Source organism: Salmo salar, chromosome ssa27 (assembly GCF_905237065.1).
Source record: "Salmo salar chromosome ssa27, Ssal_v3.1, whole genome shotgun sequence".
In the NCBI taxonomy this organism is placed as follows: domain Eukaryota; kingdom Metazoa; phylum Chordata; class Actinopteri; order Salmoniformes; family Salmonidae; genus Salmo; species Salmo salar.
In genome coordinates this window covers 1,484,816-1,594,296 of record NC_059468.1, presented here as the reverse complement: position 1 = coordinate 1,594,296, position 109,481 = coordinate 1,484,816, and the positions used below count along the sequence as shown (strand labels likewise).

At 43.7% G+C, this 109,481-nt stretch overlaps 3 protein-coding genes and 1 long non-coding RNA gene across 5 annotated transcripts in view; 1 reads left to right on the top strand and 3 right to left on the bottom strand.

The window, feature by feature from the left end:
- Positions 1-2,383: 2,383 nt before the first annotated feature.
- LOC106588177 (sorting nexin-27) lies at positions 2,384-61,084 on the bottom strand. 2 transcript variants are annotated; one of them, XM_014176902.2, is made up of 13 exons: positions 60,734-61,084; positions 45,451-45,682; positions 38,629-38,821; positions 25,182-25,246; positions 25,003-25,107; positions 17,392-17,470; positions 16,900-17,063; positions 13,130-13,219; positions 12,701-12,850; positions 12,424-12,552; positions 12,116-12,175; positions 6,830-6,878; positions 2,384-6,227 (listed from the first exon to the last, which is right to left on the bottom strand). In XM_014176902.2, exons 1-13 carry the CDS (start codon positions 61,042-61,044, stop codon positions 6,208-6,210), a joined length of 1,647 nt encoding a protein of 548 aa, XP_014032377.1. In that variant the 5' UTR covers positions 61,045-61,084; the 3' UTR covers positions 2,384-6,207. The 2 variants fall into 2 exon arrangements, with proteins under 2 accessions (XP_014032377.1, XP_014032376.1); XM_014176901.2 differs by having other exon boundaries at positions 2,384-6,167.
- A 9,734-nt stretch (positions 61,085-70,818) lies between these two features.
- On the bottom strand, positions 70,819-73,122 carry LOC106588176 (ictacalcin). The gene is made up of 3 exons (XM_014176900.2): positions 73,014-73,122; positions 71,652-71,794; positions 70,819-71,186 (listed from the first exon to the last, which is right to left on the bottom strand). Exons 2-3 carry the CDS (start codon positions 71,787-71,789, stop codon positions 71,046-71,048), a joined length of 279 nt encoding a protein of 92 aa, XP_014032375.1. The 5' UTR covers positions 71,790-71,794; positions 73,014-73,122; the 3' UTR covers positions 70,819-71,045.
- Positions 73,123-83,553: 10,431 nt separating this feature from the next.
- On the bottom strand, positions 83,554-86,128 carry LOC106588175 (protein S100-A1). The gene is made up of 3 exons (XM_014176899.2): positions 85,823-86,128; positions 84,258-84,408; positions 83,554-83,813 (listed from the first exon to the last, which is right to left on the bottom strand). Exons 2-3 carry the CDS (start codon positions 84,396-84,398, stop codon positions 83,655-83,657), a joined length of 300 nt encoding a protein of 99 aa, XP_014032374.1. The 5' UTR covers positions 84,399-84,408; positions 85,823-86,128; the 3' UTR covers positions 83,554-83,654.
- A 17,094-nt stretch (positions 86,129-103,222) lies between these two features.
- The window catches only part of LOC106588174 (uncharacterized), a 23,439-nt gene continuing 17,180 nt past the window's right edge, over positions 103,223-109,481 (top strand). Inside the window, exon 1 of the long non-coding RNA XR_001324599.2 lies at positions 103,223-103,663. This is a non-coding gene — a long non-coding RNA (uncharacterized lncRNA). The remainder of the gene's footprint in view (positions 103,664-109,481) is intronic.

Below are 109,481 nucleotides of genomic sequence, written 5' to 3'. Positions count from 1 at the left end.
TTACTGCAGTGCACGGGCGGAATGAAAACCTACAGCTTGAATAGAGACCTAAAACACATGCCTGTGGCAGGCACACTTAGATAAACACCAGTCACACACAACTGTTAATACTGCACACACTACAAAACACACCATTTACATAGCACACAAACACATCCATTACACACACACACACACACACACACACACACACACACACACACACACACACACACACACACACACACACACACACACACACACACACACACACACACACACACACACACACACACACACACACACACACACACACACACACACACACACACACGGCTTGTAGGTCAACAACCTTATAAATTGCACCCTCTCAGCACCCCCCACCGTTTGCTCAGTTTCCCTAAGACAGTTCTGTATAATACGACCATATTCCCAATGTTGTGCGGCTGATCAATGCCTTTTCATTACCGGCCGGACGGAATCGCTGACATGAGGTAGAGAGCGGCAGACCTGCTCAGGACCGTGATTAATGCTTGTACCAGCCCAGTCCCACCTGGGGATGCATCGTTAGCCTTGATTAAATATGCGTCCCAATTTTCAGCCTACACCGTCTTTGGGCCCATATGGCTCTGGTCAAAAGAGGTGACCCATATAAGGAAAAGGGTGTCATTTGGAATACAACCTAAGCCTGCCAAGCCACATTCACTCACTGAGCTGACTGTCATTCAGCTGTCCCAGACCTCTGCGGTCACAAGGTTAAGTGGCCAGCTGGTCGCGGGCGATTAGTGAGCCAACGAAGAGACTGTAGTCTGGCCGTAAGTCAAAATTGGGCAGTTTCCGAGGTGGACTGAAACATGGGTCAGTTGATTTTTATACTGTGTGTCTTTGTTGATTTAAGTCCGGAACATTATTCTTTAGGTAGAAATGGACTTGCAGATGGAGAGAATCTCACCTGGAACAGCTAGGTTGGTCAGGGTTCAAAGTGTACGTGGGTTGAATTTAATTGCAGCTCAGACTTCCATGATCAATGGGAAATAAATAAAACAGATCAAGAGAATCAATGAAAATTGTTCATGAACTAATTAATGTTGAACTCCAACTGAAGACAAAAGTACCTGCTTTATCACCGATAACCTAAAATGTACTGTCAAGTAAAAACATAATTCCCTATATAGTGTACTACTTTTGACCAGGGCCCATTGGCCTAAAAATTTGTGCAAAATGGTTGCGTTTAGACAGGCAGCACAATTCTGATATTTTGCCCAATTATTGGCAAAAGACCAGAATTGGCCTGCCTGTGAGAATGCAGTTTTTGTAGTGAATAGAGTGCCATTTGTGCACATTACCACTGGGGTGCCAGGTTTGACATACAGCTGCAGCCTCTCGATTAGAGCCACACTGATGACTGTTGTAATCTCCTAAATAATGTCCCGAGCCCTAAATAAATCTACCCGAACAAACCAAATTCCTCTACCATAATGAGAAATTCAAATAAGCCATTTGTTAAGGCTAAAGGGGAGCGATCAAGGATAAATTCCAGATCATTTATGTAACCTTTTATTTTGCTCAGGTAAGAGTCCATTTCACCTTTACTTGTGCTAGCAAGCTGCCTTAAGTCAGTGCCATCACAGACCGACTGACAGCGCAATAAAGACCTTTGCATGGAGTGCCCATTGGACCTTTATTATTTGTCAGTGCTCTTTAACTACAAGTCTTTTTGCTTCTTCAGTCCAGGGTGCATTGCATGGTGCCGTTGCGAATGTCAGGCTCCACTCTGAGGCACATCGATCTGCAGGTTGAACATGGTGAGATTGTAGACTCCTAAATTGATAATTCAGTTTTAGGTGATATTACAGTTAACTAGTTCCTTCACATGGTGATATTGACTTTGGTATTATTGTGTGTAGCTACATTTGCTAGGTATCTAGCTAGCCCATAAAGAGAGCATTGCATTGTGGGTTTTGTAGTGGACTTGAGCTGCAACCGATTTCCGCAACGATTTTCACATTGCTACCAACCTTATAAACAACAAATTTAAACATTTGTTCACAAATATTGTTCTCACATAAAGTTATAGGAATTGGTTATTTTGGGTGGATTTTTCCTTTAACATTCAGTGTTTAACCATACTTGTGGGGACCACAAGTACCCACAAGAATAGTAAACTAACAAAAATTACACCAACGGAAAATGTTGTCGGTCCCCAAGGAAAAAGGCTATTTCTAGGGGGTTTAGGGTTAGAATTTTGGTTAAGTTTAGGAAAAATAGGATTTTGAATGTGAATCAATTGTATGTTCCCACAAGGTTAGTAAAACAAGACAGTGTGTGTGTGACCACAATCAATTAGTCTTTGCCCTAGGGATGAACAGGAATAAAAGTATAGTAAACAAAACATTTGGAACACTTTTTTCTTCAATATATCATTTTATTTAAAATAACGTTACAATTTATTACTCTACATTACATTTTCAAACCAGTTTTTCCTTTTTACATTGGTTAGTAAACCTTCATATATTGTAAGATATAAAAAAACTTCCCATTTGAGTTTCAGTATCAGTTATTAATTCATGTCTTTAGTTTGAGTAAATGCAACACTGCTTTACTTCCAGAACTTGACTTAATGTATATTTAAGTTAGCGCTTGCTTCGCCAAATACCCTACACAAAATAACTGACCCAACAGTGGTGCTAGCACACAACACTATGATTTCCCACAACTTTAATAATTTGCTGAAATAAATTATATGTTTTCAATCGAGAGAAAGTGCATTTTTATCCAAATGACAATTTTGCAATAATTTACAAGTTATGCTGAAGAAGAAACAAGTCTAGGTTTTAATGTGCCTATACTTGCCATCGAACAAAAGCTCTGCTCACCTGAAGCGTAAGGTACAGAAATAAAATGTTTTAACTACACAAAGGCCTACCATGTTATTATTTTAGAACGTCTAGCTCATATGGAAAGAAGTGTGTGATGTCCTTCATCGCTGGGGTGCGTTCAGCAGGGCAGAACATTTTTGAACGTTCAGATAGAAATACAGCATGTAGAATAAACACCCCTCTCTGACATGCAGAATAAGGAGTCATACCAGCTCAATTCATGACATTTCTATCTGCAAAGGTCGACAATGTTTGGCTACTGAAAGCAGCCCTGGAGTGGCGTTGTTCCGTTCAGAAGGGTGGTGTAACTGGACTACAACAGTGTCAAGCTGCTATCAGAGGAGGACACTGACCTTTTAATAATACCACAACAAAAAAGGTACAGGGGTGACTGACCTTTGAAATCCATTCGATAGGGGAGACATGATACTTCTCTTAAAACGGACATTATAGAGATAAAGCAAAGTATGCGCAGGTGACTTGCGCTATTGTCGCTCGGAGCAAATTAGCCAAAGACTTCTTCTTAGTATCACTGGCATCTTGCCGGCTCCTGCTCCCTGTTACCATGACGATGGACCACTGATGACAAGGACACCCCACTATACATACATACAAGTGTGCACCTGTGTATTCGTATGCGCCTCTGTATTCCCAGGGTATAAAAGCTAAGAGAGCACCTGCTACAGCCTAGGGATGTACACCGAAGTCTTGTCAAATGCTTTATCTCAAGGACACATACCATTATGACATTAACATGAATATGTTATACGTGTGAGTCAGTTACGTGGTCTGGGGCGATGTTAGACTAGGCATGCTCAGACAGCGTAGTGCTGCCAAGGCAACCACATCTAGTCTGATGGCAGACCAACCTGGAGTGGAGGAACGGAACACTGGCACCCTGAAAGGAGGCGCGCTCAGGCACACACGCTAGTTGTCGCTGTCCCCTCTCTCAAAACCACACACACGTTCTGGTAGAGCATCTGCTATCTTTATGTCATCCATCTCTAAATTGGCTATTACTCTGGCTGTCAAAACAAATAGGCAGCACCTCAATTGCACATCTTCAGCACTTCTTTCAGAATGCAGCAGTGGCATTTATAACGGACATGCTAGTGTATCGTTTTGTCATTGCCAATTCTCCTTTCGGGAGGCAAGAGTGCAGAACCATGCAATTAAGAATGGTACAATGTTACACCTGTCAAACTTCAGTAATAGCCTTCATTTCAACATAGTTGAGGCATGGAAGGGATGTGGGCTAACCTTATACAGCCTGAAAAGGCTGCAAGGCATAGCTCGCTAGGGGAGGGGAAATACCACCCATCCATCTCTATCTGCACAGCTGTCACCCAGCAAAACCCTCTCTGGGTTGCATCCCAAATGGCACCCTATTACCTATGTAGCCCTATGGGCCCCGGTCAAGAGAAGTACCTCGGGAATTGGGTGCCATTTGGGATGCTGCCTTGAGTCTTTATCTGCTGCCTCAAAACCTAAACCCCCATGGCCACGCCCCAATCAGGCCTACCGCCTTAACAATACTGAGGAAAGACTGGAGACGCATGCTCACACCAGCCTAATACTATAACCATTTGGTTAGGCAAGGTGCAATGAGGGGCAACAGAGAGACAACCTGCATCATAACTGGACCTGCTCGGTCTGCTGTGGCCACGGTCCCACTTGTTAACGCAGGTCACACACACACACCATTTGTCCTCCTGACACAGTTAAACTGCAGAGCAGTACTCAGTGGTGAGTTACAGAGCCCAGGGAAGCAATGTCTACGGAAGGTCCTGAAAGACCTTTCCCTCGCTTGGTCCGCTCAACACTGACTCAGTAGTACCGAGTGGTACTTTAGTAGTACTCTACTGCCCTCTGCTGGTTGCGCTAAGCACTGCACCCGAATACACACACACACACACACACACACACTTCCATTCCCTTTCTCCCAGTCTGTATATGTCGATCAATACTCAGAGTGGGGGAAATATTCACTTCGTTTCTAGTTTCTCTGAACGTTTAGTTCAAGGTTAAGCCTTGACTTCATTGAGTAGATGCAAACACCACTGATGAAAAACCTAATTTTATCTCTGAACTTGGAGATTCTAATGAATTACCAGAACAATTTTAAGGGGATAAATGTTCACACTTTCAGTGGTGGTGAGCTGCCAACAGACATTCTAAACAAGAGTGTATTAGATAGGTTAGAAAATGTGAAAAATAGAGCAAGGATGAGAAGCCAAGGAGGAAGCTCCATTGTCAACTTTCTACACGGTTAGAATAAGAAAGTAATTTCTTGAGCTCTTATATTAATCAATCACTAAAGCAGGTTTTCCTAAAACATAAGTGTACAGTTTTTATGACCATAACCCCTTGCATGTTACTTTTGTCTCCTATTCTTTTGAAAAGCATGAGCTGGCGCACACCCAAAAAAGTTAGAGGTGCTGACTAATGCCGAGTAAACTGTAGACTATAAAAATAGAGTTGCACACACACACTCTCAGTAATTGATTGGGTAAACCACCCAATTAATTACTGGGAGCTTATATACAGATTGTGTGACTATTTTTGTAGCCTATAGCCTCTTAGGCTTTTGACAGATAACCTTTTGTTTCTTACCACCCTTGTCCAAAAAACATAATCTGATTATGTCCTGCAACAGTGAAAACAATGCTATATCCCGTTTAGCATTGCCAGTGACAATGGTGTCCCGCCCACCCTCGATCATGTTTCCCAGCATATCATCTTGTAGTTCAGCAGACCAGAGGCACATTGAAAGCATTGGCCCGGACCAAACGTGTTGCAGAACTGGCCTTCACAATCACTTTGCAGATGCCGGCTGGCTTCCTCGCTGGCGTGTCATCTGTTGATCGCGTCAAGATGTTCCCTTCGTCCAATGGTGTAGCAGGCTGCTGTGAACATTGACCAATCGCACAGTACTGTTCGGTTTCCTCAACCAGTGGGGTGGAAGAACTCAGCTAGTGTCCCGCCCCATGTCAGCGGTGATGCATGGAGGAAAAAATATATGCTGTTCTATGAACATCTAGTAATGACATGTTTTTTTTTTCCTTCATTGCTTGTCGTCTATCTGCGAATTCCTGGGTTTGTGTGATACATTAAAAAACTAAAAATAAATAAATTGGTTTCCGGTTTCTGGAGTGAATCGCCTCAGTTCTCTTTTTTTGTTTCTTTTGCAGATGGCATTCTCGGTTGTGATGGCGTGAGTGGACCGATTCTGGTGGAGTATTTAGGATGTGGCGATCTCGCCCCCTAGATGGCGCCATCCCTTCTGTGTCTCCAGAGCAGGGAGATATTCTAGAATAGAGAGAAGGTTCAAGAAACCAAACTCAACCGCTCACTTCCTGACCAGTAAAGCTGCAGATAGAAATGTAACAATCAGAGCAGACAGTGTCCAATGTTCACTCTACACTTCTGCCTTTGCTGTTCATTTGCCTTTGATGTGCTTCACCTTTCCTGTTCATTTGCTGTCCACTTTCCTTTGCCATTAATATTACTTTGCTGTTCACTTTTCTCCCCTGTTAATTTGCCTTTACTGGTCACTTTGCATCTGGCTTTAATATTCCTTTGCTGTTAATTTGCCTTTGCTGTATCAGACTCTCCCACAGGGTAAATACCTATCAGTCTGTGTCTATTCATCTTTGTGAAGTGACCTTGATGTGGATCACATGGCTGCTGTTCTTTTATGCCCATAAGCATACACCTGTATTTGTGCTCCTGTACACCTCACCTCAGAAGATAATTAACTTTGTTCTGTTCTCACTCATTCTTACCTATTGGGAGTGTTGGACTTGGGTGCTTTAAGCTTTTATGACACTGAGTATAGTGGACTGTTAAAACTCGTAAAATCTTTCTCTCTCACACATCCACCATGTACTTACTGGAAACAGCAGCATTGTGAAGGGTTCATGTGGTTTATGTTGGACAAGGCTGACAGGATCTTCCCAGACCACACTTACCATTGTTACTGCAGTTCTGGTTGTCTTTGTCAGAGGCCTCTTTTTCAACCTAAAATGTGGATAGGGAAAGGAGAAAAGTGTGAGACAAGAACCATCGGCAGAGAGAGGTGAAAATTGACATTTAGACTGCCTAATGTTGTAAAATCCATTGTCTAAAACTCTTGGGCCAGTAACTGAAAGGTCGCTGGTTTGAATACCTGAACCAACAAGGTGAAAAATCTGTCTGTGCCCTTAAGCACTTAACCCCAATTTTCTCCAGGGGTGCCGTACTACTATGGCTGACCCTGTAACACATTTCACTGCACCTATCCAGTGTATGTGACAATAAAACATGTATTTTTATATAACATTGTAAGACAATGGCTGTGTCCCAAATGGCTTCCTGTTCAGGGATTTTGCATAATTTAGTGGGTTTAATTGGTCCATGGGTATCCGTTAGTTGTTATGTATCGTATTTATCACACGCACAGCATACAGAGCCTAATTTGAGAAGCGGGAAATAGCCTATCACCTGTCAGACAACGTGAGAGCGCCTAAAAAAAGACAGTACTGGAGTGAAACGTGCTTTTATAAGCCCAACAATTCTAAATGCAATCGCGTGTTAAAAACTTTGATGGCCACGATTAAAAAGGACTACCATTTTTATTTCTAAATTTCAACTCATAATTCGAGTGCTCCTTCCATTCGCCATTTGAGTGCATAGGCTATAGTCAACGATAGGCACCACTTTGAAATGTGAGCTTGAGGCAGTATAATAATTTAAACCCTGAACGTTTTACTTTCTTAATGAGGTACAGTGGGGGAAAAAAATATTTGATCCCCTGCTGATTTTGTACGTTTGCCCACTGACAAAGAAAGGATCAGTCTATAATTTTAATGGTAGGTTTATTTGAACAGTGAGAGACAGAATACCAACAAAAACATGCAGAAAAACGCATGTCAGAAATGTTATAAATTGATTTGCATTTTAATGAGGGAAATAAGTATTTCACTCCCTCTCAATCAGAAAGATTTCTGGCTCCCAGGTGTCTTTTATACAGGTAACAAGCTGAGATTAGGAGCACAGTCTTAAAGGGAGTGCTCCTAACCACAGCTTGTTACCTGTAAAAAAGACACCTGTCCACAGAAGCAATCAATCAATCAGATTCCAAACTCTCCGCCAAGACCAAAGAGCTCTCCAAGGATGTCAGGGACAAGATTGTAGACCTACACAAGGCTGGAATGGCCTACAAGACCATCGCCAAGCAGCTTGGTGAAAAGGTGACAACAGTTGGTGCAATTATTCGCAAATGGAAGAAACACAAAAGAACTGTCAATATCCCTCGGCCTGGGGCTCCATGCAAGATCTCTCCTTGTGGAGTTGCAATAATCATGAGAACGGTGAGGAATCAGCCCAGAACTACACGGGAGGATCTTGTCAATGATCTCAAGGCAGCTGGGACCATAGTCACCAAGAAAACAATTGGTAACACACTACGCCGTGAAGGACTGAAATCCTGCAGCGCCCGCAAGGTCCCCCTGCTCAAGATACATATACATGCCCATCTGAAGTTTGCCAATGAACATCTGAATGACTCAGAGGACAACTGGTGAAAGTGTTGTGGTCAGATGAGACCAAAATGGAGCTCTTTGACATCAACTCAACTCGCCGTGTTTGGAGGAGGAGGAATGCTGCCTATGACCCCAAGAACACCATCTCCACCGTCAAACATGGAGGTGGAAACATTATGCTTTGGGGGTGTTTTTCTGCTAAGGGGACATGACAACTTCACCGCATCAAAGGGATGATGGACGGGGCCATGTACCGTCAAATCTTGGGTGAGAACCTCCTTCCCTCAGCCAGGGCATTGAAAATGGGTCGTGGATGGGTATTCCAGCATGAAAATGACACAAAACACACGGCCAAGGCAACAAAGGAGTGGCTCAAGAAGAAGCACATTAAGGTCCTGGAGTGGCCTAGCCAGTCTCCAGACCTTAATTAATCCCATAGAAAATCTGTGGATGGAGCTGAAGGTTCGAGTTGCCAAACATCAGCCTCGAAACCTTAATGACTTGGAGAAGATCTGCAAAGAGGAGTGGGACAAAATCCCTCCTGAGATGTGTGCAAACCTGGTGGCCAACTACAAGAAACGTCTGACCTCTGTGATTGCAAACAAGGGTTTTGCCACCAAGTACTAAGTCATGTTTTGCAGAGGGGTCAAATACTTATTTCCCTCATTAAAATGCATATCATTTTATAACATTTTTGACATGCGTTTTTCTGGATTTTTTAGTTGTTATTCTGTCTCTCACTGTTCAAATAAACCTACCATTAAAATGATAGACTGATCATTTCTTTGTAAGTGGGCAAACGTACAAAATCAGCAGGGGATCAAATACTTTTTCCCCCCACTGTATGTCTTACCTTGCTTCAAAGTAGCCTAGCAAAAACGTGGAGGCAATTATTTATAAAGACTTCCTAATGCCAATAACCATAATTTCTCTACTGTTCTATTGGTTTTCATATCAACTTTCTCTCGTTGTCCTGGCACCAAAGGCACAATCCTAGTCATATTAGCAACCAATCCTAGTTGTTGCATATTTAGATTCCCCCTTTTTCTGAGTTTAACAGATTTTCATCTGTCACATTTTCTAAATTGAATTTAACCTTATTTACACATATGGAACCGCTCGCATTTGGTGCGCTGATTAAAACTGAGCTGTCCCACAAATCGCATTTTGGCAAATGACGTTTCATTAGCTGCTTCATTACAGGAGTTGCATGTTCAACAATGTTCCCTCTAAGCTGCGTGCGGTTCCACCTTGGACTGCCACGCAGAAGAAATATGAGCCAGCGCAGAGAAGCACGAGATTGAACTTCACTCAACTTTCTACAATTTTCCCCTTTAGTTAACACACAACGTTTCGCTCTTCTGTGGCAATTGTGATCGAATCAACGCAATTTTAGCCAGTTTCAATGTAACATACTGAAACAAAACAAACTACGCAAGATTTAGTATGCAAAACTAACTGCAAGAGATTTTCTAGTAGGCAGAGCACATTGGAATAGGATTCTATTGCATTGACAGGCACGACTCAGGGCCCATACTCTACACAGACCGGTGCGCCATAACCAATCAGAGCTGCAGTAGGCCTCTATATGCAAATAGCCATTGCCATATATGGATCTGTGCCATTCACATTGAACTGGACTGTGTTTAGGCTACAGAGTATGAGTGATCGCGAGTAGATGCCTTGTTTCGAGATCAAAGTGAAAGCTGCATGTAGCCACGTCTGCACATTTGTTCATATTCTTTGCTAGTTAGTGAGTTATTAGCTCAGTTATAGTTCATTTCTAGTCAACAATGGTGAAGTAGTTGCTTCCAACAAGAACACAAAATGTGTGCATTTCTAGCCATCTTAGAAAGGCAAGTCAAGTAAAGACCTTTTTTACGTCTTAAAAGGGAAGTGTTGTATTTCAGACGGTCTTGAATAAGCTAAGCAGCCAACAGGCAGAGGGTAGCATAATTTGATTTTCTGTAATAATGGTATGGGAATAATAATAAATTGTATTTTGTAGATTGGTTTCTTGCATCAAAGAACATTTTCAGTCACCTTGTCTGAAGGACAAGTGGATAAACAATGCATGGTGTTTTTCTCCAAAAGTCCCATGGAATGTAGGCACTGAACACCACATATTAGCTGTTCTTTCATTCAGCCTACAGTAGCAGCCATTTCCATGTTAAAATGTAATGGGATGCATTTTCTCCATTGTTTTTTATGGTACGCCACTCTGGTAGGCCGACATCATGATCAAATAGCCACATTAGCATAGTTGGCCACTGTTAAAACTAACTTAAACAATAAACGCAAGCCGGAAGTGGCACAGAATTTTCACACCGTTCAAGTTTTCGCTCAGCGGCTGTGAAATTTCCTGTCTGAGTTAACATTTATGTTCAATAATAGGCTATAGCCTTTTGACTGTAAGACTTGCTATTGTTGCATGTTTCCATTAAGTTCGTAATGAAAAATGGCCATTCCTTGTATGCATGCATAGAATTTTCCAACTGTGCTCATTGCCACACCCCCTGCCTAAACCCCTTTTTGATTCCGTAAAAAAACCTGTTATTCCCTATATTAGTGCACTACTTTTGACCAGGGGCCTCACTTATAAACCGTGCATACATACAAAATATACCCCAAAATGTGCATGAGCCAGTTCACACAAAAGTTGGAATTTTAACTTTACGTATGTGCTCACCTCCCTGCAAACTTTAGACCATGTGTACGCACATCTACTAGTGGTTGAAATATTGTATTGCAAGCTGGCAAGTAAGTATTTTGTGCAAATGGAGGATATGATGAAAAGGTTATCCATAAAAAAACTAAAATATTAACAAGAATGCAACCATTTGCCATTTGTGAGAAGAGCAAAAATCTGTGTTTTATATTGAGAATCTACAGAAGATCTCAATATATTTTGATTTGTTTAAGACGTGATTCCATATCTGTTATTTCTTCACTATTCTACAATGCAGAAAACAGTATAAATGAAGACCCTGGAATGAGTAGGTGTGTTCAAACCTTTGACTGGAATCTTTTCTGGCCGTAACGGGTTCATATTCCCGAAGGAGCCCTACAACAAATTACCATGCACATCTCATTTAATTGTAAATAGATAGGCTATATATATATATATATATTTCAAGTTTTGCGTGGTTTATAATACCAGTATACATTCGAATTGAACAGCTGATCTTTCACATTGAAGTAGGCCTATGTATCAAGTTTTTCATTGTTCCAGATAGAGCATAAATTACTGCTAAAGATTAGAACTTTCTGCCAACACAGTCAATAGACCAGTATCTTATATAAAATATTTGACAGTACTGGTAGGCAGTATTGCTGTTCGATAGGAGCGCAACATCATTGCCCAATTAATCTCAGAGCCTAGACCAAGGCAGGACATATCAACCCGATAATAATCTATTGATAAACTAAATATTGAACCACAATTCGTTTTTTGTTGTTGCATACAGCAAATAAAGGGCGTTATTGTCACCATAAAATGTGAATGTAGGCGTTTTCCAGGCGGAGTTTTATTGCTCGTTCACAGTTTTACGACAATGCTGATTTAGAACGGGAACCATGCAATTTAAATGTAAATTGTGAAATTCACGCAACAGTTATGAGGCCCTATAGCCCTACGGGCCCTTGTCAACTGTAGTGCACTATAAAGAGAATAGGGTGCCATTTGGGATACATACAATTAGTTGTGTATTGGAGAAGGAAGGGTGTGACTCTTACCTGTTTCCTCCACTTGAGCTCACAGAAGACCCTCTCGAAGCACTCGTGCATATAGTTGAACTGGGGAGAGACGACACTCACTTTGTTAGAAGAAACTGCTCCAAATCTATTTTTTCATCAACAATGTCTATGTCCCAAAAATTGCACCCTATTCCCAGAGCCCTTGTCAAAAGTAGTATGCCATTTGGGACAGACTCCACTCTCAATTTCTATATCCTGTTGTATTCCATTAATGGCTGGCTATCTTAACCCAGCGTTTTATGTGGGCTGTCCAAGTGTGTTTTGTCTGTTGTGTATTGTAGACTCACGTATGGTGTGAAGATCTTGACCCAGCGAGGTTTCTTCTCCCCCCTGGCGTACTCAAAGCAGAACGCCATGCCCTCCTCGTCAGTGTCCCAGCGCTGCATCTCCGCCCACTCAAACGATATCACCTGGTTCTGATGAAGCAGAAGAGAGAATGGTAAGTACCCACACAGTATGAGCCAGTGTGTACACACTCAAATGTTTTTCCTTTTGTTGTGTGTGTGATAGAAGCGCCGCACACACACCATAAAGTCAGTGTACTCGTACTCCAATCTCACTCACCTCAAGCGTGCCGTCCTCTGTGCAGGCGTGCAGCTTGAAGTGGTGCATGCTGATGGCCGTGATGACGTGGCCCTTCCTCCGGGAGTCACAGGAGCAGTGGGGGAACATGACCTCATTGTATCCCTCACAGGAGCGCAGCAGACTCAGATACTGACAGACACAAGACAACAGACCTCCATCAACCACACAGGTAGACACCAAACAGGAACGTACACATACAATATACACATTAATACATCTAAACATTATGTCAGCAATGGACAGATAACAGCGACACTGTACACACTCACACTGTACGTTATGAGATGCTTTTATCGAAAGTGACTTAGTCATCCGTGCATACAAGCGCCATGCTCTACCAACTAAGCTACAGAGGACCACTTGCAATGGGAAGAGAATAGAAACAAGAGACTAGAAAAAGGGACTAACCATGGCCATCTTGCGCTGTTCTGCCAGTTTTGTCAGCTGGTAAGACTTGTCTTCTGTTTTGATGAATCCCTTTTTCACGTCATCCAATGCCTTAGCAGACAGAGAAAGGGGCTTTTGTTAGAGACCACATTTCATCTAAACTAGCAAAGAGCAGTGGCACGCAGGTGTAATCTCATTCAAACTGACCACGGATCAGTATTGACACAGTAGGCTACCACTGACTCAGGACCAGTAAGAGTCACCCAGAAATGTTTCCGCTACAGACAGAATCTCAAAGCTCTTGAAAAGCAAAACAAACAAAATAAAACGTATAGCTAGCTATATGACAGAGTAGGTCTGGAACAATGTTACCTCCATTTTTTGGGGCCCTGAGCAAATTTCAGGTCTGCTGAGTGCAAACCTGAACTACGTGAAAATTCTGTGCAACTTCTGGCACGCGTTCACTGTGAACACAGAGGATGTACCCGCTTTAAGTTACAGTTAAGTTGGCTACTGTGGCTATTTAATCAATGTAGATCTACCAGTGGCCTACCATCAAAAACAATGGAGAAAAATGCATCCCATAACATTATAACATGGAAATAGCTGTTCTATCATTCTGCCTACAGTAGCACCAAATGTGTGGTGTTCAATGTAGGCCTACATTACATGAGACTTTCGAAAAAAATGACCATGCACATCTCATTTAATTGGACATAGTAAATATATATATTTTAGTTTTGCAATATCATAGACAGAGTGGTTTATAATACCGGTATAAATTCGAATTTAACAGCTGAGCTTTTACATTGAATTAGGCCTATGTATCAAATGTTTTATTGTCATGTGCACAAGTAACCTACAGTGAAATGCCTTTGCTTGCCCTATCCCAACAATGCAGTAATGAATATAAGTAGTACTATAAAAAAATGCATACAAATGTCAAGTAGAACAAAAACACAAGAAATAGAACTGTAACTAATACATATAAACTCAGCAAAAAAAGATATGTCCTCTCACTGTCAACTGCGTTTATTTTCAGCAAACTTAACATGTGTAAATATTTGTATGAACATAACAAGATTCAACAACTGAGACATAAACTGAACAAGTTCCACAGACATGTGACGAACAGAAATGGAATAATGTGTCCCTGAGCAAAGGTGGGGTCAAAATCAAAAGTAACAGTCAGTATCTGGTGTGGCCACCAGCTGCATTAAGTACGGCAGCATCTCCTCCTCATGGACTGCACCAGATTTGCCAGCTCTTGCTGTGAGATGTTACCGTACTCTTCTATCAAGGCACCTGCAAGTTCCCGGACATTTCTGGTGGGAATGGCCCTGGCCTTCACCCTCCGATCCAACAGGTCCCAGACGTGCTCAATGGGATTGAGATCCGGGCTCTTCGCTGGCCATGGCAGAACACTGACATTCCTGTCTTGCAAGAAATCATGCACACAACGTGCAGTATGGCTGGTGGCACTGTCATGCTGGAGGGTCATGTCAGGATGAGCCTGCAGGAAGGGTACCACATGAGGGAGGAGGATGTCTTCCCTGTAACGCAGTGTTGAGATTGCTTGCAATGACAACAAGCTCAGTCCGATGATGCTGTGACACATCGCCCCAGACCATGACGGACCCTCCACCTCCAAATCGCTCCCGCTCCAGAGTACAGGCCTTGGTGTAACGCTCATTCCTTCGACAATAAACGCGAATCCGGCCATCACCCCTGCTGAGACAAAACTGCGACTCGTCAGTGAAGAGCACTTTTTGCCAGTCCTGTCTGGTCCAGCGACGGTGGGTTTGTGCCCATAGGCGACGTTGTAGCCGGTGATGTCTGGTGAGGACCTGCCTTACAACGGGCCTACAAGCCCTCAGTCCAGCCTCTCTCAGCCTATTGCGGACAGTCTGAGCACTGATGGAGGGATTGCGCATTCCTGGTGTAACTCAGGCAGTTGTTGTTGCCATCCTGTACCTGTCCGCAGGTGTGATGTTCGGATGTACCGATCCTGTGCAGGTGTTGTTACACATGGTCTGCCACTGCGAGGACGATCAGCTGTCTGTCCTGTCTCCCTGCAGCGCTGTCTAAGGCGTCTCACAGTACGGACATTGCAATTTATTGCCCTGACCACATCTGCAGTCCTCATGCCTCCTAGCAGCATGCCTAAGGCACGTTCACGCAGATGAGCAGGGACCCTGGGCATCTTTCTTTTGGTGTTTTTCAGAGTCAGTAGAAAGGCCTCTTTAGTGTCCTACGTTTTCATAACTGTGTCCTTAATTGCCTACCGTCTGTAAGCTGCTAGTGTCTTAACAACCGTTCCACAGGTGCATGTTCATTAATTGTTTATGGTTCATTGAACAAGCAGTGTTTAAACCCTTTACAATGAAGATCTGTGAAGTTATATGGATTTTTACTAATTATCTTTGAAAGACAGGGTCCTAAAAAAGGGACGTTTCATTTTTTGCTGAGTTATATATATATATATATATATATATATATATATTCACCTTTATTTAACTAGGCAAGTCACTTAAGAACAAAGTCGGAAGTTTACATAGACCTTAGCCAAGTACATTTAAACTCAGTGTTTCACAATTCCTGACATTTAATCCTAGTGAAAAGTCCCTGTCTTTGGTCAGTTAGGATCACCACTTTATTTTAAAGAATGTGAAATGTCAGAATAATAGTAGAGAAAATGATTTATTTCAGCTTTTATTTATTTCATCACATTCCCAGTGGGTCAAAAGTTTACATACACTCAATTAGTATTTGGTAGAATTGCCTTTAAATTGTTGAACTTGGGTCAAACATTTCAGGTAGCCTTCCACAAGCTTCCCACAATAAGTTGAATTTTGGCCCATTCCTCCTGACAGAGCTGGTGTAACCGAGTCAGGTTTGTAGGCCTCCTTGCTCGCACACGCCTTTTCAGTTCTGCCCACAAATTTTCTATAGGACTGAGATTAGAGCTTTGTGATGGCCACTCCAATACCTTGACTTTATTGTCCTTAAGCCATTTTCATTGTTGGAAAAATGACTTTTGTCATGCACAAAGTAAATGTCCTAACAGACTTGCAAAAACTCTAGTTTCTTAACAAGAAATTTGTGGAGTGGTTGAAAAATGAATTTTAATGACTCCAACCTAAGTGTATGCAAACTTCCAACTTCAACTGTACAATGACGGCCTTCTCCAGCCAATCCCGGACAAAGCTGGGCCAATTTTGCACCACCCTATGGTACTCCCAATCACAACCGGATGTGATACAGCCTGGATTCGAACCAGGGACTGTAGTGATGCTTCTTGCACTGAGATGCAGCGACTTAGACCGCTGCGCCACTCAAACAGGCCTACTGCAGCTCTGATTGGTTATGGCGCACCGGTCTGTGTAGAGTACGGGCCTGAGTCGTGCCTGTCAATGCAATAGAATTTTACCCTAATGAGCTCTGCCGACAAGAAAATCTCTTGCAGTTAGTTTTGCATACTTCGTTTTGTTTCGGTATGTTACATTGAGAGTGGCTAATATTGCATTGATTTGAGCACAATTCCCACAGTAGAGCAAAATGTTGATAGTGTTAACTAAAGGAGAAAACTCTAGAAAGTTGAGTGAAGTTCAATCTCATGCTTCTCTGAACGGGCTCATATTTCTTCTGCACGGCAGTCCGAAGGGGAGCTGCGCGAAAGCTTAGAGGGAACATTGGTCTGGACTACAACAATTGTCAGCCAGATTTGAAAGTTTAAAGTATTTTAAGCCTCCAACAGATAGTTGGAATGACAGTCAAGAGAGAGCTCTTACCTGGTGGAAGCAGTAGTGAACGGCCAGAGGTTTGTCCCTGAGCAGCTCCTCCTCCTGAGAGGTGAAGAGCCACTTGCGGAGGGCCAGACAGGTACCCGGCACGGCCGATGTGTAGTTCTGCACGTACAACTTGTGGGGGAACTCGTTGGGGGCCAGTTTTCTCACTAGGGAAAGGGGGAAAGGAGGTTAAGGGCACGTCTCAATAGACTAGAGGTTTCACCTTCCTGTCATCAGCACAGATCTGGAGAAACACAGGCTGTGAGGAGACGGCATGGCGGAAACATGTTTTGGTGACTACTTTCATTTCAATTTCTCTGTGTTTGAAGATCAATGCAGTTGAAGGGATAGAGACATGGAGAGGAAGCCACTTCAGACTACTGAGATGCAACTGTACTGATCAGAAGAGTAAAGGTGAAAGGGTGAAGGTGGTCGGTACATGGACTAGCTATGGACTCCAGAGGAATTAATGAATAAACAGATGAATGGTCTTACCAAAGGAGTGGTTGATGACTTCAAAGAGGGCAAAGTAGCTGGCCATGATGCTGTCCATACCAACCTTCATCACTAAAGCCTGGGGGGTGGAGAGAGGGAAAGTACAGTGGCGGCCCATCAGTTATTGATAGTAAAGCACCATTCAGTCACATAAGAGCTATGCATGCATTGATATTGATCTAGTGTTATACACTCTGGTCCTATGAGTGCAAACTTTGTCCCAGCATTAACCCACCAGATGATTCAACTAACCAGGGTCTTGATGATTTCATTAATATTTCCATTGTTCGTCTGTCCTTATGTTTAGTGTACTTTTATGTACACTTATTTTAATGTGAGATTTTATTATTTTTATCCTGCAGATTTTCTTGTGCATGTAAAGTGACTTTGGGTGTCTTGAAAAGCGCTTAAAATAAAATGTATTATTAATATAGAAGTTGATTGGTTGAATCAGGGGTGTATTTAGAGGTGTACTGACAGTTAGAAATAGAATGAAGAGCTGACGAGTCCCCATCATATCTGACACAGCAATCATATCAACATTTCTATCTGAAAGGTCTGTAATGTTACGGTCTCTCGAACACGGCCCACGTGTCTCAGAGTAGGATCGCTGATCACGGATCAGTTATGACTTTCATATCATAATAAGACCGGTAGGACGTGATCCTAGATCAGCACACCTACTTTGAGATGCTTTGTGAATACAGGCCACGCAGGTCCCAGGTATTGCAGCGCTGGGTTGTAAAGAAAGCCAGTACACACTGTTGCCCTCTAGGCAGGACTTTCCATTTTTTTTCTCCAATGTCATTGGTAGCACTGGTGCTCCCGACTTAAAAAGAAAAGCTAGGAGCACAACAAAATGTACAAGCACCAGAAAATATATACTGCTCAAAAAAATAAAGGGAACACTTAAACAACACAATGTAACTCCAAGTCAATCACACTTATGTGAAATCAAACTGTCCACTTAGGAAGCAACACTGATTGACAATAAAGTTCACATGCTGTTGTGCAAATGGAATAGACAACAGGTGGAAATTATAGGCAATAAGCAAGACACCCCCAATAAAGGAGTGGTTCTGCAGGTGGAGACCACAGACCACTTCTCAGTTCCTATGCTTCCTGGCTGATGTTTTGGTCACTTTTGAATGCTGGCGGTGCTTTCACTCTAGTGGTAGCATGAGACGGAGTCTACAACCCACACAAGTGGCTCAGGTAGTGCAGCTCATCCAGGATGGCACATCAATGCGAGCTGTGGCAAGAAGGTTTGCTGTGTCTGTCAGCGAAGTGTCCAGAGCATGGAGGCGCTACCAGGAGACAGGCCAGTACATCAGGAGATGTGGAGGAGGCCGTAGGAGGGCAACAACCCAGCAGCAGGACCGCTACCTCCGCCTTTGTGCAAGGAGGAGCACTGCCAGAGCCCTGCAAAATGACCTCCAGCAGGCCACAAATGTGCATGTGTCTGCTCAAATGGTCAGAAACAGACTCCATGAGGGTGGTATGAGGGCCCGACGTCCACAGGTGGGGGTTGTGCTTACAGCCCAACACCGTGCAGGACGTTTGGCATTTGCCAGAGAACACCAAGATTGGCAAATTCGCCACTGGCGTCCTGTGCTCTTCACAGATGAAAGCAGGTTCACACTGAGCACGTGACAGACGTGACAGAGTCTGGAGACGCCGTGGAGAACGTTCTGCTGCCTGCAACATCCTCCAGCATGACCGGTTTGGCGATGGTTCAGTCATGGTGTGGGGTGGCATTTCTTTGGGGGGCCGCACAGCCCTCCATGTGCTCGCCAGAGGTAGCCTGACTGCCATGAGGTACCGAGATGAGATCCTCAGACCCCTTGTGAGACCATATGCTGGTGCGGTTGGCCCTGGGTTCCTCCTAATTCAAGACAATGCTAGACCTCATGTGGCTGGAGTGTGTCAGCAGATCCTGCAAGAGGAAGGCATTGATGCTATGGACTGGCCCGCCCGTTCCCCAGACCTGAATCCAATTGAGCACATCTGGGACATCATGTCTCACTCCATCCACCAACGCCACGTTGCACCACAGACTGTCCAGGAGTTGGCGGATGCTTTAGTCCAGGTCTGGGAGGAGATCCCTCAGGAGAGCATCCGCCACCTCATCAGGAGCATGCCCAGGCGTTGTAGGGAGGTCATTCGGGCACATGGAGGCCACACACACTACTGAGCCTCATTTTGACTTGTTTTAAGGACATTACATCAAAGTTGGATCAGCCTGTAGTATGGTTTTCCACTTTAATTTTGAGTGTGACTCCAAATCCGGACTTCCATGGGTTGATAAATTGGATTTCCATTGATTATTTTTGTGTGATTTTGTTGTCAGCACATTCAACTATGCAAAGAAAAAAGTATTTAATAAGATTATTTATTTCATTCAGATCTAGGATGTGTTGTTTAAGTGTTCCCTTTATTTTTTTGAGCAGTGTATATTTTTAATTGACGTCATAGCCTATATGAATTCTAAATACTTTTGAAGCACGTTGTACACTAGAAACTAATACGTAACATGTGAAGACATTTGATTATTATAAAAAGCTCAAATGTTGATACAAAAACCTGTCATTGAAATTACAAAGTCATTGGTGCAATACTAGTTTCTACATTGTGTAAAAGCACTATTTAACTATCGAGTTGCATCACATTGAAAATGATACACTCTTTAAAGGGTGTATATAAACGGTTTGTAAAGTACTGCAACATATTACTATAGCAGAGGCCATAGAAATAGCCAAGAAAATGATAAATATTTTGTATGAAACCGATAGCCCATTGCCTAATACCAGATTTAAGATGGACCTGCTTATTCATTCAAGCAGCATTCGCAAATGGAGGATGGCTTTCACTTCAGCAGTAATAAATGTATGAACTTCTTTGAGGAAAAGATCATGATCATTAGAAAGCAAATTACGGACTCCTCTTTAAATCTGGGTATTCCTCCAAAGCTCCATTGTCCTGAGTCTACACAACTCTGCCAGGACCTAGGATCAAGGGAGATACTAAAGTGTTTTAGTACTATATCTCTTGACGCAATGATGAAAATAATCATGGCCTCCAAACCCTCAAGCTGCATACTAGACCCTATTCCAACTAAACTACTGAAAGAGCTGCTTCCTGTGCTTGGCCCTCCTATGTTGAACATAATAAACGGCTCTCTATCCACCGGATGTGTACCAAGCTCACTAAAAGTGGCAGTAATAAAGCCGAATCTTGACCCAGAAATTATAAAAAACTATCGGCCTATATCGAATCTTCCATTCCTCTCAAACATTTTTGAAAAAGCTGTTGCGCAGCAACTCACTGCCTTCCTGAAGACAAACAATGTATACGAAACGCTTCAGTCTGGTTTTAGACCCCATCATAGCACTGAGACTGCACTTGTGAAGGTGGTAAATGACCTTTTAATGACGTCAGACCGAGGCTCTGCATCTGTCCTCGTGCTCCTAGATCTTAGTGCCGCTTTTGATACCATCGATCACCACATTCTTTTGGAGAGATTGGAAACCCAAATTGGTCTACATGGACAAGTTCTGGCCTGGTTTAGATCTTATCTGTCGGAAAGATATCAGTTTGTCTCTGAATGGTTTGTCCTCTGACAAATCAATTGTAAATTTCGGTGTTCCTCAAGGTTCCGTTTTAGGACCACTATTGTTTTCACTATATATTTTACCTCTTGGGGATGTCATTCGAAAACATAATGTTAAATTTCACTGCTATGCGGACGACACACAGCTGTACATTTCAATGAAACATGGTGAAGCCCCAAAATTGCCCTCGCTAGAAGCCTGTGTTTCAGACATAAAGAAGTGGATGGCTGCAAACTTTCTACTTTTAAACTCGGACAAAACAGAGATGCTTGTTCTAGGTCCCAAGAAACAAAGAGATCTTCTGTTGAATCTGACAATTAATCTGGATGGTTGTACAGTCGTCTCAAATAAAAGTGTGAAGGACCTCGGCGTTACTCTGGACCCTGATCTCTCTTTTGAAGAACATAACAAGACTGTTTCAAGGACAGCTTTTTTCCATCTACGTATCATTGCAAAAATCAGAAACTTTCTGTCCAAAAATTACGCAGAAATATTAATCCATGCTTTTGTTACTTCTAGGCTGGACTACTGCAATGCTCTACTTTCCGGCTACCCGGATAAAGCACTAAACAAACTTCAGTTAGTGCTAAATACGGCTGCTAGAATCCTGACTAGAACCAAAAAATGTGATCATATTACTCCAGTGCTAGCCTCCCTACACTGGCTTCCTGTTAAGGCAAGGGCTGATTTCAAGGTTTTACTGCTAACCTACAAAGCATTACATGGGCTTGCTCCTACCTATCTTTCCGATTTGGTCCTGCCGCACATACCTACACGTACGCTACGGTCACAAGACGCAGGCCTCCTAATTGTCCCTAGAATTTCTAAGCAAACGGCTGGAGGTAGGGCTTTCTCCTTTAGAGCTCCATTTTTATGGAATGGTCTGCCTACCCATGTGAGAGACGCAGACTCAGTCTCAACCTTTAAGTCTTTACTGAAGACTTATCTCTTCAGTAGGTCCTATGATTAAGTTTAATCTGGCCCAGGGGTGTGAAGGTGAACGGAAAGGCTGGAGCAACGAACCGCCCTTGCTGTCTCTGCCTTGCCGGTTCCCCTCTCTCCACTGGGATTCTCTGCCTCTAACCCTATTACAGGGGCTGAGTCACTGGCGTACTGGTGTTCTTCCATGCCGTCCATGGGAGGGGTGCGTCACTTGAGTGGGCTGAGTCACTGACGTGGTCTTCCTGTCTGGGTTGACACCCCCCCCTTGGGTTGTGCCGTGGCGGAGATCTTTGTGGGCTATACTCGGCCTTGTCTTAGGACGGTAAGTTGGTGGTTGGAGACATCCCTCTAGTGGTGTGGGGGCAGTGCTTTGGCAAAGTGGGTGGGGTTATATCCTGCCTGTTTGGCCCTGTCCGGGGGTTTCATCGGATGGGGCCACAGTGTCTCCTGACCCCTCCTGTCTCAGCCTCCAGTATTTATGCTGCAGTAGTTTATGTGTCGGGGGGCTAGGGTCAGTCTGTTACATCTGGAGTATTTCTCTTGTCTTATCCGGTGTCCTGTGTGAATTTAAATATGCTCTCTCTAATTCTCTCTTTCTTTCTTTCTCTCGGAGGACCTGAGCCCTAGGACCATGCCTCAGGACTACCTGGCATGATGACTCCTTGCTGTCCCCAGTCCACCTGGCCGTGCTGCTGCTCCAGTTTCAACTGTTCTGCCTGCGGCTATGGAACCCTGACCTGTTCACCGGACGTGCTTGTTGCACCCTCGACAACTACTATGATTATTATTATTTGACCATGCTGGTCATTTATGAACATTTTAACATCTTGACCATTTTCTGTTATAATATCCACCCGGCACAGCCAGAAGAGGACTGGCCACCCCTCATAGCCTGGTTCCTCTCTAGGTTTCTTCCTAGGTTTTTGTCCTTTCTAGGGAGTTTTTCCTAGGGAGTTTTTCCTAGCCACCGTGCTTCTTTCACATGCATTGCTTGCTGTTTGGGGTTTTAGGCTGGGTTTCTGTACAGCACTTTGAGATATCGGCTGATGTACGAAGGGCTATATAAATACATTTGATTAGATTTGATTCATTAATATAGGTATCTGCTACAAAAATAAAAAATAAATTTGAGCATCCATATGTGATAGGCCTGTATGATCAATGGCTTGTGCTTCACATTTCCATGCACAGTGGGGGCTAAATTGGTGGCTAAAACCTTACCTACTTTGTTGGCTAATAATCCCAGTTGAAAAAAGCAATCATAAACTCATTTAATGGAACATGACAGCCAGCCAAAGGTAGGCTACCTCATTTTAAACTACTTATTGCTAGTTATTGATTAATTTAAATGACTATAGCATTTCTGTTGTCAACACTGCCGACCACAATAGTCTAGCCCAGTAGTTGAAGTTTGGCTGTGGCACTGAAAATGCGGAGATGAGGGCTCACACGTCTATTACAAGCAGCACCAGCCCATCAATCAAGAGAATGGCGTATAACATGTTTACCAGCATCGCAGTTTCTGTAATCGTCATAATTGCATCTACAGTGCCTTCAGAAAGTATTCGTACCCCTCAACTTATTCCACATTGTTAGCCTGAATTCAATTGGATTAAATAAATGTTTTTCCCCCTCACCCATCTACACAAAAGACCCCATAATGACAAAGTGAAACATTTTGAAATGTATGAAACATTTTCAGAAAGAAATCTACATTTATATAAGCATCACACCTCTTTGTTTTGACATGACACATTTTGCTCAGGTGCATCCAATTTCATTTGATCCTACTTGAGATGTCACTACAACTTGATTGGAGTCCACCTGTGGCCAATTCAGTTAGACATGATTTAGAAAGAAACACCCGTCTAGATAAGGTCCCACAGTTGACAGTGCATGTCAGAGCAGAAACTATGAAGTCCAAAGAACTGTATAAAACTTTTTCTAAAAAGTCTTGAAAGTTTCCAGAAGCACAGTGGTCTCCGTCATTGGGATATTGAAAAAAATATGGAACTACCCAGACTGCCAGTCTGACCAAACTGAGCAACCAGGCAAGAAGGACCTTGGTCAGGGAGGTGACCAAGAACCCAATGACCACTGACAGAACTACAGAGTTCATTGGCTGAGATGGGAGAATATGCCAGAAGGACAACAGTCTCTACAGCACTTCACCAATCTGGGCTTTATGGGAGTGGCCAGACGGAAGCCACTCCTGAGAAAAAGGCAAATAACAGCACGCCTGTAGTTTGCAAAAAGGCACGTGAAAAACTCTTCGGCCTGAATGCAAAGTGCTATGTTTGGAGAAAACCAGGCACAGCTCATCACCCGTCTAACACCATCCCTACTGTGACGAATGGTGGTGGCAGCATCATGCTATGGGAATGCTATTCTGCAGCAGGGACTGGGAGACTGGTAAGGATAGAGGAACAACGAATGGAGCCAAATACTGGAAAATCCTTGATGAGAACCTGCTTCAGACTGCACTCCAGACTTGAATCCCATTGAAAATCTGTGTAAGACTGCTGTTCACCGCTGCTCCCCATCTAACATAATAGAGCTTGAGAAAATCTGTACAGAGCTGATAGACATACTCAAGAAAACTCAAAGCTGGAATCGCCACCAACGATGCATCTACAAAGTACTGACTCGGGTGTGAATTACGTAAATGAGATTTTGCTGTATTTCATTTGCCCCCAAAAATCTAATCTTTTCACCTTGTCATTATAGGGTATTGTGTGTAGATGAGAAATCAATTTAATCAATTTTGAATTCAAGCTGTAACAAAATGTGTCAAAATAAGTCAAGGGGTATGAACACTTTCTGAAGGCACTGTAGCTATTCATTACAGTAGCTAGCTAGCTAGCTAGCTAAACTAGCGAGTGCTTTGTTAACTTTATTAGCACCATGTTTTGAGAGGTGGAAAATGCACACACCATAGCCCAGTCCTATCTGGGGCTGCCAAATCCTCTCCCTCTCTGCATTATTCGTGCTTTGTGCTGTCACACTTTAGAGCCCTGCCTCTAGGACTAGAAGTGAGGAACACAGCACTGCTCTATACCTGGTAGACTTGGTCAGTCGTGCTGTTCTTGCGCACCCTGACCGAGATGGTGGTCTTGTCTGGCAGGGCTATCCGCAGCTCCACGTCTGACACGCCATTGTAATTCTGACAAACAGAGAAAGGAAGGGTGAGCATCAGTGTGTCACACACAGCTATGGAAACTGCCTGCACAAACGTACCTCATCTGATTCAGACAGGAATTCCTGCATGATGTCACTCTCCCCAATCACCCGCACAGAACAAACTACAGAAGGAGAAGAGAGCAAAAGGTAATGTTAACATATTGCATTCACATGCACACTTTGAACATACACATTCATACAGTTGAAGTCGGAAGTTTAGCCAAATACATTTAAACTCAGTTTTTCACAATTCCTGACATTTAATTCTAGTAAAAAATCCCTGTCTTAGGTCAGTTAGGATCACCACTTTATTTTAAGAATGTGAAATGTCAGAATAATAGTAGAGAGAATGATTTATTTCAGCTTTTATTTCTTTCATCATATTCCCAGTGGGTCAGAAGTTTACATACACTCAATTAGTATTTTGTAGCATTGCCTTTAAATTGTTTAACTTGAGTCAAACATTTTGGGTAGACTTCCCACAATAAGTTGGGTGATTTTTGGCCCATTCCCGCTGACAGAGCTGGTTCAGTTCTGCCCACAAATTTTCTATAGAATTGAGGTCAGGGCTTTGTGATGGCCACTCCAATACCTTTACTTTGTTGTCCTTAAGCCATTTTGCCACAACTTTGGAAGTATGCTTGGTGTCATTGTCCATTTGGAAGACCCATTTGCGACCAAGCTTTAACTTCTTGACTGATGTCTTGAGATGTTGCTTCAATATATCCACATAATTTTCCTCCCTCATGATGCCATCTATTTTGTGAAGCGCACCAGTCCATCCTGCAGCAAAGCACCCCCACAACATGATGCTGCCACCCCCATGATTCATGGTTGAGATGTTGTTCCTCGGCTTGCAAGCCTCCCCCTTTTTCCTCCAAACATAACAATGGTCATTATGGCCAAACAGTTCTATTTTTGTTTCATCAGACCAGAGGACATTTCTCCAAAAAGTACGATCTTTGTCCCCATGTGCAGTTGCAAACCGTAGTCTGGCTTTTTTATGACGGTTTTGGAGCAGTGGCTTCTTCATGAGCGGCCTTTCAGGTTATGTCGATATAGGACTCGTTTTACTGTGGATATACATACTTTTGTACCCATTTCCTCCAGCATCTTGACAAGGTCCTTTGCTGTTGTTCTGGGATTGATTCGCACTTTTCACACCTAAGTACGTTCATCTCTAGGAGACAGAATGCGTCTCCTTCCTGAGCGGTATGACGGCTGCGTGGTTCCATGGTGTTTATACTTGCGTACTATTGTTTGTACAGATGAACAGGGTACCTTCAGGCGTTTGGAAATTGCTCCCAAGGATGAACCAGACTTGTGGAGGTCTACAATTTATTTTCTGAGGTCTTGGCTGATTTCTTCTGATTTCCCCATGATGTCAAGCAAAGAGGCACTGAGTTTGAAGGTAGGCCTTGAAATACATCCACAGGTACACCTCCAATTTACTCAAATGATGTCAATTAGCCTATCAGAAGCTTCTAAAGCCATGACATAATTTTCTGGAATTTCCAAGCTGTTTAAAGGCACAGTCAACTTAGTGTATGTAAAATTTTGACCCACTGGAATTGTGATACAGTGAATTATAAGTTAAATAATCTGTCTGTAAACAATTGTTGGAAAAATGACTTAGTAGATGTCCTAACCAACTTGCCAAAATTATAGTTTGTTATCAAGAAATTTGTGGAGTGGTTGAAAAACAAGTTAATGACTCCAACCTAAGTGTATGTATGTAAACTCCCGACTTCAACTGTACACGTTACAGGTCAACTGATTAATCGTAACGGCCGATTAATTAGGGCCGATTTCAAGTTTTCATAACAATCGGAAATCGGTATTTTTGGACGCCGATTTGGCCGATTATTATTTGGAGAATTTTTTTTTTTAGACCTTTATTTAACTAGGCAAGTCAGTTAAGATCACATTCTTATTTTCAATGACGGCCTAGGAACATTGGGTTAATTGCCTTGTTCAGGGGCAGAACGACAGATTTTTACCTTGTCAGCTCGGGGATTCAATCTTGCAACCTTACGGTTAACTAGTCCAACGCTCTAACCACCTGCTTTACATTGCACTCCACGAGAAGCCTGCCTGTTACGCGAATGCAGTAAGAAGCCAAGGTAAGTTGCTAGCTAGCATTAAACTTATCTTATAAAAAACAATCAATCAATCATAATCACTAGTTAACTACACATGGTTGATGATATTACTAGTTTATCTAGCCTGTCCTGCGTTGCATATAATCGCTTAGGTACACGTTGCTCCAACCATAAACATCAATGCCTTTCTTAAAATCAATACACAGAAGTATATATTTTTAAACCTGCATATTTAGCTAAAAGAAATCCAGGTTAGCAGGCAATATTAACCAGGTTCAATTGTGTCATTTTGCGTTCATTGCACGCAGTCAGGGTATATATATATATATATATCTCGCTCTTGCTGCTGGTGAATCTCTGATCCACCTCTACGCAGACGACACCATTCTGTACACTTCTGGCCCTTCTTTGGACACTGTGTTAACAACCCTCCAGACGAGCTTCAATGCCATTCAACTCTCCTTCCGTGGTCTCCAACTGCTCCTAAACACAAGTAAAACTAAATGCATGCTCTTCAACCGATCGCTGCCTGCACCTGCCCGCCTGTCCAGCATCACTTCTCTGGACGGTTCTAACTTAGAATTTGTGGACAACTACAAATACCTAGGTGTCTGGTTAGACTGTAAACTCTCCTTCCAGACTCACATCAATCATCTCCAATCCAAAGTGAAATCTCGAATTGGCTTCCTATTTCGCAACAAAGCATCCTTCACTCATGCTGCCAAACATACCCTCGTAAAACTGACCATCCTACCAATCCTCGACTTCGGCGATGTCATTTACAAAATAGCTTCCAATACCCTACTCAACAAGCTGGATGCAGTCTATCACAGTGCCATCCGTTTTGTCACCAAAGCCCCATATACTACCCACCACTGCGACCTGTACGCTCTCGTTGGCTGGCCTTCGCTTCATAATCGTCGCCAAACACATTGGCTCCAGGTCATCTACAAGACCATGCTAGGTAAAGTCCCCCTTATCTCCGCTCACTGGTCACCATAGCAGCACCCACCTGTAGCACGCGCTCCAGCAGGTATATCTCTCTGGTCACCCCTAAAGCCAACTCCTCCTTTGGTCGTCTCTCCTTCCAGTTCTCTGCTGCCAATGACTGGAACGAACTACAAAAATCTCTGAAACTGGAAACACTTATCTCCCTCACTAGCTTTAAGCACCAGCTGTCAGAGCAGCTCACAGATCACTGCACCTGTACATAGCCCATCTATAATTTAGCCCAAACTACTACCTCTTCCCCTACTGTATCTATTTATTTTATTTATTTTGCTCCTTTGCACCATATTATTTATATTTTATCTCTGAACTTTCTTCAAACTACAAATCTACCATTCCAGTGTTTTTCTTGCTATACTTTATTTACTTTGCCACCATGGCATTTTTTTGCCTTTACCTCCCTTATCTCACATCATTTGCTCACATTGTATATAATCTTATTTTTTTTGTATTTTTTTGTATTTTTTTCTACTGCATCATTGATTGTATGTTGTTTTACTCCATGTGTAACTCTGTGTTTTTGTATGTTGTCGAACTGCTTTGCTTTATCTTGGCCAGGTCGCAATTGTAAATGAGAACATGTTCTCAACTTGCCTACCTGGTTAAATAAAGGTGAAATAAAAATAAAATAAATAAAAAATAAAATATGCAAAAGTTTGGGCCGCCTGGCTCGTTGCGAACTAATTTGCCAGAATTTTACGTAATTATGACATAACATTGAAGGTTTAGACTTAGGGATGCCACTCGTTAGATAAAATACGGAACGGTTCTGTATTTCACTGACAGGAAAAACGTGTTGTTTTCGAGATAATAGTTTCCGGATTCGACCATATTAATGACCTATGGCTCGTATTTCTTTGTGTTATTATGTTATAATTAAGTCTATGATTTGATAGAGCAGTCTGACTGAGCGGTGGTAGGCAGCAGCAGGCTTGTAAGCATTCATTCAAAACAGCACTTTCGTGCGTTTTGCCAGCAGCTCTTCGCAACGCATTGCGCTGTTTATGACTTCAAGCCTGTCAACTCCCAAGATTAGGCTGGTGTAACCGATGTGAAATGGCTAGCTAGTTAGCCGGGTGCGCGCTAATAGCGTTTCAAACGCCACTCGCTCTAAGACTTGGAGTAGTTGTTCCCCTTCCTCTACATGGGTAACGCTGCTTCGAGGGTGGCTGTTGTGTTCCTGGTTCAAGTCCAGGTAGGAGCGAGGAGAGGGACAGAAGCTATAATGTTACACTGGCAATACTAAAGTGCCTATAAGAACATCCAATAGTCAAAGGTATATGAAATACAAATCGTATAGAGAGAAATAGTCCTATAATTCCTATAATAACTACAACCTAAAACTTCTTACCTGGGAATATTGAAGACTCATGTTAAAAGGAACCACCAGCTTTCATATGTTCTCATGTTCTGAGCAAGGAACTTAAACGTTAGCTTTTTTACATGGCACATATTGCAGTTTTACGTTCTTCTCCAACACTTTGTTTTTGCATTATTTAAACCAAATTGAACATGTTTCATTATTTATTTGAGGCTAAATTGATTTTATTGATGTATTATATTAAGTTAAAATAAGTGTTCATTCAGTATTGTTGTAATTGTCATTATTACAAATAAAAAATAATAATAAAAAATTTAAAAAATGGCAGATTAATCGGTATCTGCTTTTTGTGGTCCTCCAATAATCGGTAGCGGTGTTGAAAAATCATAATCGGTCGACCTCTAGTACACGTACATACACATACAAGGGCACTCAACAAGTATTGCAATGATTAGCGATACGTCTGCAGGAGATAGAGAGCTATGTCAAAGTTCAACACACTGCATTACAGCATACTTGGTTTCTCACTTCTCGAAACACTCGGCAGGTAGCCTAGTGGTTAGAGCGTTGGGCCAGTAACCGAAAGATTGCTGGATCGAATCCCCGAGCTGACAAGGTAAAAATCTGTCGCTCTGCCCCTGAGCAAGGCAGTTAACCTACTGTTTCCCGGGCGCCGAAGACATGGATGTCAATTACGGCAGCCCCCCGCACCTCTCTGATTCAGAAGACACATTTTTGTTGAATGCATTCAGTCGTACAACTGACTAGGTATCCCTACTTGAACTCACACAGGCATTCCAAAAATAAAACGTGCTAAATGTTTTCTAATCTCTCCTCAACTGACTTTTCATCTCCAGCACTGACAGATGGAAGGGGTGTAATAACACATAATTAAATAGAAAATAATAATAATAGCCACCGAATATACAAAACATTAAGAACACCTGCTCTTTCCATGACAGCTATGATCCCTTATTGATGTCACTTGTTAAATCCATTTCAAATCAGTGCAGATGAAGGGGAGGATACAGGTTAACTTCTATGGACTAGGTGGGACGCTAGCCAGTGAAATGTCAGGGCGAAAAATTCAAAAAACAACAAAATGTCATAATTCAACTTTCTCAAACATACAACTATTTTACACCATTTTAGAAATACACTTCTCCTTGATGTAACCACATTGTCCGATTTCAAAAAGGCTTTACAGCGAAAGCAAAACATTAGATTATGTTAGGAGAGTACATACAAAAAAATAATCACACAGCCATTTTCCAAGCAAGGACATGTGTCAATAAAACCCAAAACACAGCTAAATGAAGCACTAACCTTTGACGATCTTCATCAGATGACACTCCTAGGACATTATGTTACACAATACATGTATGTTTTGTTCGATAAAGTTCATATTTATATCCAAAAACAGCATTTTACATTGGCGCTTGATGTTCAGAAAATGTATTCCCACCAAAACGTCCAGTGAATGTGCACATCAATTTACAAAAATACTCATCATAAACGTTGACAAAATATATTACAATTATTTTAAGAATTATAGATAGACTACCCCTGGATGCAACCGTTTTGTTTTAAAATAGCTTTATGGAGAAAGCACATTTTTCAATATTCTGAGTACATAGCTCAGCCATCACGGTGAGCTATTCAGACACCCGCCAAGTTCGGGGAAACCTAAACTCAGAATTAGTATTAGAAATATTCTCGTACCTTTGCTGATCTTCGTCAGAATGCACTCCCAGGACTGCTACTTCCACAAAAATTTTTGTTTTTGTTTCGAAATAATCCATATTTATGTACAAATACCTCAGTTTTGTTTGTGCGTACAGATCACTTATCCAAAGGCATAACGCGCGAGTGCGGAACGAGAGACAAAAAGTCTAAATGTTCCATTACCGTACTTAGAAGCATGTCAAACGCTGTTTAAAATCAATCTTTATGGTATTTTTAATGTAGAATTGCGATAAAATTCGAACCGGACAATAGCATATTCATTCAAGAAGAAAAAGAAGGAGGGGCGCGCTTGCGGGACCGAGCATATCCAATCCCTTTGTTGCCAGGCAGACCACTCAGTAACTGAGCCCCTATTATCTCCTATTATCAAACCACTTTCTGAAGGCTTTAGACAGCCAATGGAAGCCTTAGGAAGTGCAACGTCACCCCACAGACACTGTAGCTTCGATAGAGAATCAAAAGAAGAACTACAATTCTCAGACTTTACACTTCCTGCTTGGATTTTTCTCAGGTTTTTGCCTGCCATATGAGTTCTGTTATACTCACAGACACCATTCAAACAGTTTTAGAAACTTCAGAGTTTTTTCTATCCAAATCTACCAATAATATGCATATTCTAGTTTCTGGGCCAGAGTAGTAACCTGTTTAACCTCTATCGGCTAGGTGGGACGCTTGCGAGGGAGGAGGGGGGGGGGGGAGGAGGATTCAGGAGGGAGGAGAAGGTAGCAAAGAGCTTCCTAGGGTTAGAGGCAGATGCTTGGAATTTAGAGTGGTAGAAAGTGGCTTTAGCAGCAGAGACAGAAGAGGAGAATGTAGAGAGGAGTGAGTGAAAGGATGCCAGGTCCGCAGGGAGGCGAGTTTTCCTCCATTTCCGCTCGGCTGCCCGGAGCCCTGTTCTGTGAGCTCGTAGTGAGTCGTCGAGCCACGGAGCAGGAGGGGAGGACCGAGCCGGCCTGGAGGATAGGGGACAGAGAAAATCAAAGGATGCAGAAAGGGAGGAGAGGAGGGTTGAGGAGGCAGAATCAGGAGATAGGTTGGAGAAGGTTTGAGCAGAGGGAAGAGATGATAGGATGGAAGAGGAGAGAGTAGCGGGAGAGAGAGAGCGAAGGTTGGGACGGCGCAATACCATCCGAGTAGGGGCAGAGTGAGAAGTGTTGGATGAGAGCAAGAGGGAAAAGGATACAAGGTAGTGGTCGGAGATTTGGAGGGGAGTTGCAATGAGATTAGTGGAAGAACAGCATCTAGTAAAGATGAGGTCAAGCGTATTGCCTGCCTTGTGAGTAGGGGGGGAAGGTGAGAGGGTGAGGTCAAAAGAGGAGAGGAGTGGAAAGAAGGAGGCAGAGAGGAATGAGTCAAAGGTAGACGTGGGGAGGTTAAAGTCACCCAGAACTGTGAGAGGTGAGCCATCCTCAGGAAAGGAACTTATCAAGGCATCAAGCTCATTGATGAACTCTCCAAGGGAACCTGGAGGGCGATAAATGATAAGGATGTTAAGCTTGAAAGGGCTGGTAACTGTGACAGCATGGAATTCAAATGAGGAGATAGACAGATGGGTCAGGGGAGAAAGAGAGAATGTCCACTTGGGAGAGATGAGGATTCCAGTGCCACCACCCCGCTGGCTCGATGCTCTAGGGGTATGCGAGAACACGTGGGCAGACGAAGAGAGAGCAGTAGGAGTAGCAGTGTTATCTGTGGTAATCCATGTTTCCGTCAGCGCCAGGAAGTCTAGGGACTGGAGGGTAGCATAGGCTGAGATGAACTCAGCCTTGTTGGCTGCAGACCGGCAGTTCCAGAGGCTGCCGGAGACCTGGAACTCCACGTGGGTCGTGCGCGCTGGGACCACCAGGTTGGAGTGGCAGCGGCCACGCGGTGTGAAGCGTTTGTATGGCCTGTGCATTACCTTTTGTTGTCTTCGTCAGAATGCACACCCAGGACTGCTACTTCAATAACAAATGTTGGTTTGGTCCAAAATAATCCATCGTTATATCCGAATAGCGGCGTTTTGTTCGTGCGTTCCAGACACTATCCGAAATAGTAAAGAAGTGTCGCGCGCATGGCGCAATTCGTGACAATAAAATTCTAAATATTCCATTACCGTACTTCGAAGCATGTCAACCGCTGTTTAAAATCAATTTTTACAACATTTTTCTCGTAGAAAAGCGATAATATTCCGACAGGGAATCCCCTTTTCGGCAAACAGAGGAAAAAAATCCCAAAGGCGGGGGCGGTCGGGTCATGCGCCTAAGCCCAGTGTCCCTTGATCGGCCACTTGAGAAAGGCGATAATGTGTTTCAGCCTGGGGCTGGAATGACGACATTCTGTTTTTTCCCGGGCTCTGAGCGCCTATGGACGACGTGGGAAGTGTCACGTTAGAGCAGAGATCCTTAGTAAATGATAGAGATGGAAAAGAAGTTCAAGAAATGGTCAGACAGGCCACTTCCTGTAAAGGAATCTCTCAGGTTTTGACCTGCCATTTGAGTTCTGTTATACTCACAGACACCATTCAAACAGTTTTAGAAAATTTAGGGTGTTTTCTATCCATATGTAATAAGTATATGCATATTCTAGTTACTGGGTAGGAGTGGTAACCAGATTAAATCGGGTATGTTTTTTATCCAGCCGTGTCAATACTGCCCCCTAGCCCTAACAGGTTAAATTGGGTACGTTTTTCATCCGGCCGTGAAAATACTGCCCCCTAGCCCAGACAGGTTAAAGAAGGATTAATAAACCTTGAGACAATTGAGACATGGATTGTGTATGTGTACCATTCAAAGTGTAAATGTAATTGTCTTTGAACGGGGTATGGTAGTAGGTGCCAGGCACACTGGTTTCTGACCATAATTCTATCCTCCTGATTCCTGCTTACAAGCAAAAAGTAAAGCAGGAAGTACCAGTGACTCACTCAATAAGGAGGTGGTCAGAGGACGCAGATGCTAAGCTACAGGACTGTTTTGCTAGCACAGACTGAAACATGTTCCGGGATTCGTCCGATGGCATTGAGGAGTGTACTGATGGCATTGAGGAGTACATCAATAAATGCATCGATGACATCGTCCCCACAGTGACCATACGTACACACCCCAACCAGAAACCATGATTACAGGCAACATCCACACTAAGCTAAAGGGTAGAGCTGCCGCTTTCAAGGAGCGGGACTCCAACCCGGAAGCTTATAAGAAATCCCACTATGCCCTCCGACGAACCATCAAACAGGCAAAGCGACAGTAACAGGACTAAGATTGAATTGTACTACACCAGCTCCGAAGCTCGTCAGATGGACTACAAAGGGAAGCACAGCCGCGAGCTGCCCAGTGACACGAGCCTCCCAGACGAGCTAAATAACTTCTATGCTCACTTCGAGGCAAGCAACACTGATGCATGCATGAGAACATCAGCTGTTCTAGACGACTGTGTGATCACGCTCTCCGTAGCCGATGTGAGTAAGACCTTTAAATAGGTCAACTTTCACAAGGCCGCAGGGCCAGATGGATTACCAGGACGTGTGCTCGAAGTACACACTCTCGGAGTGTCTTGAGTGACATTGTCAACTAGTCGTTGACCGAGTCCGTAATACCAACATGTTTCAAGCAGACCACCATATTCCCTGTGTCCAAGAACACCAAGGTAACCTGACTATATTACTACTGACCCGTAGCACTCACGTCTGTAGCCATGAAGTGCTTTGAAAGGCTGGTCATGGCTCACATCAACACCATTATCCCAGAAACCCTAGACCCACTCCAATTTGCATACCGCCCCAACAGACCCACAGATGATGCAATCTCTACTGCACTCCACACTGCCCATTCCCACCTGGACAATAGGAACACTTACGTGAGAAAGCTATTCATTGACTATAGCTCAGCGTTCAACATCATAGTGCCCTCAAAGCTCATCACTAAGCTAAGGACCCTGAGACTAAACACTTCCCTCTGCAACTGGATCCTGGACTTCCTGACGGGCCACCCTCAGGTGGTAAGGGTAGATAACAACATCTGCCACGCTGGTCCTCAACCCAGGGGCCCCTCAGGGTGCGTGCTCAGTCCCCTCCTGTACTCCCATGACTGCGCGGCCAAGCACGACTCCAACACCATCATTAAGTTTGCCGATGACACAACAGCCTGATCACTGACAACGATGAGACAGTCTATAGGGAGGTCAGAGACAGTGTTGTGCCAGGATAACAACCTCTCCCTGAATGTGATCAAGACAAAGGAGATGATTGTGGACTACAGAAAAAGCAGGACCGAGCACGCCCCCATTCTCATCGACAGGGCTGTAGTGGAGCAGGTTGAGAACTTCAAGTTCCTTGGTGTCCACATAGCCAACAAACTATCATGGTCCAAACACACCAAGACAGTCATGAAGAGGCCACGACAACACCTATTCCCCCTCAGGAGACTGAAAAGATTAGGCATGGGTCCTGAGATCCTCAAAAGGTTCTACAGCTGCACCATCGAGAGCATCCTGACTGGTTGAATCACCGCCTGGTACGGCAACTGCACGGCCTACGACCGCAAGGCACTACAGAGGGTAGTGTGTACGGCCCAGTACATCACTGGGGCCAAGCTTCCTGACATCCAGGACCTCTATGCCAGGCGGTGTCAGAGGAAGGCCCAAAAAATTGCCAGGGACTCCAGCCACCCTATTCATAGACCGTTCCTCTCTGCTACCGCACGGCAAGCGGTACCAGAGCACCAAGTCTAGGTCAAAAAGGCTTCTTAACAGCTTCTACCCCCAAGCCATAACTCTTGAAAAGTTAATCAAATTGCTACCCGGACTACTTGCATTGTCCCCACCCCAGATTGTCATGCTGCTGCTACTCAGTTTATTATTCATGCATGGTCACTTTACCTTTTTCTACATGTACACTACCGTTCAAAAGTTTGGGGTCACTTACAAATGTCCTTGTTTTTGAAAGAAAAGCAAATTTTTTGTCCATTAAAATATCAACCTAATCAGAAATACAGTGTACACATTGTTAACGTTATAAATGACTATTGTAGCTGGAAACGGCAGATTTTTAATGGAATATCTACATAGCCGTACAGAGGCCCATTATCAGCAACCATCACTCCTGTGTTCCAATGGCACGTTGTGTTAGCTAATCCAAGTTTATAATTTTAAAAGGCTAATTGATCATTAGAAAACCCTTTTGCAATTACGTTAGCACTGCTGAAAACTGTTGTACTGATTAAAGAAGCAATACAACTGGCCTTCTTTAGACTAATTGAGTACCTGGGGCTTCAGCATTTGTGGGTTTAATTACAGGCTCAAAATGGCCAGAAACAAAGAACTTTCTTCTGAAACTCGTCAGTCTATTCTAGTTCTGAGAAATGAAGGCTATTCCATGCGAGAAATTGCCAAGAAACTGAAGATATTGTACAACACTGTGTACTACTCCCTTCACAGAACAGTGCAAACTGGCTCTAACCAGAATAGAAAGAGGTGTGGGAGGCCCCGATGCACAACTGAGCAAGAGGACAAGTACATGAGAGTGTCTAGATTGAGAAACAGACGCCTCACAAGTCCTCAACTGGCAGCTGCATTAAATAGTACCCGCAAAACACCAGTCTCAACGTCAACAGTGAAGAGGCGACTCCGGGATGCTGGCCTTCTGTTCTGAGGGCAAAATTGGGGGGTGCAACTCAATATTAGGAAGGTGTTCTTAACCTGTTGGGGATAGGGGGCAGTATTTGCACGGCTGGATAAAAAACGTACCCGATTTAATCTGGTTACTACTCCTGCCCAGTAACTAGAATATGCATATAATTGTTTGATTTGGATAGAAAACACCCTAAAGTCTCTAAAACTGTTTGAATGGTGTCTGTGAGTATAACAGAACTCATTAGGCAGGCCAAAACCTGAGAAGATTCCAAACAGGAAGCGCTCTCTCTGACCATTTCATGGCCTTCTTGATCATCTCTAACCAAAACAGGGGATCTCTGGCATAACGTGACATTTTCCAACGCTCCCATAGGCTCTCAGAAGGCGCCAGAAAGATGAATGGTGGCTTTGCAGGCCATGGCTGAAAAACATTAGCGCATTTGGATAATGGTCGATCTGAGGACAATGAGACTGGAGGCGCGTGCACGAGCCGACACCATGTTTACTTTCTCTCTCTTTGAACGAAAACAACGACTCCCGGTCGGAATATTATCGTTTTTTTACGAGAAAAATAGCATAAAAATTGATTTTAAACAGCGGTTGACATGCTTCGAAGTACGGTAATGGAATATTTAGAATTTTTTTGTCACGAAACGCGTCGGGCGCGTCACCCTTCTTTACCCTTCGGATAGTGTCTTGAACGCACGAACAAAACGCCGCTATTTGGATATAACTATGGATTATTTGGAACCAAACCAACATTTGTTATTGAAGTAGAAGTCCTGGGAGTGCATTCTGACGAAGAACAGCAAAGGTAATCAAACTTTTCTAATAGTAAATCGGAGTTTGGTGAGTACCACACTTGGTGGGTGTCAAAATAGCTAGCCTGTGATGACCGGGCTATCTACTCAGAATATTGCAAAATGTGCTTTCACCGAAAAGCTATTTTAAAATCGGACATAGCGAGTGCATAAAGGAGTTCTGTATCTATAATTCTTAAAATAATTGTTATGTTTTTTGTGAACGTTTATCGTGAGTAATTTAGTAAATTCACCGGAAGTGTTCGGTGGGAATGCTAGTCACATGCTAGTCACATGCTAATGTAAAAATGTTTTTTGATATAAATATGAACTTGATTGAACAAACCATGCATGTATTGTATAACATAATGTCCTAGGATTGTCATCTGATGAAGATCATCAAAGGTTAGTGCTGCATTTAGCTGTGGTTTGGGTTTATGTGACATTATATGCTAGCTTGAAAAATGGGTGTCTGATTATTTCTGGCTGGGTACTCTGCTGACATAATCTAATGTTTTGCTTTCATTGTAAAGCCTTTTTGAAATCGGACAGTGTGGTTAGATTAATGAGAGTCTTGTCTTTAAAATGGTGTAAAATAGTCATATGTTTGAGAAATTGAAGTAATAGCATTTCTAAGGTATTTGAATATCGCGCCACGGGATTACACTGGCTGTTGAGTAGGTGGGACGCAAGCGTCCCACCTAGCCCATAGAGGTTAATGTTTGGTATACTCAGTATATATGTGAAATATACGTCTGCGTAATATGATGCCTGTGGTGCTGGATCTATAGGCACTATCCGCATGAATGGAATTAAGTTGCCATCCTGAACCTTAAGTATTTTCCTTATTTACCTCTCCTCAATTCTCTACAATACCTCCTTCACTACCATTGCTCCCTTATTCTCCTCGAACACCTCACCTCTCTCCAGATACTCCTCCAGGCCCCTGCGGCGTGCGTCCAGCTGCTGCTCAGACAGGGAGAAGGGCCACTTCCCGGGGATCTTGGGGAAGGTGTAGCTGGCAAACTCCCTCTTCAGGTTCTGGTTCAGGATAGCAAACTCTCGGTAACGCTTGGAGCACAGCTGCCTGCCCGACATGTACACGTTGTACACCTGTAGGGGACAGACCGAGGTGAGCGGGAAGGCATCATATGACAGAACACTGGGGAAAAGATGCACCGTATTTCCTTGTAAAAGATTTGACATGTACACAGGACTCTTAAGTGCGACCATTTTGGTTACATATGCGCCTACATTTTTTGCCGTGCGACATGAGCTGTGTTCGAATACTCATACTAACCGCACTAATCATACTATTTGTGTCGTAAATTGAGTATATATTATGCTTATTTGTCATAGTATGGATATAGTTAGTATGCCAAAAGTTCCCTGATGTCGTACTACATTCGTCAAAATACGAAGTATACAAGCAGTGGGCATTATTTCCATGCTTTTAGGCCCAATAATGCAAATCTTCAAAAAGTGGGCGTGGCTTCACATCGTTTTCAGATTTTAATAAAATCCAACGAGAGCGGATACAAATGCAATGCTTTAACTAATTATGACAATGTTAAGAAAATGTTGAGCAATGTAATAAAGTAATTACTTTTCAAATAAGTTACCTTACACGTTATGTTGCCTGACAATTTGTTAGCTACGCTATCCTTACAAACCACATAGCATATCATTACAGCAGTATGTACCGGTTTGTAAGCTAGCTACCTAACGTTAGTTGCCTACTAATACATTGAACTTGCCAGTATATTAACTATATGCTATCTAACTGCCCAACGTTTATTGACTTGATTATTCCCGTCATTCTTAGCTTAGCTCTATAGGCGTGCGTTCTCAATGGTCATTTGGGTGCTTTCTTAAATTTGCTCTGGCTATCTACACCGATTTCAGAGCACTCTCGTCTGAGTGTAGCAGAGCGGAGAATAACTGCTGAATTTACAAACGCTCAACACCCGTTGAAAATGGTCTAATGAAATTGTTTCCAGCAGCACAGTTGCAGTCACCAACACTCTGGATAACATGAAAACAGCCTAACCAGCTCTGTTAGGGTGAGTAAAATGGTCAGAGTGAGGTGTTCTCTCATTTGTGTCTGGAAGTAGCTAGCAAGCTAGCTAATGTTACCCAGTTTGCTTGATGACGCAATCACAATTGCACTGCTCACTGCCCTCACCCACCTGGACAAAAATAATGAATATGTGAGGATGCTATTCATCAACGACAGCTCGGCCTTCAACGGGCCGCCCCCCTGGTGGTGAAGGTAGGCAACATTACCTCCTCCACACTGATTCTCAACACGGGGTCACACAAGGGTGCGTCCTCGGTCCCCTCCTGTACACCCACGACTGCGTGGCCTCACAGTTCCAACGCTATCATCAAGTTCATCTGACAACGCGAAAGTAGTAGGCCTGATTACAAACAACGATGAGACGGCCTATAGGGAGGAGGTAGGCACTGACGGCGGTGGCAGGTAAACAACCTCTCCCTCAACAAAACAAATGAGCCGATTGTGGACTTCAGGAGGAACCAGGCTGGGCACGCCCCCATCCTCATCAACATGGCCGACATGGAGGCGGTCCAAAATGTTAAGCTCCTTGGCGTGCACATCTCCGAGAAGCTGAAATGGTCAAACCACATGGACACCGTGGTGAAGAAAGCACGTCAGCGACTCTTCAACCTCAAGATGCTGAAAGAATTCGGCCTGTCCTACAGGGCCCTCAGAGTTCTACAGGAGCACTATAGAGACCATACTGTCAGGCTGCATCACTGTCCTGCCCATCAGGACACTTACAACACCAGATGTCGAAGGTCGGCCAAGAAGATAAATCAGGGACCCCAGCCACCCGAGCCATGGCCTGTTCGCCCATCTTCCTTCACTCAGACGTGGGCAGTACAGGAGCATGTGGGCTGCTACAAGCAAAAACGAAAGCAGAAAGTACCAGTGACTCGCTCAACACGGAAGTGGTCTGATGACGCGGATGCTACACTACAGGACTGTTTTGCAAGCACAGACTGGAATATGTCCTGGGATTCATCCAATGGCATTGAGGAGTACAACACCTCAGTCATCAGCTTCATCAATAAGTGCATCGATGACGTCGTCCCCACAGTGACCGTACATACATATCCCAACCAGAAGCCACGGATTACAGGCAACATCCGCATCAAACTGAAGGCTAGAGCTGCCCCTTTCAAGGAGTGGGAGACTAATCTGGACGCTTATAAGAAATCGCGCTATGCCCTCAGACAAACCACCAAACAAGCAAAGCGTGAATACTGAATTAAGATTGAATCGTCCGATGTGGTAGGGCTTGAAAACTACACTGCTCAAAAAAATAAAGGGAACACTTAAACAACACAATGTAACTCCAAGTCAATCACACTTCTGTGAAATCAAACTGTCCACTTAGGATGCAACACTGATTGACAATACATTTCACATGCTGTTGTGCAAATGGAATAGACAACAGGTGGAAATTATAGGCAATTAGCAAGACACCCCCAATAAAAGAGTGGTTCTGCAGGTGGGGACCACAGACCACTTCTCAGTTCCTATGCTTCCTGGCTGATGTTTTGGTCACTTTTGAATGCTGGCGGTGCTTTCACTCTAGTGGTAGCATGAGACGGAGTCTATAACCCACACAAGTGGCTCAGGTAGTGCAGCTCATCCAGGATGGCACATCAATGCGAGCTGTGGCAAGAAGGTTTGCTGTGTCTGTCAGCGTAGTGTCCAGAGCATGGAGGCGCTACCAGGAGACAGGCCAGTACATCAGGAGACGTGGAGGAGGCCGTAGGAGGGCAACAACCCAGCAGCAGGACCGCTACCTCCGCCTTTGTGCAAGGAGGAGCAGGAGAAGCACTGCCAGAGCCCTGCAAAATGACCTCCAGCAGGCCACAAATGTGCATGTGTCTGCTCAAACGGTCAGAAACAGACTCCATGAGGGTGGGATGAGGGCCCGACGTCCACAGGTGGGGGTTGTGCTTACAGCCCAACACCGTGCAGGACGTTTGGCATTTGCCAGAGAACACCAAGATTGGCAAATTCGCCACTGGCGCCCTGTGCTCTTCACAGATGAAAGCAGGTTCACACTGGGCACGTGACAGATGTGACAGAGTCTGGAGACGCCGCGGAGAACGTTCTGCTGCCTGCAACATCCTCCAGCATGACCGGTTTGGCGGTGGGTCAGTCATGGTGTGGAGTGGCATTTCTTTGGGGGGCCGCACAGCCCTCCATGTGCTCGCCAGAGGTAGCCTGACTGCCATGAGGTACCGAGATGAGATCCTCAGACCCCTTGTGAGACCATATGCTGGTGCGGTTGGCCCTGGGTTCCTCCTAATGCAAGACAATGCTAGACCTCATGTGGCTGGAGTGTGTCAGCAGTTCCTGCAAGAGGAAGGCATTGATGCTTTGGACTGGCCCGCCCGTTCCCCAGACCTGAATCCAATTGAGCACATCTGGGACATCATGTCTCGCTCCATCCACCAACGCCACGTTGCACCACAGACTGTCCAGGAGTTCTCGGATGCTTTAGTCCAGGTCTGGGAGGAGATCCCTCAGGAGACCTTCCGCCACCTCATCAGGAGCATGCCCAGGCGTTGTAGGGAGGTCATACAGGCACGTGGATGCCACACACACTACTGAGCCTAATTTTGACTTGTTTTAAGGACATTACATCAAAGTTGGATCAGCCTGTAGTGTGGTTTTCCACTTTAATTTTGAGTGTGACTCCAAATCCAGACCTCCATGGGTTGATAAATTGGATTTCCAGTGATTATTTTTGTGTGATTTTGTTGTCAGCACATTCAACTATGTAAAGAAAAAAGTATTTAATAAGATTATTTCTTTCATTCAGATCTAGGATGTATTGTTTAAGTGTTCCCTTTATTTTTTTGAGCGGTATATTATGGACTACAAAAGGGAAACCCACACGCGAGCTGCCCAGTGACGCGAGCCTACCAGATGAGCTAAATGCCTTTTATGCTCGTATCGAGGGAAGCAACACTGAAGCATGCACGTGAGCACCAGATGTTCTGGAGCACTGTGATAACATTCTTGGTAGCCGATGTGAACAAAACCTTTAAACAGGTCAACATTAACAAAGCTGCTGGGCTAGATGGATTACCAGGACGTGTAATCAAAGCATGCACGGACCAACTGTCGTGTCTTCACTGACATTTTCAACCTCTCCCTGACCGAGTCTGTAATACCTACATGTTTCAAGCAGACCACCATAGTCTCTGTGCCCAAGGAAGTGAAGGTAACCTGCCTAAATGATTACCGTCCCGTGGCACTCATGTCAGTAGCCATGGAGTGCTTTGAAAGGCTGGTCATAGCTCACATCAACAGCATCCTCCCAGACTCCCTAGACCCAGTCCAATTCGCATACCATCCCAACAGATCCACAGATGATGCAATCTCCATTGCACTCAGCGCTGCCCTTTCCCACCTGGACAAAAGGAACACCTATGTGAGAATGATGTTCATTGACTACAGCTCAGCGTTCAACACAATAGTGCCCACAAAGCTCATCACTAAGCTAAGGACTCTGGGGCTAAACACCTCCCTCTGCAACTGGATCCTGGACTTCCTGACAGGCCGCCCCCAGGTAGTAAGAGTAGAAAATAACACGTCTGTCAAGCTGATCCATAACACTGGGGCCGCTCAGGGTTGTGTACTTAGTCCCCTCCTGTACTCCCTCTTCACCCACAACTGCGTGGCCAAGCACGACTCCAACACCATCATTAAGTTTGCTGACGACACAACAGTGGTAGGCCGGATCACCGACAATGATGAGACGGCCTATAGGGAGGAGGTCAGAGAACTGGCATTGTGGTGCCAGGATAACAACCTCTCCCTCAATGTGAGCAAGACAAAGGAGCTGACTGTGGACTACAGGAAAAGGCAGGCCGAACAGGCCCCCATTAACATCGACGGGGCTGTACTGGAGCGGGTCGAGTTTCAAGTTCCTTGGTGTCCACATCACCAACGAACTATCATGGTCCAAATATACCAAGACAGTCGTGAAGAGGGCATGACAAAACCCCAGATCCTCAAAAGGTTCTACAGCTGCACCATCGAGAGCATCCTGACTGGTTGCATCACCGCCTGGTATGGCAACTGCTCAGCATCTGACCGTAAGGCGCTACAGAGGGAAGTGCATACAGCCCAGTACATCACTGGGACCAAGCTTCCTGCCATCCAGGACCTATATAAAATAGGCGGTGTCAGAGGAAAGCCCATAAAATTGCCAGAGACTCCAGCCATTATAGACTGTTTTCTCTGCAACCGCACGGCAAGCAGTACCGGAGCGCCAAGTCTAGGACCAAAAGGCTCCTCAACAGCTTCTACTCCCAAGCCATAAGACTGCTGAACAATTAATAAAATCGCCACCGGACTAGTTACATTGACCCCCCCTCTCCCTTTTGTACACTGCTGCTACTTGCTGTTTATTATCTATGCAGTCACTTCACCCCTACCTACATGTACAAATTACCTCAACTAGCCTGTACCTCTGCACACTGACTCGGTACCGGTACCCCCTGTATATAGCCTCGTTATTGTTATGTTATTGTGTTACTTTTTATTATTATTTTTTACTTTAGTCTATTTGGTAAATATTTTATTAAATCTTCTTGAACTGAGCTGTTGGTTAAGGGTAAGCAAGCATTTCACGGTAAGGTCTATACTTGTATTCGGCGCATGTGACAAATAAGGTTTGATTTGATCTCTACCAGAAGGTTATCATTAGCATAATCGCTAACTGCTACACAAAGTGTAGATCTACACGCACCGCATACTCAAACAGGGGCATGCCTCTGCAGTTTCAGAAATTTGCACGAAAATACAAATCACTGATGGATTTTGTTCATGTCTTAACATTAACTTGGTTCAATACATTTTAGTTGACTCCATACTAAATTCAATACATCCAGTTTTAATGTCTGGAGTCCGTGATTATACCGCGTTCTCCGAAATACAGATTTTATAGTTCCCCATTTTAGCTTTGTAATTCTGTTAACTGTATGTCTCAACTCCCAGTATTAAGGGAATAACATCCTCTTAAAACATGAGTAAATGGTGAACATTGAGAAAGACACACCTGTTTTCAGTAGCGCGAGTGGTGGCTCAAGTTGCTCTTGATGTCCTTCATTTAGCAAATCCCCACGCAACTCAAGTTTTGATTTAGTTGTCTAGTGTGTTAGCTAGCCAATGTGTTTACAGATTCATTATGAACATGCCATGAGAAAAAGGTTTGTGAAAAAAGCAAGTGTACAATTTATGTAATGCATCGCTTTTACATAATGTTGAAACCTAATATTCTACAAATGACTAATTTCAATGATTAGGTATTTGTATCAACATTTGAAAACAAAATATGTATTTATAGGGTTACATATTTGTTTGTAGGGCACAACATGTGTTTCAGAAGTAGGCAGAAGCATATTTCCTAGTATTCCTATATATTATATTGTGCTCCTACATTTTTAAGTTAGGAGCAGCAGTACCACCAATTAATGTATTTAATTTAGAGCCCTGCACGTACACATTCTTTAACTGGGAAGGGATAAATATAGGTGGAATTGTACATGTGTTAACTGACAGTGGCCTACACATTTTGGCTTGGCCGAAATCTGCACCGGAAAAGACACTGACTAAACTCTTCTAAAAGCCCACATCTGTAGTAAACAAGGCCATCCAGAAACCTCACTGTAATCAATTTTTTACTCACCACAAACCTCTCGGCGTGCTGCTCCACGTGCTTGAAGGTGGGGATGGAGATGGGTACGGCCTGCTTGTCGCTGTAGTCGTAGCTGAGCTGGGCTGCGCTCTCGTCCCCAGCCTCCAGGCAGTCTGCCTCCTGGGGAGGCACAGACAGCACGGACAGCACCAGCTCCCTCTCTCCGGCCCGGATCAGATCCACCACCTGCTTGTGGGTGGCCCCCTCCACACTCACTCCATTACTGTGGGACGCATAGAGCGAGAGATGGCGGAATGGAATCAGTTGTGCTCATGTTATGCCTATTCATGGTGGTAGTTTTTGGTGACGTTTGAGGCTGCTTATGGTAGAGAAATTAACATTCAATTCTCTGGCAACATCTCTGGTGGACATTCCTGCATTCAGCATGCCAATTGTGTGCTCCCTCAAACCTTGAGACATCTGTGGCATTGTGTTGTGAAAAAACTGCATATTTTAGAGTGGCCTTTTATTGTACCCAGCACAAGGTGCACCTGTGTAATGATCATGCTGTTTAATCAGCTTCTTGATATGCCACACCTGTCAGGTGGATGGATTATCTTGGCAAATGAAAAATGCTCACTAACAGGGATGTAAACAAACATGTGCACAACATTTTAGAGAAATAAGCTTTGTGTGTAAATGGAAATTCTGGGCTATTTAATTTCATCTCATGAAACATGGGACCAACAGTTTACATGTTGCATTTATATTTTGGTTCAGTGTACATTGTGAATTGACGTGCAATTGTATGATTTGTTTTGTTTGAATGGAAACCCGATTTAAAAAGCAAAATTGTCAATTTGTCACATCCCTACCATATACCGCCCAAGCCTAACTAACAGTACTGAGGCCAGATGGCAGCAGCATCAGGTGTATTGGCTAATCTGCTTATCAGAACCAAGGGGGTGGAGGGAGGGAGGGCAGGGGAGCACCTGCTTGCCATACACACTGTTTCCATCATTACTTATTCATTTCAGTAATACCAAATAAAAGAGTGAGAGAGACAGAGGCTGAGAGGTAGGGGGAGATGGAAGAGAAAAGAGTTTAATATGAAAGAGAAAGCAAAAAGCAACAAGACTAGAGGGGAAATTGGATCTTTCCTCAAGCTTATTCAGGGGTACTCAAAAGAATGGGAGACTAAAAGGGCTAGAGGGTGTAGGCCAGGGATGGGCAACTGATGGGGGTGGGTGCCACAAAATCTGAACTCATGAGGGGCTGATGCACAAACTAATTTTGAATTGATCTGAGGGCCACCAGTTTCCCATCCCTGGTGTAGGATAACCCCTCTCCGCAACACAGCTTTGATGTAGCCTTGATCCTTCTATCAAATCAGAAATACAATTCAGTGAAGCACCAAATTCATCTCATGAATACCCTAAATAGAAACGAGAAGGTAGGGAACTGAATAGGGATGAAGTCAAAATAAACAGGAAAAGTACCAAGAAAGAGTTGCCCAACTTCTTGATACTAGGCTACTTCATAAGACATTTTTCACTCATTGACAAGGGTGGATCTAAATGAATTGAAATCGTGAATTAAAACGTTGCCTACATTTTAGGTTTTGCACAATCAATAGTGGCGATTGACATCAGCCTAAAGCCATCTGGTAAAACAGAGAATGTGCATGCGCAAATAAAACCAACTTTGGTCAACCTATAGGCCTGATCCACTGACATGTGAGCTAGAGGTGGTGTCAGCACCAGGGGAATAACTTGATGACTACACACAGTTTATTTCCAATCGTTGGGAAAGCAGTAGAAGCTGGTTAATGTGTCACATGAACACTACCGATCATATGACACAGGCAGAGTGGCAAGTTCCACTAGTTGATGATAAAAATATAGCCTAGCGTTAGGAAGGCAATCCCAACGGCACCTCATTTTCTATATATTGACCAGGGCCCGTAGTGCACTACGTAGGGAATAGGGTGCCATTTGGGACGCAGTAAATCTGTTGACTCAAGTTGGGTCTACCATGTTCCTCATTCTTTCTCTCGCTTTTTCATTGAGAGAGAAAAGTTTGGTATCAATTCCATTTTCCACTCATGTTCTTCAAGAGTAAGGGAAACTAATATTTCATATAAAAGCAGAAAAATATGTGCCCTGAAGAGACTGCACTACTTCTGCAATGACATAAATGGAGTAATGTGGTACAGAAAGACCATATCCTTTGCAGCCTTTACTTTTTTAAAGGATGGTATGAAAAGTTTATTCTCTCCTCTGAGGTTGATTAAAATAGGCTATTTATGACTTGAGGTGTTGGCCTTGCCAAAAAAACATTGCTATTGTACAGTGTCTCAAGGGTCCAGCCTTGCCTGTTTCAATTCCACCCAGACACACTCAGAAATATGGCAGGTGAAAACACACGGACTTACAATACAAACAACCCATAGGCCGGACACACACACACACACACACACACACACACACACACACACACACACACACACACACACACACACACACACACACACACACACACACACACACACACACACACACACACACACACACACACACACACACACACACTTCAAAGCATGATATACTGGCTACATAAATAGACTGGGGTAATTAGAATGGTTATGGTAGACCGTCAGACAGTTAAAAAAAAAAACAATTGAGTTGAACTGTCTACAGATGGTTGAGTAACATGTTGAACAACTGACCTCACTGTCATTATCCCGAGGACACTGGAGTGAGAGAGCGCCCTGACTTTATAATCTCACACCATCCTTTTATTATACTGATGTTATCAAGAAACCAATGACAAATGACACTCAGCTCATGATCATAGGATTAAGATCACCTACCAACTGCGCAAACGTAGCTCTCTACCTCTGCCAAATTAGCTAGCTCAAGATGTAACGTTACGGATAGCTAGCAAAGACATTGTTAGGGTGGAGCGAACACTACTCACAAATTTGTGCGAATGACTGCCAGTCTGGATTTCTTTAATAAAAATGCTTGCTAGCTAATTAGCAAGGCTACTTGCTAGCTAAGGTTAGCTAACTAGTTACAGACGACACATCGGCCAACTGCTGTAGTGTGGTTAACTAGCTAGTTAGCCAATTTGCTAGCTAAGCGTTAGTTGTGGGGAGTCGATTCCAAAATAATGGATTCCTCGCCCGTTGACTCCCCCCATTTCTGGTGTGAAGCTTTGATTAATCTAGGAATCGACTCCCAAGATTTAGTATTTTTGCAACAGAGGAAACCAGTTGCTGTAAACTACTTCCGGGAACAAACTCACGCAAGTTCACTAAAGTAGGGGCTATCAATGAGCAGGCCGAGCTACTCTACACGCAACAAACCGAAGACCAAACACACACTAGCATTTTTCAAAGCAAAGATAAAAGAGCACGGGGGCCGGCGAGGGAGAGTGCGCATAGCCTATATCTTGACAATCTGTATCTCACAATGTATTGTAATCTCTTGTAAATTCACTAAAAGTTGATATGTATGTATGTATGTATGTATGTATGCACACACACAGTTGGTCAGAAGTTGGGCGTACATACATTTGGTAGCATTGCCTTTAAATTGTTTAACTTCTGTCAAACATTTCAGGAAGCCTTCCACAAGCTTCCCACAATAAGTTTGGTGAATTTTGGCCCATTCCTCCTGACAGAGCTGGTGTAACTGAGTCAGGTTTGTAGGCCTCTTTGCTCGCAATGCTTCTTCAGTTCTGCCCACAAATTTTCTATAGGATTGAGGTCAGGGCTTTGTGATGGCCACTCCAATACCTTGACTTTGTTGTCCTTAAGCCAATTTGCCACTACTTTGGAAGTATGCTTGGGGTCATTGTCCATTTGGAAGACCCATTTGCGACCAAGATTTAACTTCCTGACTGATGTCTTGAGATGTTGCTTCAATATATCCTCATACTATTCCTCCCTCATGATGCCATCTATTTTGTGAAGTGCACTAATCCCTCCTGCAGCAAAGCACCCCCACAACATGATGCTGCCCCCCCGTACTTCACGGTTGGGATGGTGTTCTTCAGCTTGCAAGCCTCCCCCTTTTTCCTCCAAACATAACGATGGTCATTATGGCCAAACAGTTCTATTTTTGTTTCATCAGACCAGAGGACATTTCTCCAAAAAGTACCATCTTTGTCCCCATGTGCATCTGCAAACCGTAGTCTGGCTTTTTTATGGCGGTTTTGGAGCAGTGGCTTCTTCGTTCCTGAGCGGCCTTTCAGGTTATGTCAATATAGGACTCGTTTTTACTGTGGATATAGATACTTTCGTACCGCTTTCCTCCAGCATCTTCACAAGGTCCTTTGCTGTTGTTCTGGGATTGATTTGCACTTTTCGCACCTAAGTATGTTCATCTCTAGGAGACAGAACACGTCTCCTTCCTGAGTGGTATGATGGCTGCTTGGTCCCATGGTGTTTATACTTGAGTACTACCTTCAGGGGTTTGGAAATTGCTCCCAAGGATGAACCAGACTTGTGGTCAAAATTTTCTTTTCTGATGTGTTGGCTGATTTCTTTTGATTTTCCCATGATGTCAAGCAAAGAGGCACTGAGTTTGAAGGTAGGCCTTGAAATACATCCACAGGTACACCTCCAATTGACTCAAATGATGTCAATTAGCCTATCAGAAGCTTCTAAAGCCATGACATTGTCTGGAATTTTCCAAGATGTTTAAAGGCACAGTCAACTTAGTGCATGTAAACTTCTGACCCACTGAAATTGTGATACAGTGAATTATAAGTGAAATAATCTGTCTGTAAACAACTGTTGGAAAAATTACTTGTGTCATGCACAAAGTAGATGTCCTAACCGACTTGCCAAAACTATAGTTTGTTAACAAGAAATTTGTGAAGTGATTTAAAAACGAGTTTCAATCACTCCAACCTGTGTACGTAAACTTCCAACTTCAACTGTATGTACACACACACACACACACACACACACACACACACACACACACACACACACACACACACACACACACACACACACACACAGGACACCTATTTATTCCAGGGTTTCTTTATTTTTACTATTTTCTACATTGCAGAATAATAGTGAAGACATCAAAACTATGAAATAACACATATGGAATCATGTAGTAACCAAAAATTGTGTTAAATATAAAATATATTTTTATTTGTTTGAGATAGCCACCCTTTGCCTTGATGACAGCTTTGCACACTCTTGGCATTCTCTCAAACAGCTTCATGAGGTAGTCACCTGGAATGCATTTCAATTAACAGGTATGCCTTGTTAAAAGTACATTTGTGGAATTTCTTTCCTTCTTAATGCATTTGAGTCAATCAGTTGTGTTGTGACAAGGTAGGGTTGGTATACATAAGATTGTCTTTTACCAAATAGGGCTAAGTCCATATTATGGCAAGAACCACTCAAATAAGCAAAGAGAAATGACAGTCCATCATTACTTTAAGACATGGTCAGTCAATGTGGAAAATGTCAAGAACTTTGCTGCAAAGAAACCACTACTAAAGGACACCAATAATAAGAAGAGACTTGCTTGGGCCAAGAAACACAAGCAATGACTGGTGGAAATCTGTCCTTTGGTCTGATGTTTGGTTCCAACCGCCATATCTTTGTGAGACGCAGAGTAGGTGAACGGATGATCTCCACATGTGGTTCCCACCGTGTTGCACGGAGGTGGCAAAATGGTGCTTTGCTCCTGACACTGTGATTTATTTAGAATTCAAGGCACACTTAACCAGCATGGCTACCACAGCATTCAGCAGCGATACGCCATCCCATCTGGTTTGCGCTTAGTGGGACTATCATTTGCTTTTCAACAGGTCAATGACCCAATAAACCGCCAAGCCGTGTAAGGGCTATTTGACCAAGAAAGAGAGTGATGGAGTGCTGCATCAGATGACCTAGCCTCCACAATAACCCGACCTCAACCCAATAGAGATGGTTTGTGATGAGTTGGACCGCAGAGGGAAGGAAAAGCAGTCAACAAGTGCTCAACATATATGGGAACTCCTTCAAGACTGTTGGAAAAGCATTCCAGGTGAAGCAGGTTGAGAGAATGCCAAGAGTGTGCAAAGTTGTCATCAAGGCAAAGAGTGGCTACTTTGAAGAATGTCAAATATATTTAGATTTGTTTAACACTTTTTTGATTACTACACGATTCCATATGTGTTATTTCATAGTTTGTCTTCATTATTATTCTACAACGTAGAAAATAGTTTTTTTTAAAGAAAAGAAAAACCCTTGAATGAGTATGTGTGTCCAAACTTTTGACTGGTACTGTATGCATGTATGTGACATATTTGGCTATTAATTAATATTGCTAAGCTATTCTTCATAGTGCCAGTGAATTGAAGTTGAATGTCGCCAAATGCATCAGTTTAATTAGGTCTAAAATGTGCAATAAAAAGTATTTTGGCTATAGCTTATTTAAAGAAACCCTGGCTGGCTGTTGATATCCTAGGGCAGGGCTCTCCAACCCTGTTCCTGGAGAGCTACCTTCCTGTAGGGTTTCCCTCCAACCCCAGTTGTAACTAATCTGATTCTTATCATACAGCTAATTATTGAATTAGATGGGCTAGATTAGGGTTGGAGTGAAAACCTACAGGAACGTAGCTCTCCACGAACAGGGTTTGAGAGCACCGTCCTATGCAATAGATTGCAAAGCTGGACATCCCCGCTAAACTTTTTAGAAATGGCAAGTTCACTTTCTCATTCATAAACGCATCTCTAGTGAAAATACAGTTCAGAAGTTCAAATCAGCAAGATTGGGGGGGATTTTTATAAGGAAGGATGTCTACCATGGATCGCTAAAATAATGATTATGATCACACTTCAATTGAAATATTATGGATGGGGACACCTACACATGGCAGCCAAGCACGAGTTGGTGTAGCCTATTAACTTCTAGAATGACTGAAATATCTTCATGTCTAGAAAAAAAACTCCATGATTCCATCATGAGTCAATTCAATTAAAAAAATTAAGAATTACAGGGGGTCAGTTTGAAAAAATGAGGTGTGTATTGTCCCCTTAAACAATGTGCATGCTTGGATAATAATTACATAACCAATGTCTCTAGTAATACCGGTCCGAATAGGGCTATAAAGTGGCAAAGAAAAGGCTTAGAGTAGAGTGCGCCACGTGTGTGTGCTCATCCATTTCTGCATGGTCAGAGTTGACTCCAAAAATCCTGTTGTGTACCACGAGCTAACGTTAGCTAGCTAGATTTGATTTTAATGCTGAAGGGTATTGACACACCCGTGCATCAATCTAAGTAATATTGGTGCTAACCGTGTGTTATTGGATGCTAGCATGCTAGTTAGCTACGGCGTCATAAGACACGGTGCACTGGGTGGGTTTCACGGAAGAATACCGTACCAAGTTATCTAGCTGAATAAACTAAGTTTGAGCCTATTCCTGGAAACATTGAACCACTGTAGTTTACATCAATTATAATTTCTAAGTGGAAGTTGGAATAGTTATATTTGAGTGTTTCAGCAAATGGTTAGTGAGGGAGGCCTTGCTTTCTCGCTTACCCAGTTGTTTAGTTAATTTCCATTCCAATCTCCTTTGCATTAGCGTAGCCTCTCCTGTAGCCTGTCAACTATGTGTCTGTCTATCCCTGTTCTCTCCTCTCTGCACAGGCCACACAAACGCTTCACACCGCTGCCACTTTAACCTGGTGGTCCCAGCGCGCACGACCCACGTGGAGTTCAAGGTCTCCGGCAGCCTCTGGAACTGCCAGTTTGCGGCCAACAAGGCAGAGTTCATCTCAGCCTATGCTACCCTCCAGTCCCTCAACTTCTTGGCGCTGACGGAAACATGGATTACCACTGAAAACACTGCTACTCCTACTGCTCTCTCCTCGTCTGACCACGTGTTCTCGCATACCCCGAGAGCATCTGGTCAGCGGGGTGGCGGGACTAGAATCCTCATCTCTCCCAAGTGGACATTCTCTCTTTCTCCCCTGACCCATCTGTCTATCTCCTCCTTTGAATTCCATGCTGTCACAATCAATAGCCCATTCAAGCTTAACATCCTTATCATTTATCGCCCTCCAGGTTCCCTTGGAGAGTTCATCAATGAGCTTGACGCCTTGATAAGTTCCTTTCCTGAGGATGGCTCACCCCTCACAATTCTGGGTGACTTTAACCTCCCTACGTCTACCTTTGACAAATTTTTCTGCCTCCTTCTTTCCACTCCTCTCCTCTTTTGGCCTCACACTCTCACCGTCCCCCCCTACTCACAAGGCAGGCAATACACTTGACCTCATCTTTACTAGATGCTGTTCTTCTACCAATCCCACTGCAACTCCCCTCCAAGTCTCCGACCACTACCTTGTATCCTTTTCCCTCTCGCTCTCCTCCAACACTACTCACTCTGCCCCTACTCAGATGGTATTGCGCCGTCGCAACCTTCGCTCTCTCTCTCCTGCTACTCTCTCCTCTTCCATCCTATCATCTCTTCCCTCTGCTCAATCCCTCTCCAACCAATCTCCTGATTCTGCCTCCTCCTCCCTTTCTGCATCCTTTGACTCTCTATGTCCCCTATCCTCCCGGCCGGCTCGGTCCTCCCCTCCTGCTCCGTGGCTTGACGACTCATTGCGAGCTCACAGAACAGGGCTCCGGGCAGCCGAGTGGAAATGGAGGAAAACTAGCCTCCCTGCGGACCTGGTATCTTTTCACTCCCTCCTCTCCACATTTTCTTCCTCTGTTTCTGCTGCTAAAGCCACTTTCTACCACTCTAAACTCCAAGCATCTGCCGCTAACCCTAGGAAGCTCTTTGCTACCTTCTCCTCCCTCCTAAATCCTCCTCCCTCCCCCCCCCCTCCCTCTCTGCGGACTACTTTGTCAACCATTTTGAAAAGAAGGTTGACGACATCCGATCCTCGTTTGTTAAGTCAAACGACACCGCTGGTCCTGCTCACATTGCCCTACCCTATGTTTTGACCTCTTTCTCCCCTCTCTCTCCAGATGAAATCTTGCGACTTGTGACGGCCGGCCGCCCAACAACCTGCACGCTTGACCCTATCCCCTCTCTTCTCCCTTACCTCACCTCGCTCATCAACTCATCCTTGACCGCTGGCTACGTCCCTCCCGTCTTCAAGAGAGCGAGAGTTGAACCCCTTCTCAAAAAACCTACACTCGATCCCTCCGATGTCAACAACTACAGACCAGTATCCCCTTCTTTCTTTCCTCTCCAAAACTCTTGAGCGTGCCGTCCTTGGCCAGCTCTCTTGCTATCTCTCTCAGAATGACCTTCTTGATCCAAATCAGTCAGGTTTCAAGACTGGGCATTCAACGGAGACTGCTGTTCTCTGTGTCACGGAGGCTCTCTGCACTGCTAAAGCTAACTCTCTCTCCTCTGCTCTCATCCTTCTAGACCTATCTGCTGCCTTTGATACTGTGAACCATCAGATCCTGCTCTCCACCCTCTCCGAGTTGGGCATCTCCGGCGCGGCTCACTCTTGGATTGCGTCCTACCTGACAGGTCGCTCCTACCAGGTGGCATGGCGAGAATCCGTCTCCGCACCACGTGCTCTCACCACTGGTGTCCCCCAGGGCTCAGTTCTAGGCCCTCTGCTATTCTCGCTATACACCAAGTGACTTGGCTCTGTCATATCCTCAAATGGTCTCTCCTATCATTGCTACGCAGACGACACACAATTAATCTTCTCCTTTCCCCCTTCTGATAACCAGGTGGCGAATCGCATCTCTGCAAGTCTGGCAGACATATCAGTGTGGATGACGGATCACCACCTCAAGCTGAACCTCGGCAAGACGGAGCTGCTCTTCCTCCCGGGGAAGGACTGCCCGTTCCATGATCTCGCCATCACGGTTGACAACTCCATTGTGTCCTCCTCCCAGAGTGCTAAGAGCCTTGGCGTGACCCTGGACAACACCCTGTCGTTCTCCGCTAACATCAAGGCGGTGACCCGATCCTGTATGTTCATGCTCTACAACATTCGCAGAGTACGACCCTGCCTCACACAGGAAGCGGCGCAGGTCCTAATCCAGGCACTTGTCATCTCCCGTCTGGATTACTGCAACTCGCTGTTGGCGGGGCTCCCTGCCTGTGCCATCAAACCCCTACAACTCATCCAGAACGCCGCAGCCCGTCTGGTGTTCAACCTTCCCAAGTTCTCTCACGTCACCCCGCTCCTCCGCACACTCCACTGGCTTCCAGTTGAAGCTCGCATCTACTACAAGACCATGGTGCTTGCCTACGTAGCTGTGAGGGGAACGGCACCTCCGTACCTTCAGGCTCTGATCAGTCCCTACACCCAAAGAAGGGCACTGCGTTCATCCACCTCTGGCCTGCTGGCCCCCCTACCTCTGCAGAAGCACAGTTCCCACTCAGCCCAGTCAAAACTGTTCGCTGCTCTGGCACCCCAATGGTGGAACAAGCTCCCTCACGACGCCAGGACAGCGGAGTCAATCACCAACTTCCGGAGACACCCGAAACCCCACCTCTAAGGAATACCTGGGATAGGATTAAGTAATCCCTCTAACCCCCCCCAAAAAAGATATAAATGTACTATTGTAAAGTGGTTGTTCCACTGGATATCATAAGGTGAATGCACCAATTTGTAAGTCGCTCTGGATAAGAGCGTCTGCTAAATGACATAAATGTAAATATATACACTACTGTTCAAAAGTGGGGTCACTTAGAAAGGTCCTTGTTTTCCATGAAAATACACATGAAAGGAGTTGCAAAATGAATAGGAAATATAGTCAAGACGTTGACAAGGTTATAAAGAATGATTTTTAATTGAAATAATAATTGTGTCCTTAACTTTGCTTTCGTCAAAGAATCCTCCATTTGCAACAATTACAGCCTTGCAGACCTTTGGCATTCTAGTTGTCAATTTGTTGAGGTAATTTGAAGAGATTTCACCCCATGCTTTCTGAAGCACCTCCCACAAGTTGAATTGGCTTGATGGGCACTTCTTACATACCATACGGTCAAGCTGCTCCCACAACAGCTCAATAGGGTTGAGATCCGGTGACTGTGCTGGCCACTCCATTATAGACAGAATACCAGCTGATTGCTTCTTCCCTAAATAGTTATTGCATAGTTTAGAGCTGTGCTTTGGGTCATTGTCCTGTTGTAGAAGGAAATTGGCTCCAATTAAGCGCCGTACACAGGGTATGGCATGGCGTTGCAAAACGGAGAGATAGTCTTCCTTCTTCAAAATGTATTTTACCCTGTTCAAATCTCCCACTTTACCACCACCAAAGCACCCCCAGACATCACATTGCCTCCACCATGCTTGACATATGGCGTCAAGCACTCCTCCAGCATCTTTTCATTTTTTCTTCGTGTCACAAAGGTTCTTTGTGATATGAACACCTCAAACTTAGGAAAAAAGTGTTATGGACACACAAATCTATCTTCCTCTGTCCAGTGTCTGTGTTCTTTTGCCCATCTTAATCTTTTCTTTTTATTAACCAGTCTGAGATATGGCTTTTTCTTTGCAACTCTGCCTAGAAGGCCAGCATCCCGGAGTCGCCTCTTCACTGTTGACGTTGAGACTGGTGTTTTGCGGGTACTATTTAATGAAGCTGCCAGTTGAGGACTTGAGGCGTCTGTTTCTCAAACTAGACACTAATGTACTTGTCCTCTTGCTCAGTTGTGCACCGGGGCCTCCCACACCTCTTTCTATTCTGGTTAGGAGCCAGTTTGCGCTGTTCTATGATGGGAGTAGTACATAGCGTTGTACGAGATCTTCAGTTTTTGGCAATTTCTCACATGGAATAGCCTTCATTTCTCAGAACAGGAATAGACTGACGAGTTTCAGAAGAAAGTCCTTTGTTTCTGGCCATTTTGAGCCTGTAATTGAACCCACAAATGCTGATGCTCCAGATACTCAACTAGTCTTATTGCTTCTTTAAATCAGCACAACAGTTTTCAGCTGTGCTAACATAATTGAAAAAAGGTTTTCTAATGATCAATTAGCATTTTAAAATAATAAAACTTTGATTAGCTAACACCACGTGCCATTGGAACACAGGAGTGATGGTTGCTGATAAATGGGCCTCTGTACACCTATGTAGATATTCCATAAAAAAAAAAAAAATCTGCCGTTTCCAACTACAATAGTCATTTACAACACTAACAATGTCTACACTGTATTTCTTATAAATTTGATGTTATTTTAAAATGGACACAAAATGTGCTTTCTTTGAAATATAAGGATACTTCTAAGTGACCCCCAAATTTTGAGCAGTAGAATATATATTTTTTAAATAGCCATCAAAATCTGTCCGTTTAAGCTAGAGTTTTTTTTGGCATGGGCTGCATCTCAATCCGTATCCGGCAATGTGGGCCTTCCGCATCTGCAGTGGAAGATGGCTGAGCTACAACTATGTTTGTCAGACCATGAGACATACCAGATATCGGTCTTCTCACAAAAATGTCTAGTGTCCAAGCCCCACGGGACTCATCTGAAGTCAGCAACGTGTATCTCACAATGTATTGTAATGCCTCATAAATGCACTAAAAGTTTATATATTACACACACACACAGATCTTTCTTTATTTTTACTACCTTCTACATTGTAGAATAATCTTGAAGACATCAAAACTATGAAATAACACATATGGGATCATGTAGTTACCAAAAAAAGTGTTAAATCAAAATATATTTTATATTTGACATTCTTCAAAGTAACCACCCTTTGCCTTGATGACAGCTTTGCACACTCTTGGCATTCTCTCAACCAGCTTCATGCGGTATGCATTTCAATATACAGGTGTGCCTGTTAAAAGTGAATTTGTGTAATTTCTTTCCTTCTTAATGCATTTGAGCCAATCAGTTGGTGTTGTGACAAGGTAGGGGTGGAATACAGAAGATAGCCCTATTTGGTAAAAGACCAAGTACTTATTATGGCAAGAACAGCTCAAATAAGCAAAGAAAAACGAAAGTCCATCATTACTACGACATGAAGGTCAGTCAATCTGGAAAATTAAGAACTTTATTCTTAAAGTTTCTTCATGTGCAGTTGCAAAAACCATCAAGCGCTATGATGAAACTGGCTCTCATGAGGACCGCTATAGGAAAAGAAGACCCAGAGTTACCTCTCCTGCAGAGGATAAGTTCATTAGAGTTAAATGCACCTCAGATTGCAGCCAAAATAAATGCTTCACAGAGTTCAAGTAACAGACACATCTCAACAACTGTTCAGATGGAACTGCGTGAATCAGGCCTTCATGGTCGAATTGCTGCAAAGAAACCACTACTAAAGGACACCAATAATAAGAAGACACTTGCTTGTGCCAAGAAACATGAGCAACGGACATTAGACCAGTGGAAATCTGTCCTTTGGTCGGAAGAGTCAAAATGTGAGATTTTTGGTTACAACCGTTGTGTCTTTGTGAGACGCAGAGTAGGTGAACGGATGATCTCTGCATGTGTGGTGTGATGGTGCTTTGCTGGACCACAGAGTGAAGGAAAAGCAGCCAACAAGTGCTCAGCGTATGTGGGAACTCCAAGACTGTTGGAAAAGCATTCCTCATGAAGCTGGTTGAGAAAATGCCAAGCTGTCATCAAGGCAAAGGGTGGATACTTTGAAGAATCTCAAATATAAAATATATTTAGATTTGTTTAGAACTTTGTTACTACATGATTTCTTGTGTGTAATGTAAGTCGCTCTGGATAAGAGCGTCTGCTAAATGACTAAAATGTAAATGTTATTTCATAGTTTGTCATCACTATTATTCTACAATGTAGAAAATAGTAAAAAGAAAATCCCTTGAATGAGTCGGTGCGTCCAAACTTTTGACTGGTACTGTACATACTTTACAGCAAGTAACAATAATTGTCCATTGAGAAATGTCCTCCACAGATACATACACTACATGGCTAAAAGTATGTGGACACATGCTCATCGAACATCTCATTCCAAAATCATGGGCATTACTATGGAGCTGCTATAACAGCCTCCACATTTCAGGGAAGACTTCCACTAGTTGTTGGAACATTGCTGGGGGGACTTTCTTCCATTCAGCCACAAGAGCATTAGTGAGGTCGGACACTGATGTTGGGCGATTAGGCATGCCTTGCAGTCAGCGTTCCAATTCATCCCAAAGGTGGTCGATGGGGTTGAGGTCAGGGCTCAGTGCAGGCCAGTCAAGTTCTTCCACACCAATATCAACAAACCATTTCTGTATGGGCCTCACTTTGTGCTTGGGGGCATTGTCATTCTGAAACAGGAAAGGACCTTCCCCAAACTGCTGCCAAAGTTGGAAGCACAGAATCATCTACAATTGGGGTAAGTAACCCTGTTCCTCGAGTGCCTCAGGACTATTCCAACTAGGCACCACACCTGACCAACCGAGCTAATTGATCATTTCAGTGACTGACTAAATTCCACACACCTGGTCCAGGTTGGTTAAATCAAAAACCATTAACTAGCTGTGGCACTCCAGGACCAGGGATGCCTACCCCTATTCTATAATGTTATTGTATGCTGTAGCGTTAAGCTCTCCCTTCACTGGAACTGAGGGGCCTAGCCCGAACCATAAAAAACAGCCCCAGACGTAATCCTCCTCCACCAAACTGTACAGTTGGCACTATGCAATGGGGCAGGTAGCGTTCTCCTGGCACCCGACAAACCCAGATTCGTCCGTCGGACTGCAATGGTGAAGCGTGATTCATCACTCCAGAGAACCAGTTTCCACTGCTCCAGAGTCCAGTGGCGGTGACCTTTACGCCACTCCAGCCGACATTTGGCATTATACATGGTGATCTTAGGCTTGTGTGTGGCTGCTCGGCCATTTCATGAAGCTACCGAGGAACGGTTCTTGTGCTGAAGTTGCGTCCAGAGGCAGTTTGGATCGGTGGTCCCGTTCTGCGAGCTTGTGTGGCCTACCACGTTGTTGCTAGACATTTCCACTTCACAATAACAGCTGACCAGGGAAGTTCTAGAAGGTCAGACATTTGAGGAACTGACTTGTTGGAAAGGTGGCATCCTATGATGGTGCCACTAGCTACTGCCAATGTATGTGTATGGAGATTGCATGGCTGTGCGCTCGATTTTATACACCTGTCTGCAACTGGTGTGGCTGAAATAGCCGAAACCACTCATTTGAAGGAGTGTCCACATACTTGCGTATATATAAACTCTGGACAACTTGCTAACTTAGCTAGCTAGTTTTAAAAATCAGAGGTAGAGTTGACAATTAACCTAGCTAGCTAGGTTAGACGTAGCTAGATAGCTAGCTTGCTAACGTTAACTAGCCAGTCTTGGTGGATATGCCAGCTAGGTAGCTAATGACCGCTATTATGGGTAAAGAAAGCCGACTTACACCTCAAGAATCCTATCACCCTTTGATATGCCAGCTCGGTCCGCCGCCCCTCCAGGCAAAACAGCACTGACATGCTGAAGAGGGGCGTACAATTCCCCATTAATGCTTCGCAGTTGTCCTCCTTCGCTAACTTGTCCACGAACGTTGAATCCATATCCTGATTCCGACTTTACAATTCTAACCATCCGTGGACCTGACGTCACCTGGGTAGCATTTTGGTCTCCGGTACCGACTACCGAACCTGCAGCGGGTCCATTACTGGAAGCCGAAAGGAGAGCCGACCGAATTTCATCGACTTCAACATCCGCCATCTTCTACTCAAAGCCGTACCCCCTCCAGTCTGTGTCTAGCGGATTCAAAACAACAGAGAGTTCGATTCATCTCGCCTGTGTACGCGTGTTTTGCACCGGCTGAAAGATTACTTTCGATTTGAAATCGGGGACGGGCCACCTCCTGGGCGTGAATCAAGTGCCCCCCACTGTCATATGGCAAAGTCGGCTCAGAACCAAAGTGACGTAGAAGCATTATGTTTTCCCCTGGTTTTAATGCCTATGGTTTTCCTATGCAAACGTGATTACAATTCAACCCGGCCAGCGTAAAATAACTCCCTCAGAAATACACTCGACTAGGTCCTTGTTATTAACCCGCCCCTCGATCGCATCACGAGACCCCATACGGAGATAGAGTACAACTCACAAATGTGTACCATAAACAAAGCAATGCACCAGTATAATTTACTATCGACACACAACCTCTTGAATTGCATTTTTAATTTTTTTATGAATGCAAAATTATTTGTAAATATGGATAAAGGTGTAAGTAAATGCTCTCACATTACTACTAAATTCAATTTCAAGCCAGTTAGTGAACATCCTCTAGATGTGCTTTATTTTGATAGTCATAGTCCAGACAGAGACCAATTCTGATGAAAAATGTTCACTAAATTGGCATTTCGACCAATCAGCTCAGCTCTGAAAAAGATCTGATGTGAAAAGACTTGATGTGATTGGTCAAAAGACCAATTAGTATAAAAAATATCAGAATTGGGCTGCCTGTCTAAACCCAGCTATAGTGCAGCATCCTCTTCTAAATTAGAAGATTAGATGGTATTTACCCTCTGATGTACTCCCATCTGCCCCCAACAGTGACCCTCCCCTCCCCAGTCTGAGTGTAGACTGCTACTGCCCGATCCCACACCTGGGGAGTAGGAGTAGTACTGAGGCATGGCTGGAAAAGAGAAACACAAGACAATGGTTACTCTACTGTTAGAGAACAGGGCCATAGCACCTCCTATAAACTACATTTAGCTTGCAGTGTTTGGGAGTAGTGAACTACATGCAGAATATTCATATACTATTTACTTATCGCCAACATAATAAATGGGCACTTTCTCACACCACACAAAAAGAGTGGAAGGAAAAGGGCCACCCGTGAGGTCACCAAGGATGAACTAGTGCTCTTCTTCGGTATTATGGCGGTATGCAAACAAATTGTTACAGGTGCATGTGCCACCTAATGTATTGAATGTGTATCAGCCTACTATTCTTTAGTAGGAATTCATTACACTCTGAAAAAAAAACAACTACACGTACATACCCCAACCAGAAGCCATGGATTACATGCAACATCCACACTGAGCTAAAGGGTAGAGCTGCCGCTTTCAAGGAGCGGGACTCTAACCTGGAAGCTTATAAGAAATCCCGCTATGACCTCCGACAAACCATCAAACAGGCAAAGCTTCAATACAAGACTAAGATTGAATCGCACTACACCGGCTCCGATGCTCGTCGGATGTGGCAGGGCTTGCAAACTATTACAGACTACAAAGGGAAGCACAGCTGAGAGCTGTCCAGTGACACCAGCCTACCAGACGAGCTAAATAACTTCTATGCTCGCTTCGAGGCAAATAATATTGAAACATGCATGAGAGCACAGCTGTTCCAGACGACTGTGTGATCACGCTCTCCGCAGCGTGATCACACAGGTCAACATTAACAAGGCCACAGGGCCAGACGGATTACCAGGACGTGTACTCAGAGCATGTGCTGACCAACTGGCAAGTTTCTTCACTGACATTTTCAACCTCTCTCTGTCTGAGTCTGTAATACCAACATGTTTCAAGCAGACCACCATAGTCCTTGTGCCCAACAACACTAAGGTAACCTGCCTAAATGACTAACGACCCGTAGCCCTCATGTCTGTAGCCATGAAGTGCTTTGAAAGGCTGGTCATGGCTCACATCAACACCATTACTCCAGAAACCCTATACCCACTCCAATCTACACTGCTCAAGAAAATAAAGGGAACATTTAAACAACACAATGTAACTCCAAGTCAATCACACTTCTGTGAAATCAAACTGTCCACTTCGGAAGCAACACTGATTGACAATAAATTTCACATGCTGTTGTGCAAATGGAATAGACAACAGGTGGAAATTATAGGCAATTAGCAAGATACCCCCAATAAAGGAGTGGTTCTGCAGGTGGTGACCACAGACCACTTCTCGGTTCCTATGCTTCCTGGCTGATGTTTTGGTCACTTTTGAATGCTGGCGGTGCTTTCACTCTAGTGGTAGCATGAGACGGAGTCTATAACCCACACAAGTGGCTCAGGTAGTGCAGCTCATCCTGGATGGCACATCAATGAAGAAGGTTTGCTGTGTCTGTCAGCGTAGTGTCCAGAGCATGGAGGCGCTACCAGGAGACAGGCCAGTACATCAGGAGACGTGGAGGAGGCCGTAGGAGGGCAACAACCCAGCAGCAGGACCGCTACCTCCGCCTTTGTGCAAGGAGGAGCAGGAGGAACACTGCCAGAGCCCTGCCACAAATGTGCATGTGTCTGCTCAAACGGTCAGAAACAGACTCCATGAGGGTGGTATGAGGGCCCGACGTCCACAGGTTGGGGTTGTGCTTACAGCCCAACACCGTGCAGGACGTTTGGCATTTGCCAGAGAACACCAAGATTGGCAAATTCGCCACTGGCGCCCTGTGCTCTTCACAGATGAAAGCAGGTTCACATTGAGCACGTGACAGACGTGACGGAGTCTGGAGACGCCGTGGAGAACGCTCTGCTGCCTGCAACATCCTCTAGCATGACCGGTTTGGCGGTGGGTCAGTCATGGTGTGGGGTGGCATTTCTTTGGGGGGCCGCACAGCCCTCCATGTGCTCGCCAGAGGTAGCCTGACTGCCATTAGGTACCGAGATGAGATCCTCAGACCCCTTGTGAGACCATATGCTGGTGCGGTTGGCCCTGGGTTCCTCTTAATGCAAGACAATGCTAGACCTCATGTGGCTGGAGTGTGTCAGCAGTTCCTGCAAGAGGAAGGCATTGATGCTATGGACTGGCCCGCCCATTCCCCAGACCTGAATCCAATTGAGCACATCTGGGACATCATGTCTCGCTCCATCCACCAATGCCACGTTGCACCACAGACTGTCCAGGAGTTGGCGGATGCTTTAGTCCAGGTCTGGGAGGAGATCCCTCAGGAGAGCATCCGCCACCTCATCAGGAGCATGCCCAGGCGTTGTAGGGAGGTCATACAGGCACGTGGAGGCCACACACACTACTGAGCCTCATTTTGACTTGTTTTAAGGACATTACATCAAAGTTGGATCAGCCTGTAGTGTGGTTTTCCACTTTAATTTTGAGTGTGACTCCAAATCCAGACCTCCATGGGTTGATAAATTAGATTTCCATTGATTATTTTTGTGTGATTTTGTTGTCAGCACATTCAACTATGTAAAGAAAAAGTATTTAATAAGATTATCTTTCATTCATTCAGATCTAGGATGTGTTATTTTAGTGTTCCCTTTATTTTTTGAGCAGTGTATATTGCACTCCACACTGCCCTTTCACACCTGGACAAAAGGAGCACCTATGTGAGAATGCTATTCATTGACTACAGCTCAGCGTTCAACACCATAGTGCTCTCAAAGCTCATCACTAAGCTAAGGACTCTGGGACTAAACACCTCCCTCTGCAACTGGATCCTGGACTTCCTGATGGGCCGCCCCCAAATGGTAAGGGTGAGTAACAACACATACACCACGCTGATCCTCCCTCAACACAGGGGCCCCTCAGGTGTGCGTGCTCCGTCCCCTCCTGTACTCCCTGTTCATTCATGACCGCACGGCCAAGCACAACTCCCACACCATCATAAAGTTTGCCGATGATACAACAGTGGTAGGCCTGATCACCGACAATGACGAGACAGCCTATAGGGAGGAGGTCAGAGACCTGACCATGTGGTGTAAGGACAACAACCTCTCCCTCAATGTAACCATGACAAAAGAGATGATTGTGGACTACTGGAAAAGGAGGACCGAGCACGCCCCCATTCTCATCAACGGGGCTGTAGTGGAGCAGGTTGAGCGCTACAAGTTCCTTTGTGTCCACATCACCAACAAACTAACATGGTCCAAGCACACCAAGACAGTCGTGAAGAGGGCACGACAAAACCTATTCCCCATCAGGAGACTGAAAAGATTTGGCATGGGTCCTCAGATCCTCAAGAAGTTCTACAGCTGCACAATCGAGAGCATCCTGACTGGTTGCATCACAGCCTGGTAATGCAACTGCTCGGCCTCCAACCTCAAGGCACTATAGAGGGTAGTGCGTACGGCCCAGTACATCACTGGGGCCAAGATTCCTGCCATCCAGGACTTCCTGCCATCCAGGTGTCAGAGGAAGGCCCTAAAAATTGTCAAAGACTACAGCCACCCTAGTCATAGACTGTTCTCTCTGCTACCGCACGGCAAGCGGTACCGGAGCGCCGAGTCTAGGTACTAAAGGCTTCTCAACAGCTTCTACCTCCATGCCATAAGACTCCTGAACAGCTAATCACATGGCTACCCAGACTACTTGCATTGCCCCCCCCCACACACACACACATTTCACGCTGCTGCTATTCTCTGTTTATTGTCTTTACATAGTCACTTTAACTTTACCTGCATGTACATATTACCTCAATTACTTCGACTAAACGGTACCCCTTCACATAGACTCTGTACCGGTACCCCCTGTATATAGCCTCGCTATTGTTATTTGACTGCTGCTCTTTAATTATTTGTTACTTTTATTTCTTCTTTTTTACTTATCTATTTTTTACTTAACATGTATTTTTCTTAAAACTGAATTGTTGGTTAAGGGCTTGTATGTAAGAATTTCACTGTAAGGTCACCTGTTGTATTCGGGCGCATGTGACAAATAACATTTTATTTTATTTTATTTGATATAGACAGGTGTGTGCCTTTCCAAATCATGTCCAATCTGTTTTTGCTTTTTCATTATGGGGTATTGTATGTAGATTGATGGGAAAAAAACATTTATGTAATCCATTTTAGAATAAGGTTGTAACGTAACAAAATGTGGAAAAAGTCAAGGGGTCTGAATACTTTCCAAATGCACTGTATATGACAATTCCTAGGGTGCAAGACCACCTGTGTAGGTCGGAATATAAAGTTGCAATTTCTTTCAAAGTTACTCAAGTCAAGTGATTAGTCTCAAAAATGTGTTGTTTTGACTGAGAATTCTGAACTAAAACATTAAAAGTAAAAGTAGGCTATAGCTTGACGAATATATGCTTACCTCCAAAAGACCTATCCAGTCATGAGTGAAGATGCCGTTGGGCAGATAAAAGTGCGTGAACGTTTAGGCTACCTGAAACACACTCGGTAAAGTGAATCTGTCACACTGATATCAAAGCAAACTCTAATTTCGAATTTACACTCTAGATTGCCCTTTAAGCCAATCCAAATAGAGTATTCAACAATACTGGGGGTTCCATAAAACATCACAGTCATTTTAGACCACTTTGCATCACAAATTACAGTTAACCGGTAATGAACCTGCATTTTAGGGTGTGTTCGTAAATTCAATCTGGAGTGCCCTCTGGGCGTTTGTAAATTCAGAGCATTGTCAGATTGTCCATTCGTAAATTCAGAGAGTTTCTGGCCTTCCAACGGCAGTCAAGCATCAAGCTAACTGGCTAGCTTGCTAGCTATTTCCAGACACAAATGAGAGAACACCTCACTCTGACCATTTTACCCTCCTAGCAGAGCTGGTTAGGCTGTTTTCATGTTATCTAGAGCGTTGGTGACGGTACTGTGCTGCTGGCAACAATTTAATTCCGCTTTTTTGCCAATGTTTACTGACACCGGCCATATTCAACGGGTGTTGAGCATTCGTAAATTCATAAATTATTCTGCGTTCTGGCACATCGGAGTAGATCGCCAGAGTGAATTTACGAACGCACCATTAATGTTAAATGTCTTTAGGCTGCTATTATAAATACAGTATCAGTCAAAAGTTTGGACACACCTACTCATTCAAGGGTTTTTCTTTATTTTTACTATTTTCTACATTGTAGAATAATAGTGAAGACATCAAAACTATGAAATAACACATATGGAATCATGTAGTAACCAAAAAAGTGTTAAACAAATCAAAACATATTTGAGATTCTTAAAAGTAGCCACCCTTTGCCTTGATGACAGCTTTGCACACTCTTGATTGAGGTTTTGCTATATGTTGGGAATGTCACATATGGGTCTGGATTCGATGAGGTTAAAACCTGGGCTCTCAAGTGGCGCAGTAGTCTAAGGCACTGCATCTCAGTGCTCAAGGTGTCACTACAGACCCTGGTTCAATTCCAGGCTGTATCACAATTGGATGTGATTGGGAGTCCCATAGGGTGGTGTGCAACTGTCCCAGTGTTGTCTGGGTACGGGTTTGGCTGCGGTAGGCTGACTTGCATAGTTAAAAAATGAAAGGTTCAGATTATCCACAAAGGTCCAGGAGTTGGACAGGGTGCCCTCTGATGCACCATTTCATTTAGCAGACACTCTTATCCAGAGCAACTTACAGTAGTGAATGCGTACATTTCATACATTTTTTTCTCCATACTGGTCCCCCGTGGGAATCGAACCCACAACCCTGGCATTGCAAACACCATGCTCTACCAACTGAGCCACACAGGACCATGATGTGAGCCACAATACAATTGGACCAAGCTGTGTGCCCTGGGGGAGGCCACAAGAGAGTGCTTGGGATAGAGTCCTATGGTATCATGTCACCTAGCTCTGGTTTTGGAAAAGGAAGTAAAATGTCTCTGGTCGGACAGATAATTGCAAAAGGTTTCATTGCAATGGTGTGATCTACAAGATCAAAGGCCTTGTCAGGACGCAAGTGCTTCTGGTGTCAGCTGGTCTGCCATGCTTACAAGGCTTGTATTGTTGAGCTACCCTTGAAGCAGCTGAACTGTTGGTTGAAGATGTTCTTTTGGATATCCTGTGTTACCCATTCAGCAACAAAACCTTCACAATTCTGATGAATGACCTGGGGCTTTTCTGAACAGAGAGTTGTCTCATGTGCATGTCCCATGGTTCACCAGTAGGGAGTGGCATAGCTGGTAAGAATGCATGTAGGTCTGAAAGCTTAGTTGTAGTGATGATGTGGTGACAGATTAAAACTTGTAATTTATACACTCTTAGAAAAAAAAGGTGCTATCTAGTACCTAAAAGGGTTCTGTCCCATGGGAGAACCCTTTAAAAAAAGTGTTGGTTCCAGATAGAGGGCGACACGTAAAGCTTAATAAAGAGCAGTGATACTAGCAATAGCAGTGTGCGGGTTCCTTATTTTTTCTCATCTTGTTCAACTGTTACCATGCACCTGCAACAAAGATAGCTCAGATGTGAGTGCCTTTTGAATTTTGGTTCCAGGTAGAACCTTTTTGAGTTCCACAGAGGGTTCTACATAGAACCCAAAAGGGTTCTAGCTGGAACCAAAAAGGGTTCCAGCCCTTTTTTAACCCTTTTTTATAAGAGTGTAGCATTGGCAATAGCAGAATGCTTTTCTGGGTCGAGCGCGTCAACTTTGATGGAAATTGTCTTTTTACTGCTGGTCAGAGATTCAATTTGTTGGTACCATGTTGCTGGGTTCTCCCTCTTGATTTTCTGGATTTCGGTGTGGTAGAATGTTGATCTTGCTGCCTTGATCTCTCTCTGGGTTTTGTTCCTCAGAGCGTGCCATGAAGGCCAGTCTTTTTCACTGAAGGCTTTCTGTCTGCTTTTTATCAGCTCTTTGATTCTAGGTGAAATCCACTCCTTATCCTGTGCATGCATCCATCCACCTGTTTTTTGAAGTAAGCTGCAATGGCTTGATTTAGGGTGTTATAGAAGTTGTCTGTTTTCTGCTGTGTGCTCTCCACATTTGTTACTTCCGGCCATTTAAGAAGGGAAAGCAGTGGAGGATGCTGAGTGGAGGACTGCTCATAATAATGTCTGGAACAGAGTAAATGGAATGGCATCAAACACATGGAAACCATGTGTTTGATGTATTTGATACCATTTCACGTATTACGCTCCAGCTACTACCACGAGCCCGTCCTCCCCAATTAAGGTGCCACCAACCTCCTATGAGGGAAAACCACTAGCCACATCCTCTGATGCTTAACTCTTTCATTGGTTGAATTACTTTCTTGATGATTGTGTTAGTGACAGAACTACAATATTATGGTCACTGAGACCCAAAGGTGACATTGTTGTAGGGGTACTATAAAAGTCCGCAAAGTTGGTAATGACAAAGTATATGATGGAATTCTGTCTAGTTGGAATGTTAACAAATTGTTGTAATCCATTTCCTGAGAATAATCCAGACACACATTAACATGGTCAAAATCTCCCATAATAAGGATCCCAGCACCAATATACTTTGCTCTGATATCATCAAGGAGTGGAACCCGGTGTGGTTGTCTGCTGCAAAAGCCTATCAGTTAAAAGGACCGACGAGTTGTGCGTTCCGAGATGCCGTTCTGCCCACCACTGATGTACCACATTATTTGCCTGTTTGCCATTCTCCTCTGACCTCTCTCATCGACAAGCTGTTTTCGTCCACAGGACTGCTGCTGACTGGATGTTTTTTTGTTTGTAGCACCATTCTCGGTAAACCATAGAATCTGTCCTGCGTGCCCAGGAGGCCGGACTTTTCTGAGAAACTGGAACCGGCGCGATCATACCATGCTCTAAGTCACTTAGGTCACTCATTTTGCCCATTCTAACATTCAATCAAACAATAACTGAATGCCTCAATGCCTGTTTGCTTATCTGCCTGCTTTATATAGCAAGCCACAGCCACACTGTCTGTTGGAGTGAACCATTTTGACCAACTTTTATTGCTTTGAAAGTCATGCCACTGCAGTAGGCCTATTGTCTTTTTTTGCAGTTAATTCTATATGTTTGGCGAGATTCCAAGTATTTTTTATTTTACTAGGCAAGTCAGTTAAGGACAAATTCTTATTTACAATAACAGCCTAGGAACAAATCCAGACAGAAAATATTTACGCAAGAAGCAGTCATTTAGTAAGTTCACCATTCTGCTTGTTCCAGGGCAGAACAACATATTTTTACCTGGTCAGCTCGGGAATTCGATCTCAGGGGCAGAATGACAGATTTTTAAGCTGTCAGCTCGGGGATTTGAACTAGCAACCTCTCGGTTACTGACCCAATGCTCTAACCACTAGGCTACCTGCCGCCATATACTAAACCTGTCCTCCATTGTCTTTTTGTGTCGGACTGAACAGAGTCATTTACCTGTGATATTCATTAAATAATAGTACGGCCTCTTGTGCCTTATTGCTTATTACAATATCCATTTTCCAATATGAGTTGGATTAAGTTGCCCATTAGAAACATACCTACCTAGACCCCACTCTTCTCAGTGAAGACAGAGAAGGAGAGGTTTGAGGACACATGCCCTGATTCTTGAGGGGTCTAACAAGTTACACATGTGCTATACCAAACCCTTTGGTGGTGATTAAACAGATCCACTGATCTGTTGTTTAGCTTAATAGTTATACCATTCACCAGAGGCAGATGTCTCATATCATATGTACCCAATAGCATGTAGGCCTAAGCCACTGCATATGCATAGAATGAACCCAACTATTTCCCGTTGTGTGAAATGGATGCACATTTTCATACAAGAAAGACTTTAAACATAATCTTAGTAAGAAAAACCTCAGTAAGAAACATGTGATATGAAGAAGTGACAGCAGCACAAAAAAATGACACCACATCAGACCAGGTGGAACATACTCATCTAATTCCTTTATCGATGGCCTTTGCATTACAAGGACAACTTCCCAGATTCAACCTAACTATTATATATTACTGTAATATTACTACTCTAGACTGCTTCACTGTGTTTGCATGTCATTGTCCTCCAAATGTATTTCCCCCTGTTTAATCTCTGTTAAATTGAGTGGTCTCCTCCTGCAGTTTTGTATTATGGCCACTAGGTGGTGTTTGTGCTCTACTTGTTTACGAAGAACTCATTGCACATCACTGTGAGGCAGGACACGAGGGTGACATACTCCTTGAAGTCAACAGTGTTGTCTTTGTTAGAGTCCAGGTCCTTGAAGATTCTGTCAACTGCTGACTTGTCACTGGCTTTCTGAAAACAGACAGAATGCAGAAGAAAGAAGGGGGAGCTTAACAAGAAAACTGTCATGATTGCTCTATCTGTTTATTTTGATCATGGAGACACTTTGCTGCATTTCTGGCCAAAGGTGATATACATCTCAGTGAATTTAAATATTTTGGGATGCCATTGCTGGAGTTAGCAAGCATTGTTTATTTGAGCTGTATTCAGAAATGGACCCAATCTTTCCGGCATTCCTATTTTTCCCGACCCAACGGATCTCGGAAGAGAGAGCACTGACCCAGCCTCTAGAGCAGGGGGTGTCAAACTCACTTCCTGGAGGGCCCTCACCTGGATCTCTCAGTCTTAATTTAAGGAAATAACACAAATCTGCAAACACATGGCCCTCCAGGAATTCAGTTTGACACCTCTGCTGTAGTGCAACAACAAAAAATCTCTTCCCAGATCATTAGGAATTGTATGCTCAGTCTCACTCACCCCCAGCATCTCCCCTAGTTCAGCCTGGAGCAGCTCTTTCAGCTCGGCCTTGCTGAGGGTCAACTTGTCCCCCTCCTTCCCAGAGTACTTGTGGAAGGAGGTGATGAGGAGAGACATGGCCTGCTGGATCCCAGACATGGTGACTATAGTTGAAGGGGAAAACAGAGAGGGACACAGAACCTAGTGAAGCACTAAAGAAAAAATATTTCTGGACATTATTGTTCTTGCTCACTATAGGTAAGAATATTATTTGTCCGTTCTTTCACTCTCAAAGTATGAAAACTCAATTCGGTGGTGCATTAAACCATTTCAATGAATTCACTGAAAGCATATGGTTGTTGCATTGCATGATACTGTAGCTTCGTCATCATAGAATTTGTCTCTAGTGTATTTTCCAATTAAAGGAATCAAAATAAAACCTGGTTTCCTCTGAGCCCATGGTAGCGCCCTATTCCCTACATAGTTCACTACTTTTAACCAGAGCCCTACATAGTGAACAGGGTGCCATTTGGGAGGCAACCATGGTCTCTACCACAGGTTCTATGGTGAAAAACACAAGCACTGTTATGGAAACGCCATGCTCTCCTGGTAATTAACATGGCTCCAGATGAGGAAACATGTAAAGGTCTGGGCAAATCCCGTCTGTGGATTACTCTTCTACTGAATAACACCCCACCATATTTTTCCATATGCTGTGTGTTTTCCCCAAGTGTCACTTCTTTAATCTTCTTGTCTTCCTCTCTCTCTGTGTGTGTGTGTGTGTGTGTGTGTGTGTGTGTGTGTGTGTGTGTGTGTGTGTGTGTGTGTGTGTGTGTGTGTGTGTGTGTGTGTGTGTGTGTGTGTGTGTGTGTGTGTGTGTGTGTGTGTGCGCTCTTGAGGATGTGGCTGAGGGAGCAAAGGGTAGAGTCAAGGGAATGTTAGCCAGATGAGACAGAGAGAGAAGGAAATAATGAAAGAAGGGAAAGTAAGGAAAAGGGAATGAGAATAGGAGAACCACAAACTGCTGCGATATTACAACTACTGACTAGTACACACAGCGATAAGCTAAACCCAACCTGTCCTCTGCAATGCAAAACACATTGGTACAGAATGACTGGTTTGCAAGCCTCAGTTACAGAATCAATTCATCATAATAAAATCAACCACATTAGGAACTAAAGAAGGACATTTTGTTTAAAATTGCAAAACTCTGAAACAGAAGTCAAGTGAGCGAAGGGTTAAATCCAAAAATCAAGAGAAAAATGTAAGTGCACAAAACAAAACATACTAAACAGGGATAACATTTAAAACCACTGCAGTAACATTGAAGTTTAAACATTAGGGAGCACAATTAAGAAAACCAAGATTAAAGTTACTACTCACCGAGATGTAGAAAGAATTGTAGGGAATGAGAAAGCAAAGGAAAAAGTGAGTGTATGGAGAGAGAGAGTGAGAGAGTGGTGGAGGTTGGGATGTAAGGGATGTTTTATGCATCACCACACCCTCCATCCCTCCCTCTTTTGTTCCTTACATTCTCTTCCCCCTCGCTCTTTCTCTGGTACATGAACTATTTTACTCTTCAACTATTCTCTTCATTCATTTATCATATCCAACCATTCTTTACCCTTGACTTTAGATGCAATACATTTAGAATTCACTGCCCTTCTCACAATACAGGCGAAACAATGCATTTAGATTAAGCTTACTTTGAGCTTATGACCAGTATTCTTTAGTTGTATTGTACATTTACAGAGAATGGATTTGTTTAAGAAATAATTTGATTGCAAAGTATTAAAGCCCATAATGGCTTCCAAATAGGCCTACTGTTTTAACTTGTTTATAATGAATTAGATGATGCTAACATTGAATCTGCCAACTCATATGTCTTAATGCACTGCATTACGTACAATACGTTATTGATACTGTGCACGGGTGGTGTGGTTAACATACAGTGTAATGTCCTACAGACTTGTATTACATTGTACTTATGGATAAGAGAAACACACTCATAAATATACTGTTGTTTACATGTAATATGAGTGCCATCCAAAAGTAAAGGTAGCACATTGCAAAGTAGACTTTATGAGAAAACATTTCACTTATTTAAGTGTAGTATGGCAGCCGTTCTTGAATTTAATTTCACCACAGGTCTCCGTCCCAAATGGCACCCTATTCCCTACATAGGATATGTGTTTGACAGAGGGAAATGAACATAGCTTCACACCCCTGCTTGTTTGTGTGAGTCATGCAGTATCATTTATATAATAACATGTCCCAAAAGCCTGCAGTTTCCTTGGTCACGATTAACTTCAGTCACAAGTTAGATTCTTAGATGCACTTATAGGAATTGCTTCACAACTTGGCCAACATCTTTTACAAAGCTTTTAACTGGGAGGCATGGGCTGTATTGACTGGAGGAGAATAGTCTCTGTATCAATAATGTAATTGATTGTGATTTGTATCAAATGTAAGGGCATAAACATAAACCCTGTAAAGCATAGACTTGTTTAGTGCCATTTTCATCACATTTGAGTGTGTGTGTGTGTGTGTGCCTTGTTACAATTATATGATGAGGTAAACTGTAATAAACCTAATACTACTGTATTTACAGAGCAGAAAATAGTATTTACTCACCAACACATATTACGTCATTTCTGTACTGTAGCACTTTTTGCAACCTTTCGTTTATCTCTGCTGTTAATTATACAAAGATATGCCACACATATACACACACAGTCAGTCCTAGGCAGTGTCCCTGTCCCGTGCTCTTTCTTTGTTGCTTTGAGCAATTTATTATCAACTTCATCTTGTGATACCCTTCTTAAGCTTGCAAGAAGAATAGACACCCTGACTCAAACACTATAAAAGATTCTAACAGATTATTGAGTTCAGCATTTCGAGTCAGACGTCTTCGTCAGGCTCTTTTACTGTAAATCTTGACTTGGAGACAGAGAAAGATGGTGCATGCTTTGCGTACCACTCCCATAACTCCCTGCCTTTATACCTAAAAATCTGTATCTAGATTACTGTGTGAGGGGCTGGTTCCCCTTAAAATTAGTTCTGAATGTGTATGTCTGTGACTCAGTCAGGAAGCTTAATGTGCATGTATAGTAGTTCCAGTCAAGCTCTGCAAATGGAGTTCCTCCTGACTCACTTCATAAACCTGGGAGTGTTATGGTATTGAGTGGGTCCACTCTTCCTCCACAGCGAATGAATTCCACATTTCTGAGGTTGGGATTGTGACTCACTGACATGGCCATGAGCAGATGAGTCAGACAGGAGCCTGACTGAACATAATGATAAACATCTCGGGACCAGGGTCTTCTCCACCATAGCAACCAATGCAGTCTTGGTGCTTGTGTGTATGAGTGTGTGTGGTCTATGGTTTAATAAGGATCGGACCCTTTTTTTCAATTTTCGCCTAAAATGACATACGCCAATCTAACTCAGGACCTGAAGCAAGGATATGCATATTCTTGATAACATTTGAAAGGAAACACTTTGAAGTTTGTGGAATTGTGAAGTTAATGTAGGAGAATATAACACATTAGATCTGGTAAAAGATAATACAAAGAAAAAAAACGTTTTTTTCCCCATATTTTTTTTCAGCATCTTTCAAATGCAAGAGAAAGGCCAAAATGTAATATTCCAGGATAGGCACAATTTAGACTTTGACCACTAGATGGCAGCAGTGTATGTGCAACGTTTTAGACTGATTCAATGAACCATTGCATTTCTGTTCAAAATGTTGTATCAAGACTGCCCAAATGTGCCTAATTGGTTTATTAATACATTTTCAAGTTCATAACTGTTGTCACGTTGGTATAAAGGGTCAGGAGACAGGCGCAGGAATGCGTAATAGGGTTTTTTATTGACCCAAATTAGACGAAGACCAAACAAACACGTATACAAAACACAGGGTTGAAACCCAAACAAAAAGAGCGAGGAGTACCTCGAAGTTGCGTCATCATCGGACGGGCCAGTTGCAGCTGCTGAAGTTGCGGCGGCACCGGACAGACCAGTCGCAGCTTTATCGGACAGGCCCTTCCCGCAGTCTCCCTTAATGGTCGATTACTGTCAAGTTGGTATAAATGGTTGGGAGACAGGCGCAGGAATGCGTACTAGAGGTTTTTATTGATCCAAATTACAGCGTGCCATGGCACGGGAACGAAGACCAAACAAACACGTATACAAAACACAGGGTTGAAACCCAAACAAAAAGAGCGAGGAGTACCTCGAATAAATAACACGGGATGAGACCCGAAAACACAAGCGCACAATGATACACCACGGATGATACACCACGGGATGAGACCCGTAATCATCTGCGCAATACAAGCAATACAAGCAGCATGAAAGCCAAAACAACAAAGCACAGGTACTCACACGACCAATGGACATTGGAACAATAATCGACAGCCCAATGGAAACCAAAGGGCACATTTAAACAATTACAATCAGTGGGAATGGGGACCAGTGTCACGACTCCTACCGAAGGTAGCTCCCCCTCCTGCTCGGGTGGCGCTCGGCGGTCGTCGTCACCGGCTTACTAGCTGCCACTGATTCCCTTTTTTCCCCCTTTTCATTTATTGTTTGCACCTGTTTTGTGTTGGGCTGATTAGCTGGGCTATTTTAGCCAGTAGGCCCGCATGCTCTGTGTGCGGGATTGTTGATCTGTGTTTTGCTTGTGTACACGCTCATGTGTTTAGGTGCTAGTGTGTGGTTTGCGCCGACTATTTTCTGTCCCCTGTGTTTGGGGCACTTTGGTTTTGTGTGCGCTCTGGATCGCTGTGGGGTGGCTTGTGTTTCGCCGCTGTGTTCATTAAAAACACTACCCTGTATTCTCTGCTTCCTGCACCTGACTCCTCACCCACTACGCCCAAGCCTTACAACCAGGTGTGCGCAATGAAACAGTTCCAGAGGGATCCGTGACAACTGTGCACTCTCCTTAAACAATAGCATGCTATTATTTCACTGTGATAGCTACTGTAAATTGGACAGTGCAGTTAGATTAACAAGAATTTAAGTTTTCTGCCCATATCAGACATGTCTATGTCCTGGGAAATGTTCTTGTTACTTACAACCTCATGCTAATCACATTAGCTTATGTTAGCTCAACCACCCCGCGGGGTGACACCGTTCCTGTAGAGGTATCAAGTATACATGCATTATGTGTACTTGCTTGCGTTTCTGCATTTGTCTGTATGTGTATATGTTTGAGTTTTGTGTTTGGCCTGGTCCTTGCTCGACTTATCAATTTGTTAGAAGCGCTACATTGTTGTTGAGCTGAACGACCACATTCCTCTCTTTCTGTCTGCTCTTTGGAATTCGTCCTTAATTCAACCTTAATTCAATATGTCTTCAAGTTACCATTAGCCTTCAATACAATAGGATCACATGTAAGGATCAGAATTTCAACTATGTTAAGTATCTATACGATAACCATTGAATATCCCCTTGGCCTTAGGATGTTGCAATATGCAGGTGTATGCTATATCTCATCATGGTGACACAAATATATTATCATTGTCTGTGAAGATAATTGTGTTCTCATATGATGCGTTGGTAATATACACTGCTCAAAAAAATAAAGGGAACACTTAAACAACACAATGTAACTCCAAGTCAATCACACTTCTGTGAAATCAAACTGTCCACTTAGAAAGCAACACTGATTGACAATACATTTCACATGCTGTTGTGCAAATGGAATAGACAACAGGTGGAAATTATAGGCAATTAGCAAGACACCCCCAATAAAGGAGTGGTTCTGCAGGTGGGGACCACAGACCACTTCTCAGTTCCTATGCTTCCTGGCTGATGTTTTGGTCACTTTTGAATGCTGGCGGTGCTTTCACTCTAGTGGTAGCATGAGACGGAGTCTACAACCCACACAAGTGGCTCAGGTAGTGCAGCTCATCCAGGATGGCACATCAATGCGAGCTGTGGCAAGAAGGTTTGCTGTGTCTGTCAGCGTAGTGTCCAGAGCATGGAGGCGCTACCAGGAGACAGGCCAGTACATCAGGAGACATGGAGGAGGCCGTAGGAGGGCAACAACCCAGCAGCAGGACCGCTACCTCCGCCTTTGTGCAAGGAGGAGCAGGAGAAGCACTGCCAGAGCCCTGCAAAATGACCTCCAGCAGGCCACAAATGTGCATGTGTCTGCTCAAACGGTCAGAAACAGACTCCATGAGGGTGGTATGAGGGCCCGACGTCCACAGGTGGGGGTTGTGCTTACAGCCCAACACTGTGCAGGACGTTTGGCATTTGCCAGAGAACACCAAGATTGGCAAATTCGCCACTGGCGCCCTGTGCTCTTCACAGATGAAAGCAGGTTCACAGTGAGCACGTGACAGACGTGACAGAGTCTGGAGACGCCGTGGAGAACATTCTGCTGCCTGCAACATCCTCCAGCATGACCGGTTTGGCGGTGGGTCAGTCATGGTGTGGGGTGGCATTTCTTTGGGGGGCCGCACAGCCCTCCATGTGCTCGCCAGAGGTAGCCTGACTGCCATTAGGTACCGAGATGAGATCCTCAGACCCCTTGTGAGACCATATGCTGGTGCGGTTGGCCCTGGGTTCCTCCTAATGCAAGACAATGCTAGACCTCATGTGGCTGGAGTGTGTCAGCAGTTCCTGCAAGAGGAAGGCATTGATGCTATGGACTGGCCCGCCCGTTCCCCAGACCTGAATCCAATTGAGCACATCTGGGACATCATGTCTCGCTCCATCCACCAACGCCACGTTGCACCACAGACTGTCCAGGAGTTGGCGGATGCTTTAGTCCAGGTCTGGGAGGAGATCCCTCAGGAGACCATCCGCCACCTCATCAGGAGCATGCCCAGGCGTTGTAGGGAGGTCATTCGGGCACATGGATGCCACACACACTACTGAGCCTCATTTTGACTTGTTTTAAGGACATTACATCAAAGTTGGATCAGCCTGTAGTGTGGTTTTCCACTTTAATTTTGAGTGTGACTCCAAATCCAGACCTCCATGGGTTGATAAATTGGATTTCCATTGATTATTTTTGTGTGATTTTGTTGTCAGCACATTCAACTATGTAAAGAAAAAAGTATTTAATAAGATGATTTCTTTCATTCAGATCTAGGATGTGTTGTTTAAGTGTTCCCTTTATTTTTTTTGCAGTATATATGCATGTGGATGTGTGCCTGATGTTTATTTAACTATTGCTCCTATATGTGAACACTGGATAATAAAGGCCTGGGTTTTGTGTGTGTGTGTGTGTGTGTGTGTGTGTGTGTGTGTGTGTGTGTGTGTGTGTGTGTGTGTGTGTGTGTGTGTGTGTGTGTGTGTGTGTGTGTGTGTGTGCATGCTCCCCTGTGGAACTCCTCTCAGTTTTTTTCTTCCTTTTCTACTGACCCTTGACCCCGGTTTCACATACGCAAACAACTATACCCACCTCTGCTTACATTAACCTCCACTGTGTGTGCTTTAAAAATATATTTTCTCTCCTTCAAAGATAATAATGTTTAAATTGAGAGTGTTGTGGAGTGTGCTGATAACAGTATGGCTTCCTACACTGTCCCTGTCCCCATACTGGGCTCGAACTAGTGGTCAGAACTAGTGGTCCTCTGCTCGCAAACACATGTGACCGTCCTCCTTGACAACATACCAACCAATTGAGGTGTGAAAAAAGGATCCAATTCCATAGCTCCATTGACGACATTTCCACCTAGCTGTGAAGGGACCTTATGGCACGTTCTTATCTCTGTTACATAAACTCAGCAAAAAAAGAAACAGCCCTTTTTCAGGACACTGTCTTTCAAAGATAATTCGTAAAAATCCAAATAACTTCACAGATCTTCATTGTAAAGGGTTTAAACACTGTTTCCCATACTTGTTCAATGAACCATAAACAATTAATGAACATGCACCTGTGAAACGGTCGTTATGACACTAACAGCTTACAGACGGTAGGCAATCAAGGTCACAGTTATGAAAACGTAGGACACTAAAGAGGCCTTTCTACTGACTCTGAAAACACCAAAAGAAAGATGCCCAGGGTCCCTGCTCATCTGTGTGAACATGCCTTTATGCATGCTGCAAGGAGGCATGAGGACTGCAGATGTGGCCAGGGCAATAAATTGCAATGTCCGTACTGTGAGACGCCTAAGACAGCACTACAGGGAGACAGGATGGACAGCTGATCGTCCTCGCAGTGGCAGACCACGTGTAACAACACCTGCACAGGATTGGTACATCCGAACATCACACCTGCGGGACAGGTACAGGATGACAACAACAACTGCCCGAGTTACACCAGGAACGCACAATCCCTCCATCAGTGCTCAGACTGTCCGCAATAGACTGAGAGAGGCTGGACTGAGGGCTTGTAGGCCCGTTGTAAGGCAGGTTCTCACCAGACATCACCGGCAACAACGTTGCTTATGGGCACAAACCCACCGTCGCTGGACCAGACAGGACTGATAAACAGTGCTCTTCACTGACGAGTCGCGGTTTTGTCTCAGCAGGGGTGATGGTCGGATTCGCGTTTATCATCCAAGGAATGAGCGTTACACCAATGCCTGTACTCTGGAGTGGGATCGATGTGGAGGTGGAGGGTCCGTCATGGTCTGGGGCGGTGTGTCACAGCATCAACGGACTGAGCTTGTTGTCATTGCAGGCAATCTCAACGCTGTGCGTTACAGGGAAGACATCCTCCTCCCTCATGTGGTACCCTTTCTGCAGGCTCATCCTGACATGACCCTCCAGCATGACAATGCCACCAGCCATACTGTTCGTTCTGTGCAAGATTTCCTGCAAGACAGAAATGTCAGTGTTCTGCCATGGCCAGCATAGAGCCCGGATCTCAATCCTATTGAGCACGTCTGGGACCTGTTGGATCGGAGGGTGAGGGCTAGGGCCATTCCCCCCAGAAACTTGCAGGTGCCTTCGTGGAAGAGTTGGGTAACATCTCACAGCAAGAACTGGCAAATCTGGTGCAGTCCATGAGGAGGAGATGCACTGCAGTACTTAATACAGCTGGTGGCCACACCAGATACTGACTGTTACTTTTGATTTTGACCCCCCCTTTGTTCAGGGACACATTATTCAATTTCTGTTAGTCACATGTCTGTGGAACTTGTTCAGTTTATGTCTCAGTTGTTGAATCTTGTTATGTTCATACAAATATTTACACATGTCAAGTTTGCTGAAAATAAACGCAGTTGACAGTGAGAGGACGTTTCTTTTTTTTTGCTGTGTTTATGTGAGGGTTAACATAATAAGTAGATCTGGGTTGTATTCATTAGGGCAATAGAGTATCAAAAGGTTTTGCAACAGAAAACAGAAACTAGGGTTAGTCATTGGACACCGGTTTTGGTAGTGCCTCCATGTTCCTTTCGTTTGGTGCCTAATGGATACGACCATGAGATGCCATAGCATAGCTTGATTTGTTGTCCATTTTTTGTCAAGCTTAGAGTTCAACAGTAGAATTATTGTACTCTCCTGAGATCTAGTGGTCAAAGATGGAACTGTGGACTAATCACAGTGATCCCAGAATGCAAAGGACAAGAGGACCTGTCCAGAGCAAGCCAAACCTTGTTCTTGTTTTTAAATAATTAGATGGACATACTTTGAGACAGGCATTGTAAATGGAACTACATTTGTTATTTTTAGGGCTTTTATCTAAATATTTGGAATTGAAATTCTCTGACCATTCTTCTTCTGAGAATGACTCTCAAACCAGTGATCAATGACTTCCACCACAGAGAGCAGAACTGGTTGGAAATATGTATTTTTTTCAACCAGTTTTGCTCACTGGGTATGTATTTAATGTTGTCCCTGCGGGAGGGCAGCTCCCGCTCAGCCCATTCAAAGCTCTTCTCTGTCCTGGTGCCCCATCTTCCGAAAACATCTGAAACTCTACCCCTTCAAAGAGTATCTTAAATAATCCTACAGCACCCCTCCCTCTCGCAAAAAAAAGAACACTTGCATTTCGTGAACTAACACTCGCACTTGACTTTTTTCCTGCTAGCACTTGCTACTTTATGGAGGAAAAATGTACTCACTACGACTTAGATATATGCTTTTCCCAACTAGCTATCTTAAAGGTCCAATGCAGCTGTTTTTTATTTTCAATCTCAATATCAATTAAAATGGTCAAAAAGGAACAAAAATATCTTCTAGAAATAGAGCAATTTCTCAAGCAAGAACTTTCACAATTTCACTGTAATGGTCCTGTGTGTAGCTGGTGTAGAGAGTCAGGCTCAGGACAGCAGATATGAGTAATCAATGTACTTTACTCAAAATACACATATACAAAGTAATATAGCGAGCCCACAATAACGGACCGATTTACAATAAACAATTACTCACAAACAAACATGGGGGAACAGAGGGTTAAATAATGAACAAGTAATTGGGGAATTGAAACCAGGTGTGTAAGACAAAGACAAAACAAATGGAAAATGAAAAGTGGATCGGCGATGGCTAGAAGGCCGGTGACGTCGACTGCCGAACGCCGCCTGAACAAGGAGAGGGACCGACTTCGGCGGAAGTCGTGACATTCACAGTATTATTCCAACCTCATAATTTGGAAATATAAATTAACCACAAGGAAATCACATGAATACACTAAATATAATGTAAAAATGAAGAATATGTAAATGTCTGTGGATTTTTGTTGTCTCATTTAACACAGTGCACTATAGAGCAGTACAGTATTCTGTAAAATGCACATAGCACAAAGTGAGTAGAAATTATGTTATGAGATGATAGAGGGAAGTTTCCAAAACCTTTCTATGTGTCATTACCTAACAACTCCCCTGTTGATCTTGTAGCCAATAACATTGGTTGGCCGCAGAGTAGGCCCTGCCCAAGTACACTCAGAGAGAGATAGAGATAGAGAGAGAGAGAGAAATAACAGCTTACCCAGCCGCTGCTTTTGTTACCCAACATGCACCAGACCATGACACACAATGAGAAAGGCCTTGTAGGGAAAATAATGATATGACAATACAGTATGTGTCCTATTTATTCAACCACCCTATAGTTATTTTTGATGGCCTCTGTTATATACAATTAAATTAAGACAAAATCAAGAATTTTTCAACTGTACTGTGTTTCGCAGTAAAAATGTTACACCATTTTGAATCATAAAGATAAGATGTAGATAGATGTCTGACCAAAGATCATGAGGACCGAAGGTGTGTACTGTACTGTACTGTAGAACATTCTGAGCATTCCTCTCGGTGGTGCTAAGTGAATCTTTATCAGCCTCACAGGATAGTTACCTCTGCCCTCTATGACAAATCCAGGTATGCTTTATGTCTTTTGTATAAGACTGAAATCACAGGTAAAGCTGTGAAATGACATGGTATATGCTTGTTGACATTCTTCTGAGGGCAGCTGTCTCAGAATAGGAATCATCCCAACAGATGTCAACATGCTTTTTTTCTTTCTTACCTTTTCTCCTTTAATAAAGGACTAATTTAGGCCTGGGATATCAGGTAGGTGCATTTAATGATCAGGTATGACAGTAATCCAGCAGGCTGCAGATCTCGTAGGGTAAGACTTGAATACCCCTGGTATATGGGGTCTTCAAGACTGTCATGCATTTGTCTTGTGAGCATGTAGACAAAGTTATCAACACACGTATACAATACTTTTACTCTGATAGAACTCCAATAGATTGGTTATAACACATATAAAACCATATAAAAACGTTTTAAAGTCTCTCTCTCCTCGTCTCTCACACACACACATGCACGCACGCATACACACACACACATGCTAAACAAGTAGCGTGAAGTACTTTACACAAAGGACTTCACGCTGCTTGCTTAGCACACACACACACACACACACACACACACACACACACACACACACACACACACACACACACACACACACACACACACACACACAAACACGCACACAAAATAATGACAACACCTTCTTGGTCTTTGTGTTTAATGGACAGTGTGACAATTACAAAAGTGAAAATTAGAACCCTTCTCAACTCTGCGCACCTTCCTCCTCTCCTCGTTTCATCCCTCACTTCCCCATCTTCTTCTTGTGCATCTGGTAGCACTGTTCACAGGCGATGGACAGGCCCACGACTAGAGAAACAAACTCCTCAAAGTTCACCTCTCCGTCACCATTAGAGTCCAGATCCTTCATTATCTTGTCTACTGTGGTTGGGTCCTTCTGAGACTGAAAGGAAGACAGGGACATTTTAATAATACTAAATATTAATACTGATATTAATTTCACTGATATTAATATGGGACAACAGTGAAAGTTTCTACTCTTTATTGGGCAGGTACAGTACATGACAAGTAGGGACAAGTTGTTTTGCTGACCACTTAAATCAGGGAAAACTCTGGGCCCTAGTCAAACCTTATGACTAGCGCCCGAGTTTTTCCTGGTTACCTCACGTGATCAGGAAAAACTCCTGTTCCTAATCATAAAGTGTGCATGTTTGCTGTATCAAACTAACACGGAGTGCTACTACAGCTAGTAGTAGATAGTAATAGAGATAAGATACTGTGCATCCCAAATGGCACCCTATTGCCTATATAGTGCACTACTTTTGAGCAGGGAATAGGGTACCATTTGGGACGCAGCCTTAGTAGAGAAAGTATTAGAGATGGCCACCTTGAGGAAGCCAGAGAGCTCGTTCTCCATCAGGTCCTTGAGCTCACGGCGGCTCAAAGTGTTGCCACTGCCCTCCTTAGCAGCATACTTGTGGAACACGGTGATCATGGACTCCATGGCACGTTCCAGTTCTGACGGCATGGCTGCAGGTCTGAGTGAGGTCAGAGAGAGAGAGAGAGAGAGACAGACAGAGAGAGAGAGAGAGAGAGAGAGAGAGAGAGAGAGAGAGAGAGAGAGAGAGAGAGAGAGAGAGAGAGAGAGAGAGAGAGAGAGAGAGAGAGATTACATTTGAATGACAGCAAATTCAGAGTAAGAGATAGATGTTGGCTAAAGGAACTATATTTCATGAGTGAATTTCGTAATCTCTCTGTGTGTGTGTGTGTGTGTGTGTGTGTGTGTGTGTGTGTGTGTGTGTGTGTGTGTGTGTGTATGTATTTGAGCATTAGAACGTGTTGAAGAAAATCAGTACCCTGTGCCATATGCCCAGCCTATTCCGATGAGAAATGCTCTGATGAGTAATCTAGCAAACTTCCACCAACAAAAGTTGATTACAAATACATTCCCATACATCCTGTACCAGTCAGATACACAAAGAAAACACAGATACTTTGACCTAACTTGACCTGGTTTTAGTGAATTAGATAGAGAAATGGATTATAAAAGATCATGACACGATTGCATCACGCAGTTGCTGCAGATTGGACGGCGGTATGTTCATGCTGCGTACAGCCCGTTCCATCTCATCCCAAAGATGATCTCATACTCATACATCATTTTTTACTACCTCTTTTTATAAGCCATTTCTCTGAGATAAGAGAGAAAATTACTGAATGTGTGGAAAATGTAGTCCAAAACTGGGTAGAAGGAAAGACAAACTGGACAAGAGAAAGAGAGGCTGCACCAACACTGAGGAAACATGTGTGTGTACATGTCGACAGTCAGCTCTAAATCCATTCATTCAAAGTGAGCCACACCCTGGTCTAGTCTCTCTGGACTCCACTGAGTTAATATTAGACAATACTACATGATGGTTATTATCATTAGGGCTAAAAGGAAATGGGTAGAATGAGTCAGAGCAGCAGATGGGGACTTGACTGGAAATTGAATGAAAGGAAACATTTATTTCCAGTCAATTTCCTTAATGTTAAATAATATAAAAAATGAATTATATTTTAGGCAAAACAATTATAACACACACAATTCTAGTGCTATAATTGTTAAGCAAACATGACAGGTTATATACCTATATGTTGACCATGCTCTATTACTCTTTTGACAAGTGTAATTATTTTAGTTATAAAAATGATGAAGTTTTAAAATCCTTAATCAATGCAGAACACATAAAAATGTTAGTCTGGACTGTAAAAAGTGACTTATGTTCACTTTTATATTTACAGATGAAAAGTCTGGACACCCACTTCAAAGTCAACCGCACAAGACGAAGAATGCAAATATTTTAAGTCCGCATACTAGTTTCTGAGTTGAAGGAGGAGATCAGATAGGATTAACAAAACTATTTAGCTTGAATCGACTGTTTACATTCGTGTTAGAGGCTGAATTCTTACCGTTCACGAGTGTTGAGTTGGCGATTGAGAAGAGGTTGAATTGTGCAGAGTTGAGAAATATCACGCCTGAGAATTTATAGACAGGCGACGCCCTGTATGCGCTGCCTTCAGTGAAGGAAGTAATGATACCGTGGATATTGAGCAAGACAGTAAGACTATGATAGTAGGTTACCTTGGTAAACCTATCAAACATAGTCAAGCTAATATTTTGCTCTGTGTAATAAAAACGATTAAAATGACTAACTCAACATATATTTTTTTCTCTAAATGATTAATAGCCCTACATTTTATTAATCTCCCACTTATACACAGAATAAATGAGGTGGGCTAAACAATGGAAATTTAGAGTGAGGTACAGAAAAATAGACATAGCCTACTGTAAATTATCAATTAGTATTGATTGTAATGACAAACAACTTGTTTGAGCAAGCACTATCATTACAGTTGATCGGAGTGTTAATAATTAGCCAAGCAGTTGTAGACAGAATTTATGATGGTGACCGTCCCTGATACTACATGTAGTGAGACTTTTACCTGTGTGATTTGTATCACTCTGGGAGTGGTTATGATGACATGAGAGGCCAGACCTATAGGTGTGTCCCAATTGGCACCCTATTCTCTATATTGTGCATTCATTTTCACATGGTTAAAAGTAGTGCACTATATGGAATAGCACATAGCATTTAGGTGTTTTTTTAATAGGAGGAGCTCCAACCTCCTGCTCCAATAAGAAAGCTATAGTAAATCCAGTTATGTTCTCAGCAATATAATAATTAATATTATGTTTTCTGTACATTTCGATACATTCTGATTGAGAAAGCAGTGGTGTATATCTGTCTACACCACATATCAAAACTGCATCGTTAAATAGCCAGAAAACAAAAATATGTCTCTGCAACCGCCATGTAAAGTGGTCCTAATGGAGGGGTGCAGCAGTTTTATTGTGCAACATTGAAACTTTTGGATGGGCATGTTTTTATGCCCTCTAGTGGAATAGCCTTGTAATGGTCTAGTCCTCTACTAATCAAATGAAATTGTATTCCTCACTTGCATCGTAAACAACAGGTGTAGACTAAAAGTGAAATTCTTAATATAAGTGAAAGATTTAAAATAAAGTTTTACATGTAGTTGTTTGGGACTGTAGCAATGAGGGGAAGTTGATGCAATGGCAGAGTTCTCTTCGTCTCTCCCATTCTATTCCTTCATTTTTTCTCTGGTCTGCTTCTCTGCCCTAACCCTTGTGTGTGTGTGTGTGTGCTTGCGTTTGTGTGTGTGTGTGTGGTGTGGGCATACGTTGTGAAGAGGTATGACAGAATTTGCTGAGCAAAAAGACATGGGCATCCAGGGAGGGTCACCTAGCGACAACACCCAGCTTTATAAAAAGATACAATATTTTCGGCCTCTACCCTTTTCCCTCTCAATCGTCTATACTCTTTCCAGTGGTGGAAAAAGTACCCAATTGTCCTTCTTGAGTAAAAGTAAAAAATATAGTAATAGAAAATGACACAAGTAAAAGTGAAAGTCACCCAGTAAAATACTACTTGAGTAAAAGTCTAAAAGTATTTGGTTTTAAATGTAAGTATCAAAAGTAAATGTAATTGCTAAAATGTACTTAAGTATCAAAAGGAAAAATACAAGTATAAATAATATCTAATTCCTTACATTAAGCAAAGCAGACAACCACATTTTCTAGTTATTTTTTAAATTTACTGATAGCCAGGGGCACACTCCAACTCTCAGACATAATTTAAAAACGAAGCATGTGTTTAGTGAGTTCACCAGATCAGAAGCAGTAGGGATGACCAGAGATGTTCTCTTGATAAGTGTGTGAATTAAACCATTTTCCTGTCCTGCTAAGCATTCAAAATGTAACAAGTATTTTTCGGTGTCAGGAAAAATTTATGGAGTAAAAAGTACATTATTTTCTTTTCAGTGAAGTAAAAGTAAAAATTGTCAAAACAATGTATAGTACAGATACCACAAAAATCTACTTAAGTAGTACTTTCAAGTATTTTTACTTCAGTTCTTTACACCACTGCTCTTTCCCATTCTTTATTTCCCAACGCATAACTCACATGTGACATTCAATGGCTCTTTGAGCCTCATTGTGCTCCACTACCCATGGCTTATCGTTAGAAAGAAATAGTTTGTGCTGCCTGTCATGCTTGAGGGTTCTCTATTTGTATAACTCCTATGATAGTAAACTGAACTGCACAACCAAACAAATTCTTTAATATCTTGAACTTGAATATCTACAGGGTCAGTGAGAGAAACAGCCAAACCAAACTGCCCACACCTAAGATGAATATTTGATATACTAAAACCTGAAGAAGGCACTATGTTTTCGAAACGTTGGTCGTTAGGCTTACCCAATTGTTGGAAGCATACACAGAATATGCGACTTTCTTTCTTTTTACACTACGAGAATCTTCTGCAAATGTCATAATTTTCCTATTATTTTGAGCCTTGCAAAAATGTTTAACTTGCTGTGTAATGGCATATTTGCAGGGTTATCATGTCACACTAGTCTCTTCGTCTCTTCAGATGACTTATATCAACATCATCAAATCAAATGATATTCGTCACATGCGCCGAATACAACTGCTATAGACTTTACCGTGAAACGCTTGCTTACAAACCCTTCCCAACAATGCAGAGTTTAGAAATAGAAATAGTAACACGAGGAATAAAATAAAATACACAAGAATGGAGCTATATACAGGGAGTACCAGTACCAGATCAATGTGGAGCTATATACAGGAAGTGTCACGTTCTGACCTAGGAGAGCTGTGTTTTCTCTGTTTAGCTAGGCCATGGTGTGATAGGTGGGTGGGCATTCTATGTTTTGTTTTCTATGTTTTGGCCGGGTATAGTTTCCAATCAGAGGCAGGTGTCTATCGTTGTCTCTGATTGGAAGCCATACTTAGGCATCCTGTTTTTCCTTTGTTTTTTGTGGGTAGTTGTTTTCCGTTTAGTTGTAAGTACCTGACGGAACTGTCGGCTGTCATTTTTGTTTAATTTGTAAAGTGTTCATTTCTTCATTAAACTCAAGATGAACATATTCCACGCTGCACCTTGGTCTACTCATTCTGACGCTTGTGACAGGGAGTAGCAGTACCAGATCAATGTGCAAGGTATTTCAGGTAGATATGTACAAGAAGGCAGGGTAAAGTGACTAGACATCAGGATGGATAACAATAACAGTCAAATTAAGAACAGAGAAGCAACAGCAAATTATGAGTGTGTGTGTGTGTGTGTGTGTGTGTGTGTGTGTGTGTGTGTGTGTTGTGTCAGTCTGCGTATGTTATGTATGTGTGTGCGTATGTAGTGCATGTGAATGTGTGTGGATTTTGTGTGGGCGGGTCAATGCAGTTTGTGTGAGTGAGTTTGTTTATGGTTTGTATATATAGTTTAGTGAGTGTGTGTAGAGTCAGTGCAGATACTGTAGTTTGGGTACCCTTGCTTGACTATTTAGCAGTCTGGCTATTTAGCAGTCTTATGGCTTGGGGGTAGAAGCTCTCTGGGAGCCTGTTGGTCCGAGAGCCGATGCTCCAGTACCGTTTGCCAGAAGGTAGCAGAGTGAACAGTCTATGGCTTGGTGGCTGGAGTATTTGACATTTGTTTGGGCCTTCCTCTAACACCGCCTGATATAGAGGTCCTGGATGGCAGGGATCTCGGCCTCTGTGATGTACTGGGCTGTCAGCACCACCCTCTGTTGTGAATTTTAGTCAAGGGCGGTGCATTTGCCATAGCAAGCGGTGATGCAGCCAGTCAAGTTGCTCTCAGTGGTGCAGTTGTAGAACTTTTTGAAGATCCGAGGGCCCATGCCAATCTTTTCAGCATCCTGAGAGAGAAGAGGCGCTGCCGTGCGTTGACCATATTAGGTCCTTAGTGATGTGGAGGCCAAGGAACTGAAAGCTTTCTACCCGCTCCACAACAGCCCCATTGATGTGGATGGGGGTGCGCTCTCCCCTCTTTCTCCTATAGTCTACGATCAGCTCCTTGGTCTTACTTAAAAAAATATATATATACTGCTCAAAAAAATAAAGGGAACACTTAAACAACACATCCTAGATCTGAATGAAAGAAATCATCTTATTAAATACTTTTTTCTTTACATAGTTGAATGTGCTGACAACAAAATCACACAAAAATAATCAATGGAAATCCAATTTATCAACCCATGGAGGTCTGGATTTGGAGTCACACTCAAAATTAAAGTGGAAAACCACACTACAGGCTGATCCAACTTTGATGTAATGTCCTTAAAACAAGTCAAAATGAGGCTCAGTAGTGTGTGTGGCCTCCACGTGCCTGTATGACCTCCCTACAACGCCTGGGCATGCTCCTGATGAGGTGGCGGATGGTCTCCTGAGGGATCTCCTCCCAGACCTGGACTAAAGCATCCGCCAACTCCTGGACAGTCTGTGGTGCAACGTGGCGTTGGTGGATGGAGCGAGACATGATGTCCCAGATGTGCTCAATTGGATTCAGGTCTGGGGAACGGGCGGGCCAGTCCATAGCATCAATACCTTCCTCTTGCAGGAACTGCTGACACACTCCAGCCACATGAGGTCTAGCATTGTCTTGCATTAGGAGGAACCCAGGGCCAACCGCACCAGCATATGGTCTCACAAGGGGTCTGAGGAGCTCATCTCGGTAGCTAATGGCAGTCAGGCTACCTCTGGCGAGCACATGGCGGCCCCCCAAAGAAATGCCACCCCACACCATGACTGACCCACCGCCAAACCGGTCATGCTAGAGGATGTTGCAGGCAGCAGAACGTTCTCCACGGCGTCTCCAGACTCTGTCACGTCTGTCACGTGCTCAGTGTGAACCTGCTTTCATCTGTGAAGAGCACAGGGCGCCAGTGGCGAATTTGCCAATCTTGGTGTTCTCTGGCAAATGCCAAACGTCCTGCACGGTGTTGGGCTTTAAGCACAACCCCCACCTGTGGACGTCGAGCCCTCATACCACCCTCATGGAGTCTGTTTCTGACCTTTTGAGCAGACACATGCACATTTGTGGCCTGCTGGAGGTCATTTTGCAGGGCTCTGGCAGTGCTTCTCCTGCTCCTCCTTGCACAAAGGTGGAGGTAGCGGTCCTGCTGCTGGGTTGTTGCCCTCCTACGGCCTCCTCCACGTCTCCTGATGTACTGGCCTGTCTCCTGGTAGCGCCTCCATGCTCTGGACACTACGCTGACAGACACAGCAAACCTTCTTGCCACAGCTCGCATTGATGTGCCATCCTGGATGAGCTGCACTACCTGAGCCACTTGTGTGGGTTGTAGACTCCGTCTCATGCTACCACTAGAGTGAAAGCACCGCCAGCATTCAAAGGTGACCAAAACATCAGCCAGGAAGCATAGGAACTGAGAAGTGGCCTGGGGTCCCCACCTGCAGAACCATTCCTTTATTGGGGGTGTCTTGCTAATTGCCTATAATTTCCACCTGTTGTCTATTCCATTTGCACAACAGCATGTGAAATGTATTGTCAATCAGTGTTGCTTCCTAAGTGGACAGTTTGATTTCACAGAAGTGTGATTGACTTGGAGTTACATTGTGTTGTTTAAGTGTTCCCTTTATTTTTTTGAGCAGTGTATATATTTAACTAGGAAAGTCAGTTAAGAACAAATAATTATTTACTGTGACGTCCTAGGAACAGTGGTTTAACTGCCTTGATCAGGGGCAGAACAACAGATTTTTACCTTGTCAGCTCGGGGATTTGTTCGAGCAACCTTTCGGTTACTGGCCCAACGCTCTAACCACTAGGCTACCTGCCACCCTGACACTGAGGGAGAGGTTGTTGTCCTGCTAAGTCTCTGACCTTCTCCCTGTAGGCTGACTAATCGCCCCCGTGTTGAGGATCAGCGTGGCGGAGGTGTTGTTGCCTATCCTCACCACCTGGGGCAGGCCCGTCAGGAAGTCCAGGATCCAGTTGCAGAGGGAGGGAGGGGTTCAGTCCCAGGGTCCCTAGCTTGGTGATGAGCTTGGAGGGGACTATGTTGTTGAACGCTGATCTGTAGTCTATGAACAGCATTCTCACATAGTTATTTCCCCCCCTTTTCCAGGTAGGAGAGGGAAGTGTGAAGTGAAATTAAAGATTTATCTTTAAGATCCACAGATCCATTATCTGTGGATCTGTTGGGGCAGTATGCAAATTGGAGTGGGTATAGGGTGTCTGGGAAGATGGTGTTGATAGGTATCATGACCAGCCTTTCAAAGCACTTCATAATTACAGATGTGAGTGCAACAGGGCGATAGTCATTTAGGCAGGTTACCTTGTTGGGAACAGAGAGAATAGTGGTCAGCTTGAAACATGTTGGGACTACGGACTGGGACAAGGATAGATTTAAAATGTCTGTGAAGACACTTGCCAGCTGGTCTGCGCATGCTTTGAGAACCGGGCCCGGGTATTCCGTCCGGCGGCCCTGTGATTGTTAACCTGTTTAACCGTTTTGCTCACACTGGCCACGGAGAGTCAAATCACACAGTCATCTGGAAAAACAGGGCCTTTCACAGAAGGCACAGTGTTACATTCCTCGAAGCGATCATAAAAGGCTTTAAGCTCTTTTGGGACTTCTATAAATCGCTGGGCAACTCACGGCTGGGTTTCCCTTGTAATCCGTTATCATCTGCACTTCCTGCCACATAGGATGAGCTATCGTCTGCACGTCCTGCCACATAGGATGAGCTATCGTCTGCACGTCCTGCCACATAGGATGAGCTATCGTCTGCACGTCCTGCCACATAGGATGAGCTATCGTCTGCACGTCCTGCCACATAGGATGAGCTATCGTCTGCACGTCCTGCCACATAGGATGAGCGTTGGAGCTGGTGTAATAGGATTCCACCTTCCTCCTATATACAGTACCAGTCAAAAGTTTGGACACACCTACTCATTCAAGGGTTTTTCTTTATAATTTATTATTTTCTACAGTGTAGAATAATAGTGAAGACATCAAAACTATGAAATAACAGAAATGCAAATAAATAATATATTGGACCCTGGGATCCGGAGAAGGACTGGGAAACAGGCAGTAAGATAAAGATCTCATACAAATCAGTGAGAACTGCCAGACCTATGATGGAAGAACAAAGTTTGGAATGGGTAAAAGAATACTGTGTTCTCGAAGAACAATGGAAAGGCTTAAGGTGTAAAGTCCACGAACACCGAAAACAACTGAGGGACCTATAGGATGACAATTCTGAGGAAAACCGGAGACAATATGAAAAACTAAGAGAACAACTCATGGAAGAGGAAAGAATGGAAGGTGATATAGAAGAGAAAATGGAAAGAATGAAACTGGAAGAGGAAAAATGTAGAGGATATGGCGCAAGAAGTTTGGATGATGACCCAAAGGGCGTGTTCCCTCTAGTGTACAAACAAGGCCCGGGGGGTGTGGGGGGGCCACCACACCCTATGCCTTGGAGATATGAAGGCAATTATATCCCGGGCACTCACCCATGGACAGTTCACTGATGTAATGATCTGTTGTGGGTTAATGGCTCAACCCGCTGAGCTGGAGTTAAGCCAGTGCAGACAACACCTATGGGACTGCTTGAGAGATATGTTCACTACCATGCGAGGCATGACTAGAATATCTGACTATAAATTTGGACCCGACTCAGATTTCGGGGGTTGGATAGATAACCTGAAACAGAAATGGCTTGAGGAATTGGGAGAGCACCATGACCATTCTGAAGCCACCGAGGAACATGTTTTATGACAGAGCCTGCCGCAACCTCCCAGAAAATGTACAGATGCAACTGAGGGGTGTCGTGGGCTGGGATAGAAAGGCGGGTGGGGAACGCAAGGATTATATGAGACACCACTGCCAGAACTGGCTTTGTGCTAAACAAGCAGAGGAATCAAGAAAACAGGGGCTTGATGGTGCAGTAAAAAAGGCCCAATTGGCTCAGTTGGAGAAGTGTAATAAAGGAGGTGAGCCTGACATGGTGATGATGAACACTCCTGTCCCTACAGCGCCCCCAAGTGGACCTGCGTCACAACCACAGCCCATAGTGGCTTTTGTACAATTTCCCCCTCAGACCTATGGGAACCCACAACCATGGAGCCCACCATGACCCAGAATGCCACCTATGCAATGCTGGGGTGTGGACAATTTGGACACATGAGGTGCCAATGTCCACAAAATCCTCAATATCAAGGATGGGCTACAACACCTGGAGTGAACCGAAGAGGGAGAGGAAATTTCAGAGGAGGACACAGAGGAGGATACCAACAACAAAGTGGATATCAGCAGCAACCCCAAACCTATGGAGCACCTCCCCAGCAGGCACAAGGAGGTTACCAGCCTGGTCCTGGCCACCAAGGAGGACACGGAGGAAATCAACCACAGAGAGGGGGAAGAGGAGGTGTCTGGCCACAAGGAAATCAGAACCCCAACAGTTCCTATTTTCCTGACGATCAGCAATGAAGAGGCCCAGACCCTTTCCTCCAGTGTCCCCAAAGATGGGAAAAAAGACCCAATAATCAAACTTTGGATACATGGAAGAACTATCCCATTCTTAATTGACACTGGAGCCCACTGTTCTTGCGTAGGTGCACCAGCCTGACCTCTCTGACACTGCCCTGACTGATGCCGACTTGGAGCTTTTTGTTGACAGTTCTGCATATATAGATCAAACTACAGGGAAGAAACATGCAGTGTTTGGCATTGTGAAAAATAATAGAACCACTCACATACAACAACCATTACCAGATACTTTCTCAGCTCAACAGGCCAAACTTTTGGCACTCACCACTGCCTGTAAAGTGGGAGAAGGGAAAAGGGTTACAATTTTCGCGGATTCTGCTTATGCATCAAAAAGAGAGTTGACCCAAGCAAGCACAGGTTACACTTGAAGCATGAGGACTTGCAGCGAGTGGTGAACTTCATCAACAACTACGCAGAGGATAATGCAGTAGTATTACCAGGACGCCACCCAGGACACAAACACTTTGGTGGAAAGCTGCTTCCATCCCATGTGACAAAAGCAGCAGTGTGGCGTCTCTACAAGGAATCGATGACAACACTTGGTATGTAAAGCATAAAAAACACGTTTTGATTATTTAATTGACCTCCAACATGATTGCCACTACTTTTATTGATCTCACATTATTTCTGTATTTTCCAGAGGTACGTGTAGTCAGGCTGTGTCATTATTTATAGTTTCCAAGATGATGTTTCTGTAAGCAGTGCTGCTGCTCTGCACATTTGTACGTAAGTGAAACTTACCTGAAAATTATGCATAAAAAAAATGATATTACGTTATACGTTACAATTTCCTTTCATTCACTTATCTTAATGTTCTTTTGAGGTTTACAGGTACACTTACCTTCTGACCCTATGCAGCCAGGTCCCATCTACTTTTCAACTCCTCGCAACTGCGGTGGCCAAAACAAGAACACGTTTGTGCTCTGGTATTGTGCCCGGCAGGCCATGCACAAGCTCCGCCACAGTCTGGACCTTAACTACCTTCACTTTCAAACAGGTTTTTTTCTTGTTTCACTGCCAAAAATACAATTAAACCATCTAGTGTTCAGCGAAATAACAACACAATGTCAAATACAGGCAGCCTAGTCAAATAATTAACATCCAATCACATTAACTGTTGCTCTCTCCTGGGAATTCCACTAAGGGGTCCATATGTAGCCAAACGTAGCTGCTTCTCATGTAGGTATCTATACTGATGGCGCAAAAGCCATGACAGGGAGACATAGTGGAGAGGTAACGCGCGTGGAAGCAGTTGCTCCCGACGCCACTTGGGTACACTGCAGCATCCACCGAGAGGCTCTTGCTGCCAAGGGAATGCCTGACAGCTTGAAAGACATTTTGGACATACAGTGAAAATGGTTAACTTTGTTCAAGCAAGGCCCCTGAACTCTTATGTATTTTCTGCACTATGCAATGATATGGGCAGCAACCATGTAACGCTTTGACAACATACAGAAGTGTGTTGGTTATCAAGGGGCAAAGTATTGACACGTTTTTTTGAATTGAGAGACAAGCTTAAAGTTTTCTTTACTGACCATAATTTTCACTTGTCTGACCGCTTACATGATGACGAGTTTCTCACACGACTGACCTATCTAGGATTACAGGGACTATCCGCAACTATATTCAATGTGCGGGACAAAATTGAGGCTATGATTAAGAAGTTGGAGCTCTTCTCTGTTTGCATTAACAAGGACAACACACAGGTCTTTCCATCATTGTAACAACTGGATTCGTTATCCCGTTCTTGCCCTGCCTCCAGTCCACTTACCGATATCTGAACAAGTGAGCCTCATCGAAATTTCAACAAGCGGTTCTGTGAAAATTGAATTTAAGTCAGAAGCCACAGCCAGATTTCTGGATTGGGTTGCGCTCAGAGTATCCTGCCTTGGCAAATCGAGCTGTTAAGACACTGAGGCCCTTTGCAACCATGTATATATGTGAGAGTGGATACTCGGCCCTCACTAGCATGAAAACTAAATACAGGCACAGACTGTGTGTGGAAAATTATTTAAGACTGAGACTCTCTCCAATACAACCCAACATTGCAGAGTTGTGTGCATCCTTTCAAGCACACCCTTCTCATTAACCTGTGGTGAGTTATTCATAAAAAGATTTACGAACAAATAAGGTTTTATATGTAAGATGGTTAAACAAAGAGCAAAATTATTAATTATTATTATATTATTATTTGTGCCCTGGTGCTATAAGAGCTCTTTGTCACTTCCCAAGAGCCGGGTAGTGACAAAAACACTCATTCTTATGTTTAATAAATGTATCGTATAGTGTGTGTGGCAGGCTTACAATGATGGCAAAAAACAACATTTGAGAGTGCGCTGACCCTGGTGCTAGAGGGGGTACGCAGCTGGAGGTTGAATGTTTGAAGGGGTACGGGACAATAAAAAGTTTGGGAACCACTAGGCTGGAGGATGGTACGGTGCTGGTGGAAAGCTATGGCTGGCAACAACACCTGACTCCGTATTTCAGGCCGCTGCCACAGTTCAAGCAGTACCAGCACTTCAGGTAAATATCATTTTCATTGCATTGTATGAGGTTATTCTTCTCATCTAAACTTGGGAGGTGAATTGATGTTGTGCAAGGTTGTAATGTCTTCTCAATTTGTTGGGTTATTTCCTGTTTTACAGCTTCAATGCTCTGGAGCCTGGTGTTGTTGTCGCCAAGGAGCGTTCGGACTCAGTCGGGACCAGGTTTCAGCTGCTACGCAATGCTGACATCCTTCCTCCCATAGATGGTCTGCCTGTACAAGCACCACCTGGACTGGACACAGCTAGACAAACGTATATTTTTGAGAAGATCAGGGAGTTTGGCGACGAAGAGGCTATGGACATCACATGCCCTGCACCAAAGTCAAGGGCAGGACACAAACAGGATATCCGAATATAGATTCCCTTGTTCATGCTTGGTTCGGACGGACCAGTCATCAGCACTATCTGCAGTGCCTCTATTCAAATGACTCTCTCCAACACACACGCCATATGTTGCTGCTACTATTTTTCTTTATCCTGCTGCTCAGCCACTCTACCCCTGGTTGTATACATATAACTACCTCATTTGTCATTGATATTGTTGTTGTACACACTGTAAATTATTTTATTTATGCTGATACTATTTCTGATATTGCTACTATGCAAGTAAACGTTTGGCTGTACCGTTTACACCTTCTGTAGAGATCCATCCACTTGGCAAGAGTGGCTGGGGGTTGTAGCATTTCTTTCACATGATCCATCATTTTAGACAAGTGTGTCTGGGTAATGTGGTGGATGAATCAGAATTAGTTGGGTAACATAGATAATTATGATGTCTTATCTGCAGAATATGCTTATGTGATATACTTGTTATTAGAATGTATCCCTTTGGACTCTGGTGTTGGCAGTTGCACTTCTTCCCTCAGCTGGGGCTCAGTCACTTGGGGCCCAGAGAGGGGAGAGGTCAGGCTTGTCTTTTACATGTCTCTGGTGCTATGCAGAATATCAGAAAGGGAAGAGGACAGGATGGAACATTGTCTTCATATGTGAATGTGTCTTTACCTATTCTTAAACCATGTGAAGGGATGGCGTGATTAATGGGGAACCAATTACTTGTCTCCACAATGTCTGTGCACAAGTCACTCCCTCCTTTGGCATTGGGGGAGGTGTATGGCAGTGTATGGAACCATTGTATGTCCCCTCTGATGTTGCACTTATCCTGGGATAGTGTATGACCTAGAGACTCACTCCCCTCAGTGAGCTTGTCCAGGAGTGGGGTCAAGAAGGGGTTTACTTGAGATGGGGGGTATCTAGAGTTGACAATTGAGTTATGCCATTGGATGAGCTAATGGTTCTGTTCTATACCGTCCCAGTTAGAGACGGTTCCAGTTTGGAGTAGGAGGGCCAGACACTGGTCAATACAATGAAAACTATTGACATGGCAGATGCTGTCTGCTATGTATTATAGATATCTTTCATACAAATCTTAACCTTGTGACCATTCTATGTATCTGTTGTTCGTCATGTAGGTTGAGAGGGGTGTATCTTGGCTATAAAAAATCTTTGTACTTTTGTGTTGTCACTCTCAACGGTTCATTAGAAATAGGGAATCGTTGAAAGTCAGTGCTATTGCAAAGCTCTTATTATTAAAGATGTAGTTTAAGTATAACTCTGACTGGTGTGTGAAGTTTGTCTGTTTGTTGATGAGCAATCAAGTGCAGGAAGCAGTGATGCAGGGTATTGGCTTTAATAGGCACAATGGCTTAAACGACAAGCCAACCCAAACAGCGCTCAGAGCGCACTACAAAACAAAGTGCCCCAAACACAAGGGACAAAACACAGCTTGCGCAAAACACACGCTCCACTGAAAATGTACAACAAACAGCGTGTCACCACGCACAGCATTAAATGAAACAATCCTGCACAAAGAGCAGGCGGGCCTACTGGCTAATAAAGCCCGCTAATCAGCCCAACTCAGAATAGGTGCACCTAATAACGAAAAGGGGAAAACAAAAAGGAATCAGTGGCAGCTAGTAGGCCGGTGACGACGACCGCCGAGCGCCACCCGAGCAGGAGGGGGGGCCACCTTCGGTAGGAGTCGTGACAGTATTCTATCGAAAATCTTTGTATTTGTTAAAGCAGCTACCGTTATAGGTCAGGTCACACAGGGACATGCAGGAAGGGTGTAGCGTAAAAAGAGATGAGGGTGAGGAGAGACTGAGAGGAGGGAACAGGGTAGGGCAAAGTGGAGGATGGAATCAAGGGGAGTGTCACAAGCCAGGTGTTGTTCTATATACGCTCCTTCACTTTCCACCCCCTCTGCACCTGAACGATTCTCCGATTGTACACACAGTTAAGACATACAGGACACTCAGGAGAAGCTGAATAAATTCTTAGACTGAATCTTAAAAGATTACATTGACAATAATAGGGTAGAAAGCAGGGAACTTATGAAAGCCATTTTTAAAATGCTTTGGGGTGAAAAACCCCCCAATTTGGAACAGTAATCCACATGGGATATAGTTGTGCTACTGTTAATGATTATTTCCAAGGTTATTTCCAAGGTTATACTGTACAGTTCTTTACTACTTCCTTGTCGCCTGTGTTCCTATAAATATGTGACCAGTGACCCATGCCCTCTAGTGTACAAAGTTGAATATACGAAGACAGACTATAGACAACACAACAAGTAGGCCAAAATGGCTCTTACAAACACACATAGTCCTACAAGCCTATACTGATGGTTTGTAATATTTGTATGATTATTTCATCGTCAAATTTGGCTTGATAATGATTGACAAGAAATTGACATGTTAGCACAAATACAGTATAGCAGCAGCTGGGTTCCTCTTCTTTTTTAGTGGCAACCATCAAAACTCTACTTACATACAGGATTGCATATAGAAATGGCTGGGCTTATAAGAACACTTATTTCACTACACGCATCAACCATTGTTTGAAGAGCATGCATCCTCTTGCTGCTGTGCCACAGGTGATATTCCGACAAACTCTGTATGCCATGGGCTCTCCAACAATGTTCCTGCAGCTACCCAGTGCTTAATTTGGGGAAACAAGTGAAATCTGTTTGGGTAACATGTTTTCACAATGAAACATATTCCATAAAACTGTTGACAACCCCTCTCTCTGCGCGCACGAGAAAGTAATGAAGGAAAGGATGAGATGGAAACGCATGGTGGAGAGATACTCTGCAGCTAAAGGTAATATGTCAGCCTATTAATTATGAAAACATAAAAAATGCACTATTACTAGGCTATTCAAAACCAAATACAAACTCACTATAATTGTAGGCTAATAACTCTGCCCTGCACAATCAATGAACCAACAGCATCACCTAGGCCTACGCATTCTCTCCCACACTCGACAATTGAGGAGTGGAAAAACATTGCTTCGAACATCATAGCGAGTTCAGTTTACTTAAGTGGCCTGCGCAGTCCCAAGACCTCAGCCCAATAGAGCATCTTTGGGATGAGATGGAACGGGCTGTAAGCAGCATGAATGTACCGCTGTCCAATCTGCAGCAACTGCGTGATGTAATCGTGTCAGCATGGACCAACATCCCTGTGGATGCCCTGTTGAATGCCCTGAAGAATTCAGGATGTTCTGGAGACAAAAGGGGTACGACCCGGTACTAGATCGGCAAGACGGAGCTGCTCTTCCTCCCGGGGAAGGACTGCCCGTTCCATGATCTCGCCATCACGGTTGACAACTCCATTGTGTCCTCCTCCCAGAGTGCTAAGAACCTTGGCGTGATCCTAGACAACACCCTGTCATTCTCCACTAACATCAAGGCGGTGACCCGATCCTGTAGGTTCATGCTCTACAACATTCGCAGAGTACGACCCTGCCTCACACAGGAAGCGACGCAGGTCCTAATCCAGGCACTTGTCATCTCCCGTCTGGATTACTGCAACTCGCTGTTGGCTGGGCTCCCTGCCTGTGCCATTAAACCCCTACAACTCATCCAGAACGCCGCAGCCCGTCTGGTGTTCAACCTTCCCAAGTTCTCTCACGTCACCCCGCTCCTCCACTCTCTCCACTGGCTTCCAGTTGAAGCTCGCATCCGCTACAAGACCATGGTGATTGCCTACGGAGCTGTGAAGGGAACGGCACCTCCATACCTTCAGGCTCTGATCAGGCCCTACACCCAAACAAGGGCACTGTGTTCATCCACCTCTGGCCTGCTGGCCCCCCTACCTCTGAGGAAGCACAGTTCCCGCTCAGCCCAGTCAAAACTGTTCGCTGCTCTGGCACCCCAATGGTGGAACAAGCTCCCTCACGACGCCAGGACAGCGGAGTCAATCACCACCTTCCGGAGACACCTGAAACCCCACCTCTTTAAGGAATACCTAGGATAGGATAAAGTAATCCTTCTAACCCCCCCCCTTAAAAGATTTAGATGCACTATTGTAAAGTGGTTGTTCCACTGGATATCATAAGGTGAATGCACCAATTTGTAAGTTGCTCTGGATAAGAGCGTCTGCTAAATGACTTAAATGTAATGTAATGTAAATGTAGATGGGTGTATCTAATAGCTGAGTGTATATACAGTACAGTAGAATTCCATTTATTCCTATGGAGGACTGGTCCTTCTGTGGAGTACCAATATTCAGAGCCTATATTCAGAACCAATATTCAGGGCCACCACATAACATCAGCAATCTAGTGTTTATATACAGTGCATTCGGAAAGTATTCAGACCCTTTGACTTTTTCCACATTTTGTTATATAACAGACTTATTCTAAAAATGGATAAAAAAAAATCTCTCATCAATTTACACACAATAACCCCATAATGACAAAGTGTAAACAGGTTTTTATAAAATGTTACACAAGTATTCAGACCCCTTTGCTATGAGACTCGAAATTGAGCTCAGGTGCATCCTGTTTCCATTGATCATCCTTGAGGTGTTTCTACAACTTAATTAAAGCCCACCTGGGGTAAATTACATTGATTGGCCATGATTTGGAAAGGCCCACACCTGTCTATATAAGATCCCATAGTTTACAGTGTATGTCAGAGCAAAGACCAAGCCATGAGGTCTAAGGGATTGTCCGTAGAGCTCCGAGACAGTATTGTGTCGAGGTACAGATCTGGGGGAAGGTCCCAAACAATTTCTGCAGCATTGAAGGTCCCCAAGAACACAGTGGCCTCCGCCATTCTTAATTGGAAGAAGTTTGGAAGCACCAAGACTCTTCCTAGAGCTGGCCGCCCGGCCAAACTGAGCAATCGGGGGAGAAGGGCCTTGGTCAGGGAGGTGACCAAGAACCCAATGGTCACTCTGACAGAGCTCCAGAGTTCCTCTGTGGAGATGGGAGAACCTTCCAGATGGACAACCACCTTTGCAGCACCCCACCAATCAGGCCTTTATGGTAGAGTGGCCAGACGTCAGCCACTTATTAGTAAAAGGCACATGACAGCCCGCTTGGAGTTTGCCAAAAGGCACCTAATGGACTCTCAGACCATGAGAAACAAGATTCTCTGGTCTGATGAAACAAAGATTGGGACACTTTGGCCTGAATGCCAAGCGTCACGTCTGGAGGAAACCTGGCACCATCCCTATGGTAAAGCATGGTGGTGGCAGCATCATGCTGTGGGGATGTTTTTCAGCGGCAGTGACTGGGAGACTAGTCAGGATGGAGGGAAATATGAATGGAGCAAAGTACAGAGAGATCCTTGATGAAAACCTGCTCCAGAGCACTTAGGACCTCAGACTGGGGCGAAAGTTCACCTTCCAACAGGACAACGACCCTAAGCACACAGCCAAGACAATGCAGGCGTGGCTTCGGGACAAGTCTTTGAATGTCCGTGAAAGGCCCAGCCAGAGCCCAGACTATGCATCAAGGTTTCCCATCCAACCTGACAGAGCTTGAGAGGATCTGTAGAGGAGAATGGGAGAAACTCCCCAAGATTGTAGCTTCATACCCAAGAAGATTCAAGGCTGTAATCCCTGCAAAGGTTCAACAAAGTACTGAGTAAAGGGTCTGAATACCAATGTAAATGTGATATTTCATTTTATTTTATTTTTTGCAACCAAAAACAACAAACGTTTTTGCTTCGTCATTATGCGTATTGTGTGTAGATTGATGATGGGAACAAAACGATTTAATCAATTTTAGAATAAGGCTGTAACATAACAAAATGTCGAAAAAGTCAAGGGGTCTGAATACTCTTCGAATGCACTGTAGATCACTGGCTAGGCCTACTACAGTGTTATTTTGTATTGTGTTTCTACAGCAGTAGCAATTTGTTATGTAAAATATCTGATTCATTGAATTGCAATAAATTCTTATTGAGGCCACTCTTCACTAAGAGTTATGGTTTATTGCGCATGCTGCGACTACTGCAGTCCTTCTCACCCCCGCCCCTTTATATTATAGTAGGCTATAGCAGAGACCCCTGAATCGGCAGAATTTTCGAGGCTATTGCGATTCTGTAAAGGAAGGGTGGGAGACATCTGGGCGCTCGGGGGTCACATTAGCGCAGCATTTGGAACGGTGTGTGGAACATGGTCGTTTACATTTCATTTCCTTAAATTTCAATTTCTCTCTTCCATTTGGATTCATTTTTCTATTGTAAAACGGCTATAGCCTTACGCGCGTGCGTCCAGTTTCAATAATCTTATTGCGCAAACCCGATGACACATTAGGGTTTATTCCATCTATATACGCTGATCAGCCAGGAGTTATGAATTTCTATTTTGCAGTATTTGCCTTCATGGCACCGTGCATTTTTGTTATAGTAACGGTAGGGGTATCATGTATAATTCATCGAAGGAGGCAGAGTCGGCTTTGAAAACGCTCACTTCTATGATGGACGCTCTGGGTCGTATTAGTGTAAGTAATTATATACTTTCTGTGGTCTGTGTTAACATGTTTTGTTGTTTTCCCGTTGTAGTCTATTCTAGTCTAAGACATTTTATATGCTACATTTGATGCATACAGGCAGTAACAGATTGCCACCATTTTTGTTCAGGTGTCTGATTTGCCCGCATTTTCCACCTGTCAGACCACACTTATTACATCATAATTTGGTCTATACCCTCACAACATTCAAGCACAGTAACTCATGCCATTCCAACATTTAACACGGCTCAATGTAACACATTGATATATATTTTTTTATATGGGCTATTTCTATTTATATGGGCTATTGGCTATTTCTAGAAAATATATATGCTCTCTTCCTCCTCAACCTACCCCTCATCACCCTATTCTTCTACTTTGAATGTGGTAATTAATTCGCTATGTTAGCCTAAATAGTATTAAACCTAGACATTAAGGAAACAGATATGTATGTTTTAAATAACACTGTAGCCAATACAAAATTGGAATCAGATTGCTTGCTGTCTTGTGATGTTTGAGAACAGAATGTAGTACACCCATGTCGTATTGTGAATGCTTACGACTTCCCATTAGGCTACCATTTAAAATGTCCATTAGATTCTCCTGCATTTTTTTTTATATCAAGCTGCGTCCAAATATGTTGAAGCCTTCCAAATGTATTGAACCACTTAGGTAGGGCTATCATAGGCTTAACGAATTTTGGTGCACATTTCTGAGACAAAACTATAAGGTGCTTTATAATGGCTTGTGTAAAAACATGTAAACCCTATTGCTTTCCAACTGCAACATTATACAAACTGGAAACAAAAAGAGAAACCATGCAAATAAAATGCCACACACTTTGTGGAGCTCCTGGGATAAGCAGGGACCAGGGATGCTCATTACCATGGAGATGGGATTCAGGCCAGGCCCATGGAGGCCTTTTGCTGCAGAGGGGGAGATAAGGCCAAAAAAAGAATGGCTATGGGTACGAATTCTCTGGAACCCTGCACATGTGCGAGATTCTCTACTTTACACTAAAGGAAAGATTCACCTATTTTTAATGTTATATTTTTTTGGTGCATCTCTCTGAGCGATGTTCTATCAGTTCCCCGAGTCATTTCATGCTTTCATGTGTATCTGAGCTCTTGACGCTGTTCACATTTGGCAAAACGCATCATACCGACATGCAAAACATTTTGGGACTGTATCAACAGTTGATTAATGAAACAAATACCAAAATATAGTTTGAGTGGAATTGTCCTTTAAGCCTTGTGCACACCAACTGCTGTAAACTGTATGTGTTCTGGCGGAAGTCCATTCATTTCAATGGGAGGCAATCTGCACTGCTGCGACTCGTCTGCTGGACTAGGTTGCGGTGCGTGCAGTGTGTCGCATGTGTTGGATTCTTTTCAACTTGTGTGTTGCTTTGCCGTGCCGTATCAGAAACAAAAGTAGATGAACCACAGAAGGTGCTGTGTCGCGAGATTTTTCTCTGAAATTTCTGAGAACATGACTTTAAATAGAACCACGATGAAACCTCCAGGAAACATTATGCTGAAGTACTGAAATTCCCCTCTCAGAAACATACAGTATGGTTTTCTGAACATTATGTGCCAGCTGGGTATCCTGTACCCATCACAGAACATTGTGGGAAGGTTGTAAGCAAAATAACCATAGGACAACCACACACTCACCTAGGTCTAAGACATTTTCTAGCTGGGTTATATCCTTTTCTTTATGTCATAAAAATTGCCCAGGCTTTTTATTTCTGCTGTACAGAGGCTACATGATCATGTCAATACATTTGGTTGAGGGTTCAGAAGAGGGTGAGTAAAGAGAAAAATGTGAAGGGAGGGGAGAGTGAGCAGCAGTTATATATAAAAACAGAGTTGCTGCGGATCTTACTTTTCCAGACCTTCGCTCCCATCAACCAAGGCGCCAAAGCCTCTGTACATGTGCCGGACCCCTCACTCCACGCACAGTCTCAATCCACTCCACTTGTAGAGAACAGGATACCGAATGGTGCTCGCTTAATAAAGTTAGATCAAAGCTGAATCAATGGCCGTGTTCGAGAGCATATCAAAACGACTGCAGGAGACTGCCGACTGACTCATGACTCATTATTATTTGTAGATCAGTCAGTCACAATTTACCCATGATACATTGCGGTTTTGATCCTTTCGAACACGGACAATGTCTGCACGATCACATTTTGTTTGTTACGTTACAGCCTTATTCTAAAATGTATTAAGTGTTTTTGTCATGCCGTGTGTGTAGGTGGCAGGGAATTCAGGCGCAGGAGAATCAAACTTGGTATAAATGGAGTAGTTTAATAACATAAAACAAAACCTCCAAAACCAAAGTACATAATATAATAAACATGGGTACAAGAACCCGTCGCGCACCAATCGAATATCACGAGCATAACAACAAACAATCTCTGACAAGGACATGAGGGGAAACAGACATTTTTGTAAAAGTATTACAAATAAAACACTGATATCACATTTACATAAGTATTCAGACCCTTTACTCAGTACTTCGTTGAAGCACCTTTGGCAGCGATTACAGCATCAAGTCTTCTTGGGTATGATGCTACAAGCTTGGCACACCTGTATTTGGGAAGTTCCTCCAATTCTTCTCTGCAGATCCTCTCAAGCTCTGTCAGGGTGGATGGGGAGCGTTGCTGCACAGCTATTTTCAGGTCTCTCCAGAGATGTTCAATTGGGCTCTGGCTGGGCCACTCAAGGACATTCAAAGACTTGTCCCGAAGCCACTCCTGTGTTGTCTTGGCTGTGTGCTTAGGGTTGTTGCCCTGTTGGAAGGTGAACCTTCACCCCAGTCTGAGGTCCTAAGTGCTCTGGAGCAGGTTTTCATCAAGGATATTGCTGGTCTTCGCTCTGTTAATCTTTGCCTTGATCCTGACTAGTCTCCCAGTCCCTACCGCTGACAAACATCCCCAAAACATGATGCTGCCACCACCATGCTTCACCGTAGGGATGGTGCCAGGTTTCTTCCAGACGTGACGCTTGGCATTCAGGCCAAAGTGTCCCAATCTTTGTTTCATCACACCAGAGAATCTTGTTTCTCATGGTCTGAGAGTCTTCAGGTGCCTTTTGGCAAACTTCAAGAGGGCTGTCATGTGCCTTTTACTGAGGAGTGGCTTCCATCTGGACACTCTACCATAAAGGCCTGATTGGTGGGGTGCTGCAGAGGTGGTTGTCCTTTTGGAAGGTTCTCCCATCTCCACAGAGAAACTCTAGAGCTCTGTCAGATGGACCATCTGGTTCTTGGTCACCTCCCTGACCAAGGCCCTTCTTCGATTACTCAGTTTGGCCTGGCGCCCAGCTCTAGGAACAGCCTTGGTGGTTTGAATCTTCTTCCATTTAAGAATGATGGAGGCCACTGTGTTCTTGGGGACCTTCAATGCTGCATAATTGTTTTGGTTCCCTTCCCCAGATCTGTGCCTCGACACAATTCTGTCTCAGAGCTCCACGGATAATTCCTTCGACCTCATGGCTTGGTTTTTGCTCTGACATGCACTGTCGACTGTGGGACTTTATATAGACAGGTGTGTGCCTTTCCAAATCATGTCCAATCAAGTGAATTTACCACAGGTGGACTCCAATCAATTTGTAGAAACATCTCAAGGATGATCAATGGAAACAGGATGCACCTGAGATCAATTTCGAGTCTCATAGCAAGGGGTCTGAACAAGGTATTTCTGTTCATTATTTTTAATACATTCGCTAGATTTTCAAAAAAACTGTTTTTGCTTTGTCATTATGGTGTATTGTGTGTAGATTGCTGAGGGTTATAATTTAAAAGTAGCCTTCCCTGTAGCTCAGTTGGTAGAGCATGGTGTTTGCAACGCCAGGGTTGTGGGTTCGATTCCCACGGGGGGCCAGCACAGAAAAAAAAAAAATGTATGAAATGAAATGTATGCATTCACTACTGTAAGTCGCTCTGGATAAGAGCGTCTGCTAAATGACAAAAAAAATATATATATATTTTAGAATAAAGCTGTAACAGCTGTAACGTAACAAAATGTGGAAAAAGTCAAGGGGTCTGAATACTTTCTGAAGACACTGTATTCTATATAACAGAACCGGATAAAATAGCATATTATAACGTTACTGTAAGAGAAAAACACCACCTAATTTCTTTCTAATTACATTTTTAGGATGATGTTCGCATTTAGGATGATCGCATTTTTCTCTCATGTGGCCAAAACACAGCAGCGTGCAAGGTGCAACTAGGCATAATATGTTCTTTGATTGAAACTAAACACAGCCTGGATCCAGGGACCCACAGCCTGGATCCACAGCAATGTCTTAAAAATAATGTCTGCGTAAAATAACACATGCGCTGCACCGAATGTGATTAGGATCTTTAGCTCTGGGTTAAGAGGTTTCCAAGTGGGCGGAATGGGGCCTTACCTTTGGATCTGTAGCCTCAGCCAAGAAACACCAGGGTACCAGAAGATTGCACAGCGTGGTAGGCTACACTAGTAACCTAGTTATCAAAAAAGAAAACAATGACTGAATTCACTGTTTTGATGCACTAGGCTATATCAATAGGAATTAAAAGGGAGTCTTTGGGAGTGTTCGAAGGGGCAACTTTCATAGTGTGTTGCATTATAGGGCAAAACATTTCCAATTTGCGACTGCATGAACTTTTACAAAAACCATGTGATCAAAGGTCATGAAGTATTGAATGCAGTTGACTGAAAAGTTTGCAGTTGCTCATCACCAACTTCATCCTGCAGCCCTCACCTGCATTGTGGGAGGCTCTATTGTCAACCAATCATTAAGGTGTTTTTGTTTTACCAGATGTGACTGAAACAGGAACCAACATTGCCGCAATTCATGTATACATTAGATATGTACAATTGAATGTGGTATTTGAGGCTCTCTCTCACCAAATGATAGCACAATGTACTGTACACACATATACACTGCTAAAAAAAATAAAGGGAACACTTAAACAACACATCCTAGATCTGAATGAAAGAAATAATCTTATTAAATACTTTTTTCTTTACATAGTTGAATGTGCTGACAACAAAATCACACAAAAATAATCAATGGAAATCCAATTTATCAACCCATGGAGGTCTGGAGTTGGAGTCACACTCAAAATTAAACTGGAAAACCACACTACAGGCTGATCCAACTTTGATGTAATGTCCTTAAAACAAGTCAAAATTAGGCTCAGCAGTGTGTGGCCTCTACGTGCCTGTATGACCTCCCTACAACGCCTGGGCATGCTCCTGATGAGGTGGCGGATGGTCTCCTGAGGGACCTCCTCCCAGACCTGGACTAAAGCATCCGCCAACTCCTGGACAGTCTGTGGTGCAACGTGGCGTTGGTGGATGGAGCGAGACATGATGTCCCAGATGTGCTCAATTGGATTTAGGTCTGGGGAACGGGCGGGCCAGTCCATAGCATCAATGCCTTCCTCTTGCAGGAACTGCTGACATACTCCAGCCACATGAGGTCTAGCATTGTCTTGCATTAGGAGGAACCCAGGGCCAACCGCACCAGTATATGGTCTCACAAGGGGTCTGAGGATCTCATCTCGGTACCTAATGGCAGTCAGGCTACCTCTGGCGAGCACATGGAGGGCTGTGCGGCCCCCCAAAGAAATGCCACCCCACACCATGACTGACCCACCGCCAAACCGGTCATGCTGGAGGATGTTGCAGGCAGCAGAACGTTCTCCACGGCATCTCCAGACTCTGTCACGTCTGTTACGTGCTCAGTGTGAACCTTCTTTCATCTGTGAAGAGCACAGGGCGCCAGTGGCGAATTTGACAATCTTGGTG

What these genes read in the sequence shown, in the direction of transcription:
- LOC106588175 (XM_014176899.2), bottom strand. Translation starts at nt 84,398, where the DNA reads ATGCCGTCAGAACTGGAACGTGCCATGGAGTCCATGATCACCGTGTTC. An exon ending in AGCTCTCTGGCTTCCTCAAG is followed by an intron (nt 83,814 to 84,257) that starts GTGGCCATCTCT and finishes TCTTCCTTTCAG; the next exon opens with TCTCAGAAGGACCCAACCAC.
- LOC106588177 (XM_014176901.2), bottom strand. Translation starts at nt 61,044, where the DNA reads ATGGCGGATGTTGAAGTCGATGAAATTCGGTCGGCTCTCCTTTCGGCT. An exon ending in AGCACGCCGAGAGGTTTGTG is followed by an intron (nt 38,822 to 45,450) that starts GTGAGTAAAAAA and finishes TGTCCCCTACAG; the next exon opens with GTGTACAACGTGTACATGTC. An exon ending in CAGAGGACGGCACGCTTGAG is followed by an intron (nt 12,553 to 12,700) that starts GTGAGTGAGATT and finishes CTGCTTCATCAG; the next exon opens with AACCAGGTGATATCGTTTGA.
- LOC106588176 (XM_014176900.2), bottom strand. Translation starts at nt 71,789, where the DNA reads ATGTCTGGGATCCAGCAGGCCATGTCTCTCCTCATCACCTCCTTCCAC. An exon ending in AACTAGGGGAGATGCTGGGG is followed by an intron (nt 71,187 to 71,651) that starts GTGAGTGAGACT and finishes GTCTGTTTTCAG; the next exon opens with AAAGCCAGTGACAAGTCAGC.